Raw genomic sequence first — 140,463 nt, 5'->3', positions numbered from 1 at the left:
CAGACCGTGCTGTTTCTTCCCCTTAAGGGCTCAAGGAAGGGAGGCATCTTCAGGCTGGAGAAAGCACCACAGTGGTTACGAGGGGATTACCTCTTTCCATTTGCTGCCTCTCTGAGCCTTTGAGAGAAGGATGACCACCACTGGGGACTTGGAATACAGGCTACGAAAGAATGAAAAAAAAATCCTTTTTCAGCACCATATGCTGAAAATTGTACTAAATGTTTATTAATTTTATGCAAGTTGTTTGATTTAGGCTTTGCAGTTCATCCAAATATCATTATTCCCACTTTACTGATAAAACTGAAGCTCAGAGTAGTTGAACCATTTTTGTCTCAGTTTGAATGGATGTGTGGAGCAAAACCGGAAGTGGAAAACTGATTTTTTTTTCCTATATTAAAATGTAGGCTTTTCCTTTAGCCCTGTGCATAGTCTTATCACTTTTTATCCAGACCAATTCATTCATTAATTCATTATTAAAACAAATACTTATAAATCAGTGGATTTAATCTTCCATGCATCAGATATTAATTCAAAATCACTTGTGTCTACCACCCAGGTTCAAGTATTCTATACATGGCTTTGACACTTTCTTCTCCCTCAAAATCTCTACATCCAGTGTCTTGACATATACTCAAATACTGTAGATCCTTCCTGGACAACCTCTCCAGAATCTTTCTTTCTTCTCATGCATCTATGCCTTTATCCATTCTATGTTTATGGAAAATGTATTCTGTCCCAGACAGTGTACTGGGCTGGAGATGCAGAAAGACTCATGCTACTGCTAATCCCAGGAGCTAAAAGAATAAACCTCGATTCTTTAATATCTTATAACTTCTTTTTCTCTCTCTCTAATTCTAGTTTCCCCGTTTCCTACCTATTTGGCATTCAAAATAAAAACGTTTCATAAAATGTTTTGATTTTAAAGCCATGTGCCTGGATTTTTTTCAAAGGTTCTTAAGCCTCCACAATTTTCTCCCCAATGTATCTTCATGTGTCCAGGCTTTTCAATCACTGTTTCCCTCCATGTCTATTTTACATACACACCCGCACGCACACACTCCACTCCACTCCAACTAAACAGGTAATTGCTGAACACAGGAATTCCTACCTCCATGCCTGTTCCTTCCACCCTGTTCACTCTTCATCTTCACCCCTCAGTGTCCATATTTTATTTCTTCTCTCTGATATGATCTCGCTTCTTATTTCCGATGGGTCCTGCTTGTAATAGTTTGTAGTTTTTGGTTATTCTCTCACACGGTGTAGATGTGAAACCTTTCATAACCCACCTCAGCAAGAATTGAATAAATATGCCGGGAAAAAACCACAACGCGAGTTTCCGTAGTGTAGCGGTTATCACGCTCGCCTAACACGCGAGAGGTCCTCGGTTCGAAACCGAGCGGAAACAACAGCTGATTCTTTTGCCTTCCACCATCTGGGAAAAATCAGTGTACCACCTGCCCTAAAAGGAACAAGTGATCATCCAACTTCTTTTGGTTTCTTGTTTCGGTCTCCTTTTCAAGACACAGATAATCATGCTGAGGTAGTCTTGTCGCATTAGCCAACTGTTCTGGGTGACTCCTCCCAAGTGAGACGTGTTCTCTTCTGTCCCAGAAAATCTGAAACGTGAACTTTTGGGGTATCAAACTTTTCCCATGGCTACTTTCTTTTCTTAGCGGAGGAATAGGTACCAACCGCGCTCTTGCTTTGGGGCATCTTTGAGAAGATGTGCCCTTAGTCTAAATTCTGGTTTCGCATTAATGGCCTTGACATTTCCTGAAGTTTGGGCCTTCCAAAAGAGCGAATAATGAAGTAATCTGAAAAGCTGAAGGAGGAAGGGGGGGGCGGGGGGAAAAAAGAGAGAGTGAGTTTGGTGTAGGGGAGTTAGCCCAAGTGGTAGAGCGCTCGCTTGGCATGCGAGAGGTAGGGGGATCGATATCCACATTCTCTAAGTTTTACTCGTTCTACCGAGGAGCGCCAATCTTCCAGCCTGTAGTAAGAAATGAGAAAATTAGACACTTTGGACACTTCTTCAGGCAAGGACAAGGCAGGGCAGCGCTGGCTCTACTGGCTTTCAGTATGTACAGATATTTTCAACCTATAATTTGTTTTCTGTTTCTTCAGAATAGCTGGTCATCTAAAGGGATATGCCCAATTCATCTTTTTATTCCTGTTTCTTCCTGCAACTTAGCCACAAGGCTGCACAGTCCTGAGAAGCTCAGGACAGAGCGGGGTTCAATAAGGCCGCAGCTTTCTCATCAGGGACTGAAACCGAGTGCCCCAAGTAACCAGAAAATATCGAGAAAGACACTGTGGAAAGCAAACACGTGAAGTTATTAGTGAACTTCTGGATGAACCCATGATCTATGTATAAGTGACACAGGTCCTAAACAACAAAAACTTTGAGAACTGAAGTGATAGCGCACTGCCCAAGTCCACACTGGTCACTGGACTGCACACACTCCAGAGATCTCCAAATAGCATCAGAAAGGCTTTGGAAATGGATTGGACTATGAACACACAGAAGGCTGGTTGGTACTTGGAACTTTGACACAAGGCAGTCAATTGACTGCAAAAACAAAAGTAGCAATATTCTCCATAAAATTTGAACAAGACACAAAGTCTGATGCAAAAATGGCCAGGTTATAATCCAACATTATTCAGCAAATGAAGAACCAGGAAAATTGGTTAACTGACTTGGAAAAGAGAATCAACAGATATCAATATTGAGATGATACAGATGTTGAAATCTTCTAATAAATACTTTGAAGTAGTGGTTATTCAGTGCTCTGAGAATTAGGGGTGAGAACTGAAATGAATTGAATGTTAGAAAGTCTTAGCAAAAAAATGGGACATATAAGTCCAAATTGAAACTTCAGAACTGAAAATGTATTAACCAAAATTATAAACAACAATGCCTCAATAGACTGTCCTAATAGCAGACAATGACTGAGAAAAAGTCAGTGAATGTGAAGATAGATGATAGTAACTGTCCAGTCTAAATGACAGAGTGAAAAGTATATTTTAAAAGATGGCTGGTGCTTCAGGGACAAATTGGAAAATACCAAAGATCTTATATTCACATCATTGGAGACACAAAACAAGAGGAGAAAGAGGACCTTGAAAAAGGGGGAAATTTATTTTGAATTTCCAAATTTGAAAACTTTCCAAATTTGGCAAAAGACCTAAACCAGATTCAAAATGTTCAGTAAACTTGAAGCAGGATATACTCCTATAAAGCCACACCCAGACATATTACTATTAAACTGCTGAAAACCAAAGGAAAAAAATAAAAACTTCTTGAAAGCAACCTGAGGAAAACTAAAGGGAAACTTTGATCTGTTCTCATCAGAACCACAGAGGCCATAAAGAAATGACATGACTTTTTTAAATGTTGGAAGAATAGACCAGAATGCTGATATAGCAAAAATATCATTCAAAGAGGTGAAAAATACATTTTGATTTGAAGGTAAACTGAGATAATCCATTGCCAGCAGAAGTGCTAGAAAAAAGTAAAGTGTGAGACAAGAAAAATGATACCAGCAGGACACTTGGAACAGCATGATTGAACAATAGCAAAGCTAGGAAAGATGTGGGTAAAAATGACAGACCTATTCTCTTGAGTTCTTTAAAGTATGTTTGATGATTGAAAGTGAAAATTACAACATTGTCTTATAGAGTTTAATTATATCTACATGTACTATATACATATCATAAAGGGCTTATGGCAAAGGTACATAATGGTGGTATAGGTTTCTGTACTCAATTTGAATGGTAATTTATTGATTCCAAGTATGCTGTGAGATGTTAAGGATGTATAGGGTAATCACTAGACCACCTACTAACAATGTTTAAATAAGTCAAATGAAGGTAGGAAGGAAGAGGAACAAAGAAATATGAAAAAGAAAGGGGCGGTGGCTTCCCTGGTGGCGCAGTGGTTGAGAGTCCGCCTGTCGATGCAGCAAACACGGGTTCTGTGCCCCGGTCCGCGAAGATCGCACATGCCGCGGAGCGGCTGGGCCCGTGAGCTATGGCCGCTGAGCCTGCACGTCTGGAGCCTGTGTTCCGCAACAGTGAGAGGCCCGCGTACCGCAAAAAAAAAAAAAAAAAAAAAGGAACAAGCAATTAATAAATTATTAAATAGTAAATCTGTATGCAAACTTATTAGTAACTATATTACGTGAGTTTCTTATAGACAGTATATTTTTTATTAGTTACCCATTTTATACATATTAGTGTATATATGTCAGTCCCAATCTCCCAATTCATCCCACCACCACCCCCAGTATGTTTATTTTTTAATAATTCTGACAATCTAGACATGTCAGACTGTATTAAAAATAAATATCCTGATGGAATTGCTTCTCAGTATTTTCTGCTGTGAAGTTTTTGCATATCTGTCTATCTCCAGGAACCTCTAAAACAAAAGAGGAAAAACTATCCAGGTTTTGCGTGTAGCACATGAGAATGGCCTCTTTGTTTCCTTAATGATTTTGAAGGGTTTCTAAAGTTATTGCTCAGGACCGGCGTTACGGTTGAAATACACAGGCAGGGACGGTAATCATGGGGTCCTAGGCAGATGGGTAAGCATCTCGTTAAGGACAGACTTCCCAACACTCTCTTTCTTCCCCCTCTTCCTGCGTGAATTCATTTTCTATAAATTCCACTGGGCGTCAGAACCTTCCTTTGCCCGACTCTCTGGCTCTTTGCCATCCCCTCCCCAACCGGCATCTACTAGGAGACCTTAGACGCGCAAGTCCTCTCGTAATCTAGCTTCTTTAGGTCCCCGTCATTGGCCATTTAGTTAACTTTTCACCATTAAAATTAACTTCTCTCGGCTTCTATAACACGGGGTTAAGGACCCACCCGACATACAGCACCGCGCATTGCTGTGATGGAAAATGACCAGCCCAGCCTCCCACAGACCTTCTTCCTCTTTGAGCATCTATCTCTGCCTGCTCCGAGATCCCCCATCTCTCTTCCACTGTTTTTCTCCACCGGCTACAAAGTTGGAGTGTCAGTTAAGACATCGCCAGCCCTGTCATGTGTGGAACCATACGAGGAAAAAAATCAGAAAGATCCGATTTACTACACTTCCAATATTTCAATGTCCAATATTTCCCTGTCTTCTACGGACTCATAAAAAAATTTTTTAAGACACCGCCCCCCCCCCAAAAAAAAGTCAATGTTTTCTATATCTGTATTGAGCTGTAGTCATCTGGGAAGTTGCTGTTACCGACCAAGAGGGCAAGGAGATGCACAGCCGAAGACCTCGGGCGTAGACCCTGCAGGCACCAGCCAGCGAAGTTAGTGAAGTACAATTTCTGCGCTATTGGCTATTTTGAGCACGTGGTTATTTCGGCACTAGAAGTTTTATGCCCCGCGTGGTTTTTCAGGGCTAGTCTGGAGTTCCAAGCGTCACCGCCCTCAAGGCAGAGCGTCTCCAGAACCCCTCGGGAAACAGCAGTTGCGCGGAGCGGCGAGCGCATGTCTGCTGGGGACCCGAACGGTTATTGTAGGAAGACTCTGGCTCTGATACAATCTCATACAATCTCACTTCTTGATACTTCACAGCAGAAGAAACTACGTCCCAGAGGTAAATGAGTGCAAAAACAAAGAAAACGAACACGCCGAAGAAAAGACAGCTGCCTTCTCTGAGGCTCGAACTCAGGACCTTCAGATTATGAGACTGACGCGCTGCCCACTGCGCTAAGAAGGCGCTCGGGTACCCATTGGGTACCCACCTTAGCCAGGCTGTAAATGAATTATCTAATTTCTTTCCCTCGAAACGGATTACTTTCTGGATTTTCAGTTTTCTTCGTCCAGAGTTACTGGTTATCCAAGATATTTCCAAATATCCAGGGTCCTTTCTAGCTCCGCACTCAAAAGAGCTTCATACCTGGAAACTAGTGTATCCACTGAACAATTGTGCCTGACCTCTGGTTGATGCTGTCCTTATTTTCTAATCATCTGGATTGTCGTTCCCTCAATTATCAGTCGATTTTTTACCATCCATAGTCTCCTTTGTTGGAATAGTAGACTCTCACCAAATAGTAGCTGGACGAATGCATAGCTCCCAAACATATCTGCAGTCTACACTTACGTGTCTTAATTTAAATCTACATTTCCACCTATGTTGCCTGAGATGTTCCCCTCAGTATATCACAAACTGACTTTGTAAGTCTGCATGTTTTCTTCACTTCTATGTACCGAAAATCCTATTAAAGATTCTATTCATTCAATTTCATTTAGTCCAGTTTAGTTTTTTGCCATAAATCTATATATCATTATGCACATTTTACTGATGAAACTGAGGCTCCGTAGAATCAGATTCACAGCTGCTAAATGGCAAAGCCAGATGTTGAAAGCAGATTTTGCTGATTCCAAAAAGTGTGCTTTCTTCACTCTAGATTATGTTCTTCCCCACATCACCACATTCACTCGTTACACAAATATTTATAGAACTGTGAACTCTTCAGTCCATTCAACAGACATTAATTCACAGCCTGCCATGTGCCTGGCACCTGAGTTCAAAACTTCCAAGAAAGCCTTGACCTTTCGTCCCTCAAATCCTGACAAATACTTTAGACTATCAGTTCTCAAAGTGTGGTGTCCAGACCCATGGGGGTTCTGAGACACTTCAGGGTATCTGTGAGGCCAACAATTTTTTCATAATTATCAAGGCTTTATTTGCTATGAAAAAAAAATCCGATGGTGCAAAAACAGCAGCGCATAAATCTTCTGGTGCCTGCTATGAATCAAGGCAGTGACATCAAGCTGTGCCAGCAGCCACTGTGTCTATCCACCACACACTCAGAAAAAAAAAAAGTATTTTACTTAAGAATATCCTGATGGAGCAGTAAAAAATATTTACTAACTCTCACCCTTAAGTACATGTCTTTTTAATAATTTGTGTGAATAAATGAGAAGTGCAGAAAAAGCCTTTCAGCTGTGCACCACAGTAGAATGATTATCTCTGAGAAAAGCACTTGGGTGACTTTTGAGTTGTGAACTGTTCTAGTTATGGGTTTTGTTTTGTTTTGTTTTTCAGGGAACACCACTTTTATTTGAAAGAAGTAACAGACAAAACTATGACACATTCAGGCATTTTCTCAAGAATAAAAAAATTCAGCCTGTCACTTCAAAGAAAATAACTGACAGAATTTGTTTGCAATGATAAAATATTAGCCTGCAAGTGAAAATTAGCATCTAGGAAACTTCATGAATTTGCAGCTTCCCAATATTTAGAGATGTTTCTGATGAGATTGGTGATGGTATCAATGAATGTTCTTTTCTGTTTGTTTGATATTGTATACTGAAACGTTTCAACATTTGGAAGAACTACATATCTCAGTGGACCAATATAACCAAGTTGTTACCAAATCACACATGGGTGAAAGATCCATTCAAAGTTAGCAATAAGGCGTCAGATTCTACTTTACGACCATGCCTAAAGAAGGTACTGCCTGTCAAGTATTGGTGTAAAATCAAAGAAAGATGTCCACAATTACCTGAAAAGGCTATTGAAATACTCTTTCCTTTTCTAATAGCATATGTGTATGAAGCCAAACTTTCTTCATATGCTTGAAACAAAACATTATATCTCAAGATTTTGAATGTGGAAGCAGATATAAAAATCTGTCTTCTATTAAGCCAGTCATTAAAGAGAGTTTAAAATTAAAGAGTTATTTTCCATAAAATTATATTACTTATGATGACATCTGATAGGTTGATCATGTTATTTTAAAAATCAAATAAACATTTTAAATCTTAACATAATAAATATTGACAGATAAAATTCACAAAGGTCTTTGGGTTTCATTATAAAGTTTTTAAGAGTGTGATGAGTCCTGACACCAGAAAGCCTGAGAACTACTACACTAGATTATTTTTTACAGAACCTCTCTTGAATCTCCCTCTTCCTTTTCATTCCATCATTCATTCTACTCATAATTATTGAGGACGTGTTCTGTGCCAGGTTTGGGGAGTCAGAGGCAATTGGGCAACCCCGACCTCAGGAGCTGACAGGATAAACAAAGGCCCCGTTCCCATACTCTCAAACTTCCTCATTCTCTCAGCTAAAAACAGCCTCTTAAATATTTCATTTTGATAATGTAACCCTTCTGCTCTGTATTAATTTGCTAGAGATGCCATAACAAAATACCACAGACTGGGTGGCTTAAACAACAGAAATTTTTCTCACAGTTCGGGAGGCTACAAGTTCAAAATCAAGGCGTCGGCAGGTCTGGTTTCTTCTCAGGCCCCTTGACTTGCAGATGGTCACCTTCTTGCTGTGTCCTCACATGGTCTTTCCTCTGGGCACATGTCCGGTATCTCTCTCTTTGTGCCCTAACTGTCCCTTCTTATAAGGACACCAGTCAGTTTGGATTAGGGCCCACTCTAATGACCTCATTGTAACCTAACCACCTCCTTAAAGGCCCTGTCTCCAAATACAGTCATGTTCTGAGGTACCGCGTGCTAGGCTTTCAACATATGAATTTGGAGGGACAAAATTCAGCCCATAACACGCTCAGATTTTTTATATTTTCAACTCCAAATTTTCAGCCTTTGCTGTCACTACTTCCCTTCATGAGTATTTTAAAGCCCCTCAATTAGAAAGGCCATACACTTTTTCTCATAGAGGAATTCCCACTTCCATGCCTGGTTCACACATCCGTGATTTCTCTTCTTCTTCATTCTCTAAGGCCCATTCTTGATACTTCCATTCTTATATGATCTTGACTTTTTTTTCTGGAATCCATGACTCCTTTTCAGTAACCATCTTATGGTTTTTGCTGTTACAGTATTCAGTATGGATGTGCCCCATCTTTCATTAATATCTTCCATCTAGCGGTCACTGTATCCGTAAGGAAGTGCTGCCAGTGGAGCTACACTCCAAAACCTGACATATGCATAGACTAATTATTGAGTTGGCCAAATATTTCCTTCAGTCTTTAAGTAAAAATAAAAGACACATTTTTCATTTTCACCAAGAACTTTATTGAACAACGTATTCACCGTTTTGTCCCACTACCTTCTGCCATTTTCCAGGCAACTTCATAATTCCATCTTCCCAAAGTTTTTTATCTTTTTGAGCAAAGAACTGTTCCACGTGCCTTTTACAGTCTTCCAGGGAATTGAAATTTTTTCCCTTAAGAAAATTTTGTGAAGGAATAAATGGAAATCCAAAGGTGTAATGTCTGGTGGATATGAGGATGAATCAGAACTTCCCAGCCAAGCTGTAACAGTTTTTGCCTGGTCATCAAAGAAACATGCAGTCTTGTGTTATCCTGATGGAAGATTATGCATTTTCTATTGACTAATACTGGATGCTTTTCATCGAATGTCTCTTTCAGTTGGTCTAACTGGGAGCAGTACTTTTTGGAATTAATCATTTGGTTTTCTGGAAGGAGCTCATAATAGAAGACTCCCTTCCAATCCCACCATATACACAACATCACCTCCTTTGGATGAAGACTGGCCTTTGGTGTGGTTGGTGGTGGTTCATTTCGCTTGCCCCACGATCTCTTCTGTTCCACATTATTGTACAGTATCCACTTTTCATCACCTGTGACAATTTGTTTTAAAAACAGAACGTTTTTATTACGTTTAAGTAGAGACTTGCATGTGGAAATATGGTCAAGAAGGTTTTTTTGCTTAACTTATGTGGAACCCAAACATCAAAGCGATGGACATAACCAAGCTGGTGCAAATGATTTTCAACTCTTGATTTGGATATTTTGAGTATGTCGGCTATCTCCTGCGTGGTGTAATGTTGATTGTTCTCAATTAATGTCTCAATTTGACTGCTATCAACTTCAACTGGTCTACCCGACTGTGGAGCATCATCCAGTGAGAACTCTCCAGCACGAAACTTCGCAAACCACTTTTGACATGCTCGATCAGTCACAGCACCTTCTCCATACACTGCACAAATCTTTTTCGCGTGTTTCAGTTGCGTTTTTAACCTTTCTTGAAATAATAAAGCATAATATGCCAAAAATGTTGCTTTTTTTCTTCCATCTTCAATATTAAAATGGCTACACAAAAATTCACCAGTTTTGATAAGTTTTTCTTTAAATACAAATACACGCTGACAGCTGTCACAATACAATCTAACAAAATTGTTTCGAATGAAGCTAAAGACAACTAAGCGCTACTAGAGACATCTTAGGGAAAACCAAATGAACTTTTTGGCCAACCCAATATTTATATTGCCTAAAGAAATTCCTGACTCTCCTGATCCTGAAGGTAGCCATTTGTTGTCTTCTTATTCACTCAGGTTCTTGCCAAGCTTACAGGATCCAATGCAGGTCCCAGGAAAAGAGGGAGGAAAGTAATGCTAACCCTGCTTCTGTTTCTACCTACCTGGTTCCTTTAGCTGGAAGCTCTGTAGCATCCATGTCATGGGATGGTTTATGCCATAGTCTCAGGAGTTTTTCTAATGTTAAGAGTATCTTTTCTAATGAACTCTTTCGTTGGTGAACTCTTGTCATTTGTCTTGGTCAATGCCAGTAACGGGTCTGCATGTCAAAATGCCTGTAGGTACTTGGGATGTTCCTCTCTTCCTCCATATTTGGGTGAATCATTTTCTCTTAATTAGGGAAGTTCTTTCACTCTTGTTTCAAAGTCTAGTCCAATATGCTTCTTTTACAAAACCTCTTCCTCCATGCTACATTTCTCTTCAGATCCTTTTCAGACCCTCTTAGATCTTTGGGGTGATGGTTGTGGGGATCCTGGCTATAACTACTTTCTACATTGCTACACATCTCTATTTAAATTTGAATAGGGACATAAAATGAGAAAAAAATACACATCCGTGTCTCAAAATATATAGCACAAATGCAAATAGGGAACAGCTGACAATAGACCAGGAAGTATCTACTTTCTGCTCTAGTTTTAAACAGTTTTTATGTTGTTAAAGACAGTTTGTTGTTTTAACTGTTGTTAAAAACAGTTTATGTATGTTAAAGACAAATAAGTGGGAGTTATTGGCTAGAACAAGATATTATTCCAAAAGTGCAAGTAATTGGGACACGTGAAATTCGTGGCTTTTTATTTTATTTGCCATCTCTAAACAGAAATTATATTTACACCAATACTCAGAAATTGAAAATGTCAAGTAGCTTTACATTATAAACATTGTTGTATCTGCCATGTGTTTGGAATAACGCAAATGGAGCACTGCCTCTTAGATATCTGAGATGTCATTTTTTGGTATGATAGTAATAATAACAAAACTGATTAACGGATAGCCATATAACGTTATCAATTGGACCTCTCCAAATTCTGTGACATGAAAATGACCAATCTCTGGGATAGAATAATACAGAAGATATATTTAAGTCTTCCATTATCATTTTATTTTTATTCACTGGATGCATTCTTTTCCTACCTCCATATGAAGTTTTATGACTTATCCTGACTAATACCATCTCAGTCCCAAAATTAAAGTGCTAAGCTCCATGTAACACTCTAAAATGCAAACTTGACATAAAGATAAAACTTCTCCCTTCACCCACTGGGGATGTTGAGTCATGGCTACTTGAATAAATGCTAGGGAAAATATTTCATCTCTCTTTGCTTCCCTGAACTCTTACCCTTCCCCTGCCATCTTGTTAACTAAGGCTTTGACCCTTCCAAGTTTGAGTGTAGTGGAGGGATGAATTAAGGCAGAGCGAGGTGAGATTAAGGGGACGGGGGTACAATAAAATTCTTACTTAAATGGTGATGTCATTAGTGTGACCCTCTCTGGTTGTTCAGATTTTAAATATGAATAATTCTTCTTTGAACAACACACAAGATTGTGGGTTCTCTTTTGCATTTCCCCTGATGATGACGTATTCTCTTCCACTTCCTTCCTTGTGACTTCCTTTTCAGCAGCTCTGAAACTCAAATTTTCCTCCTGCTTCTTTTTTCCTAAGCTGCTTTCTTTTCTCCACTCAGCCCACTTGAACCGGCTTTAAGTTGATCCCCTGACATTGCTCCCTCTCTCCTGCTTCCCGCACATGTTTTGTGGGAAATGCTGATGCCTGGTTGTCCCTGATAAGCTCTGGAGCCACAGGCCAATCCCAAGAAAAGAGCAACTTTAGGCAGTCAAGCTGCCCATCTCTTGCCTTTATATGGCCCATGCCCCTCTCCACCGTGTCTCCCATATTTTGATGCCATTGCCTGGCCTTGCTGGCACCTCTCTTGTGCAGATTTAGTAAAAGGGCAGAGACAACGCAATCTGCATCCTGTGTAGGGAATGTGCAGAAATAACAGCATACCAACAGCTCACTCCAAAATCCTCTTCATAAATTCTTTTCCATTGCCATCTCTTTGTACTATACGGATGTTCTCCTCACCCTGCTCAGGATCTGACGCCACTGGCTGGGCTCCTGCTTCCACAGACACATCCCTCCTGCTGATTAGGCTTCAACACCTCATGCTGAGCTACCCTCTTCATCTCACTGGGGCTCCGACACTGTGCTTGCAGCCCCCTTCTTAATTAAGTGGATGCCTTCTGCACTACACTCGGGTTGAACAACCAGCAATAGGCAGTTCTCCTTGATACTTGTCTATGCGTTTTCTCACCATGATTTGCATTGCAAGTCTAATAGAATGTAAATTCTTTGTCATTTTTGTTTACTGATTGGTCCAAAAAGTCCAGAACAGTGTCTCTGAAAATATTTGCTGAAGAATATATCTGTGAAAATTTCCTTCTTTCTATAGTATATTCTTGAGCTCTCCTTTATTGAGGATCACTTGTGGGATAAACTCTCAAATTTTCTTTTGTCTTCTGGTATCTTTATGTCACTAATGGTCTTCAAAAATAGATACACTAAATAAAATTTTAGTTGAAGAGTAATTTTATTTCTTCAATTTGAAAATTCTAATAAGCTATTTTGTAGCTAACAGTGTCACTTTTGCAGGCAATCTCTTTTCTATGTTTTGAGGATTGTCATTAGTCTCTAACCCATTGTGATCCTTTCTTTTTTCCCCCTCCCCCTCCCCCCTCCTCCTCTCCCCCCTCCTCCTTCTCCTTCTTCTTGCTCTCCTCGTTTTCTTTTAGAGTTTCACTATGATGTAACTGGCTATGGATTTCTTTTTATATTTCCAGCTTTTGATGAATTGGACTTCTTGAATCTTTTCTTTCCTATAAATCTTGAAGTAATAGGTAAAAAATTCTCATGTATTATGCGTTCAGTTTTTCATTGTGGATCTCACACCCAACCTCCTCTCCTGTAGATAGAAGTTATCACAATTGTCAGTGAACATGCCAGTGTTCAGTCAGATGACCATCCCTGATAATCAGCAGAAAGGAACTGATGGAGGCATAGCCAAGAGTTAGAAATGTTTGAATACTAAGGAGCATTAACTTATTGCTTAAAATGAAATCCATATAGAAGAAAGTAACAAAACCTCCCCAGATTATGTTACCATCAGAAGCAGCCTCCTCAAATGAATAGCAAGTATAAATTCTAGAGCTTTAAATTAATTATAATGCTGGCAAGGGGTGACATCAGCAAGATGGCAAAATAGAAAGTCTTGTTTCCTGACAGAGACACAAACTTAACATCAATGTATGGTCCAAAAAGCTTTTCTGAGAGCTCCAACCAGTTGAGAAGTTGCAGTACCCCAAGTACTGCAAAGCCAAGAATGGCTACGTTGAAACGAATAAATAAAACCATTGCATTCTACCCACTGTAGACTTTCCTCCAAGCTGACAGAGCCCAGCAAGATCAGGAGAAAATGCCCAACTTATTGTTTCCCTCTTGGGAAGGAAAGGAAAGAATGGAACACAGGCCCAACATTTTGGTTTTCGGGGATTGCAGGGGAGGCTGCCCAAGGGACTAGTTTCTGTCTCACGTGATTACGAGCACTGACACGGAACCATCATACTTCGGAGGCCTGGGGCCACAGGGATCACCGGAGAGTTTGGCAACTTGTTGCAGCTCCACAGAACCTGCAGCACCACAGATGAACACCAGAGCGAGCAAGAGACTATGAGCTCCAGGAAAAGAATCGGCTGTGGAATGCCTCTAGTGTATTTTTCGGTTCCGTTATTGTATTCTTCAGCTCTATGACTTCTGTTTGGTGTTTTCTTATATTTTCTATGTCTTTGTTGAGGTTTTCATTGTGTTCATCCATTCTTCTCCCAAGTTTGCTGATCATCTTTATGACTATTACTTTAAACTCAGGTAAATTACTTATCTCCTTTTTACTGGGTCTGCCCACCACCCCCCGAGGTTTTAGCTTGTTTTCTCCTTTAGAACATATTCCTCTGTTTCCTCATTTTTCTACTCTGTGTTTTTTCTATACATTACATAAAACAGCCCTTTCCTAGTCTTGAAGGAGCGGCCTCACATAGGAGATGAAACTTATCTTCAACCTTGCCCTAGCTCTTATTTTCACACATAAAGACATTTATTTCTTGGAATTATTCTTGTGGTTGTGGACTGGCAGGTTCGAATTCTGTAGGGTTTACTTTTGCTTTTTTTTTTTTTTTTTTGCTCGTGTTTTAGGTGTCATACCTAGACTCATTCTTTGACCTCTTCAGCTGGTTCAGCCCTGGCATTTGAGGTTCCTAGTTGAGGACCAGGCTCCAGGGAGGACTGGTCATACTCCTGGGTGTAGTTCTCTTAGTGAACCTGGTAAAGTGCTCTCTCGAAAGGACAGAAAGTCTCTTCCAGTGAACTGCATCTGCACAGGTTGTTCAGGGAACCCACTGGACCCAGTTATGCTTCCAAATTTGAGGTAGACTAGGGTGCTACCGGATTCGACATGCTTTATCTATTGTTTCAGTAGATTTGGGGTGGATTCTTGAGAAAGGCAGTCTCGTGTGCACAGTCTTTCAGCCCCTGCTTGGTCAGATAAGAATGGGCCTTGTGCCTGGAACACATCCTTACCAAGAAATAAAGAGCCCACACAGTCTGTGCCAGGCTTAATGCCTTATGTGGGAATCTATTTCCCTGTTTCATAATGTGTATTCCTTTGTTCTGCTTAAGCACATGCATCAGTGACCCTCAGGCATGCTCCCAACTTCCAGTATTTCAGACCCCACGGGAAAGGGGTTGTGGTCCTCCTACTGTGGCATGAGAGGGGTGTGCATAGCTGCTGTGGGGACCTGCTAGACATGGGGGACTGACACTCATATTAAAGCTGACCTTGCTCTGTCTCTTTGCTATGTAAGTAAAGTGTTGCTCCACCCTGTGCTTGACTGTGTTGTGTTTTCCCTGGTGACTCTGATAGCAAGATGCAGTGAGCAGACTTGTCTAGACTTCTATTTCTGGTGGTTGGCAATAACGATGATCTTTGCTACCCGCCAAGTCGTTAGAGTCCTCCCCTGACATGAGCAATCAGTACAGGGGGAACCTGTGAATATATTACCATGATGGCAAAAAGGACTGTGCAGATGTGATCAAGTTTACAACCTTGAGATGGGGAGATCATCCGGGTGAGCCCAATCTAATCACATGAGTCCTTAAGAGTGGAGACTCTGACTCTGGCTGTATCAGAGTTTTGCAATGACAGAAGGCTTGGAGAGATGTGACATAAGAAAAAATTGGTCCTTCACTGCAGGCTTTGGAGATGGAAGAAGAAGGCTATGAGCCCAAAGCTGCAGGAAACCTAGAAGCTGGAAAGAGCGAGGAAGCAGATTCTCCAGAAAGGACCGCAGCACTGCAAACAACTTGATTTTAACCCAGTGTGCCCTGAATTAGACTTCTGAACTACAGAACTGTAAGATAAGAAATTTGTATTGTTTAATCCACTAAGTACACAGTAATTTGTTACAGGAGCCATAAAGAACTGACTCACACCTCTTTCAGGGAATACAAAGGATTCTACAGTCATGTCTTTCTTGAGAACTGCCACCTCTTTCATTCAGAGCAATTTTGGGGCATGATGTCCATCACATGCATAACCCCTCGGTTAGTGTCTGATACATATTAGCTGAATGAGTAAATTAAAACTGTTTGCCCCAGTTGTGTTCAGGCTGGGTACCTAGATTATTAGCTAGGCTGATGTTGAGTTAATACATAATTGTTCTCTAAAAAGAAGAGCCATGTGTTAGCTTACAAAACAATCTGTTGAGCCCTAACTTATTTCTCTACTATGTTTTACCTGATTTTTCTTTTTCTTTTTTCTTCCTTTATCCCCCAAATTCCAAAGGTTCTTCGATATTTGTTTTGAAGGTTTCTGTTGTCTTAAACACATCAGCAAACATCAATATCAACAACACATCAACAAAAGCACAAAAGTTTTTATTAACCTAAAGATATTGTCCCTCAGCCTGCAGAAGGGGAAGGATTCTTCAGTTATGTTCACGTGTTTTGTGAATTAATATTGCAGAATTTCTTTGGAAGAGTTTGAGGTGCTCTATAAAAACATTTGGGGCAAGAAAGCAGAGCAGGCAGCTCTAAGTTCCTGTCCCTTGACAAAAACATTTAGAAACAAGCAGAAAATGTGAAAGCTAATTTCATGAGAATTCTGGAAGGTAGTCCAAAGTTTACAGCAACCAATGAAAGCTGACTCAAGAAAAACTCAACCAAAAAATGGTAGGAATCTCTGTGGCATGTTTACTTGCTCTTGCCCCACTCCCCCTCTGGCTCAGCAGCAGACTTAAAGACAGAAGTGTGTGTTCCCAGTGTGGGAACCTGGTGCCTGATTCCAAAGAAAGCAGAACAGTCCTTGTTCTCAAATTATCATATAGGTCTGTTCTAACCTGTCTGGGGGCTACCTGGAGGACCGATGCGAGGTGCTCATCTCGGTTTTGTTTTGTTTTGTTTAACTCAAAACTCATGCCAGAAAAAAGGGGGGGGCAGCCATTTCTTGAAAAAATTTTAAGTTAGAAAAACAACCTGAAGACACTTGAGGCAGAAGATTGTACTTGAGATTTACGATAGACGTCCTCAAGTATAGGAGGAGAACTTTTTTTTTTGAAAATTAGGGCAATCAAAGCATCTGTGTATATAGGCTTGAGTCAGTAATACCCACCTAATAAAGACCTAGCCTGCGACAAAGTAACCACTCTCTCTCTAGCCATCCTGGCTGGGAAGGGTAAGTGATCCTGCTTACCAGGGGAAAGCCAAAGATCGTGTTCAAAACAGACGTCCCAGACACTGCTGAATGTCAGTGTCTAAGAACAAGATTTGTACTCAGTAAGGGGAGATAGAAGTCTATTTCAGCAAGAGGGGAGCCACGAGGTTGAGGGCCAAGACAGAAACTCGACTTAGTTCCTTGAGTTCTCCTTGGGAGAGAAACATGTTCTGGTAAGGAAGGAACGGAGCCACTAACAGGATAAAACAAGACACACTCAGAAATTTCCCTCTGCTATTTCTCCCCTCCAGACTTGAGCTAGCCCCCTCACTTGAGCTCTTTTAAAAGGAGACTTCAGATATGGCCAAATCCCTGGTGGATTTTCATCAGATTTCCCAAATGAAGTTCTGCCCTCTTCACATAATTCACTCCCTCTTTACCTACTGGGCCCTCCATACTACCAACTTCATTTTTTGCTTCTTCAAGCTGATTCTCTCCAGATTTCCTTACCTTTGTTACCCTTCTTATTTAACGACTATCATTGTCTCATTATGCTCTGTAGCTGCAAAGGAGTTAATTTTTATTCTGCAGTCCATATGCTTTCCAAAAATGTTGGGTTCTATTCCTATGGAAGAAGATGCACATGCATATTATGGGGGAGGGGTGTTATAGCTACCAGAGTGATGCAGAAAATGAAAAATAGACCACTTGATTTAATCCAGTATTTAACAAAGCAACTTCCCTTCTTCCTTCCCCCATCCCAGATTCCCATGTAATATCCATATTCACTTTCATCCATAGGATTAGTACTTGCTACTCCATGTGACAGTGTGACTGAGGTCTGGCCAATGAGATGCAGGTGGAATGATTGTGTGGCAGCTTCTTGGAAACTTCCTTTACTAAAAGCTGGCACATGCCCTTTGCCTTTTCTTCTTTATCTCTTTCTCCATCTTTCTGTCTAAAATGTGAATGTGATGATTGGAATTCTACCTACCAGATAAAAGCAACATTCCAACGAACAGGGGACAATGAACTGGAAGAAACCCGGCTTTCTGAAGAGTTGTGGAACAAAGCAATCATAACAGCCATAGACTGCCTATCTTTTTTCGTAAAGTCTCCTCTGATCCCTCCAGACAGAATAACCCACTTCCTTCAACATTCTTATGGTACTTTGTACAGATCTTTCCTCTAGTTCATATGCTATTGAATTAAACTTTTCTCGTGCACAGGAGTAGCAAAGCAAAATCCATCCTGATTGACTGACAGTGGATATTGTATTGAGAAGGTACCTGAGCTTAAGTTTTTGTAAAATGGAAAAGAAAATTCACAACTGATTGGTGTTAGTGCCATGGATATGGGGGAAGAGCTAGTAATTTACTACATAGATTTGCCACCTCTAAACTAGGCAAATATCTATTTCATTTTTCAACTATGATTTATTAATGATAGGAACCAATTTTTTTAATTTTCTATTTCCAGTGCCCAACTAGATCACAGGGTAGAATGCAAATTGCATGAGTTTTAAAGATAAAATGAGACACCCAAATTAACTTTCCAACTGTGAGAAGCCACTTTGAGGTACTTGTTCATTCTCCTCTATGCTTGGTTATACTTCAGTGGGAAAATCTGAGATACCTGGGAAATCAGGAGGTAAAGAACAGCAATGCTATCCTACTGGAATTGCTGAAACATGAACATGGTGATTTATTTTCAAACATGTATTACTGATTTTTTTTTTTAAGAAGATGTTGGGGGTAGGAGTTTTTTAATTAATTAATTAATTTTTGCTGTGTTGGGTCTTCGTTTCTGTGCAAGGGCTTTCTCTAGTTGTGGCAAGCGGGGGCCACTCTTCATCACAGTGCACAGGCCTCTCACTATCATGGCCTCTCTTGCTGCGGAGCACAGGCTCCAGACGCGCAGGCTCAGTAGTTGTGGCTCACGGGCCTAGTTGTTCTGCGGCATGTGGGATCCTCCCAGACCAGGGCTCGGACCTGTGTCCCCTGCATCAGCAGGCAGATTCTCAACCACTGCGCCACCAGGGAAGCCCTACATATTACTGCTTTTTATCTTTGGATTCAATCAAACAGAAGATTATTTCTTGTGAGAAAAATTCCTCTGAATCAGGGTTCTGGCGAATGACTAATAGAATAGATGGGAGCCTGATGAATAGAGTATCTATGTTGAGTTGAGGTTCCTCCCTCCAAATTCTAAAAGTAGGGGTTTCTGAACAAGACCAAAGCAACACAGATATATTTTCCTGCTCTGATCTCTGAAGGAATGGGAGATTCCTTCTCCCATTCAAGGCTAGTTCCTCTTCGTACTGCAGACCTCAGCCTCTCCTGTTTCCTAAGCGGCCTCTCTACACCAAATACCCCTTTCCTGAATCCTCATCCTTTCTATGAACTTGTTTCCTTTAGCAACATATTAAAATCTCCCCCACCCTGAAGCCCTAGGCCCTGCTCACTGTTTAAGACCTGTGTTCCATGCTAGAGATGGCCTTTCTTTGTTCTTCTTCATAGCCAAGCTTCTGAAAGAAAAGATGATGCTACCTGCATTCCCTACTTCCCTTTCTACCACAGTCCACAGAAGCTGCCCTTACTAAAGAAAAAAAACCTCTTTTTTTCCTAAACTCCGCAGAGCCTCTTTAGAGAGGCAGGATAGGGTAGTGGTAACAAGCACAGACTCAGAAGCCAGACTCCCAGTGTTTAAATCCCCATTCTGCCTCTTAACAGCTGCATGATTTTGCCCAAATTACTTATCCTCCTTGTACCTCATCTTCCTCATCTATAATATGGGGTTATTGTGAGAATTAAAGCACACAGTGTTGTTGGATGATTAAGTGAGCTAATACTATAAAGTGCCTATAACAGCACTTAGAACATAGTAATTCTCATGTAAACTTTATCCGATATTCTTTGGTGCTATCTCATCTGATCTCGTTATTTGACATTGCTCTCAATAAACTTTTAATTGAACCTCTCCTCCCTTGGTTGCCATGACCCATTTTTTTCATTTTCCTAATTTTCTGGCTACTCTACCTTATTCTTTATCCTTGTCTCCAGGCTTCCTGTTTTGCTTCTCTCTATATGTAAAACTAAAATAAAATCATCCTTCTAAAGATTTTAAGGTTGGGGATAATTGAGCTACCCCATGAATGGATTCCCAGTTCTTACAAGATAAAGTCCATTAACTGAAATCACATTAAAACATCTCTGACCTATTTCCCATCTTCCATTCCAGTCCCATCTTCAACTCCTTGCTTCCATTCCTTCAAGCCTCACCTCATGCCCCACGTTCTACAGTCATTTCTGACCCTTTCTCAAACAAGTGCTCCTTCTCTCTGCTCCCACACTACCTTATGTAACTTCTACCTCCATCACACCACTTGCTCTCTCCATAGTAGGCTGTGAACCGTTAGAGGAATGGGACTGAGTCTTTCCTGCCTTTAAATTCCAAATACTCAGTATCGTGTCAGGTGAACTGGAAGTGCTCAATAAACATGTGTTGAGTGAATGAAACAATGAATAAAATGAGCTCTTTGCTTGGGTCAATGTATCTTTAAAGAAAAAGCTGAAGAGTTCAATTCAACAATTATTGAGACCTTCCTATACACAGTGTAGGAATCAGAACTCAGTACTTTTCCACTATATAGTCACCACTATTGATACAGCCCTATAAGTACAATGATGGCAACCACAGGCTCTGGTATGAATGTTCATATTTCAGCTTCACTAGTTACTAAATGTGTGATCTTGGGCAAGGTACTCAATCTCTTCCTGCACCAGTTTTCTCCTAAGATAAAAATAATAATAAATATCTCATAGAATTTTTTTTAATTTTATTTTTTTATATATCAGGTTCTTATGAGTTATCCATTTTATACATATTAGTGCATATATGTCAATCCCAATCACCCAATTCATCACTCATAGAATTTTTGTTACAAGTTAAAGGGATAATATGTGTAAAATGATGAGAACAATGTCTGGAACATATCACATACTCTAAAGTTATTAAAAATTATTTCAAATATTAAGAAGGCTCTGGATAGAATATTTGGGCCTTACTTGGAAGTTTTCATTAAAAACAAACATGAAACTAAGCTGCAACTCCTCTGGGGAAGAATTCCAGAGTTAGGAACATGATTAGTGAATCTTGAATAAACGACTGTTATGACCCTGATGATGCTCTCACCACTCCCTAAACTCAGTATTTTTCTCCCAATCCAAGTTCTTAGTCTCATTACCCAGCCTTTTGTCCTCTATATTCCTAGTACTAATCTTTCTCCTTTGATGTCTGAGGGATTTTAGGAAACTTTTTTTTCACTGAACAATTGAGCAAGGGGAGATGTAGATATAGGTATATTTACTTCTCTCTGAAGGAAATCTCATTTCTGCTCCAACCCAAACATAGGTGATTACTTAAGTTGATTCCAGCCCATAAACAATCAGGAAGGCCTGGGAAACCTCCTACAATCAGAGCAGTCCTATCCTCCTCTGCAGTTTTCTCTACCCACACAAAGCCAACACTACCCCCCCTTTAAAGCATTTCATTCATCTCTCTGGCCACATCTTGGGTGGCGGAGCGCTTCCACCGTGTTTTGGTATCCACCATTTCTTCCAGCTCCTTTGGGGTGTTTTCCACAGGGTCGGTGGCATCCATCTCTTCTGACGCTACTCCTGCCTCGAGTCCTCTTTTAACAGCCTTCAGGAAAGAGAACATAAGTCGGAAACGGTAAGATAAACAGGGTTGCTTCTTCTTAGACAAGGTGGTAGTGGGGTCCTCTCGTCACCCCCAGACGTCAGTAGCATCGGAAAGGATCCCTAAATAAAGTCCTCGACCGCTCCGCCCCGAAACACCAAGGGCCCCGGAGCGCAGGCGCCCCAGAGCCCCGCCCCCGGTCCAGAGGCTCGGCCCCTATTGGCCCAGAGGCCGGGGGTGGACTGCCCCAGTGGCTGAACAGGGGGTGATCATGTGATTCTCGGGGGCGGGGCTGCGCCGGCCGCTTCCCAGCCAGGCTGAAAGGGCTCGGGTAGCCGGCCTTGTCGGCCCTTAAAGAGCCCCCTGGATGGCCTGGCCTCGACTGCCCTCGCCGAGCCACGCAAAGGGGTCTGCTTCTGGTTCTCGTCGGCCTCCCAGGTTGGCTTTCCTTCTTTTCCCGAAGGTGGGCCCTTAGGTTTACCGCCAGGAGCCTGCGGCCGCCGGGAAACCCAAACCCGAGTGTCCGGAGAGTAACCGGAAGTGCCGTCCCAGGCGGAGGGGCGGCGCCGGCTGCTGCCGTGGTAAGCGCGGCCCGCGGGGCCTGGGAGGGGCATGGCCTGCGGGGCCCAGGGATCGGGGGAGGGGTTTTGCGGGACCCGAGAACCCCTCGGCCTCCGCCTGGTAGGAGCAGCCTCTGGTCCTCGCAACAGAGCAGGGTCTGGGACACCCCCCCCCCCCCCCCCGTGACGGCGACTGAAAGGAGGTCAATGAAAAGTTGAAGGAAGAGAAGCTTAGTACTATCGTTCCTGGAGATAATAGTAAACACTGCCAGGCACTTTTCTAAGTGATCTAAGTGTATCTTTCACTTTGGGGGGAAAAAAAAAAAACAAGGACGTTGAATGTTCTCCACCCACCGCCCACCCCTATCTTTAAGGCAGAGATTGGTCATGTTGCATCGAATCTGTATGCAGAAAAATCTGGTTTATTTAATCATTCCATAACCATTTTTGGAAACCGGCATTATATATAGCTTTGTATCATATGCACTTATCAACTGCATCTTGAGGTTTATAGTGGTAGAAGAATGGGTCATTGATCTCAGAAGTTGAGGTAAAAATTGAAACAAGTAGAACAGGACTCAGGGCTTTATTATGAAGTTAAGGTTAGTCATTACCCAGAAGGATTCTCGATGTTTTGTCTAGAGCTGTTTGGGAAGGAACTGATGGCTACCAGTGGCAGGTGCTTCTTGCAGGAGAAAATAGAATGTAAGGAAAGGTGGGAAGAGGTGAGTTACGGTTGAAAGATACTGACCAGACTGGGGAGTAAATGGAACCAATTTTTAGATGTTCAAGCCTCAGAAAAGTTATAAATTTCACAAAAATTATAAATTTCTACATTATTGATTTTTTTTCCTCTAGGAGAGGGAAGAATTGAGTGTTGTGAATAGTTATGGACTAGAGACCTTTTGGAGCCAAAAGGAAGATAGTCTTGAGTCTTTGTTGTTATGGTAAGTAACATACCAGGCTGTATGTTTCTATATAAACAGTGGATTTTTGAGGCCGGAGGAGAGGGAAACTGGGGGAGACGAGGAGCAATGGGAGAAGATACATGGAAAGAAGATACATGACCCTTTCTTAGCTCCTGAGATAGCAGAGTGCTAAAACCAGTGCTGTCCTACCAATTTAAGTGTATTTTCTACTCCTTTTCAACAGGCTTATTCACAATAGGCTTTTAGTAATTCCTTTGTGATTGGTTTGCAGCCCCCAAAAGGCAGTATGCCCAATGCTTAAGCAGGCCCTGGAGTCAGAAGATAGAGGTTTAGATACTGGCTCTGCTGCTTACTAGCTGTGAGCTCTTTAGTTATTTAACTGCCCTGAGCATGAGGTTTTCTATCTGTAAGGCGCAAACATTGGTATTCATACCTATTTTACAATCTTGGGAAGATTAAATGAGATAATCCATGTAATTAATGAAAAATAAATGAGGTAATCCCTAGCCTGGGACCTGATACAGTAAGCATTATCTAGTTTTTTAGATAACACCTTATCAACTTTATCTGCCTGTCACGTACATACTTTAACTATAAGGGTAGCCTTGAGCTTTGAAGTTCTGTACTCAGCCTGTCTGCCTATTCTGTGCACTCTGACCCTAGCCATGGAAGAGAGAACCAGTCTTTTCCTAGGAAGAGGTAAGAGAAACCTCTTAGCGAAGGGTACCCTGAAGCTAAGACTTGAAGTATATATTTGGGTTTGCCAGATGCACCAGCCAGGGCTACTAGCCTAGCCTGTTATATTGATGCTGAGGCTTAGAGGATGATGGCTCTTTTTTGGTTCTGATATTCATTCATATTTTTCATTCATTCAACAAATGTATTCTAGACGCTAGGAATATTGCAGTGAACAAAAGACTAAGTCCTAACCCTAATGGAAGTTATATTCTAGTAGGAGAGAGAAACAAGTTAACAAATATAAGATATATACCACAAAGTTGGATGATGATAAGTGCTATGAAGAGAAATATTGTAAAACAGGCTAAGGGGACATAGCTATTTTAGATGAAGTAGTCAGGGTGTGCCTCTTTTTAAGGAAATAATTTTCAGTCAGAGACTTGATCAAATAAAGGAGCAAGCTACTTGGGGGAAGGGCATTCTAGGCAGAAGGAGCAAGTGTAAAGATTCTGATGTGTTGTGTGAGGCTGAAGGTAGGGGGAGGTACCGCATTATGTAGCGCAGTGAAAACTTTAGGTTTTATTCTTAGAGTGGTAGGAAGCAGTTATAGTATTTTGAACTGGGGAAGTGTCATGGACTACTTTAAATTTTGACAGCCAGACTGTATTTTATTTTCTAGGTGCTGACCTCTAAAAGTCTTCCTTATTTTTAATTTTTTCCTTATTTTTAATTTTTTTCCTTGGTGCCCTACAGTTGATTGGCTATTTAGGGCAAATATGATACCCTCGGCTGATAAAATTAGGGAATATTTTAATTCATTTAACAGGCTATGACCATGCTCAGAATCATTTATTTCCACTCTACTCTCTCTCCTTTTGACCTTAACAGTAATACGCATTTTAAAAGACAAAACTCCCATACAGCCACCATCTTAGAGTAGCTATTTGTCTGTATGGATGCATATCTTTACTTAGTTGTGATTCTAAAGTTTTCCTTTTCCTCCTAGCATTTCTCCATAAATGTTTTTCTGTTTTTTGCTTAATCTTCGTATTAATCATTAACTGATTATTATTTATTATTTAGTTAACTATTTTAAATGGTTTTGAACAAGGCTTTGCATAAGAGACAGGCACAGAGGATGAGCTCAAGAAATGTTAGTGTTTTTGTGACTGTGAAGATGGAATTAAGAAAATAATAGAACCTACCATTTATTGAGCATCTGTTGAGATCCAGGCATTGAGCCATGTCCTTTATTGACAGTGTCTCAGTTCCCATGGCAACTCTTTAAGACATGTAATGATATCTTACTTATTTTATCGAAATTGAAGTTTGAAGCTGAAGAAAGTAACTTACCCAAGTTCTCATAGCTACAAAAAGCACAGTGGGAATTTGAGCCAAAATCTGATTCCAGAGTTTGAACATTCAGCTTTAACTATCACAATATACTAACTCTCAGCTCCCATGTTCTTTTTTTTTTTTAATATATATATATATATTTTTTTTTTTTAATTTATTTATTTTTGGCTGCATCGGGTCTTCGTTGCTGCACGCTGGCCTTCTCCAGCTGCAGCGAGCGTGGTCTGCTCTTCATTGTGGTGCGCAGACTTCTCATTGCGGTGGCTTCTCCTGTTGCGGAGCACAGGCTCTAGGCGTGCAGGCTTCAGTGGTTGTGGCACGTGGGCTCAGTAGTTGTGGCTCGCAGGCTCTAGAGCACAGGCTCAGTAGTGGCGCACGGACCCATGTCCCCTGCATTGGCAGGCGGACTGTTAACCACTGCGCCACCAGGGAAGCCCTCAGCTCCCATGTTCTTAAAAAACAAAATAAGATACATTTAAATTTTGAAGTAATTTCAGATTTACAAAAAAGTTGTAAAATAATATAAAGAATACCCATACACCTTTCACCTGCAGTCCCTAAATGTTTACATTTTACTATGTTTGTTTTATGAGTCTGTCTATACTAATTTCTCTATACATACATGTACCTATATGTACATTTTTTCTGAACCTTTTGAGAGTAAGTTATAGACAGAATACCTCATCTCAAACTACGAGAGAATTAAGCCCTAAAGTCCTAAGACATGGTAAGCCCTGAAGTAATAGGTATGCAATGGATTAACTTCTCTCCCATGTGTGTTCAGTGCTACTAGCTACATGCCATTCTTGGGAGAATTTAAAAAATAGTCACTCAAGTCATTTTCTGTAGGGCTTTGTTCTTTGCCAGAACTCTAGTTGAGAAAGCCTGTCCTAAATACTCAATTGTTTATTCCCTGAAGACAAGGCTATTCTCTTATATTATCATTACAGTTACCACAGTCAAAAAATTAACATTCATATAATACTATTATCTGATCGCCAGACATTATTGGAGTTTAGCCAATTGTTCTACTAACGTCCTTTGTAGGAAAAGAAAAATAAGTTTTTTTTGTTGTCCAGGATCCATTCCACCATCACCCATTTCATTTAATTGTCATGTCTTTATTGTGGAACATATCCTCAGACTTTGTCTTTAGACTTTTTTTTTTTTTTTAAGTTTAGGCCATTTATTTGGCAGAATTTTCCTCAATTTGGGTTTGTCTGATGTTTCCTCATGATTAGATTCAGGTTATACATTTTTGGCAAGATAGCACAGAAGTGATGTTCTGTTCTTTGCATCATATTAGGAGGCAACTATATATCTTGTTACTGGTGGTGTTAACTCTGATCATTTGGTTAAGGTGGTGTCTTCCAGGTTTCTAAACTGTGAAGTTACTTTTTTTGTCTTTCTAATTATTAAATATCTAGTGGGGAGATATATTCAGATTGTGTAAATATCCTGATTCTCATAAAACTTTCATCCACTATATTTTTGTATTTTCGCCTGAAACAGTTGTTACTCTTCATTGGACATGTGATGTTTTTAATTCCATCATTTATTCTACATTTAATTGTTGGCTTTTTTAATATAAGAAAAAACTATCCCTTCTCAGTCACTATTTATTCACTTTTTTTTTGATAAATAAAACCAAACGTTTATTTACACCAAAGAATTCCAACACTGGATCTTTCACATATGAAGGACAAAGTATTATATATATACAGACAGCAAGGGGTGGCAGGGCTGTAACAGGAGAGTTTAGTTTTCTCACAATTACAGTTCTACCATTTCAGTTTCACTGAAGATAGTGGCTCTGCTCCTACCTCTCAGGTACATTTACAAGACTGAGGGGCAGGTCTTCTCAATGGATGGCATGTGAGGGAAGGGGAAGGTAGGAAAAGAAGGTAGAAAGCTTAAAATAAAATGCAGTGGCCACATCTCTCATTAGCTCTTCAAGAGCTGCTAGCATGAAACCAACATAGACAATGTTTTTTTCTTTTGTAAAACGCAGTAATTATACCCAGTAACTAACTGAATTCAAAAGGGCCAAGTCAAAGAAAACTGAAAAAGATTTTGCCTTCCCCCTCCTACCAGCTATAGAGCATGTTGGGAGATGAAAGGGGAGAGGACCGAGGTAAGGAGCCTGGGAGGGACGGTATTAAAGTTTTAAACTGAACTGAAACTAAATTATAAGTGAGTTGCATTTAGGTTAGGTCAGTAAGACATGATTCATACTGAACAGACGTTTTCAGGACCTGTCTGCACTTTGGGTAGATTTTCAGCATCTCGGTGTAACTAAGACATATTTCCACTAGATTTACCAGTATAACCCCACTGAAGCACTTTTGGAGTAAAGTGATATAAGTGACTAGCAGTACACTGCTCTTATAGGTTGGGTCTTTCCTTCTTCCTTCCTTCCCACCTCCCTTCAAGAAGCTACATTTTTGTAAACTCTGGAGGAGAGCATGGAATACAAACCCCTCAAAGTGTGAGATGGTAGGGGAGCAATGGTGGGCATGGGAAGAGATCTCCACCCAAACGCAGCAGGCAGAATTGAGGCTGGTTTATCGTTGTTCTTTAGTGGTGAGGAACTGAATTTGGAAGGGGAGAAAAAAATTTGTCCGTGAAATATTCCACCTGCAGAGAATTTTTCAGGGAATCCCCTGAGTTATGAAAAGTTCGAGTTAAAAAAAAGAAAGAAAAAAAGGAATACAGCCTATTATAATTTTTTTTTTATGACTGAACTGCTATAAATCCACAAGCAACGGTTCAGACACGGTGCTTCTGAAGCCTTTCACTCCTCCCCGCCAGGCGCAAGCTGCATCGAGGGAGTGAGTGGACTCCCCAGCCTCTGCTCAGGCATCAGGAGACAGAAGGGGCCATTACTGCTGAGCGCCAGCGGCAGCTGGAACGGGCATCCCAAGGGGGTTGGCAGCAGCAATCACTGGTGAGCCTGCCTGAGGTCTAAGGGCTGAAGGGGTTGGCACTGAAGAAATCTCTGACATCATATTGGTGCTGCTGACAGGCATACTGCCCCCTGGCATGCTAGATGAGCCCATTCGAGTCTGGTCCTTCACAACAGTGTAGAAATAGGGGTGCTCCACGGCCTCTCTTGTGGTGAGCCATGACTGTTGGTCGTACCGCAGCAGCTTGTCCAGGAAATCCAAGGCCTCAGGACTGACAAGGTACTGGTTTTCACTGTGGACAAAGCATTCCCATCGCTTATGGGAATGTCTGCCCAAGATATCGTTAAAACGTGGATCTAATTGAATGTTGTATTTGTCAATATAGTCATATAAATCTCTGTCCCCAGAACCTTGGCTGTCCTCACCAACTGATCATAATTGTCATGTTCATGGAAAAATGGCTCCTTCCGGAAGATCACACTTGCCAGCATACAACCCAAGCTCCACATATCCAAACTATAATCATACATCTGATAGTCTACAAGTAGCTCAGGACCTTTAAAATATTGGAAAGCAACTCGGACGTTATGTTCTTGGCCAGGATGGTAAAACTCAGCCAAACCCCAGTCTATTAGCCGTAGCTTCTGTGCTCATGATTAATGATGACATTATGGGGCTTTACATCTCTGTGCATAATCCCCATGCTGTGACAATAATCCAGGGCCTTCAGAATCTCATACATGTAAAATCGAATATCATAGTCTGTTGACCTCTGGTACAATTGCTTGAAGTCTGTGTTGTTTACGTGTTCAAAAACCAAGGGAGGAGTTCGTGACACGGGGTCTTTTACAATGTCTGCCAGTGTGATGATGTTGGGACCACCTTGCAAATTCTCCAAAATCTTTATTTCATGCTTGATTTTCTTCTTCTTTACTGGCTTGAGAATTTTAACAACAACTTTTTCATTATTTGTGATGTTGATGGCTTCAAATACTTCACTGTATTTACCTCGGCCTAGTTTTCTAACCAGCTGGTAGTCATCTTGATTTCCCCATTCCACCACATGTGACTTGTAATCCCAGTACTTTTGGGCTCTGTGCGTATTAACATCTGTGTAAACTCTGGCCCTGTTTGGCACGGGTCCTGACATGTCAGACAGGTTGGCGGACAAAGCTGGACTTGACGTTTGGAGAGATGGCAGTCACTGTGTTGAGAGGCAAGTGGGGGTAAGAGCTTGTTTCAGAACTGTTTTCTTCAAACTGTGGTGGAAGCTGCAGTGGCGGCGGACGCTCTCCCCTCTCTTCACACAGACAATATGGCGGCGGCGGACTATTTATTCACTTTTTAAATGAGTATGGATTCATGGATTCTTATTGTGTTACTAATTTATCACTATCATTATTTATTTTGATGTTGTTTGTTCCTGATTTGTATAGTGGCAGCCCCTTCAGCCTGGCTCCTGGGTCCTCTTGGCATATTGTCACCACTTTTTGAGCACTTCCTTATTTTCTGACACAAACAAGGTGTTCCAGGTTCATCTTGTACTTTCTAAGCCCTGGAATTAGACATTTCTCCAGTGAGCCTTGATTCCTTTCAGTGGGAAATGGTGTTTAGAAACCATGCTCTAAGTGCTTGGTGTGCTCATTACTACTGGGATTTCATCGTTTGTGACCTCATAGCCAGACATTAGTAAAAAAAAAAAAAAGTACACACTTTCACACATACACACATTTCTATTTTTTCTGTGTATACTTAAAAACCTTGACCTCGGGCTCTCCTGGTGGCGCAGTGGTTGAGAGTCCGCCTGCCGATGCAGGGGACGCGGGTTCGTGCCCCGGTCTGGGAAGATCCCACGTGCCGCGGAGCGGCTGGGCCCGTGAGCCATGGCCACTGAGCCTGCGCGTCCAGAGCCTGTGCTCCGACAGGAGAGACCACAACAGTGAGAGGCCTGTGTACCGCAAAAAAAACCAAAAACCTTGACCTCATACTGATACTTCTAATTCCAGTTAAACACTACATATGCAGAGTTCATTCTAGCCTTTCCCTTTTCTGTGTTTGTAACCCCCTTCGCTGACAGGGAAGCATCTGGGTGCCGTTATATTTATTTATTTGTTCATTCCTAGGCTATACATTAAGTAGTGAACCTTTTCTACTCTGGAGGAAAACTCCTACTAATTAGAGTTCAGTAATTGTTTATAGTCCTTTTTATCTTTAGTTTGAGTTTATATAATCCTAATACTGTATTATAAAGTTATTTGAGTTATTTTTCCCCCTCCTGGGTGGTTTTGTTATTAATTTGAAATACAGACTTGTTTGTTTTTATTTGTATTCCATTTTAATTTTTTTCTCCCTCAGCTTTTCTATTTATTTATGTATTTGTTGAATATGTGAAATGTAACAGTTTAAAAAGTAAAAATGTGTGTTTTACAAAAATGTATATACTAACAGAAGTATGACTCTCTTTCCATCCACCCTTTGGTACCAATTTCATTTTCCTGTCCTTTTGATCCCATTTACACCTACCTTTTGATGATAACCAAACTCATTAGTTTCTTCTTTTCTGAGTTTCTTTTTGGCCAAATGAATAGATACATGTGTAGTTTCTTATTTCTACTTAATTCACAACTGCTTTCTAAAATTTACGGTTTATCCTAGAAATTGCTCCACATCAATTCATAAAGGTTATCTTCATCCTGTTTTACAGTTACATAGTACCTCATTATATGTGAACATACCTTCTCTGTGCCAGGCACTGTCCCAGGTGCTAGGGAAACAGCAGCAAATGAAATGAACTAAAATCCTTGTCCTTTAGGGGCTTACATTCTATGGAGAAAAATAAAACAGGAAGGGAGAGAAGGAGTGTTGTATGTGTGGGTCAGCTGAGGTGGAGGTGTGTCATAATTTAAAATAGGATGGTCAGGCAGGCCTTACTGAGACTATGACAGTTTACCAAGGATTTGAGTGAGGTGAGAGAGGGAGCTTTGAAGATCTAAAGGAAGAGCACTTTAGCAGGGAGAGACTACAAGCACAAAGACCTTGAAATGGGAATGGACCTGGCTTGTTTGAACAACAGCAAGGAGGCCAAGGTGACTAGCGTGCAGTACACACGAGAAGAGCAGAGAAGTGTGTCAGAGTGGTAACTAGGAATCAGATTTCCTAGGGACTCCTAGGTTCTAATAGGAGCAGTTTTGGTGGAGTGGTGAGGGTATTTGATTGGAGTATGTTCCAGAAACCTTGGAAGATAAGAATTAAAGACAATAAACAGATTGATTTCTTTTGAGGAATTTTGCTGTAAAGAGAAGCAGAAGTGAGACAATAGCTCGAGCGTGAGGTGGTTGAGAGAAGTTTCTTGTTAGTGCTTTGGTTTTAGGAGAGACATAACAGCTAGTTTGCTGATTAGTGTGATCCAGTAGGAAAGAACAAATTGATATTGCAGGAGAGAGAGGATAGAATTGCAGGAGTGATGTCTTTGTGGCAAAAAGGGGTGGAATCCAGTACACCAATGGACAGGTTGTCCTTAGATTGGGCAGGGGAAGTTTGTTATCCGTGGTAACAGAAGGAAAGATGGAGAGTGCATGACCGCCTTGGAAGAGGTTGGTTGATGTGGTGGGAGCATGTGGAAGTGTTTTTTTTATGTTTTTGGTTTTTGGCTTCCTTAGATTTTCTCAGTGAAATAGGAAGCAAAGTCATCCTATTTTTTTTTATCAGCAGTAAGTTGGGATTTTTCTTTTTGAGCAAGGTTTGTGCTCGTACAGCCATATCAAAGCAGACTCTTAGGCCCCTTTACCATAATAATAGTTATTATAATAGCTAACGCAGAGTACTTACCATGAGATAGCGCGTGATTAATTTATTACTCAACTCAATGATGTGAGATAATTTCCATCATTAATCGATTTTATAGATGAGGAAACTATGTACAGAGTGATTAAGTAACTTGCCTGACATCACACAGCTAGGATGATAGTCATAGAAACTTACTTTCTCTCTCTTTGCACTGGGAATTCTAATGATCATTAACCATTTTCTTCCAAACCTTACTATAGAAAGGACTGCACAGATATTCATAGCCCCTTTTGGATTGTTTTCTTCATGAGCAGGCGTACTAATTATTAGGCATCTTGATTATTCATTTGAACCAAGGGAAGAGGAGGAATTCTGGTTTTGAGATCACCTGAGTTCATTAAAGAAACAGTTCTTTCTGGTACTTGCCCTGTATGTGTTGCTGATTGGTTTTATACTAGCAAAGAGGAAAAGTAACTGCTTTCAACCCCTGTAAAACCTAGAGCACTTGTGGACTTTGATACAGAAATTCTGCCTTTTCTGCAGCAATTTTAATTTTGAGCATTTTTTCTTAGTTAAAGGAATATAAATAATACTTCTTCTTTGTCTCACAGGGTTGGAAATACCAAGTAAAGAATTAGTATATATGATGCTGGAAACTTGCAGAGAGGAGCTGCTCATGACTGAAAGGCCTAAAACAGATGTATCTTTCAAGTTCTCATCGAGAAAATGACTGTGAAGAAAATGATGGGTCAGGAAGACCAGTGGAAAACTCCCTAGGAGAGAGCCATAGAAAATGTACACTTCAGAAGAGAGGTATAATCAGAGAACTCAAAAAAGGAAAATATATCATGTATACCCTCAGAAGGGTAAAAAGATTTTTATTCATGTGCATGAGATTACTCAAATAGATGATCATATATACCAGTGCCTTGAACGTGAGCAAAACTTCTGTGAAAACTTAGCTCTTATTATGTGTGAGAGAACCCATACAGGGGAGAAACCTTATAGATGTGATATGTGTGAGAAAACCTTCATCCAAAGCTCAGATCTTATTTCACACCAGAGGATCCACAATTATGAGAAACCTTATAAATGTAGCAAATGTGAGAAGAGCTTCTGGCACCACTTAGCCCTTTCAGGACACCAGAGAACACATGCAGGTAAAAAATTCTATACATGTGACATTTGTGGCAAGAATTTTGGTCAGAGCTCTGATCTGCTTGTCCACCAGCGAAGCCATACAGGCGAGAAACCGTATCTATGTAGTGAGTGTGACAAATGCTTCAGCCGAAGTACAAACCTCATAAGACACCGAAGAACTCACACAGGTGAGAAACCATTTAAGTGTCTGGAGTGTGAAAAAGCTTTTAGTGGGAAATCAGATCTTATTAGCCACCAGAGAACTCATACTGGTGAAAGGCCCTACAAATGTAATAAGTGTGAGAAAAGTTACCGACACCGTTCAGCCTTCATTGTTCATAAAAGAGTTCATACTGGGGAGAAGCCCTATAAGTGTGGTGCCTGTGAGAAATGCTTTGGCCAGAAATCAGACCTTATTGTACACCAGAGAGTCCACACAGGTGAGAAGCCGTATAAATGTTTAGAATGTATGCGAAGTTTTACTCGGAGCGCCAACCTAATCAGGCACCAGGCAACTCACACTCACACTTTTAAATGCCTGGAATATGAGAAAAGTTTCAACTGTAGTTCAGACCTTATTGTGCATCAAAGAATTCACATGGAAGAGAAACCACATCAGTGGTCTGCATGTGAGAGTGGCTTCCTCCTGGGCATGGACTTTGTTGCCCAACAGAAAATGAGAACTCAGACAGAGGAGCTGCATTATAAATACGGTGTCTGTGATAAAAGCTTTCACCAGAGCTCAGCACTTCTTCAACATCAGACAATCCACATCGGTGAAAAACCATATATCTGTGATGTGGGTGAAAAAGGTCTTGAGCTCAGCCCTCCCCATGCATCAGAAGCCTCACAAATGTCTTGACCAGACAAGAAGTTATAATGCCATAAAAAATGTATTTGCAATGTAAGAGAACTCCTTAAGATGAAGAACTCTAAGCAAATCTCAGACTTTCCTCAGAGCTCAGATTTCACTGGGGACCAGAGAATCTGCAATTGTAGGAAGTTGAGAAATGGTTTGCCCAGAGAGCTGTCCTTACAGAAGCTTATCAACCACTCCAATGAGAAACCTTACAAATGCTCTGAGTTTGGGAAAACCTTTAGTCCAAGCTTGTATCTGATCACCCACAAGAGGATTCTTACAGGTGGGAAACCTTACAAATTTGGTGAATGTGAGAAAGCTTTGTAGCAATGGTCACCTCTTCTCATTCCAAGAGAATTCACATTGGTGGACAGCATTTTTAATACCCTGTGTCAACAGTGCTTCAGAGAGTGTGCACGTTTCATTGGATGTCAGAACGCCCCACTGGGAGGAGACCCCCACAAGTGTGAAGAAAGCTTCTAACAGAACTATGACTTTCTTACCTATCAGAGAAGCCATACAGGTGAAAATTTCTATATTTGCCTTGAAGGTGGCAAAAGCATTAGGTGGAGAGCCTTCTTGGGTTTGCACCCCCTCCAAAAAAAAAAAAATCTGAGGAAAGACCTTATGAATTCTCTGAGTGAGAAAAGCTTCTGTCAGTGATCGGTTTTTGTGGTATACTGGGGAACTCACATAAGTGAAAAACCCTATAAATAACCTTGAGTCTAAAAAAAAGCCTTGCAGGAAATCCCTACCTTATTGCGCCCCAAAGAACCTACTCTGCAGATAATTTTGTTCTAGTAAGAGATCTAACTGTGGACTGTGTACATTTAATAGGTATGAGAAGAACTGTTCTCATAGTTAGTTGACTCATACAGTAGAGATGACTTTTAATGAGTCAATATGTAAACTGTTTTTTTTTAGATACCCAGAAACTTCTTCTGGAAGGAGCTAGGGCAGGTCAGAGTAGGCCTGATGGGAAACTCAGGTAAAGATGCTTTTCTTTTATCTGAACCACTTAATGATTGCTTTACTTTCAGTTTTTAAAGTTTGGAACTCCAATAAAGGAAAGGACTGTAACCTTGAGATAGAAGGTGTGGCATGTGTTACTGTTGGGGGAAAGAAGTACATTTACTTTGCCTCTGTCGATTTTGTAAGTCTTGGCTGGAATGGGGACTAGTGTGTTGATAGCAGCATGGGAACCTTTTGCTGGTTGTGAAAAGAACTAAGCAGCTAGGGAGTAGTTATCATAGATCAAAACTCTTCCCAAGGCTTCCCCTTTGGAGGGCCAACCTCATAACGAGGTAGAATACTCAGCTTTTTACTTGTGAGTTGAGGCATACCCTTACAAGTTTCCTTTCCCTAAAATCTTTCAGATTATTACTGGTATTTGCAGTTTCAGCTTTAGAGATTCATTTCTTCTCAACTCAGAGATGCACGTTCCAGGATAATAGTTATGATTTTTGCTAGTACCCATACTTTTGTGACTTCATTTATCATGTTTCTTTCAATGGTAAGATATCCTCTTCAGCTCCTTGCAAAATAATTAAAGCTGAAAGAAAGATTTAAGCCTGAGTAGGCACAGAGTAAAACACATAATGATGCATTATTAATGGAGAAGCTAGACTTTGATTTTGAGAATCGTGACTCAAAAGCTGGTGTTTTGTGTTTTTTTTCCACTCCATCATCCTGCTGTTTATAGCAAATCAAGCCGCATAATGACATGCCTTTCATTTACTTCGATTCTGCCAAGGAAAGAGAATACTTTTTATTCCCAGGGAAAAGACTGCAGTCACCACAATATAAGGTATATATTTCGCTTGTAATGTAGGATTCTAAATGCTAGAAGGGAAAAGTAGTTGGCAGATTCATCAGAGGTTTAAGGATAAGCAGTTATCTCCAACTTAACAGGATAATTATGATTACCTTTAATATTCTCCAGAAATACTCTAATTAATCCAGGGATCTGTACGTGGACACTTCTGAGGTTTTTTTTCTTCCCTCCGATTAAACGACATTTAATATAAATACTTAAAACTTCTACAGTATTTGGGACTGTAGGCTTGGTGAATAAGTTTTGAGTCCTCTGGTTTATCTTAGCAAATCCTGAACTCCAGAGAGCGTTGGTGTTCGGACTCATGGCGGTGGCCAACTATTGCACTGCCACCTTGTGTATGGCTCTAAGCTTTGATCCTGATGACTGGTTGTTGACCTTGATAATCTTAGGGTCAGAGGATATAGCTCATAGTGATAATAAGGAATCTGATTCTACGGTGTTTTTTTCTTTCTTCTTTTAGAAAACATGTCCTGGAAGTTTATTTGATCTGATGTATTTTAGTAATTTTCATAAATAGCTCTTATACCATAAAAAGTTGCTCGGTGTGATAAAACACACAAGATGTATTTGTTTCTCTTTGGTGAAAATCATGTCTATCACTAGTATATGTTTGACAATTGTAATTCTTAAAATAGTATTGGGTGTATGGCTTGGTGGTGATGAAAATTAGTCCTTATGGCTACTTGTTAGTCATTAGAGAGAACTTGGAGAAGGGAACAGAGTTTGTATCTTTGGCAGGGCAGTGACTTGCCCCTTCTTTCAACTAATCTTCCTGGTAATTGTCTCTAGTCTTTAAGTAAATTAAGAATGGACCATCCCTCAGACAGAGAACTTTGGGGGTATGAAACAGGTCTGAGGGCTTTTAACCATGGGGGGAAAACGGTGTTGGTATTACTCATATAGAATAACCTGAGGTTGGAAAGGACCACTTGGGAGCCTGTAACCAAAACTAGAAGGTAACTTCTGGGATGGATGGAGGTTCTCTTGAAACAGTGCCAACCTAAATCTACCTCAGGTAAGTAGTCAGAGTGACTTTTTCTAGGTTTCAGACCAAACGAGACACTTGTATTCAGTCAATGTATTCCTATGCTTTAATGTTTTTGTTTTCCCTTAATTCTTAAATAAAAGCATTGTTCTGAAAACTCCCATTTTTGCCTCCACTGTACTAAGAAAAAGCATTTCCCCTACACTTGCGTTAGAATAAAGCAGATGTTCAGGAATCCTTTCACAGTGTATACGTATATCAAACTGTCATAGTGTACACTTTAAATACCTTAAAATTTTATTTGTCAGTTATATCTCAGTAAAGCTGGGGGGAAAAGGAATAAAGTGGATATTCATGTGACCCTTTGGCCTGGTGGTGATGATAGCCATTGAACCATCTCTAGAATTCCAAGATTTTTTTTTTTTAAGAATTCCAGGAATTTTTGATGCTAAGGCAAATAATGAATGGAAACCTGGAAGGAATCATTGTCTTTGCTCTGCTGTAGACATTGGATCCTTTTGGAGCCTCCCCATTGCATTACATACGGAGTACAGGGAGGAGTAATAGCTTAAACTGACCGTATTTGGGACTAAAATTCAGAAACAACAAAACTGTCTGTCTACACCCTCAAAATAAAGGACAATTTTGAATTTTCAATTCCCAGTGGAATTCATGTATGACTCCAGTTCTACCTCTTGTCACCTTATCATTTGTTGGAGTGGGGCAAAGCAGATGGTGTAAAAATGGTGGCACTGATTTACCTCCCATTATGAAGTTTGCCCCAGTTTACATCTATTTGCTCTGCCACAGAATAGGTCCCAGCGTTTTAAGTGGCTCTCATTGTGGGAAAAGAATAAGAGTTAAGACAATTTGGATGGGTGAAAAGGGGAAGGGAAAATGGTACAATTTCAAGTTTTGTTTTTTCTTTTGACATAAAGTGGTGTGGCTAGAACAAGGCCTGTGGCCTTCATGCTTATCCCCCCCGCTTAAAGTGATGCCACATCCCAACGTTTAGCTGGGCTGTGGCGAGAAATACCTCTGGGAAAAACACTAGTCATATCCCTTACAAGTAATTAGAAGAGAAATGGTGCCACACTCGGGTAGAAGAAGGGAGAGGTGCCTCCCAGTACACGTATATGCCACAAGAGTTTCCTGAAAGAGTTCTTCACATTGCTTCCTGACGGGCTGGGGAGCACTTGTATGCAACTGAAGCTTTCTTGTTTCATGCCCAAAATATTAGCTTGTGTCACTACCCAAGCAGAGATTTGGACTTTAAAGTGAGGGAGGCTGACGGCAGTTAACCCTTGCAGAGAGAATCCTTTTTCCATCTGGCACAGGACACTTTAAAAATAGGGGTATAGGAATCCAACTCTCAGTAGTAACTGATAACATCAAATAATTGGTAATTAGTGAAGAAAAGAGAAGACTTGGAGTAACTCCTGTTATCTTTTATATCCACTTTCAAATTCTCTGCAACCCTCTTGTATCCAGGAATCTTGGTCTTAATTGCCTGGCTCAGAAATTTGCATTAATGTATCTGAAAATGAGAAGTCTTTTATATGGAATTCTAAGTGGACCTCCTCACTATTGAATCCAGCATCTCGTCTAGATGAGGAGCCTCAGTCTTGCAGGTAGAGGAAGTTGGAACTGCTCTGGGAGACATGGGGGCAATTGGTTCGGGGGCAGTAGGGCCATATCATGATTTACCAACAGGCAATTTAAACCACATCGGTTGTTTCTGACTGAGCAGGGGACTGATAAGGGAGTTGTTTGGAACAGTCACTGCTGCAGCGACGTGTCTTCTCTCCTCTGTCAATGTCATAAGCCCACACTCTCAGCCCTCATTCTCCAACCCTATTCAGCCACCACCACCCCACCACCCCTGCATAGGATCATCTACTCCGACAAGAAAAATCTCTAGTAGAGGCCTCCTGACCACTTCAAAACAAATCTCTTTATCCTGCCTTTCTTCTCCCAAAGGAATAAACATCCTGACTCCTTTAACATGCCAAGCACATTCTCTTCAACAACCTCTGAAACCTTCCTCATTTATCTCCAGTTTTTTTCATTTATTTCCTTCATTGAGATTTTCCCTCATGTCTTCAAATATGTATAGATGCCCTTTCATTCCCTTTTTTTTTTTAAACTTTAGGTTGCCCTTAATAGGCTAGTGTTTCTCTTAATTTCCCCCCTTCCAGAATTCACCAGCTTAAAATCTATACTGCCTCCGTTTCTAAGTGTTCATTTCCTATCATGCTATAATCTGGCTTTACACAATTTCCTACCTAGGTATTCTCTCAAAGATCATTAGCGACCTTTGAACCAAAGTGGATGATGTGCTCTCCAACACCGCACATCAGTTGCCTGCCTCTTTTTTGTGTCCTTAGCAATACAGTATAGTACTGATACTCACCCTGTCTTTCTGACATTTCTTTCTGTTGACGCCTATGTTGGCTGCTTTTTTCCTAATCTTATAAAGCATAGGGACTGATTACCTGCTTTTTCTTAGAAAATGTATTCATCTGTATTGTATGTCTTTTACTCAGGTGTAAATAACCTCCAAATTCTCATTCCCATAAGAGCTAATTTTAATTTTCCAGCATCCTGAGTCATTTCTCTTAAAGGCTCAAACCATGTAAAATCCAGCTCATTTCCATTTCCAACCACTGACCCATGTCCCAATTTTTCCATTAAGATTGATAGCACCACCTTTGCTGAGCCAGGGTATCATCTTTGACTCTTTCTTTTCTCTCCACTGTCACCAGATCCTGTTATACTTTCTTCATGTCTCTCACCCTTATTGCTTCATTTGCATTCTTATTATAACCACTCTAGTCCAGAAACTTATTAGTTTTGATTTTTACAATAATCTCTATTATCTATCCTGTTTCTCTCCATCCTACTCAGTTCAGTAGGTTTACCTGCCTTTTACACTGTCTTATGCAACCTTAAATAGATTACTTTCCATTATGTATAGCATCAACTGTACGTTTTCTAACCTAGCTTTTAAGGAGCCTAAAATTTGATCCCTTTTTAGATATATTTTCTGAAATTAATCTAGAGCTGACATTTCACCCTCATCCGTTGTGCGGCAGGAGTGTGGTTTGATGAATCGAGGGCAACTTCAGGCATGAAATACCATTTCCTTTGGTTTGTGAGCCCAAGTTTAAGCTAATTTAGCACCTTGCATTATCCTAATTAGCATTATGGGTCTAAGGTGGCCACATAAACTATGTTGGCCCAATTAGACTAAAGGAAAAATCTTATATAAACTCCTCCCCACTCATTCCACAGGCATGGTTGATCCGGCTCTGGGGAAAGCAGAGCTGAGAGAATTGCCAAGAGATGGGTCAAGAACCATGGCTGAAGTGAGCTACTGCCTTCCAATTATATGAGAAAAAAGAAATCCTTTTTGATTACGTCTTATTGAGTTGGGTTTCTATTGCTTATAACTGAAAACATTTTCATATATTCCATAATGTCTTATCTAGTTAGGCAGTTTTCCTTGCTATCCACTGAACATACTTGTTTTTTGTTTACTGTGCTTTCTGTACTTGGACTGTGTTTCATATTGCTTTCTAGATACTCAAATCTAAATATCTGAATATAAATATCTGTACAAAATATGAATTTATATGGAACTCATACTTCCTTGGAAGGCTCTCTGGTATCTGTTCTCTGATGACCGGAAGTGACTATGGAAGATATCCATGGATGAAGGACTCTACTGGGCTTGCACAATTTTATGGATTGTGAGTCAGACAATACTCAATATCTAAAAGGAAGTTCAGGTCACATGGCCCTCCTTTATATCCCATTGTGCAGCATTAAGTCTCTACAAAGCCCAGTAAAGAGTGAGGAGCTTTTTCTCAGGTATTCTTTTCCTGTGAATTGACAGAGGCTCCATAGAGCATCTCTATTTAACACGGACCCTTGATGCACCATTGGATCTGGTATCATAAAGCCCAGTTACACAGCAACTTGCTCAGTACTCTAAATCAGCTACAAAGTAGCTTAGTGGATTTGGGGACTGAGATGAAATAAGGTAGGTAGAGTTTTGGTAAGGCTCCATCTATCCCTCATTTGGCACTTATAGGGAGGAGCTCTCCAACTATTCCTACTCATAGTGTTACTGGGGCTTCTGAGTGTTTACTGGACTTCTCCTCCCATGGGTCCTTCTCATGGAAATGATAGGACTCCACATTTCCCGGTCATCAGAAGAACTAACACATATCCCCAAACTGTCCAACTGTGATAAGTATCAGGCATTTGAATCTGAGCTTTGAAAGATTTCTAATTAGGGTCAGGCAGGAAATTTTAGTGGGAGCCATACAAAGAGAGAACTAAGAACGTAATGACTGTTGAGTGAAGGCCCAATATTTGAATCACTCCTGTCATAAGGAAAAAGAGGCCAGTAGTGACTGGTGATGTCTATTTTAAGACAATGTGTGGCCATTATTGAACATTTGAAATATTCCCCCAAAAATCATAAAAAAGTGGTACAGAAGGGAATACCCCTCATCAACTCAGCAATCATCTCAGACTCTGAGTTAGCAAATAATTCTCTTTTTCTTAACCATAGTAAAGTAAAATATCACTGGCAGCAAGCCTATGCATTATATGAAAGCTGTTTAATGAAGAACAAGCATGTTTGAGGCTTATTAGTAGCTTAATCTAAAAGTGTCAACTGACAAAGAAAGTAGGGTGAACGAAAAAAGCTTATTGAACAAGTTTTTCCATGGGATAGAGAACAATGAAATCCAGGGACCAAGATGTCATTGTTAACTTTGGAAGAAGAGAGCCTGCACAATAGAATCAACTGGGAAGATTGTTAACATAGCAATGCCTGGTTTCTTCCGAAGAGATTCTGATTCAGTGAGTCCAGAAAGGTCAGGAACTAGAAAACATTTTTGAATCATCTCCTCAGAAGATTCTAGTAAGTATCTAAGTTTGAGAACCACTCAGGCAGAGGCAGGAGAAATTGTGAAGATGTTAAAGCCAGACATTAGGTGACTATTTCAAGCAGTCTGTGTTATTAATGATGGAAGAAACAGATCATTCTCTACTACCTGGTATCAAAAACAAAGCTTATGCTGGGAACAGAAGCAATTACCTTGATGACCTTGGAAAAAATTGAAGATAACTTCACCAGTGGAATTAAAGGCAAGAGACTAAACCCCTGTGGACTAAGAAATTTAACTAGGGGAAAAAATCCTAGGAATTTAAGCCTTTTTATTTACTCAGTCAGTGCTATTGTTTCTTCTTGGGAAACACCAGAAGGTAAGATTGGAAAAAGAAGTATAAATTTCAAAATTTCTAGCACCTTCATGGTTTCAAGGAGGCAGAAATAGATGACAACCTATACTGTTTTAGATACTTTCAAAGCAGTAGATATATTTTCATCTTAACTTGGCCTACCTTAATTCATCCCATATTTAAAAGTTGAGAAATATTAGTCTTGTCTAGGTCTTGGGTTCTTTTTAAAGAATATTATGTGAATGTAAGGCATTATGATTTGACTGTTCTATAATGTACACAACTTTAAAACTCATTCAGAGAATCTCTTCATGGATCTATTTCATTAAATCTACACTTTTTTTCCCCTAAGAAGCACATATTCAACTCTGTGTAAAGCAAAGTTCTGTTTGATTAAAGTAGTACTTTTTAAAATGACATTATCTTTTAGTGGCCTATACTCTAGTTTAGAGAATAAGTCATTATAAAAAATAATAGGAAAAAAATAAAGATGGGAATTAATATATGTTTTATGGATTGAATTATGTCCCTCAAAATTTATATGTTGAAGTCCCAGTACCTCAAAATGTGACCTTATTTGGAGATTTGGTCCTTACAGAGGTAATCAAGTTAAAATAAGGTCAATAGGGTAAGTGTTAATCCAGATGACAAGTGTCCTTATAAAAAGAGGAAATTTGGAAACAGACACAAAACAGCAAGATTGCCATGCGAAGATGAAGGACACATCAGGGTTATTTTCTACTAGCCAGGGAATGCCAAAGGTTGCCAGCAACCACCAGAAGCTAGGTGAGAGGCATGGAACTGATTCTTCCTTGCAGCACTCAGAAGGAACCAGTCTTGCTGACACCTTGATTTGACACTTCTGGCTTTCAGAACTGTGGGACAGGAAGTTTTGATTGTTTAAGTCCTCCTGGTTTTTGGTACCTTGTTATGGCAGTCTAGCAAACTAATACAATATGATTAAATACCAAAAGTATGGTAACGGTAATAAGATGGTTGAAGTTTATATTTTCTGAGTTCGTATGTTTTGGATTAAGCTTTATGCCGAGTTTTATTATCTTTGCAACAACGCTGAGGGATGATACTGGTCTCACTATAGAATTTTTTTAAAAGAGGATTCTTGAGAATATCACTGTTGGCAGTAGAGCAGTGATTCAATCACAGACCCATCTGATCTCAAAATCCCAGTTCAGCACTCTGCTCCAAGAGCAGTAGAAGAGACCATATGACTGAAGTTAGTGAATGGGGAGCATATGATCTATTAAAATGAAATAGAGTTCATGAGGGTGATGTGGTTGTTCTAGAGCTGGAATGAAGGAATGAACTGAAAATGTTGGGGTGAGTTGGAGAACAAAGCTTCTTCTTCATGAGGGAACTAACCTGAGCCAAGACCTCATATTAGAAAATATTTGGGGATGAAAGGGTAGAATTCTCAGGGTTTGTGTTGAAAAACAATGAGGAGAAACCTCTTGAGATGGTGGGAGTAACCTCTTGTGCAGTATCCTGAACCCCAAAAGAAATAGTTGTCATTTGATTTTCTGACAGTTTGGAGCCTGTGGAGGTCTCTGACAAGGAGAGTGACATAACTCAATGGTACTAAAAAAAAAAAGCAAGCAGAGAATATTGTATCCACGGGAGGGGAAGTAAAGGATTTACTTTATTGAAAGTTTAACAATGTTACTGGGAGAGGCAGAGGAAATTTTCAGAAGTAGCCCTGTGTTTCCAATAGGTACTAGCTTTTCTCTATATGGAATACCATGAGAGGGTCCTCTTCGAAAGCAGGAAGATGGACTACAGCAGTGGTTCTCAAACAGTAGCCAGCATTCAAATCACCTGGAGGCTTGTTAAAACATATTTCTGATTCAGTAGGTCAGAGGTGGTGCCTGGAAATGTGCATTTCCTGCAAGTTCCCAGGGGATGTTGATGCTACTTTGTTGGGGGATCACACTGTGAGAATCACGGCACGAAATGAGTACTTTCCGTCTGTCCTGGGGCAGGCTTTTTACTGTATTCTGCAGGAGGATGCTGTGTTATAACTAAGAGAAAATACAAGTTAGTCTGGCATCCACAGAGGAATTGACCTCTTCATACTTGGTATGCCCTGACCATGTCCAGATTTTTATCTGTCCTCTCCATGTGGTTTCTCCTCTGTCTCTTATCCCTTGCAAGTGTCATTTTTGCTCAAAATTTAAACTAATTCAGTCATCTTCCTCAACAGAGGTTTTTCTCTGTTCCTCCTCTCTCCAGTTTTCCGTTTATGTATATATGTATTTAATTTATACTTGGAAGGTCCTCCTCTTGGAACTAGGAATACAGGTAAGCTCAATCTCATTCTGTACTCTAATGAAGTAATTAGGTATAGCCATATAGTGTTTAATGATACATTGTTTGTAATGATCAATGACACGTGGGCCCTTAATTCAGGATTATATAGCAGAAAGCATTTTGCAAGCATTTGGATGTGGATTTTCTTTTGTGCAAAAGAAAGTAAAATACAAAAGATTGAACTAACACAATTTAAGATTTTAGGTGTATTACTATATAAAACCCTTTGTATTACTATTTGTATAACTAAAGACAGTCTAAGATGTTCTTGAAAATTACTGAACCACAAGTTTTTTGACCACTAGTGTTGCTGCAAGATATAGTTTTGCAGGTGTGACAATACAGAGAAGTTTTAATCAGCTGTTACTTTAAGCTCTCTAACAAATTTTGAAGATTAGTTTTAGATCAGAAATTCTTATCATTGGAAGGGATGAAGAAACACTACATGTTCCCAGGAATAGTGACACACACACACATAAACACATAGACAAACACAGGTACATTCCCTGTATTAAATAATTCTTGGGAGAGTCTGTTAAACAATGCCTTTGTATGATATTGAAAAGCAATGCCAACTGCCTTTTTGCCTTATTTCAACGTTTCGATACTGTTACTTAACACGTATCAAGAATAGGAAATATGCCGACTGAGTGAGGTACAATATTCCTATGGAAAATTAAACTCTATTTAGTAAGTTGATTACATCTTTGAACACGCTGAATGTTAGGTTGAAGTTTCTGTAGTTTTTTGAAGTACAGTAATGGCCACTAATATATATGTAAAGGATGAGCTGGAAACTTAATGATCTTCAGAAATAAGGGTTAATTAGCTTGTATAGTAACTATCAACATATGAGGATTAGGATTGTGGATTTTGGGTATAAAAACAGATGTACTTGTATGAATGAGAGAGTTAGTTTTAATAACAAATTTGTATGACTGTGTGACTGAGTCTTTGGGAATAGAAAGGAGTGAAGAAACCAAAATTAGCGTTTATGATTATTGAGATGTACAGTTAAAGAATTAAGGGACACTATGGTTATAAATATTTTCAGAAGACAGAATAAAGAAATGGCTATTGAAATATAGTTGATATACAATATTATTAGTTTCAGGTGTACTACATAGTGATTTGACATTTGCATACATTATGAAACGATCACCAAGATGTCTCTAACCATCTGTCCACATAGTTATTACAATATTACTGTCCATATTTCTTATGCTGTATATTGTATCCCCGCGGCTTATTTATTTTGTAAATGGAGGTTTTTACCTCTTATTCCCCTTCACCTATTTCACCCAGTCCCCACGTCCTCCCATCTGGCAGCCATCCATTTTTTTTCTCTGTATCTGTGAGTTTGTTTTCAATTTGTTTTGTTTTCTAGATTCTATATGTAAGTGAAAGCGTGCAATGTTTGTCTTTCACTGTTAATTTCACTTAGCATACTACCCTCAAGATCCATCCATGTTGTTGCAAATGGCAAGGTTTCGGGGTTTTTTTTAAGGCTAACACTCCATTGCATATGTATGCCGCCACATCTTCTTTATCCAGTCATCTGTGGATGGACATTTCAGTTGCTTCCATATCTTTGATACTGTAAATAATGCTGCAGTGAACATCGGGGTCATACAACTTTTTGGATTAGATTCAAATCAATAGAATCAAATGTAATAGAATATGACTGATCATATCGCAGTTCTATTTATAATTTTTTGAGGAACTTCCATACTGCTATCTATAGTGCCTGCACCAACTGACAATCCCAACAACAGTGCACGAGAGTTCCCTTTTCTCCACATCCTGGCCAACAACTGTTACTTGTTGTAAAAGACATAAATTCGTGACTTTCATGTCAAGTCTGACATGAGGAAAAGCGTATTATTATGGCTGTAACCAGCGGGTGAAATAAACAAATTATTAAAAACTGTATACCTGTGGGGAACAAGATATGAGAATTTCCATTTTAAAATGTGCATTTTAATTACAGCCTTTTTAAAAATTAAAGTTAAAACAGATAATATGGGAGAATAGCAGACAACTCTAGAGATAGTTGAAATACCCTGATTAATAAAAGCCAAGAATTTGAAATTTGTATCTTCATTGATTGTATTAAGATGAGAACTCCGTATTTTTGGTAACACTTATAAAACACAAGTTTTATAAACTTGTCTATTTTTCTAATAACTTATTTAGAAAATAATTTTGCACAGATATCTGAAAAGTAAAACTCTTGGTTAGCTAATGCTATCATTAGTAAATAGGGATATTGATTATTTGATGTTTCCAAAATAATTTTCTGAACATGGTAAAAGTTTTATTAAGTATTAGCTGAGTGAATACTGATTGAATTAATTTAATCAAGACATATTAATTTGTGTATTTTTATTGAAATAATCTGCACAGTTGATTTCATTTGAATTTTATTCAGCATAAAATACTACAGTAAAATTGAAGTGTTATTGGGTTAAAAGTAAATATACCATCACGTTATTATCATGAAGGCTCTGGATCTAAAACCTAGTGTATTCCAGAAAAAGCAAAAGGCTAAATATGGATTTGATCAGTGTTCTTAATTAGTACTAGTGTCCAAGTAGACTAGATCAAAGCACATTATAGCCCTCATAGTCTCCTCCCACAAACCACACACACAGATGCTAATTTCACCACAAAATTTGGAGGAAGGGCAGTCTAGAGTGGACATGAATCTCCAGAGCAGGGAGGACGAGAGTAGGAGAAAACAGAAAAGATACTGTTTGCAAACGATACCCACAGTGCAATAATGGGTCACTTGCCACAGCCCAACATTAAGGCAGGAGATGCAGACAGTCTCTGGATGATAGAATCGCATAGGCCTTCTACCAATGAAGGGATGAGAGCAAGGATAGGCCAACTCTGGCTGGGCTTGAAACTTCTAAGACATTGAGGGGCCCTCTTTAAGAAAAAAAGAAAATACAATGGTGAATAAAAAACTGCTAGGTCCTTCTAATGGACTTAAGCTTCAGTTAAATCCTCCTCTGGGTAGGGAAATCTCAAGAACTGCCCTTTCAGACTGAAATAAATCATAATTTTGATTTTTTTACTTCCTCATCCACAATTAAATCATCTCTTCATGATGTATAAATTACATGCAGTTATTTACCAATTATTCTGAACTGGAAGTTCATCATCTATGTAATTGTATAAGTAGTAGTCCTGGTTAGTCTCTAAGTTTGGTGTACAGATAAGATTACATAAATGCAAAAGTTAGTATCTCTTGGAAACAACAGAATATTAGTTATTTTACTTTACTATATAGGCAATGACATTCAAAATGCTCTCTTCATCTGTTACAGAATTCACTACATACTGACATATGATAAATTTATGGATATAATCCTAATAATAGGTTATGTTTCTTGAGAAGTCAGATGCCCTGTCCAGATGCTGTGGTTTGCATTGATATCTTGTTTAATAATCACAACTTAAAAAGTTATTTCTACTATGTAAAGGAAATAAAATGAAGCACGTAGAAATAACTTGTCAGAGGACATGCACGTTGGTATGGTGGAGCTTGAGTGTGATTAATGCCACCTGACTGCAAAGTCTCTGCTCATCCTTTTCCAGTCCTGACCGTATCGTGTATGTTGGTTTACCAGGGTACCACACAGAGTGGACAGTGAATAAGTAACTGTCCCAGATATTTAACATTTATAACTTATTGTGGTTCTAGATAAAGAAAATATTCATCATGGAAGCTGTTTCAAATACAGGTTAACCCTTTCTCTTGTGGCCAATTTCTTGAGAAAAAGAGATTTTTCTCTTTTGGTATTTTGAGTCTAGTCACCCTGAGGCAGGAGACAGATGGGCCCCCAGGGCAAACGGTTTGAGTTCCTTCCTTCCTTGTGGACGGATACTCCAGCCGGGAATAACAGGACAATTGAGAGAGGAGTCTGGGCTCTGCCCAGATAGACGATAAGAGTCCACATATTCCTCATTCTTGAAGTCAGGAGACCTCCCCGACTACACATGCAGATGGAGTCACCTGTGTCTTCCCATGGCCCCACTCTACCCCTTATACACATCTACCATGATGCCTGTAGTACTTCTGTGCATTTATTTCTTAAACATTTATCTTTTTTTAAGTGGTCTGTAACAGCGGTCCCCAACCTTTCTGGCATCAGGGACTGGTTCCGTGAAAGACAATTTTCCCACGGACAGGGGCCAGGTGGGGTGCGGGAATGGTTCAGGCGGCAATGCGCGTGATGGGGAGCGGCAATGCGCATGATGGGGAGAGCCAGATGAAGCTTTGCTCTCTTGCCCACCGCTTACCTCCTGCTGTGCTGCCAATACCGGTCCGAGGCCCAAGGGTCCGCTCTGTGTCCTCATACAGCAACTTAGTAAATGCTGCATTAGATAACTATTAATAACATGGCCTAAGAAATCGATTAGATACATAGAAAAGGGTCCAGGTTGAATTCGGGGGGAGTGGGAGGGTCTGAGACCAGGAGATGGAGTGAAGGTGAGTGAATGGGACACAGACAGAAGTTGGAACTTATCCAATGACCATCCCCACCCCCCATAAACTATAAAGGCATATAAAATATATATATATATTTTCTTTTCTATAAATACATTTGGAAGGTGGCTCCCAAGCCACTCTAACCCATTAAGCCCTGTCCTTATTAATCTTTTCTAAATAAAAAGGATGTTGCTGATGCCCAGTAATGTGGTGGGTAAACAGCTGTCTGGACTAGCCATTATCAGTCTAGTTCAAAGTAAAGGCTCTTCCTGGGGCCAGAAAGCAGGATTTTTAGAGGCCCCCAGTGGGCAGGAGGCAGGTCGCCAAGAATCAAACAAGGCAAAACAGACATGTGCAGTAGTCATAATCATGCTAGTAAGAATTAAGTGCCTCAGCGAGGCATGTACAGGAATTGGAGGGGGAAGGAGAGGCCTTCAAAACTTTTATGTCTGAGCACTCACTCCTGGTTTGAGAAACACAATAAAATGTCTGCCTGGGTAGTCATTATCAGGTAGATAGGACGCTGGGCTGGGCTAGGAGGTGGAAGGGGCCTCCCTGCCCCTCAAGAGTTCCTGACCAGTGAGGAGTCCTCCATGCTCGCTGAGGGGGTGGAGGATCCAAAGATCTTGGCAAGAAGCCCTCTGTTGGAGCGGGCCTGGTCCTGAGCGTTGGCCAGGCGAGCCCGTTCACGTCCTCCTGGCCGAGCTGCCTTCCGGGCCCTCAGCTCCTGTTCAGTAGGACGCTGGGCAAAGGCCCAGGAGACGTTCGGGCGGGTAGAGTCCCCATCAGCGGCAAGGAAACGCTCTCCGCGCTCCACGCTTCGAAGATAGAAGTCAGTCTCACGCTTGGCCTGGGCAACCTCAGCCCTCAGGCGCTGCCTGCGTACCTGGCGCTCAAAAGCAAGATGCTCGCTGAGGTGGGACCAGGTAAAACGGTGCAGGTACTGCGGAAGGGAAAACAAGAAAAGATCTGAGGAGGGCAGATCTGGGATGGAGAGGAGATGGGGGGGCCGGGGCCAACAAGAGGTGACAGGGGTGCGCCGGCTGGGGCTGGGAAGACGGAATGCGGCAGACAAGCCGATCCCCTCACCCTGAGGTTCCACAGGTCATAACGGAAGGGGCTGCGCCTGCGGGAGCCCATGGGCGTGTTGTGAAGACTGGCCGCCACACGCTTGGCTACTCGCTTGTCCCGGAACTCCACCCAGCCCTCGGTGTAGTCCTTGCTGTACTTGGACCGCTTTTTTCCTCCCGCAGCGTGGGCTGCCGCTGCCTTCTTCTTGCGCCTCACGAACCCGTCTGCGAAGCAAAGACAGAGCAGTGGTCAAGGAGGCCAATACAGCACCCACTCAACTGCACCTCCCATTCGCCGAATTCTCCAAACCTTCCCTCAGGCCAGAGTCCCACCTCAACGTCTTTGCCCGGAAGCGGATAACTGCAAAGTCCACCCTTTTCCCCTTGTCTAACTCAATCCTTTCCTCAAATGTTAACTCCTTTATCAGGTCTGCCCTAAACGCTCTCTTTAAAACCCGCACAGGCCCCCAACCCCAATTCCAATTAGTGTCTGTCTGTATGCGAGCTGGGGACGGCCGATCATAAACCTTCTCTAGACCTGGGCCGCGATGACAAAGAGATACGTTCAGTTTTGTGGGAAAACCACTGAGATTTTAATTCAGGCTGTACCCATTTAACAAACTGCTAAATTCGGCTCAGGAAAGATGGGCGGGCGGAGCCGAAGTTAAAATCCAAAAATTAGCTATCCGAGAACTAAGGCTCAGCGAGGTATATACTGCGCTATCCACATCCCATCGCCGCCTCCTAAAAGACATGCGCGCTACCGATTTACCAAAGAAGCCGGACGCGGGTCCCCGGCTCCGTCAGCGCCTCGGACCAGGGCAAGCTGAGGCAACAGGACATGCATTGCGTGCTCACTGCCAGCGAGCATCACCCTCCTACCCTCACCGCCAAGGCCTGAGCACTTACCTTCCGGCTGGAAAAAAACGCGCCCGACCTCGCCGTAGGCGCTGAGAAGGTTCCGTACGTGCAAAGGCCTAAAGCGGGGCGGTATGTGGCCCAGGTACACAATACCTGGCACTACCCGTTTCTTGCTGCCGCCAGCCGCCCCTTCGGATTCCTCCTGTTCCTCCTCTGCCTCTGATTTCTGATCACTCCCTTCCAGAGGTTCCAGCTCAGCGGCTGCCTTCTCGGATTTCTCTGCCTCCATGCTTGCGAGTAGGTAAAGCAGGGCAGCCGTAAAGCGCCGCGCCTCTGACGCACACCTTGTGCGACTGCCTGTGTCGAGGGGGCGGGGTCGGTCCGGGTGACGACAAAGGAAAGGACAAGATTGGGCGGTGCCCGCGAGTCTAGGCCTAGAGGAGAGAGCGGAAGTGGGTCCCGGGTCTGCCGGGAGATTCAAAGCGTGAGAGAACTTGAGCTGATGAGGCAGAACCGGAGAGGTAGAGCTCCAAGTATAACTTACCCTATAGCACTCCTCGGTGAGATGCAGAAGGACGGGATGAAGCAGGCTCTTCCGGAAATTTTGGAGAACTATTTTGGGAGTGAGGGGAGGTTTCTTTGTGTTCTAGCGGTCAAAATAGCATTTTACCCAAGGGACTCGGGTGAGACTCAAGGTTGGGGGATGGCTCAACTTCTAAAGGTTACTTAAATTTCAATTTTTTAATTAAGTTTGAAATTTTAATTATTTTTCAAAATTTAACTTAGAGATTTGAATATTTTAAATTTAAGTTTTGAAAATGTAATTTAACTTTGCAAATATAAGTTTTTGAAATTTAGTTGAGATTTAATTTTTGAAAATTTCATCTGTGACCTTTTCATTTAGTTAAAAAAATTTTAGTTTAAAATATTAATTTAAAATTTGATTTTGTGAATAAAATGTCTAAAAAATTTTAATGTTTGACAATTATTTCTTTTAAAAACTTATTTGGCGCCTGTTTTACATTTGTGTTGATGCATGGATTCGTATTTATACTTGTGTTACAAATACCTATTGTCAAATGTATACGTGGCCCTGATTTAGGCGACTGCCTGTACCGCGAGCTTTATTCTCTCCAGGACTTGTTTTCACAGTGTTGGGGTCCAGGGTAGGCCACCCAAAATTATGCCTCAATGGCGTACTCGTTATTTTGAGTTAAAGGTACCGAAGAAATGGTCACCACAAGAGGACACTCTGACTCACCTTCTGTCTCGCTGAAGCAACCTTTGTTGACAGGCTCTTAGGCGTACCTGAGGATCGTTTGTGTGTTTATACACTCATTCCTACAAGATCTGAGCACAAATGACTGTTCACTGTTCAATTTTTTTATCGTGTTCAGGCCAGCAGTGTCAATGACAACCTTTCAAAAACGGAGTCCTTCGAGCCGGATTCGAACCAGCGACCTAAGGATGACCGAAAGATCAAACACCTACAGTCCTCCGCTCTACCAACTGAGCTATCGAAGGGCCTTTGAGAAAAAAGTCTTAGAATACTTTAAATAATCTTTACTCAATCCTGTAGTTTTGTTTTGACTATAAGTTTATTTCAAAAGTAGAAGCAAACATGAAGGGTGCTAGAAATATTCTAAAACTGATATGGGTAGTGATTATAGGAGTATACTAAAAAATTAATGCCCTTGAACAATAAAGAGTTGTGCTTTAATTCATTATCCTGTGCCCTTGGATACAATACAGATAGGACCATCACCCTTGACACTCCTGCTGTCTCATCAGCTTAGCGCCTCCTCTCTCAATCAGAAGTGAGCCATAAATGAAAGGGTTTTCCTAAATGGGTTGAAGAGGGAGCTATTATCTTGAAGCGGAGTTACTGTCCAGTTATTCTTTTGTTATTCTTTTGGACCGGAAGGAGTTCACTCACTCTATGTGTATGTTTGATTTGTTTCGGTCTACAATTTTCAAAATTCTCATCCTTCGAGCCGGATTCGAACCAGCGACCTGAGGATATCTAAGTGTTGTACCTACAGTCCTCCGCTCTACCAACTGAGCTATCGAAGGACCACTTATGGCCATTATTTTAGAATCTCAATCCTAATGTCTATCCAGATGGTTTCCGCTTTGATCATATTCACTTTTGAAAGTATAATCAAATTTAAGAAGTCTTTTAAGGCACTGAATGGGTTCTATGTCATGATCTGGGTAGTTGGTTTCCTGGGTTTAATAAACATGTAAGATCCATTGAGTTGTACATTTAAGACGTTAGGATATTGTTCTGTGTATATCTCAAAACAAAAACCCTACCGGTATCCCATGCCCTCCTCCCTAAGCATTATATACCTAGGGTGAATTCCCTGGATTACGCCCGATTTCCTGCTGTCCCCTATAATTACTTTCTCCTTTTTCTCTCAAAAGTGTCTAGGTTGGCTCGATAAATGATATAATTACGTAAACACAGACATTTGGGTTGAAGAGGATCCCAAAGTTGTGAACAGAGCATATCCAGTGCATTTTGGTATCATTGTGATTCTCCTTTCTGAAAATCTAATGGGAAATCGTGTGTATTCATAGCTCTAATGATGAAATATGTGGAGTGTGTGTGTGTGTGAATTTTCTTACTTGGATAAATAATTTGGGTGGTTCATATTATATTGCATAATTTTTGTGGAGCAATTAAAGTGAAACAAAAACCCCTAAAATTTAAATGCAAATATATTCTTTTTTCAAAGAAAATCATCAAACATCGAGGTTCAACAGAGATTGCCTTACACTGGTGCCTAAAGCAGAAATATACACAAATGGAGAACACACTAAATTATCTGGAGAGAAAAGGCTTTCTTTGGAAATATGCTTAAGGAAAAGATTAAGTGTATTTCTCTATAAAATATCTGTGCTTATTTCTACAAATTTATACAAAACTATTATTTCTACAAAATGATATTATTAAAAAGAATTCCAAAAATTTTTTTCAAATGGCAATTGCCAATGCATTCTATTAGGGGCACTGAGAGGACGTAGTCGATATTGAACTCAGTAATTAAATCCCTTTCCATGACAAACCAAGAAAATATCATCTAGCAACTTTCAGTGTTCCTGACCTAATAGAGAATTAGCAGCGGGAGAAGAGAGACTGTAGGACGTGGAGTTTCTCTTTCATTGTCAAGTGTCCTCCTATCTGCGCCTTGAATACAAGGTGGAAAATAGCGGAGATGCCAACAAGTGTAAAATTTCAGCATGGTGCTGGATTCAGTTGCTGCTACAGAATTGTCGTCTCTTGGGATGCAGAAGTCTTCCTGGGATGATACTTAGAGGAACAGGAAGCTCTCCAAAAGGAAACAGAAAAGACAAGTCCACCTTTCCTCTTCCTCCTCCAACCTTGCATTCTCCCTCTAGCTTCCTTTTTGGCAAAGCCTAATATGGAGCCGTGTGGTTTACCTCCTTTATCACAAGGCAGATTAAAGAAGGATGAGTGTCTTAGTCTGCCCTGGCTGATGTGACAAAATACCACGGACTAGGTGGCTTAAATAACAGAAATTTATTTTCTCACAGTTCTGGAGGCTGGGATGTCTAAGATCAAGATGACAGCCTTTTAATTCCCAGTGAGAGCTCTCTTCCTGACTTGAGAGAACTCTCTGGTGTTTCCCATTATGAGAATAGTAATCCTATGGGAGCAGGACCCCACCCTAAGGACTGCATTAACCTTAATTACTTTCCAATTTTGAATACAGTCACATTTGGATTTTGGAAGAACACAATGCAGTCCAGAACAGTGAGCTTAAAGTTGAGTCAGTAGTTTAACAATTGGGAAAACTTCCATGTGAATTTTAAGATATTATTTTTGATCTTCATTTTACCTCTATGCAAGCTAAGCTGTTGAAATTTTAATACCTAATCCAATGTATTGGAAACTAGAACTCCCAGCTCATGGTTGAAAGCCCCCAGTTGCTCTCAGTTCACAGTCAGTCATCCCAAAGCTTAATCCATGGATCTGAGCTATGGAATTAGTCCACTTTCTTTCACTCCAGTTCCACACTTGCACCCCTAATAGAATCATGGAAAATAAATGGAGAAAAAAAATGAGTGGAGGCCAAATTGACTTCTGTAGCTGGGTAAATTCTGTCCAAGGAGAAGTGAGGAGAGAATACCCAGATGGTGGAGAGAATCAAGGCAAGGCTGACCTTGAGCCAAGTTTTGAGATGAATGGTGGGTTTCTACACACCCACTTAGAACATCTGAGCTTTGAACTCTTTTGTCTCAAATGGAGGGGGTGCAGGAAGGTGGAGGATTTCTTCCCACAGAAAGTTATTCACTTTATTTGTCAGCCCTAACTGCAATGAAAAAGAAAAGAGAAGAGCAAGCATTAAGGGCATTAAAAGGGTCCTGGAAAGGCCTGCGCAGCGTGCCTGCACAGCATAGGGACATAGAGTCACTTTCTTAAGTAAAATGTTTCATCTCCATTTCATCACTTTGTCCCAATTTCATTGAGACTAGAAAATAACATTAAACCAAAAAGAAAAAATGTTTCTAATGATGGAATTTCAGACAAAGAACCAGTTGACGGGAAGGGTCTTCACATGGCTTTCCTGCAAGTGATGGGTCTCCGGCAATGCTCAAGAGTTCTCCTCTGAAGAACTAGCTCTGTGAAGTACCGAGCACCTAAGCACAGTACCTGGTACCTAGTACTCCACAGGCCCAGAAGAAAGAGAGGCAACTACTACTTTCGGTTTTTTGCAAGGAATCCAGATCTAAGCATGCAGCCATGATTATATTCACTTCTATTAGTGTTTACCTTAGAAAAATAACTTGTACACCCTTGATCGAAATCGGGACTACGAAGCCAGAATGAAGGGAGAAAATAACTGGGACGCACACCCCTTCGTGACCTTGTGTCCACCGACGGTGATTTTTATCTATAAAAAAAGCCAGACAGAAAGCAGATTAGGGGACATTCGTAGGAACTCTGGAGAATCTGTTTCTGGTACTAGCTGAATCAATTGGTGGAAAATTTAGGAGTGCGGGGATTGGCAGGAACTATTGGGATGGCCAAAAGCCTAGTCTCATTGCCTGAGAAACTTGATTCGCCCTCCTGGATGTACCTACAATTTCCTTCCGGTCCCCGGTTTCCGTAGATATGATTCCAGTGTTAAACTCTTGCCCAATTTCGAAGACAGGTGTTTCTATGGATTCCACGCCCTGGTCCACCTGCACTCTGCAGTCTTCTCTCAACAGGATCCAGTACCGTAGAACAGATTATAGGTGGCGCCCCAGGGGCTGTTTGATAACCCGTACTTTATCCTATTGTCTAACGCCAACTAGGTACCAAGGTGGCCACGAGTTCTGAATTACATTCGGATATTAAAGTATGGGAGGCAGAAGTGTCTAGTAGTGAGGGGAATTAGCTCAAGTGGTAGAGCGCTCGCTTAGCATGCGAGAGGTAGCGGGATCGATGCCCGCATTCTCCAGCTTTATGTTCCGCCTACTCTTTGGCCTTTATTTCCATGCTTCTGTAAATAAACACCTTGCTCCAACGTTACCACATAAGGGCCCAATTCCTAATTGATAGCCTCTCCCTTCTCTCCAGTGACAGGATAGGGAAGGTTGGATTCTTTGAGATTTCTCTCGCCTTTCAAAGATTTGAATATTGGTCTCTGTCAGGTGGATTTACAGATCTACACTTCAATTATTTATGCATTAATATTACATTTTTATCCTCAGAATCTATTTCCCACATGTATGACCTATTGAGGGCCACCTCAAGTTCTTACAACTGGAACAAATAATTTCTATTTCTTAATGAAATTTTGAAGAGCCAAAAATATGTAGGTATGTTTGAGATTTGGTTTTTTTACATTCACTCGTCCTCTTTTGGAGTCATCTGGCTGTTTCTACGGGGTGGTGGGGCCGCTACTGCCAATTGATACTGGAATATTGCAGAATATGGTCCAATTATGGGAGGGAAATTGCAGTGGAGAACTTGTTTGGGTTGGAATCTATGGTGCGTTGATGAGACGCTCAGTCCAGGACTATCTAATAAAATTTGCAACCAAGGCCCATGTTATCTTTGAAAATTGGACAATTTTTCTTGTTTACTCTTTTGCCCTCGAGTCGCTTTCAAAGAGCAAGGGAGCTACCAGTTTAGACCAAAGTGGGTAGAAAATTCTATCACTTTTCCCCTTGTCTATTATTTTTAATTCTAAAATTTTTCTCTTCTGCAGTGGTTCTCAAACCTTGCAACACATTAAAATTACCTGGGAGCTGTTAAAACTACCAATGCCTGGGTCCCACCTTCAAAGTGCCGCAACTAAAGGCGCTTTGTAAAATAGTCCCAGGTGATTCTGACATCCACCCACTTTTCTGCGCCAGGGTTGAGAACCACTTTTACATAATTAAACGGAGAAGTGGGAGTAGTGCCCCAGGGTCTGTGGGCGACTGCCAGTAGTTGAGCGTCCACCTGGGAAAAAAAACAAACAAAAAAAACCTTCGGAGAGACTCAGCACTCTAATACCACGAGAGGGCGCCCGTGCCCAACCAGTTACTAACCTTTGGTCAGCTATGTTCCTAGCAGGCCGCCCCTCCCCTAGTCTTGGGATGCCGGGTAGGGTGGCGGAGACTTGTCACCGGATCCCTTGCTTAGAGGGCCCACCTCTGATCCGCCTGGTTGGGGCTCGGGACTTTTTTGCGGCACGGGCCCTTTATGAACTATGAGCCTGAAGTTTGATCGCGTATTAGTAATTATTACGGAGAATAATAATTAAACAAATTAGATTCGTTGCACACTGAGATTACTCTTAAAAAGATGCACAGCAAGGATATATATAGCTGAGATAAACCTTTTTAAGGGTAAGGGTGAAAAAAGCAGACGCAAAACGTGAACTCCTTCGAGCCGGATTCGAACCAGCGACCTAAGGATGCCTGGTTAAGGAATATACTCGCTACAGTCCTCCGCTCTACCAACTGAGCTATCGAAGGAATCACGGTAACCGTTTTCCCCGCAGAGCATGCCATCTCTGCACGAGGTTGGAGAGCCATTGGTGCTTATTGTTTGACTCATTAGTGCTGTTGATTAGGTCTGCTCTAGTGGCCTCCACGTTTTTTTTGTAACCCAGCACTCCTTCACAGGACCACTGCCCTGGACCAAGGAGAAAACGCTAGCACCCACTGGTTTGCAAGAAGAAAATAAAATAATGAGATATGAGGAACTGACAAAAATTTAGCAATGAGTGTCTTTTACTGTGATGAATGAATTTAAATAACCAATCTTAGATAGAATTTGAAGTACTTTAATCTGCAATTTTAACAGATAATTAACAGAAGGAGGAGGAGGAAGAAAACAAAAACAGGGTTAAACTCTTCAAAACCATACTAAGACGTTCTTAATTGACATTTAGTCCCTGTAGATAAACCGGACGAACACACTAATTCTAAACTCAGAAAAAACCTGTCGATGGGAAGCTAAAATATTTTTTAAATTATCTTAACAAGGTAGAAAGTAATGTCATTCAAACACTAATTTTACAAAGTTTGAGCCTAGTCTAATTTTCTGTGACAGTCTGAAGCTCAGAATGGCTATTACTCTCATGTAAGTGAAATCCACTTGAGGTGGCAACAGACATCAGGAATCTTTGTTCTTCACGTTCCACTAAAAATCATTACATTGTCATACAGTGGAGCCATACACATAGGACAAACGATCCCCCTTGTGCAAGTGGAACATTGAGACCAGTGTTCACTCCTCTATGGCTCAAGATTGTTTTTTTCTGAATTGGAATTAAAAGCAAGTTGCTAATCACTTAATTTAGCCATTTAGCTCCTCAAGTCTTCATGAAACATCTGTTTTGAGGGGGCTAGTCTGAATAAATTAAATATAAAATTTTATCTCCTCCCCAACCCCAATTGACTGAATAAGTTATCCTATTTTATAAATGTACTTAGTACTATCCATTTTGTAAAAATACGCTTTTACAAAAAGGATCCATTCCTTCCTTTTCTCCCACTCCACATTATAGAAGATTCGGACAGACAGAAAGCTAGACAGGCCTTAAGGAGCCTTGAGAAAAGAACAAGCAGATTTGAGGGATTCTGAGGAGTGTGTGTGTATGTGAATAACTTGAATTCTCGTAGGTCAAGAATCACGTCTGGTTCTTCCATATATATCTAGCCTTCTTTTCCATATATTTACACAATAAAATATAACTGTGAAAATATAAGAAGCAGGAAAGTTTTGGTGTTCCTTTCTTTTTCGCCTTCCTCAGTATTCTTAGATGCAGGTGGGAGATGAATTTCGAATCCCACAGTAGGGAAGAACAAATATGACTCTATACTGGATATGTTTCTTTTTCTTTAACCTTTGCATTCTATTAGTTTTGCTATAAATTAATCACTAGAGGGACGTTGCCTAAGGCTTAAAGTATACATAATGGCCCGTCTCAAGGAACCCTGCCTCCCGTGCCTGAGGGGTTAAGCTAAAAATACCTTTGCTTAGCTCCCAGGGAAACATCCTGACCTAGCCTCCCTGTGAATGGCTGCAGGAAAGAAGAAATTAACATATCCCCTCCCGAGTCTGGCCAGAACCAGGAAATATTTGCAACAACTTATCGCCTTTTTTACTTTATCTCCTCACCTCCCCCTCTTTTTTCCATGAAAGAAACTAGCATCCAAAGCCAGGCAAGATGGTTCTTGAGGACGTTTGTCTTCCATCTTCTCGGTCTGCCGGACCTTTGCTTTCCATTGCTTTTGTTCGGTCTATAGCTCTAGGCATACATAATGGCCTGCCTCCGGGAACCCTGCCTCTCTGCCTGAATGTTAAATTAAAGTGCCTTTGTTAAGCCCACAGGGAAACACTCTGCCCCTGCCCACCTGTGAATGGCTGCAGAGAAGCAGAAATTAACGCATCCCCTCCCCGAGGATGGGCCAAAACCGGGAGGTCTTTTGTAAGACTTAAAGCCTTTTTACTTTACTTCCTCATTCCCCTCCCTCTCTCTGTTCTATAAAAGAAACTAGCGTCCAGCCCCTGATAAGATGGTACTCCGGGACGCTAGATCACCATGTTATCTGACGCCTGGCTTTCCGAATAAAGTCACTATTCCGTGCCCCCAAAACTTGTCTCTCAATTTATTGACCTGTCATGCGGCAAGCAGTGCGAACTTGAACTCGGTAACGTATACACAACAGTGACCTTTAATATTCACAAACATGCATTGAGCACTGACTATTCCAATCACCATGCTAAGTGCTGGGAACACACAGAGGCAAATAAGATAAACTCTGTCCCCAAAAGGTGTCAAATTGAAAAGCTCAAACAGTAAGTTTGAGTCAATCATGGAGGTAAAGATTTTCAGCTTTGAAGGCTCTGACTCAAAACGCTTGGTAGTTAAGTTAGTGGGACCTCTCTTGTTGGTAGTTTAGACCATACTATATAATAAAAGTGTATTCTGCTGATGTAAACATTTATCTTTTAGAAAAAGTCCTAGGACTCTGAACTCTGGAATCCAGATGATTATGAAAATATGTTCTGGCATACATATATTTTTATTTCATGTTCAAAAAATAATACTGGCTTGTTTCTGGAATGCCTGAGCTATTGTCACCTTGGGCTGCTGGTGCAGATAATACTCTTGTGTAGAATACTTCCTTTTCCCTTTACCTATGACCCCAGCTTTCCAAGTCCGCTCTGGAACAGGATTAAGGCCCTGACTTCTGTCTCTTGTTTACTCTTCTCAACTACCAAGACTTCCTGAAGCACACCTGACTATACAATTTGCTGTTGATAACCTTCTCTGAACAGACCTTTGTATTCACAAAATTGTAGTTGTGTCTGCCTTTGCTTTTCTTCCAGAGACTGTCCTCCCAAGTTCAGACCTAACTGTAGGCTAACATGTTCTTGTAGGCAGCCTCCAAATTACTGACCTCTGGCTTTTCTTTCATATCTGGCTCAGGCCAGTATCAGTCAAGCTCTAGTTATGAATAGAGAGTCTGTGGACTCTGCTTTCAGATTATCTGTCCTAAGGAAAAGCCACTACGTTTTTTTTTAGTTAATTTGATAAGATTTATTAAACAATGTTATCTATATAAAAGATTAAGTATCCTAAAGGCAATGCAACTAAAGTTATTCTTTCAACAAATATGTGAGAGGTTACTGTGTGTCAAATTCCTGAATTCCAAAATGTCATAGTGTGATTTGCTTTTTTTGTCCCCCCTACTGTAGACTGAATATTGTCCCCCCCAAACATATATGTTGAAACCTTAACACCCACCCCACAGTGTGGCAGTATTTGGAATAAGGAAGTAATTAAGGTTGGATTGGTGTTCTTAAAAGAAAAGACATCTGGAAGCTCACTCCCTCTTTCTTCCACTGAGGACGTGGCAAGAATGCAGCCCTCTACAAGCCAAGAAGAGAGCTCTCACCAGAAATTGAATCAGTTAGTGCCTTAATCATGGATTCCTCAGCCTCTAGAACTGCAAGAAAATAAAAATTTTTCAGTTTAAGCCACCCAGTCTGTGGTATTTTGTTCTGGTAGCCCAAGCAGACTAAGATACCAGCCCCCAACCTGTGCCCTTTTTAACCACCTTTAATCAAGGACTCCTTTGCAGTTGAAGTGTTATGTCTAAGGAGTTAGGTTAGCTTGTGCTCAGGACCAAGCTCAGGATGGCCTTGGCCTTGGAGATGTTGGCACAGGCCTTGAGTTCAGAAATGCAATTTTTAAGTATGTCAACTCAATTTTAACAATATAGCCAAAGGGCCATAAGAATGGGAAAAAGCAGTCTGTTCCAAGCAACTCAAAAAATGTTTATAAACAAGAAATCCATTAAGTTAATTGACAACAGGACATGTGGCTTATTAACACCAGCAATACTTGTTCCTCTATCTAGGACATCCCTTTATAGTTTTCATCATACCAGGAAACCGAAACATTAAGTTGATGCTGCTGGGTGATCAAGAGTCCAGGCTTTACAATAAGACTTAGGGCTTAATACCCACAACATGGAGTCTGTAAATCTTCAATGATTGTTCTCTCTAGTAAGTAGAATATTCATATGAGTCCGATACAGGGCCTCTGTTCCCTTGATTTTACTGGATAAACGCTGGTAATTTCTTAACTCCGTTTCTGTCACCATCACCTATTTTTTAAAACAGTCACTCCAAGCACCTTCATTTCCTAATGCTAGACAGTTAAAATACAACTGAGAATTTAATTTTCACTTGAGTCAGTTACATTCACCCAGTAAGTAAATGATAGCCTTCTTGAAGGCACGGCCCATGTTATATGCATGTTTTCATTTTAAGTATCCAACAGGGAAAAGGTGCTTAATAAAAATACGTTCATCAATTAATTTGAAAGATGTCTTGAGACCTGGAAAACAGTCAAGGCTCAGTGTACTCTTCTAGGAAAGTTGTTTCTTGTCCATCCATTTTAAGTTGACTCATGATTCTCGGTTTCATCGTGTATATACTGACAATACTTCCAAATTGTAGGGAGTCTACCTAGTTTAAAACATGTGATTCCATGCGCCCAACCATAGGTGCTATTCATCTAAATAGGTAAAATACGGAATAATTTTAAAACGGAATATAACATCACATGGAGCAAGGGATATATTAACAATATTCAAGTTCCTGAGTAAAGAAAAAAGGAAGGTTTGGATGGGGGAGGATGGAGAGTGGTAAATTGTCCTGTCTCCAGCATGCTCAGAAGTGGGCATTCTTTCAATACAATATTGATAGTTCTGGGGCTCTTGGTCTCAATGGGTGTAGACAGCACTATCAGGTTTTCAAAGCGACATAAATATTTTTAACATCTAACTCGTTTTGCTCTGATTATACACTAGGCAACCTTTCGTATGAATTTTGCCTTCCCAAATTTAAAAACACACTGGGCCACTTAGTTTTTTTTCTTAGTATAAATTTATAAAGCTGGTAGTCTGACTTTAAAGGTATTCTTGACTATATCCTTCACACTCCCATTCAAGAGAGAATGGCAGAAATGCAATTTGGACTGTAAAAACCAGGCTTAAGTCTTTAGATTTTATTTTGTAGGCAGTTGCAACCTGTTGTGGGTTGGTTGGTTCTTTTACTTGCCGAAGGAAGGGAAGAAAGGTTGGAAACAGCGCTATCTGAAAGGAGGTCCATTGTGCTGTTTAGGTGTAGTTGATCAGGAACTGAAAGGGTGTATGAGGTAGTGGTAATAGAAAATCTGTCTCCCGTTATTACATAATGACACTTGCTTGGGCCAGAAAGTTGTCACCGTTCTCAAAACTCTCCATGGACATTGCTGCTTCTGAGCCTCTGCCCATCAAACTGTTTCCTTTGTTTGGATCGTCTCCACCTTCATACTACGTTTTCCAACATCCCTGCATCCTAAACCCTTTTCGGTGGAGATAGTGCTTCAGAATCATCCCAGGAGCCTAAATGCCCTACCAGAGACCATGTTATCTCTAGTTACCCAAACAAAAGCTCTAATAAGCCAGAGAAGTGCGTTGCCGCCAGGGGCCGATGAGGCTTAACGCTGCCGGAGTCATAGAGCTGGCCGGAATAGTTCAACAGAGCCTGTAAACCACAGCTGGTCACCGGGATTCCGCAATTCAATACTTTCTAAAATTTCTCGTTTGACACCGGTGAGGCACTTTGTTTTGGAGATTAGAGGAAGGTGCAGAAATGTAGCTGCGAGCAAAAGGTACAGAGATTATTCGCCCAACGTGGGGCTCGAACCCACGACCCTGAGATTAAGAGTCTCATGCTCTACCGACTGAGCTAGCCGGGCACTCCGCACACGAACTTTCTTCAGTGAGTTAAGAGACTATAAAATTCTTCCTGGACTGACAGGGATTAATAGGATTCTAGATATTTTGACTGTTTTTGTTATATAAGATGACGTGAAACGCAAAGAATGTAAGCATTGTCTGAAATTATTGGCATGCATTCCATTCGCTTTCACTACATCTTCCCTCTTCGCCTCATTCTCACCAACATGTCTTGATAGACCACAAGATCCTTCCGGAATCCAAGAGTCGGAATCTCTGAACGCTCTAAGGGTGAGCCCAGCTCTGGCATTCCCAGAGCTCCAGACCTGGTTGCCAATGTGGCTCCAAGCTCAGTCCCAAAGGTCAGGTCCTCGAACCAAAACATTGCACTGGGCCTTCTCCGTAACCCACTGAGACATACCTCTCCTGTTTCTATCACCTGTCAACTCTGGCCCCTCTTGCCACGCTGTGTAAATGTGGTCCTAAAGGAATTCCCTGCGGTTTTCTCCCTCCTTTTCTGCCGCTTGTTCTTGTTCATTTGTTGTCCTTCTCCACAATCAGGGCTTGCACACACAAAAAAGGGAGGCGGGAAGGGGTGTTGCAACTGCGTTTTAACATAAAATATTTGACAACCACTGGAATATAGGATCCAGTGATTTTTGTGTATTTTGTTTACCACAGACTGCAAAAGCTCATTGATTATAATAGATGCTAAACAAATATCTGTTTAAAGAGTGTACCAACAGTATGCTCCGGGAAAAGAGAAAAAGTGCCCCTTCTCAATAATGAAGCAGAGCCCCTATTCCTGAATGATGAAAGAATACGCAACGAGGAAAGCCGAAATAACTTGTACAAAGGTTTCCAGCACCCCAACTCTATAGGTCAATATTTGATTTTTCCATTTGAACCCATTTCTTTGATGTGATGAATGAATGATGGGTGACATTGAATTGAGATATGACCATCGTCTTCCTATACTATTTTTTTAATTTTAAAAATATAATGTTTATTACCTGGATTTTTTAAAATTAACTTTTATTGGAGTATAGTTGCTTTACAATGTTGTTTCCTATACATTTCATATGACCACAACCGTGGAGTCGATTTTCTAGAATAACCAGAAACCTTGGCCTTTGCAAGAGTCAGTTTAGAGCTGATGCAAAACTGAGTAAGAGCCAAAACTGAAAAGTACTTGTCTCTCTTAACTAGAAGAGTTATCTAGTTACTTATTGGAATCAAATGCATATACAGCCTACATATTTCTACATGAAAATATAGCAGTTTAATTTAACAGCAGATGTACCAATTTCTTTTGAGTGAGTTTAATAAAAAATTCAATAGCGGGTGTAGGCCGCAAAACTTGGGCTCGTCCGGGATTTGAACCCGGGACCTCTCGCACCCTAAGCGAGAATCATACCCCTAGACCAACGAGCCACTTGCGAAAATGATTTTTCTAAACAGATTAAATATTTACTTCTCCTAAATATTTACTTCTCCGTTTTTCTTTCCTACTTGGATATATAACATTTTTTTCCGTCTCTGTTTCTCTTTGTTTCTGTCTCCCTGCTACCCTCCCTTCCTAGTTTTAAAACCAGATCGACTTGGCTCAGAAGTTTCCTGGATTTCCCCGCAACAGAATCCTTCGAAGATTGGTCTGTATAAAGCCTTATTTCTCAGAGATCGCTGATCCACCCTTTGTAAGAAACAACGGTGGCGTTTATTTAAAATAAAGAAACCTGTAGTCTTCCTCAAATCTACTGAGTCAAAGTCCCTGGGAGTGAGGCCCAATAAGCTGTATTTTTGACAAGCTCCCTAACTCCTCTTGGCTTGATCTCAGTATTTTCCACGGAAAATAGTGAAAATTCATTCAACGGGATATAAAGTTCTGAGGTCGTGAATGAATAAAGAAAATTCGTTGTACAAGGAACAAGGGGATACATAATTAGTGTTCAGAAAGTCGGTTTTGATGGAAAATGAGACTGATTTAAGAGGCGTAACATCGAGAAGTGGACGAAACAGAGGGTCTGCTGGTGTCGGTCAACGTGGACCAACTGGTTGGTGACAGACGGCAAAGTAGATTCTGGAAAAGGGCTTAGTCCTTTCTTACCTAAAAAAATCAAAGTAACAAGAAAACACTTTTCCCAATATGGGAGTCCTCGCTTCATGTGAGGGATGATCTAACCGAATAGAAATCCTCAACTGAGCAATCGGAGATCATGAACACTGCCTTTTCACACTTGCCCCGCATCTCAGTATGTTTTCAGACTATTTCGAGGGCAGTGTTTGGCCACTAAACAAACTGGTGACAGTTTTTCCTTCTAATGAACTTAATAACTCCTAAGGTGTCTTGCTACTTTTCTGCTTCTCTTGGACAAAATTTTGAGCAATCTGTCTTGCTCAAATACGTGTGCTCTGGACTCCCTAGGATGGTTTGGACTTGTGACAAAATGTCTCTTGTGGAGATACCGCAGGTTGTCTCGTAGGACAGTCGTTGGACAGTTTGGCTGGAAAGTAATCAAAACTATTTCACGGTTAAATCACAGTGGTGGTTAAAAGGAGACTGTGGCCCGTACGGGGATCGAACCCGCGACCTTGGCGTTATTAGCACCACGCTCTAACCAACTGAGCTAACCGGCCGCTAGCTTCTCCATTTCTTTGGAAGCCTTTACAAGAAACTTTTCTCGTTCTTGATGTTTTGATAATAGGAACAGTATTGTGTATCTGAGCTGCTGGATTCGCCTACACCAAACAAGCCTTCGTCCTTTTCCCAACATTTGTCCTACTTTTCAGTACCATGACTCAGCAACAATACCTCCTCCTCCCCTTTGAGTGTTTTCAGGCCCGTTACCACAGCTAGCCGTTCACTAATGGATCCTGGGCAAGTTTCCAAGTTGCTCCTCTTCGGCCATCTGTCCATTGGGTGTGCTTTTCTGCGTTTTCAATTTCATTCATTACAGATATCCTAAAAAACTTCAAAGGTATCCTGTTTCCTTCTCTACGTATACAGTTCTATACGCCGTGGCTAAAAGAGTACCGAGAAAATTGGAGGAGGATACAAAGTAAGCATTGATGTTTTTAAAGGGCAATTTCTGATTATGTAGATAAAAGGACCTGGAGATGCCGGGGATCGAACCCGGGGCCTCATACATGCGAAGCATGCGCTCTACCACTGAGCTACATCCCCATCCTGCAGAAAACGCGTTTGTAGCACTTCCCAATTCTTTGAATCTGAATTTTTTCCCCCCTCTGCAACTCTAAGACTTTCTGAATGCTTAAATTAAATTTTCCTTTGCTTATTCAGCAAAATCTTGAAATGGTTAATGGGGCAACGTTCATGGGCATTTCGAGTGGAGAAAGCCTTCCAGTCATTGGACCCTTGTCAAGCACTTAACTTAGAGACGGAACGAAATCTGACGAGAAAAAAGAGAGTGGGACTCTCCTTTAAAAGCTTCTTTCCTTTTTTCTTTTTCCTTTTTTTCCCCTCTCCAAAGACAGCTGAGACCCAGCACGAAATCAAATCGCTCCCTCAGTCCCTAGACCTATATTCAGGTATCCAAAGAGCGGCCGAAAGGTGATTTAATTATCCCTTAAAAGCATCAGCATTGGATTGGCTTCCTTTTGAAAGTGTTTGGGCCCAAATGTAGAATATTTGACTTGTTTCTCTGGGAAGCCTAGGAACTAAAGGCCAACCTGCAGTTTTTGACTGCACTGAATTCTATATGGTACTATAGAATATATCTCTATATGCTACATAGAGATACAGTGTTTATATACATATAGTATATATCTAAACTAGAGTGAGCGAGAAAGATACAATTTGGGGAGACATTATAATTAATGTAATATGGTTTTATCGCGGCCTTAAAGACCTTCACTGTGGCTGAGTTTCTATGCCAAGCATTTTCTGAATAGCCAGCTCTGAACCGGAATCACAGGCGAAATGCCCAAAATCGTTCTTCTGAATGTATGCATAAATTGACTATAGTTGATGTGGAAGGCGTTTTTTTTTTTCTTGTGTGAGCCCGGATAGCTCAGTTGGCAGAGCATCAGACTTTTAATCTGAGGGTCCAGGGTTCAAGTCCCTGTTTGGGCGTTGTCGTTTTCTTTTCCTATTCCTATATATTCATCTCTAAAGAATAGTAACAGAAAGGAAGGTAAACTCAAATCACAAGCCGATTTCCCTAAAGAAGAAAAGAGGGGACCCTGAGCATGGCATAGTTATCACAACCTAGGACCTTTTCAGAAAATAGAAGGGCCTTTTAGCCGGAAGCCACAGCACAAAACATTTCATCTAGAGCTCGAGTAAAAGTTTCATTAACAATGGTAACAAATTATCAAAGGCCAAACTCTTTCTTGAAAAGCAGCCAATGTGCAGAACTGCTCGCTCTTCTCTACACTGGTGTGCTCCTCTCAGAGCTCAGCTCTGGGGATGCCCAGGTAAACTGGATAGAGGAGGTGGCACCATACTCAGAATTCATGGCCTAGGGGCAGTGCTTTCCACTGGCCATGACCAGTTTGTAGTTTAGTTTACATCTGGACCCACACACACATGTGTAACAGGAACAAAAGTTGCCTGAATTACCACTTACCACATGCATTGCATTCTATTTCAGATTCCATGTTATTCTCAAAAATGCTGGGTGATACCCATGCTTAAATTCATTTTATATCTCCCTCACTGAGAAACACTGGGCTGTAGGGTGATCATAAAGATGAAACGTAACACATAGTACAGAACAATGGGTACTGTGCTTGTTGCCGAGTCCAAGCTCAGACCGCTAGCAGAATCACAGGCCAATAAATTGAGAAACGAGTTGCTGGGGCAAGGAATAGCGACATTATTCAGAAAGCCAGCAGAAGGAGAAGATGGTGGACTAGTGTCCCAAAGGACCATCTCCCTGAGTTAGAATTCAGGCTTCTTTTACACTAAAAGGGGAGGGAGCAAAGTCCTGGTTCTAGGATGCGTTAATTTCTTCCTTCCTGCAGCCATTCACAGGTGGGCCTGGTCAGGAGGTTTCCTGTGAGCTAAACAAAGGTATTTTAGCTTAACGCTCATTACATGGGAGGAAGGGTTCTCAGAGATGAGCCATAATGTATAAGCTAAGCTTATAGGCAACATCCCTTTAGTGACTAACTTGTAGCAAAAGCAATAGAATACAAAGGTTAAAGTAAATTATTCTTCCCCATTACATGCTGAGTAACCTGCCTATACCACCTTTTCCTCTAAATCCAAGTTCACTCTTCTAGAGGACCCAAAGCCTCAAGTCACCTGAGCACAGGGGCACCAACACCATCTCTGCCCTGCTAGGAACTACTAAAGCAGCATAACTTGGCAGCCCTTGATTGAGACCTCGTTTGGTAACTCCCCAAAGCAGAAATTTCATCCCAATGGATCCAGCAGATAACAGACAAATAAGATTTTACTTTGCTATTAAAAATTATCAAACAAGTTTTAAAACCTCTAGAAAAGAATAACAGAACACTCCTGTCATTTGCCTTGTTGGCATGGTAGGCAGCATATGAGCCTCATAACGTGACAGCCTCGAGGCCAATCCTCAGGGAGTGTAGCATTTTGCAGCAAGAAAATACTGCAGAAGAAGTAACCCAATGTGATCATCATTATTATTGCTGTTAGAGTCACACAAGAAATCTTTTCTTTCAGCGTTTGTCACCTTGTAACTTTGAGAAGGCCACACACCTGTAGATGAAAGATTTTTCTGTCTGTAAGGAAGCCCATTTGGGCTGTGACCCCACAAGTTTTTTTTTCGTTTTGTTTTTTACAATGCTCCGAGCTTTTTGAAAAGAAAAGAAACTTCCTCGAACTTTAATTAAACTTTCCTCTTTCTCACAACATTTTTAAAATAAGCGGTGAGGGGGGGTGATCACAAAATTGAATAATTCCAGATGATTCCGACCTGGTCTCAGAGAGTGTGCCAAGCAGTAAGATCATAAATGTTGAGCTGCTACACTTCTTGAGAAGACGAAGGACTTACCTATATGTCAGTATGTATACTTAGCTGAGAGTCAAAAGATTCTATTCGCAGCCTTTGGGGGAGGTTTGAGATAGAAAGAGAAGACAATCATTTGAGCTTTTACATTTTGCAGCTTGGATCTTAGTGGGTTGAAACACCAGCCTTCCTGAGCTGACTGTTATCTGTGCGCCAACAACAACTGATTGTTATCTGTGTGCAACCTGGATGCGATTGGCTGACTGACAGACTTGCCAAGAATGTTACTCCAATTCCAGGAGTCAAGCAGCTTATATAGTAGGTAGTTTAAAATGGCACTGGATTAAATTAACAGATAAATTATATCCCCATCCTACACTATTCTCTCGATCTCTAAACCTGTCCCCATTAGCCTGGATATCTTCAAACACTTAAAATCAATGAGTTCTGGGTAGGGGATTAAGAGGTGCAAACTACTACGTATAAAATAAATGAGCTACAAGGATATATTGTACAGCACAGGGAATATAACCAATGTTTTATAATAACTATAAATGGAGTATCATCTTTAAAAATTATGAATCACTATGTTGTACACCTGAAACTTACATACTATTGTAAGTCAACTATACCTCCATTTAAAAACAAATTTAAAAAAACTCAACTAATTCTAATAATTTGCTTTACCAATCAAAACCTGCATCCTCCATTCAAGAAGCCTAGGTACCTTGAGGTAGTGCCTAGAGGGAAAAGCTACTAGAAGATTCCATGGGTCATTTACCCTTTTATTAGGCAGGTGACTTTAGATAAACCTTCAGATTCCCAAGCTACACTGTCAACCACACTTCTTTTCTACTGTTTATTAAAATATATATATATTAAAAAAAACCAGAAAAAGCATACAAATAACTAATTAGATATCAACAGTTCTGTGGAGGTTCTTTGGAGCTTCTGGTCTGTTAAGGTAAACTGGCCTCACTCTTTTTCACTTTTGAAATCTCACGTACCCTCCACCCAACTCATCTAGTCGTGGAAGACTTTGTTTAAAAAACAAAACTCAGCTAGTGAAAACAACTCATTGTTAGGAGATAATTCATCATGGATCGCTCACATTTCTGCATGTATTGCTAGTGGGGCACTGACTGTCCTTTGTTCTGGATTATGTTTTCAAGGATGCTTATATAGCAAACACCGTTGGAAGACAGAGATAATGTTTCTCTCCAGAGCAACAGGCAGGCATGTTTACTGCTCATTATTAAAGAATTGGGATCCCCAGGTTTAGGGTTTCCGTCCTGTAACACAATCCACTGAATGTACAGATGTCATGTATTGCCCTCTGGAAATTGGAGGCGGGGAATCAGAGAAAATATGCTGATAATCTGGTTATTGTTATTCCTGGAATAATAAACTGTGCATTGTCTCTGACCCAGGAGTCTCGTGAGTTGAACCAGCATCCATGAAACTGTGTGTGCCAGGCTAACTTAACAAGCTGAGCTCGCAAGTTGGGTAAATTTCAGAACTTTCACATTTCTTTACACTCATCAGTCTCTCCCCTCTCCTCTTCTCTCTCGTATATTCCTTATCTCAGTTAGTTTTACAATTGTCCACATAAATGCCAAAGCTAGGAATTAGGGTCCCTTCTCAGACTCCTTTCCCTCCCTTACCTCACTCTTTCATATCCAATCCCTAACTAAGTCTACCTTTTAAATACTTAAGAGGGAGGATGCAGGGAATTTTGTGAAAAATTTTCCATTTCGGCTCCCAACATACCACCCAAATTCAAGTTCTTGCCATCTCGTGTGAGGACTTTGGCAATTGTCTTATAACTATCTTTTTTAGCAAGGGAGGCATGTGTTCTGCCTCATCCTCCTGAAAGTCCTTTTTTTAGGCCTGAATAAAGCAGTATACTTTACAGGCGGGAAACCTCCACTTCCAACATCCTCCTTCTAATTCAACCATACAAAAGCCAAGGACACAGAGGTTTTTGTAAAACGCAAATCTGATCTGGCTTTTCCCCAGGGCTAAAACTTTCAAGATCAGCAGGATAAAATCTGAACTCCTTTGTAAGAGAAAGACCTTTCTGAACTGCTTTGCCTCTGGTGTTATTTCTCCCCACAACCTACTTCTTTGTTCTTATGCTGCATCTTACCTCAACTTAACCTGTGGCTGCAGGGTTGTGGAAGGATATGGGCACTTTCTAGGTCTTCTTATCAAAGGTCATGCCTAGAGTTAAATCCTTTGGGCAAAGCAGCCTTTGAGTCTTTCCTTGCAAGGATGGATGGTTTAGAAACGATGGAGTCAAACTTTGGAGCTGTTCACTTTTGCTTTTTTCTACACTTCCTTCAGATGGGAGAGCTTTTTCTCTGTCTCCAGGAGCTGAGTATCATTGCTCTCTGGTGAAGGCAAGGCCCTTGGGCCTGCCTTGTAGTCTTGGCACATAATTGAAGCTCTAAAAATATTTGCTGGATAAATCAAGGAATTAATCCTTAAAAACATGTCATCCTCTCTTTCTCTTCGAGTTGCCAACCCCCCACTCCCTACAACCACCAAATTCACATTTTCCTTTCCTTTATACCTCAGCAGGAGTGTGCAGACAGCACTCTTTTAGAACTCACATATAAATAACTGAATATATATATATGTATGTATATATATATAAACAGAATGTTATATATATGTAACCCATATATAACATATATTTAGTTATATATGTTATATGTTATTAACTGAAATTAATATAGTTAATAATGCTGCATTACATCTTTGAAAGTTGCTAAGAAAGTAAATCTTAAAAGTTGTCATAAGAAAAATAAATTTTTGTAACTATGTAAGGTGATGGATGTTAACTAGATTTATTGTAGTGATCATTTCACAATGTATACAAACATCGAATCATTATGTTGTACATCTGAAACTAATACAATATTATATGTCAGTTATACCTCAATAAAAAATAATTAAAAAAAAAAGACTGAATTAATGGGTTGAACTCGATTTATCTTTGTGCTCCTTCAAGATTTCATTTGATTAACTTCATCACGGTCACCTAAAAGAAATTTGAACAGATGCGAGAAAAGTTATAATAAAATTACTAATATCTACATGTTAAGAGGGGACTTTGTGCCAGGCACTGTGTTAAGCACTTTTGGAGGTTTTCTTAACTTGGGGACTGGTGAACTTGGATAGGAAAAAGAAATTACATCTTTAATATCTCTAACCTCTAACTGAAATTTAGCATGTCCTTCACGGATGAATGTTGGCAACAAATTACAGTCAGAAGATAAGTACCTGCGGCTTTGTCACTAAGAAAAGTTACATTTTCATACCCCATATTTGAGATATGAGGTATGTTACAAATATCTCATACTTAACTGTTTCGAAGTTACAGTAGTTATAAGACGGGTCTTGATGTTTAATATTTAATATATTAATGAAGAAGCACACGTGTTACTACACCGCAAATTATTTTAATTGATAACTGTTTCTGTAGTATAATTGGTTTTCTTTGTTATCCTATTTTAATGCTTTTTAAAATATAATTTGAGAAGGGCTCCATTGGCTTCGTCACGAAACCAGAGGGCTCCCAGGCACCGAAAAGGTTAAGAAGCCCCGCGCCCGCAGCGACCGCCGGGTGCTGGCAATGACCTTGGCCCAGACTTCACTGAAGGGGACTCGGGGTTGGAGACCGGGACCGGAAGCCCGAGCAAGGTCTGCGAAGGGTCTGAGGAGCAACCCAGGGAAAGAACTTCATGGTCCCAGCCTCCAGCCGGGCCGGCGCAAGGCGACTCCTAGCAGCACGGACTTCGGGGCGACCTAGAAGGGCTCGGAAGTGTGTCCCGCCGCCGTGCGGCCGCAGGGGCGGGGCGTCGGGGTGCGCGTCTGGCCACGTCTGCTGACAGTTTGTAGGTTATTTGCATGACCCCGGGTGGAAGCTATCGCAGGGTCTGCAAGGGTATGACGTACATTTCCCAAGGAGCACAGTGACCACTGTTGAGACTACAACGAAGAGGGGACAAGGGCAGATACGAAAAATGTTTCCCTCCCTCTTCTTTCCAACTCTTAGGGGACCAATGCCTCAATTCTGATGGTCAGAAATTTGATTACTGAAAACTCTGGATCACTCAGGCTGTTTCATGTCAGACACCCAAATTCTCAGAGTATTAATAAACCAGGAATGTTAATTTATGAATTTACAAATAGGAATGTAAATGCCAAATGGATCAGAAGAGTGGGCAAGAGAGATTTAAAGGCTAATTTATAATTTCCTAATTTGTTCTTGTCCACTTCATAAGTATTTGTCTAAAAAATTATCATCCTTGTACAGAAATAATATCCCTTCTAGCTTTATGTTGCCAGAGATACACTAAAATTCTAAATTCCATATGACCACTTTTCCCCTGGAATTCATTTTCCTTGCATTACTAATCTTCTTCACTGGAAATTACAACTGTTTAGCTAGTAGAATATTATTACTTACATTTGACTGTTTCCTAGTGGTATCTTGGGAAATTCCTTAATTTACTCAGAAACACCATATATATTTTTGGATGGATTACCTTTGAGGTTATACCAATGATCTTTTTAACAATGAGGAGCCTTCTTGGCCTTGGAGTTCTAGACATGGGTCTTAATCTGAATTTTACTCTCACTGTATGACCCCAGGGCAAATTATTTAATCTCTGTCTCAGTTTCACTAAATATAAAAATAGGAACAGTAATATGATTCAATTCATAGGGTCATGGAAATAAAATTATGCATGTATTATAAATCACTGAGCAGAACAGTGTTTGGCAAATAAGCACTTAATGAGAAATACCTTATTATTTTAAAAAGCCCAATATAACTTATTTGGTTACACATTTAAACTTTTTTTGATTCAAGAATACTTTATGGAACACCTACTATGCACAATATTCTCTTAACATCTTTGCAAATGTTACTACTCTTACTAGAAGTCTTTTACCCACCCCTTGCTTGACCAACTTCTGTTTTCATTTTGCTGCTTAGGTGTCAATTATGCCTCAGAAAGTGCTTCCTAATACCCTTTCATGCTCTGGCATCAGAGTCAGGGCCTCCTGCAGTATTATCACAACACCAAGCACACAGTGCTGACTTTCCTGAATTTGACTTTGGATTCTTGACAACAGGGAATGTTTATCTTTGATCCTGTTCTGTTGTTTGGCAAAGAGAAACCACAGATAATATTTGTAATTTACCAATTAAAATGGGGTGGGAATAGTTGAGCAGAGGAAGGATGGAAACATAACAGGACAAAGTAGAATTTCCAGCAGTTCAGTTGTGACAGCCATCTAACTGGTCTTTCTCCTTCAACTCTTCCCCCCCTTACACCCTATTGCCCATGCATCAGCCATACACACACACACACACACACACACACACACACACACACACACACACAGATAACTTAGATTGTGTGGTTTCTCTATTCAAAACTCTAATGGCATCCCATCATTTTCAGAGAAAAGTGACAATGTGGAGAATCTTCCATTTTCTGGCCCCTGGCTATCTCTGCAATCATATCAACTATCACTCTTACTCTCCCTCACGCCAATTCTGCCTCCTTGTTCTTCCTCAGTATGCCAAACATTTTTTTTTTTTTTCGGTACGCAGGCCTCTCTGTTGCGGCCTCTCCCGTTGCGGAGCACAGGCTCCGGACGCGCAGGCTCAGCCGCTCCGTGGCACGTGGGATCCTCCCGGACCGGGGCACGAACCCGTATCCCCTGCATCGGCAGGCGGCCTCTCAACCACTGCGCCACCAGGGAAGCCCTGCCAAACATATTTTTACCTCATCTGTGCATTTGCTTTTTCCTCTGCTGGAATGCTTTCCCCTCAGAGTCAGTCTCTTATTCCTTTACTTCATTAAGAGCTTATTCTTTTACTTCATTAAGAGCTCTGCTCAAATGTCATCTCATCAGAGAGGACTTCTCTAATCACCCTATCTAAATAGCACCCACTTACACTTGTTTATTTAAAGCACCCTGTCACATACATTTGTGCATCTTCTGCACCCTCCCCCACTAGAGTATAAGCTTGGTGAAAGCAGAGACTTTGTTTTGTTCACTGTTGTACCTCCAGCACTTAGACATTGCCTAGAACTAGAAAAAGGAAAAGAAGGTACAATGACTGTGAAGAAACAAAACAAAAAGAATATAGTTATCTATGTAGAAAGCCCCAAAGAATACACAGACATAAGAATTAATGAGTTTTAGCAAGGTTGTTGAATATAAAAATTAGCTGAAAACAGAAAATGTAGCAACTAAAAACATACCATATAAAGTAGCATCCAAAAGTGTACAGTCCCTAAGAAATATTAACAAAAGAAAACGTTTATGGAGAAAATTATAAAACTTTATTGAAAGACATTTAGAAAGCCTAAATAAATGGAGAATTATACCATGTTCATGGATTGGAAGACTCAATATTATAATTAATCTATAAATTTAATACAAATCCAATAAAAATTCCACCTTTTGTTAGTTTGATTTGGAACTTGTCAATCTAATTCTAGAAGTTATATGGAAAAGCAGTTGGCTAAGAATATAGCCAAGATACTCGAACGAAGAAAAGTTTGGTGGTGATGTTAAAGGTGGAGGTGGTATTTGTCCTGAGATATCAAGACCTTTTTCTAAAGTTGTAGTACTCAGGATTGTATAGTATTGCCACAAGGTTGGACAAACTGACCAGTGAGTCAGAATCGAAACCATCAACAGACCTCTCCCAGCTCCCCCCACCCCCGCCCCGTGCGAAAGAAACTTGATTTATGAAAAAAGCCACTATTACAGATCAGTGGGGAAAGGATGAACTTTTCAGAAAAGTTGGGACAACCAAGTGGTTGGGACAACCACTTACCATATGGAAAAAATATTATATTGAATTACTATCTCATATTTTTGCAAAAATCAGTTCAGGGAAGACTAAAGACAAATGTGAAAAGCAAAACTATAAAACTTTTACAAGGCAGTAAAGGATATCTTTATGACTTGGAGTAGGAAATGATCCCTCCCCTCCCATGAAGCCAACTTGTATCCAGCTTTATAAGATACTTTTCAAAAATAGTTACTTCCAGCAGGACATGGGTGACAATCCGTAACATCTTACAACTTTCAAACTCCCCTCTCCAAAAAGTCAGCAAAGTCTGTTGCTGCAATGAACAGGAAAGGTTTTCAGAAAGGGTGAATATTTCACATGAGGCATATAAGAGCTTTTCACAGGTCACCTCTGACATGGAGGAAAGGAACTAAAAACTCCAGGACTATTAATGAGATGATCCACAAACTACAAACAGGAATCCTGGCTCTTTTGAGCAATACCATCTTGATGTCATCACTAGAAATCCTGAGTGTTGTTACCTGACGCAGCTGATTGTAGGGGTGCCAAGGCCGCATCATGACTCTTGGTTTCAGGAAGTCAAGGATGTGTTTTTGATGGCATCAGGAAAGGAGAAGACATGAAGTTTTGCTTCCCCACACGGTAAGGCTTCTGAGCCATAGTGGCTGTCATGTGTGAATGTCGGAGAATCTCTCCTGGGAACCAAGAACAATCTTCAAATACGATAGAAAATTCTGTTTTCCCCCATTTCAATCCAGCTTCTGAAACATTCTACTAGTGGTTATTTTGCCCTTTCCACAAAAGATAACAACAAAGCGTCTTGTGTGCTAACAACATAACTTAAAAAAAAAAAATCTACGTTTTTACAAAATTTGATTTAAAAAAAATAGTATTTCAAACAGTAGAGTCACTAGAAGTACAGAGCTATCAAAAATGTATACTTCACTTGGCATCCCCGGTGCCTTCTGCTTTCTGTGACTGGACTGTGGAGGCGTCTCGGTTTTTTGCAGGGTTGTTCCCATCTTTGTTGCCTTCTGCTTTCCCCTTTCTCCCTTTGGCCAGCTTCTCTCCCTTCTTTGCAGGGGCCTTTTTTGCCCTGGGCTCTGGTTTTGGAGGGGCAGGTTTAGCAGACAACCGTGCCGATCTCCTCTGTGGCTCATCCTTCACCTTTGCTTTGTCACCTTTAGCATCTCCTTTTGCCTTTCTCTTGGGCATGGTGGCAGTAGTGCCTGGCAGATGGCTTTACCAGCCCAAGTGGTTCTTCTGTCTTTCTCACTGCTCCTAGAAAGATTTCTTTAACAAGACACAAAAAGTGTAAACCGTAAAGGAAAAGTCTGACAAATTTAACTACATTAAAATTCAAATTTGACTATATTAAAATTAGTAATTTTTATATAGCAAAAAGATGCATAAAAGGAAGATAAGTTATAAGCTGGGGAAAAGATATTCATAACACATATAACTGACAAAGGATTAGAGTCCAGAATATGTAAAGAATTCCTACAGATCTATGAGAAAAGGACAAAATGAAAATTTAAAAACAATGGGCAAAAGTGTTAATACGTACTTCTTAGAAAAAGCATGAATGGTGAATAAGCAAAAAAAAAAAAAAGGTCAACTTCATTAGTAATATGGGAATGAATATAAAAATCACAGGATATAACATTTCACATCCATCAAATTGGTGAAAACTATATTGTCTGACAATATTAAGGGCTCAGCAGATGTGGAACAATTAAAACACATACACTGCTAGGGTGTGTGTTTATATGTGTGTAAATTAGTGTGTGGCATTATTTAAAGCAATTTCACTTCTAGGTGTTTACCTGGAGGAATTCTTGGGGCTGTGCACAGGAGACCCCTACAAGAATGTTTCTAGCAACCCTGTAATTTCAAAAACCTGGAAACCATTCAGTGTCCTGCAATAGAATAGATAAATACATTTTGGTAATATCTATGCAAGGGAATACTATGCAGCAGCAGAAATGAATAGATTACAGCTATATGCAAAACCATGGACGAATCTCAAGAACATAATGTTGAGCAAAAAAGAGCGAGTTACAAGATGGATCTACAGTATGGATCCACAGTATGGATCCATTTATAAATGTAAAACTAAATGACTTGTTTAGGCTACAAGTAGGTAGTCATAAAAGCAAGAGATAAATTTAAAAATCAGGACAGTAGTCACCTCAGGGAGTTAAGAAAAGGATGGTGGTTGGACAGGGCATGGGAGTTCTCTTCCTTAAACTGGAGGCGGGTGGGGAACAACACAGGGGTAATACACCATTATTCTCTATATTTTACAGAGAGTGATTTTATGTGTCTGCTCAAGAATAAAAGCCACTTTAAGAAGGTGCGCAGCCCCGAGCACAGAGTCAAGGCCACACAAATAGACGTGATTTATTTCGATTTTGGGCAATTAGGACCCAGGTCCATGGCTGGCATTCAAACACTGTGGGACTTTTTTAAAGCTCTGGGACAAAACTAGCCACTCACACCTTCTGCCCCACCCCTGAAAATGTTTCCTAGGGAATTCTGTAACCCTATGCCCTGCCCTACTCCACAATGTTTTATTTTAAGAAAAAAAAATTATTATCTTTTCTCTAAATTGCTCCAGAGTTTTGTTTTGTGTTTTTGCTCGACCTCACCATCTAGATAGAATGGGCAAACATGGTCCTTGAGCAAACTTAGATTTTTTTTTTTTTTGAGCAAACTTAAAGATTTGATTTTTATGTTCTTTGGATAACAAAGGCAACCACCTGTAAATGGTGCGAAAACATCAAATTATCACTTGGTAATTTGATTATATGATAATTTCGTTATCTATTTTTCTATTTTCTATCTACTTTCATTATCTATTCTTCCCCCATTTTTCCACTATGACTAGAATTTCTGGAAATTTTGCAGTTTTCCTTTCTTCTCATGGAACAGAGGGAGATGTGAGAGTTAGTATAAAGAAGAGGGAAGAAGCCAAAGTGGGAGTGCGCCTTGAATCAGTCATTATTTCCCTTGGTACCTTGTAAGGAACTTTGGGAACAGAGATTAAAAATTGAGAGGAGAAACAGTTCTAATCTCACGTTGAACAGCAGTTCACTGAAAAGCTAATAAGGAATTAGCTGGGCCCTTCTCTTCCCTTACTGTGCTCTTGCCTTGCCTCTAAATATTCTAAATTACTGGGGGGTCCAAAAGTCCCGGTTGCCACAGAGACACCCTGCAATTCTGCTGACCCAGCCAGACCCAACCTGCTCGCTCCCAAGGACATCTTTCCCTAGACATCACATGAATTTATGCCTAGTTTACTTTCTCCCAAATGCACCACTAAAGAAATGTTTGGACAATTCTTAAAGAACAAAAGTGTTGTGTTGTTGTTGTTGTTGTTTTATCCAAAATCGAACACAATGAAGAAAAAAATGTGCAAAGAAAATAATTGAGAAGGATGCCAGAGATCACAAAGGTCAACTCTGGGTATGGTAATGGTGTGCCCAGAAAGGAACAGGGAGGAAAAGACAGCTGTTCTTACCATGAAGAAAGCAATATTGAGAGATTTTTTACGGCATGAAAATCATTTGGTCTAATATTGGGTGACTTGTTTTGCGCCTGTTGCCCTAATGCTCCCTTTTACTCTCCAAAGTGTGCCAACTTGGACAATAAATAAGGTCACCCTAAATACTCTGCATGTATTCTTAAAGGTCTTTTTGTTACCAGAGAATGAGAGAGGAAACCAAAGTGAGAGCTTCTGTTCTACGACACACCTCCCTAAACAATGGACACTCCATACCATTCTCCTTCCATCTCACTCCAAAATTGTGTTTCTTAGCCCATGTCCTGTCCTGGGAATGCTCACAGTCTGTTTCCTAGGCTCAGTCTTCATGTTGGATCCCTTGCAGTCCATCCCAAGCAGGGGAACCACGATCGGCACGCGTCAAAGGCCCAAACACAGCAGGTGACAATAAAGATAAACTCAAGGAAAAGAGGCCACTAGCTGGATTCTGGATCTGAGTATATGAATATAGATTAGTTCCTTGAAACTCACATTTAGGAAGCTTATCAGGAGAACAGGTGGCTGACCTTACAAATATAGGAGACAGATGCACAAATAATGAAAAAGGGCTGGTGGGATAAAAGGTTATTTCATTTTCATGAAGGCCAAGGAGGTCAGGGAGGGAGAGGCTCTCACCACACAGTGGTGTTAATTTAAAAGAAATTATTTGAGATGGAGAACAGGGAAAATTTTTAGGGCAATGAAATTATTCTGTATGCCACTGACTGTAATGGTGGATACATGACATTACGCACTGGACAAAACCCATAGAACTGTATACAGAGCATGGAACCCTAATGTAAATAATAATAAGAATCAGTTAACAATAATAATTTGTTAATAATAATGTATAAATATTGGCTCATCTATTGTAACAAAACTACCACACCAATGCAAGTAGTTAATAATGGAGAAAATGAGGTAGAGGAAGAAGAAATATATGAGAACTCTGTACTTTCTGCTCAATTTTTCTGTAAACCTGAAACTGTTCTAAAAAAAATAAAGTCTACTAACTAAAAACAAATAAATACATTTTAAGAATTAAAAAAAGAAAAAATAATGTTAGGTAATAAAATATATAAGTCATAGGATTACAAATATTCCATCATGCATGTGAATAAAAAGAAAAATTATTAACTGGCAGATAAATCTTTTTTTTAAAGACTTTTTTTTACTTTAAAAATTTTATAGTTTTTTAAATTGAAATATAGTTGATGTGCAATATTATTTTAGTTTCAGGAGTGGCAGATAAATCTTTTAAGTAATATAACTTTTGGGAATACAGAGATTTATCAATGAGGCAAGAAATTATCAAGACAGATACTGAGGTTATTTTCCCAAGACATGGCAACAATTTTAAAAGTTGTAGGAATCTAACAATTCCCTTTTGTTAAAATAACACTTTCCAGGGCAAAATTATATTAACAGACAACAGAACAAGTTAGTGCAATTTTTGAATAACATGTCTTCATATTGTAAAGAACTGGACTGAAATTCTTGTGAAAGTCTCAGTTTAACTCTTCATTTAATGAACTTGCTGGTTTTAGGATGTGGAAAGGTATCCCTCTTAAGAGCCTCAAGGGGAGAGGGAACATCCATTTCTTAGAGTCCTTTTCTTACCTATGAAGACTTGAATTTTTTTAATTTTAGAAAAAGACCTATATACTTAAATGTACTGACAGAAATAGCCTAAAAAAAAAGACTAATAGAGAAATAAAAAGCAAACGATGTATTTCTTCTGCAATAAAAATATGCAAATGATTAGTAAGATGAGGAGATGCAGGTATGCTAAAATCTTCTGCAAAGTTAACTTCTGGGAATTCCCCAAACTGTTTCAATAATATACAAAACACACCAATCTCTGTTCCCAGAAATGGGCTGAATTTGTGTCCGTGCCCGCCCCCCCCCCCCACAAATTCATAAGTTTAAGTCCTAACCCTCAGTACCTCAGACTGTGACTGTACTGGGAGATGGGGCCTTTAAAGAGGTGATTAATGTAAAATGAGGTCTTATGGGTAGGTCTTAATCCAATATGACTAATGTCATACTGGAGATTAGGACACAGACAATACAAAGAGAGAGAGGACCATGTAAGGATACAGCAAGAAAACCAAACCTGCCACCACCTTGATCTTGGACTTCCAGCCTCCAGGACTGTGAGAATATAAATTTCTGTTATTTATGATATTCAGTCTGTGACATTTTGTTATGGCAGTCCTAGCAAACTAATACAGAAGGAAAGAGTATAAAGATCTCAATGACCTATGATGCATCTCGGATTAGATTAATTTTGATGTTTTGCCCAGCTCTCAGAATATTTTTTCCATGTTTTTTTTTTCTCTTTCATCATGAGTCTCTCTCCAGTATCCAAGGACCAAATCCCACCTCATCCAATACACACTCCCACGCCATCCCCAGCAGAGGCACATTTTAGCAACGTCCTTTCGCTCCCTTGACCGTTACTGAGCTGGGTTCCAAGGAGTTTGTTCTAACTTGGGGTCTAGTCTCAATCCCACCCCAAAGCCAGAAGGCCACCCTCTTCTCTCTGCCTCTTATTTATGGCAAGATAGTTAGCCTTGGGGCTGGAGAGAAGACTTGGAAGAAGATTACAACATCAAACTTAGGAAGGAGAGAATAGAGGATATAGTAAAAATAAATAAATAAATAAAAGACCCTATTCAAGGTGCAGCGCTATACAGGAGCAAGAGGTCACACAGCATCAGCCACTCCCCAGGGCCTATTTGTTCTCCACCTTTCAAAGGAAGTATCAGACAAGGTGAGCAGCCCAGGAGCTTCCATTTGAGGTTAAATGAGGGAGACTGGGGGAGGAAGGGAGGGATAGTGGGAGAAGGTGAGAAAGGGCAGAGTGTCTAAAATGGTAGGGCTGCTGCTTCATCTTGCCAGAACACACCTGGTTTAAAGAGAAGGAGAGAGCCATAAGCTTCAAACAGTCACCCATCTGCAACAGGTTGGCGTGGGGCACACTCAGCTTCCCAGCTAAAGTATTCCTGCCCCTTGGCATCATAGAAAGATGGAGAGGACAAATCCCCATCACCTCCTAGGCCCAAGACCCTTGCTCCTCGCAGGGCACCACATTAACTCACCTGTATTTCTGAGTGGTATAGAGGGAATTTTATTATTTTTTAAAAAATTTTTAACATCTTTATTGGAGTATAATTGCTTTACAATGGTGTGTTAGTTTCTGCTTTATAACAAAGTGAATCAGCTAGACATATACATATGTCTCCATATCTCCTCCCTCTTGCGTCTCCCTATAGAGGGAATTTTAAATGAAAATGTATTAGACAAATTTGCACTGAGCACCTGCCAAACTTATTGTCTTGCTAACAAGGGAAACTACAAGATGATAAAAACATTGGTGTTTCAGAGAAGGTATGAAAATGGAGGAATAATAGGGCTGGGGAAGGGATGCCTATACAAGTTGCCTGTAAAAAAAAAAAAAAAAAAGGAAGGGAGGGAGGGAGGGAGGAAGAGTAAACAGTTTATTCTTGTCTTATGGCCATAAAAACATCACATTCCTGTCAGTCATTTGAGGGAATCTGGAGCGATGCGATCTGAGACACTAGGCCTTGGCTATCTCTTAGAAACAGTAATAATAATAATAATACATCTAAGAAGAAGATCCTGAGAATATACCTGAGGCTGTTTGGTGTTATATCAAGAGTTCTTTCCCAGAAAAGCATTTGATAGATCCAATTAACATGGAAGCAGGCCATGTCAGAAACAGCGGTAAGAGGCCAGACACCAGGGCACAAGTCCTGATTTTAAACAAGTGCTGCCAGTGACCTTTCTCAAGCTTCAAGGCAATACGCAAAATCCACAGTTGCCCCATTTCTTAACTTTGGGATCTTTTTTTTCTTTTTGACAGGAAGAGCAGAAGGCCAAAGCGGAGGAAGACTCGGCCCTTCGGGGTCCCCTCGGGAGGGGGCACCTCGTAAGCTGGGGAGGGGAGGCGAGAAAGAACCCAGGCCAGGGCAGCCCAGCCCACCCGCCACGACCTCTTCCAGGCCACGGCCCTGCTGGCCCAAAGCTTTCAAATCCCCTCCTCGCCTCCCTTTTTTCTGCTCTTCAGTCTCTGTGGGGACTTATCCCAGAAGGGCCTGCGATCTTCACCTCCCGGCTTCCGCTTTTCCCAGGGATTCACACTCGAAGCCCAGGAGAGCCACTGCAGCTGTTCTGGAGAGTGGAAAGCAAGGGGGAAATGTCGGGGGCCCGAGGTCACCTAATCACGACGAGGGCCAGATTGCAGGAGGGTCCCAAATCTATGGAGGGCGGCGGGACTACCCCCATTTCCCGGAGACGCACGCTAAGGCCCCCAAGGTACTCACCCGAGTCTCGCGGCCGTGTGAGGGGCGCGAGGCTGCCAGCTGCGGGCCTGCCGCGCAGGTGCTCTCGGCTGGGGCAGGGCCGGCGCGGACACTGGGCCAGCGAAGAGACGCCCGGAGCCGGGCGCTGCCGGGAACAGGAAGGCAAGGCGAGGATGCGCTTCCGGGGCTGCGGGCGTCGGGCCGCCTTGCAGAGCCGGGGACAGCCCGGTTCTCCCCCTCGCGATGCTTGTGTCCGCCTCCGGGGCCGCGGGCTCCGGACCCACCTCGAGCAGCGTCGCTTCAGCACCACAGCCTGGGGCAAGAGAGACAAGAAAAGGAGGCGTGAAGAGTTTTTAAATAAATGGAGTTTTAAAGGATCCACACAGGTAGGGGGGGGAAAAAAAGAACAACAACGCTGTTTCCGCCCGGTTTCGAACCGGGGACCTTTCGCGTGTGAGGCGAACGTGATAACCACTACACTACGGAAACTCAGTGGAAACTGCTCACCCCTGCTGATAGTTCTCCCGACAGAGCACGCCCCTCCCTCCCTCCTACTTCCTCACTTCCTCCCCCCCGCCCCCGCCCCCCCCCGCCCCGCCCCCCCCCCCCCCCCCCCCCGCCGCTTCGTCCCAGCAAATGTGCGTGGTTAATATGCGCGTGCGTCTTGTACCACTCTCCCAAATCAGAGAGGCCAATTAGATGCGCAAACCAAGCCCCTGCAGCGTACAGATCTGAAGCGAAATTCTTAATAATTTATTCTGGAAATGACCGGATGGCGGAGAACAAAAGAGACTTCAATCCCTTCACTATTACTTCTCAATCTGAACTTCTGGATCTTAATTTCTTCCTCATTGCTTACCAGGTTACCTCAAACCCATCCTCCAGCAGGAATGAGCTGGTGGGGCTGGGCGTGACACGGGGCCCACGCACGTTTCTCAGTCTGGCTTTGGCTAGTGCCACCGCATGGCCGGACGCGGAATTTGCTCTGCAAAGGAATGTTGACCCTGGCTGTGGTCAAAAGCGGGGCCTTCTCACTCCTGAGACTTCCAGGCAAACTTCACCTTGTAATGGATTTTCTAACTCCATCGGGTTCCTCAGTGGTCGGCAGAGGAAAGAAGTAAAACGGTGATGTGTACTCCGAGCCAGCCAGGAGTCGAACCTGGAATCTTCTGATCCGTAGTCAGACGCGTTATCCATTGCGCCACTGGCCCTGCACCTGAGCAGTTAGCAGGCGGGCATGCCTTCATCAGAAACCAGGCGGCGGCAGCCGGTCCACCTTGTGGGGGTCTGCGCCTGGCCCTGAAAGCCCCGTCCTCCTGGCTAACTCAGACTGCAGCGCGTGGCCTCCCCAGGCGGCCAGTTAGTCTGCACGGGCCCTAGCGTCTGTGCTGCTTTCTCAGTCTGTCTGTACAGACCCTGGCATTCTCTGCCCCAGTACCATCTCTTCGTTCATGCATTCATTCATTCAACCAATATGGCACCGGAAATACAACTGTGAAGAAAACAGAGGTGATCCTTGCTGTCAAGAAGATTGCATGGACGTAGCGAAGACGATAATAAAGCACTAAATAAATAAAATAATGGTGATAAGCACTTAGAGGAAAAAAGACAAACGGGAAAGAGAATGGAAAAGCCCAGCAGGAAAGGTTATGAACAATAAATACGGGTATCAGGGAAAAGAGCGACCTGGAACTGGGGAAATCTCCAGGGCAAAGGCATGGAGGTGGGAGCGTGCATGGGATGTTCCAGCAATGTCGAGAAGGCCAGTACTGAGCGGAAAGGGCTAGGAGACCTCCGGGAGATGACCTCTGGCCTTGTACACCCTTGTATGGGCTTTGGCTATTACTGTGTAGGAAATTGGAAGCCGTTGTAGGGTGACAATATATCTGACATTCTTTCTTGTCTCTCCTTGGGTCGTTGAAAACATTTTATTTCCAATATTTACTTAAGCAAGACTCTATGCTAAGCACCCTCACCGCATGCTGCTCCTACCTCAGGACATACATTTCAGAATTTGACACCTTTAAAAGGAGCATTTGTTTGCTTTCTCAGGAAGCGTCTCTTATATATGCCTTTCAGCCTGTCTATATTTCTGAGAAGGAATCATTATCTCCATGCCTGGTGAGCATCGTAAATAAGTTGAGGGCTGGGGACACACAGTTTTGAGAGCATTAGCCCTCTGTGGCCCCCTTTGCCTGGCAAAGCAATAAAGCTATTCATTTCTATTCACGCCCCCAAAAAAGAACTAAGTTGAGGGCTACTAAACAGAGTAAAACTGCCTGACATTGAGAATGTACACATTGTGTTTAGAAAATCTTTGTTTGCCGTTCATAAGGTTGCAACATCCCTTAAGAAAAATGTACATGTTCCTGTTTCTGCATAAACATTAAGGTAGATCTAGTTAGGGATTTCTCCCTAGATAGTAAATAGGGGTCTTCTGACCAGATTTGGTATTATGTACCCCTAGGAACTTTGGTGGTTATAGACTCCATCACAGAATAATACTTTTAAATATAAATTAAAAAGATAAATACATAAGATTTCAAGGGGAAAACAATTATATTGAAATATGTTATCAAACTATTAAAAATTTATAATATTTATGCTCCTTTATTAATGCACCAAATGATAATATCCAGCAGGAGTTGTAATAAATACTATAATTTCAAAGCAGTAATGAGCATAAATAATATTTTAAGAAATTTGCAACAATTGTAATTTTCTGTGAAAATATTTGTGATTGCCAATAGTGATAAAGTCAAAAGGACTGAAATATACTGTGCTTTGTTGCCTACATTCATAATGGAAGAAAATACAAAATTTCAGTAAGAAGTTAGTCAAAATAAAAATTTATTTTCCCATCTGAGCTTACAGACTATCCCCTCCCCATCAGAAGAAAAAGATTTCTGTTCTAAAGAGGAGTTTGGAAACATGAACAATTGCGCCTGAATTTTCAGAAATGAAGCTGTATGATTAGGCAACTCAAGCTGGCTGTTCTCTGCTCTCTGTACATCCCCTGCTCTACCAGTGCCTGCTTCACCTACACCCTACTTACATGACTGACCTTCCCTCTTAATTGTAGAGCCAAATCAGTAAATGCCTACATACTCACCCGGGGCCCCAGCTACTGATTGTTCTAATCTTTAGATCAGAACATCTCCACCAAGATAGCTTATCAAAGGGGTGGTGAGGGGTATGCTCCTCAGCTGGTTTCCCTGGTAACAGATGAGCCAACCCGATGTCAATTCCCCATATAACTGGTAACCTCCCTCTTCCCCTGGGAGCGAAGGCTACTGCCAAGTACCGAACACGGTGGGGTGTCACTCCAGGACCTGGCTTCAGATGTGTAAGATCCCCCATCCATTAAACCACTGATGTCTCTGTAGCTGACTCTGAGCTCTTTCCTCCGGTCTTGAAGGGGGGCAGGTACAGGGCTTGCAGGCCTGTGGGGCGCAGCTCAACAGAAGCAAACTGAGGTACCTCTTGATTCTATTTTATCCTCATCACATACCCAGGATGGGAAGGCCAGATTCCAGGGCATCCCTGGAAGTCACAGCTCCCATCTCGCACCTCTAAAATGGGTTTCAACCCAGCTAGCTGGAGGCCATGCTCACACCTGCTCTCCTCATGTCTGCAAAGACCTCCCCTTGTTTTGAAGGGTTTTTTTTGTTTTTGTTTTGCCTTGAAGGTCTTGAAAGCTTCTTTTGGCGGCCTCAGATTTCTCTGCTCATGCTCTGACATGAGCTGAGGCATGCTTTCATTTTGTTTTTAGATATCTTTCTACTGGGACTTCTTTTCTGAGAGTTCCAGTTTCCAGCTTCCAGTCTTTTCTTCAGTAGTTGTTCCAGTCAGAGAAAGAGAAACAGAGTCCAGAAAAAACAGAACCAGTAGGAAAATATACGTGTATTTCTAGGAGTTGGCTTACGTGATTGTGGGGCCTGGGAAGTCTGAAATCTGTAGTGTAGGCTGGCAGTCTAGAAAATCTCAGGCAGGAGCTGATGCTACAGTCTTGAGACAGAATTTCTTCTTTCTTAGGAAAAGCTCCATTTTGCTCTTAAAGTCTTTAACTTGTTGGATAAGGCCCACTCACATTACTGAGGATAATCTCTTACTTATAGTCAACTAATTGTAGACGTTAACCACATGTACAAAAATACCTTCACAGCAACATCTAGATTAATGTTTAATTGAATAACTGGGCTCTATAGACTAGCCAAGTTGACATGTAAAACCAGCCATTACTGCGGTGGACTCTCCTCCTCCTCTGGGTCACAGTGCACTATTCTTCCAGTTTCTCTCCCAAGCATTTGGAAAATAGTAGCACTGCCAGCCATTTCCACTGTCAGCAGTCTATGACACCACGATCTGCACCTTCTCCAATTTCAGTTGTGTGGAACAGAGCCATTGTGAGGGGCCTTTCCATGGTCTTTGCAGGTCACACCCAGATTTCTGGAAGTGATTGCTCTGAGTCTTAATTTTTCTCCCAAGACTTGTCTCTGGCTTGTTAAAAAACTCCTTTGACTTCCCAGAATTTCTGTGCAAATTTTGACAGCTGCCAGTCTAAGGAAAAACCCAGACCAAATATTGTTGGCTCTGTTGTCTTTCTGAATGTCTACCACAGTTTGGTCAAAGTCACGTTAGGTGTGACTCTGCTGTTTATGATTATCTTGGCTCCAAGCACATTAATAATACAATGGTTAATCTTATACTATTAAAGAAATCGGTGCTTATTTCATGGAGTGAATCAGACTGTGTGTTGAGTTCATAGACTTTCAATCGTTTTATGAAAAAGAAATCTAGCAGAGTCATGGGCTTTTTAACCTCTCCCCCAAATCATGTTTGTAGGCAGAGATTAGTGCCAATGGCTGGTTTAAAGTGAGACAGAGAAATCCTTCAATATTGATACAGTTCAGAAATACTGAAATGTTAATTTCAACATTTTCAGAACGGCAACAGATTTCAAGCAAGCAGCCAATCATAATTACGGGTTTCATTTGGGAAGTTACTTTCACAGCTATGGCAACAACTTGTAAACTCTTCCGAATTCCACTAAAGCCCTTTGCCTAAGGACGGATCTATTTCACAGAGAAGAGGATGAATTTGGAACAGTTACAAATACACAAGTCCCCATGAAAATATAGAAATTTTTGTGAATGCTTTCAATTTGACAGCTTGTCAAGCAGATCCTTTGGACAAGTTTTCGGACAAGAAAGCGTCTCTCTTCCTCTAGCTTCAGAGGAGAGGAGACTGCTCCTTTATCTCTTTCCAAACAAGGTTTTAATGATGAAGTCTTGAATTTTTTAAAGATGCAACTTAGTTAAGCAAGAAGCAGGCGGTGGAACCCAATTTTACGGAAACAAATGGGGGTAAGGAAGAGCTGGAATTTTAATTAAAATCCGTGAAATAAAGAACACATAGCTTGCTTCCTGCAGGGACCAGTTCTTGATGTTGGAAGTGTTCTGGTCTAAATGTGGCCAATTTCCTCTCCTCCAGGGGCCCCAGGTCATAATTCACCCAAGGAAGCTGCAGCTGCTGAACTCTTGCCCTTCCTGGCAGTTCCGGAAAGACTCCTCTGGCGCCGCCTGAGGGTTCAGGCTCGCGCCAGAGTTTCCCTCACCCCACCCCCGCGCGGAGGGTCTCAGTTTTCCTATGGCTGCGCGGTCTCTTAGGTCTTTGGGGGCGAAGCAGAGGTTCATCTTTAGTGTCTGAGAGACCATCTTGGGGGGCTCGTGAACCTCAATAACGAAGAAAGAGATGCTCAGAACAAAAGCTAAGATCATTCCTTTTCTATGTCTATTTGCAACCACGCGGACGTGTTGGCTCCGTGGCTTAGCTGGTTAAAGCGCCTGTCTAGTAAACAGGAGATCCTGGGTTCGAATCCCAGCGGGGCCTTTTGTGGTTTTCCTGCCTTGGAAAAGGGTATGGGGGATTAAAATGTAATCAATCTTAAGGGTAAATTTTCCCTACGGAGTTTCACGGAACTGTGTTATATGAGTCTGAGGGTGGGGACAGTTTTATCGTTTACAAAAAAGAAAAAGAAGAAACAAAGATGAATTTGTTTTTCTTTCAGAAGAATTTCTATCTTTCTTGACGTTCTTGCATTTTTATGTAGTGTTTTTTCAGCAAGCAAAAAGGGAACCAGGGAAAGCAGAAGGCAAAGTCGCCAGATTTAAACTATAAGCAACATCATAATCTCTGGTCATTCTATTATTTTTCCTGGGGAAATCCCAAATGGATGCACTTTCATAATCTACAGGCATTATGAATGACTGAGAAATGCGTTGTTGAGAAGATTGCAGCATCTCAATTCATAGCAGCCACTAAAATCCAACTATACAATGCAAGTTGTAAATAAGTATTTTAAAAGGTGGTCTTGTGGTCAGAGTTTTTTGGAAAGGAAAATCAAAGAGAAAAATATTTGTCCCCGTGATTTCAGAAAAGAAGCTGTGAGGGAGAAGCATCCTTTTGATTGCATATCCACGGAGTGGATAGCCCACTAGAACACACAGACCTGAAGCTGTTAGCATGCAGGCTGACTTGAAGGAGCAGTCCAGGAAGGGCTGAGGTGCCTTCTTCCAAACTCTCTGTAAGAGAGAGGAAGGAAACATGAGAGGTGGAAGAGAAGTCTGGAGTTTTAATCATTACTGGGCCCCTTTACATAGAAACTCAAGACCAGGGAAATGAAGTTCACTGTAACTGTTACCCTCTTACTCATCTCCCAAGACCAAGCTCCCCTCCACCTGGCCCAGAAAGTCCCACCAACCTGGCTTTTACCTTCAGAGCACATTATTTTATGTAGATGGTCAAGGGTTGAAATGTGATCTCCTGTTCTGCCTGCAGAAACACAATGTCCCAACACTTTGAAGAATAGTTCAGGAAACAATTCTTCTTTTATGGAGACTTTCTCTACTCACTATGAAGCTTGATTCCCCACTTTTCTTTATAGGCATCACAGCAGTGGAGAGTACCAATGAAAATTCAATTAATAATCAAGCTGAGAAGAAAAAAAAGCGGATTTTATTTGAGCTAAACTGAGGATTATAACCAGGAAACAGATTCTCAGAAAGCTCTGAGAAATGTTCCACCTGTTCGAAGTCGAATGCACAGTCATATACATTTTCGAGACAAAGGATAGTACATCAAAAGGTACGGATGTGTTTGCTGACATTTTACATAAAGTTCACCAAGGCTATATATAGTCCATGTAAGCATGTACAAAGGGAGCAGCAAGTCACCATGACCCCCTACAAATTTGGTAAAGAACGCTATTCTTTTAAGAAGTTACATCGCTAGCATCAGCAGAGAGGGGGAAAATATGATCTTTATGGTGGAGCAGTCACTCCCATCTTTGAAGTGCTCTGTTTAACGTGTAATGCAAATGCACACTGCACATGAGGGAGGAGGTCCAAACAAACACAGAGAGAGAATATTATGTTTAATTTTTCTTGCCCTGCCTTCAAATATAAATTTTATTTCATCAAAAGACAGACCCTCTTTTTCACATTCTCCTACCTTCTGCTCAAAAAAGTCTTTTTCCCAGGCCCGGATTACACACCTCCCTCAAATGGTGAGGCCAGCTGCGTCCCAGTATAGATGTCAACACTAGACCAATCCTTCATCCTGTCACCAAACCTGCCTTAACCTTTACCCTTCTACTCCATCAGGCTCTAGGAATACCTTTACAAGGATGCTTCCAGCCAAGTGGCCCTCAATAGATTGCCTGATCTGTACCAGTGAGGTAGTGTTGCTGGCTACTGAAGTTATAGAATATTCCAGGTGAGGAATCTAACCATCTCTCCCCAAAACCTAAAAATCTTCCGAACTCTCCATGTATCAATCGTGAAAATGATTTATGTGTACAAGTGGAAATGGTTTACAGTCAAATGCTTGTTTTTCCACCCAGTGCCTATCACGTGGCAGGCACCATGCTAATCTCACGTGGCTCATGAGTTCCGTTCTAAAGAGGCTGGTGGGAGGATGAGTCAAACAGTTCAATAGCAATTACAGTAGAGTGGGATATAACACCATTGGGAGTGGAGGGTACTGTAGGCCACGCTTTGATACTTAACTCAGACTGGGTGGAGATAGAAGGAGGTGGGGAAGACGTCATGGAAGAAGTGACACCCAAACTGAGCATGGAGGAGATGTAGGCAAGATCGAGGCAAGAGAGTGGGCTGGAGAGAGAAGTGGAAGAGGTGCTCCAAGCAAAGGGAACAGTGTGTGCCTAGAGGTGAGAAAGAGGACGCTCAGTTCAGGTAAGCGGAAGCAACTAGAGAATGGGGTGTACAGATCTTGAAATTCTTCTTTGCCTGGCGATGACCATAGGCCCATAGGCATCCTCATAATTTGTGGCAGGGGTCCCCAACCCCCGGGCCACAGACCAGTACCGGTCGTGGCCTGTTAGGAACTGGGCTGCACAGCAAGAGGTGAGTGGCGGGCGAGCAAGTAAAGCTTCATCTGTATTTGCAGCCGCTCCCCATCGCTCACATTACTGCCTGAGCTCCGCCTCCTGTCAGATCAGCAGCGGCATTAGATTCTCACAGGAGCGCGAACCCTACTGTGAACTGCACAAGTGAGGGATCTAGGTTGAGCACTCCTTATGAGAATCTAGCGCCTGTTGGTCTGAGGAGGAGCTGAGGCGGTGATGCCAGCGCTGGGGAACGGCTGCAAATACAGATCATCATTAGCAGAGAGGTCTGACTGCACAGACACCATAATAAGTCAATTGCTTGCAGACTCATATCAAAACCCTATCAGTGAGTGACAAGTGAAAACAAGCTCAGGGCTCCCACTGATTCTGCATTATGGTGAGTTGTATCATTATTTCATTATATATTACAATGTAATAATAATAGAAATAAAGTGCATAATAAAGGTAATGCCCTCGAATCATCCCGAAAACATCCCGCGCCCCCCTCCTTGGAAAAACTGTCTTCCACGAAACCAGTCCCTGGTGCCAAAAAGGTTGGGAATTGCTGATTTATGGCATCAAGAGAACCACAGCTGGACTTGGTTTGACAGTTGATAAGTCTCAAGTGTTTCATGTTTTCTTTTGAAAAGACCATACATTACCAAAGCAGTATGGATGGAACTTGAATTTACAAGTTGTGGATCAAGTGGAACCTCTAGCTGGGCTGCTGAGATTCTCCTATGGAGATGTACAGCTAAAAGGGTCTTTATTTCCCATTTCTTCCTGGGTAGCAACACTCATCTACTTGCTCCATACCTGTTTTTGCTGCCGACATGTCTATTCCTCAGGGTAGGAGCTGCACCTGTCCTGTTCACAGGCGTTGGCAAACAGTGGGTGCTCAATTACAACAACAAAAAGATTTATTAGGCATTTATGCCTGGGATTTATCAGGCCTTTATTATTTGCCATGCACTTTGTATATACCAAATCATGCAATCTCACAGCATACATATGGGGTAAGTTTCAATTATTTCCTCCATTTTAAAGAGGAAGTCACCAAGGCAAGGGATACAAAGTCATTTGCCTGGAAGGTCATACAGCTCGTAAGTGGCAGAGCCCAGGTAGCCTGAATAGCGTTGGACCCACCTAGTGACCCTCCAGGCACTTCTGAGTGCTTCTCCTATTACCCTAGGAGTTGTGCCTATTTGCCGTTTCCTCCTTTCTCATGTTTCCAGGGCCCACGTGGGGACCCTAAATGGGCAGAAATGGACGATATGTGGTCACCTAGGCAATAAAGGGAAACTTCATTTGTTTGTTCTTTTCTAGCCTTGCTAATGACCATCTTTCTAAGACATACCAATTCACTTTTCTTTCAGTGTATGTATGAACCTTTCTGTGAGTTCTGAGGAATTTAGAGGAGAGAGAGGGCAGAACAATTCTAAATATCAATAATCATAAGAGATTCACCCTATTTTCTGCCTTTGTAACCTGTTATTAGATTAGATTTCTTTTTTAAAAAAGGAATGGAGAGGAGAAAATTTCAGTCACCTGAGGTTTTTGATTTTGGGGGGCTTTGCAATAAATTATGTAAAAATAATATTCACTATCCAAGTTCTGAGTTCAGAATAGAAACACTGTAGGTTAATATTTGTAACTGTAGTATTAATGCTCAAAATAAGCGGGCTGGACGTCAGGAAAATTGAATTTGAGGGATGTTTCTGGAGATGTCACTAAACATGAATTCGTGTGTGTCTAAATCTTCCTTCCTGGGTCCTGGGTCCTGGGTGCTGTTCTGAACTGCAAAATTTGTAAACTGTTAGACCCTCATGACCTGCAAGTCAATCCTGCAGAAAATCTTACACAGCTTCATAATGTAATACATAGGAAGATGTTCATTGATAGCACCCTTATTTGTGGTGGGAGGGTGTTGGACCTAATCTGGGAGTCATCCCTGGGTGAGGACACACACTGCAGACCTCTGTGCAATAATTAAAAATAATAGTTCTAGATGGGGTCTAGAGGTACGCACAGCAACACAGATTGAAAAACTGGCACACACACACACACAAAACCGTGGCATGAAAGGGACAAAGTAAAAATAGAATGAGATATATGACACAGTGTCATTTATGTAAATTAAAAACGCATGTACCGAAACCAAAAATACATGTTCTACAAAAACATATAGCAAGAAAGAAAAGGATGATCTTTCCAGTGATTTCTTATGGGGGTGGGAGACGAAAAATGAAATTGAAAGGCAATTAAAAAGGAATCCATAAATAAATAAAACAAATGAAGGGCCCTGTGGACATCAGTGATAAATAATTGAGGAGTAACATTCATTCGACTCCTTGAATGTGAAGGAGAGAGAGAGGGACAGACAACTAGAGACAGTGAAAGGAGATGAGATTACAATGACTAGATCTTAAATTGTGTTCTGGGTACAGAGTGCTTTCATTCTTTTTTTAAAATATTTTAATTTTTTTATTTCGGATAATTTATTTAAAAAAAGAAGGATGAATCCACGAGGTGAACATGGAAGAATGTGATACACATACAATCGTTGAATAGTTTGAAAAGCGAACTGTCAGGAGTGGGATTCGAACCCACGCCTCCAGGGGAGACTGCGACCTGAACGCAGCGCCTTAGACCGCTCGGCCATCCTGACTCGCCGTTTGCGTACGACGCTCGGGTTTCATTTCGTGTCTACTTCAACGCTAGTCAACTTTTTTTTTTTTTTTTCCCTGAGGATGTGGAAATTCTTCGGTTAAAAAGCGAAACCACAAGTTTGCGAACGGACCCGGACGCCGACCCTGGGTGGAAGCGCAGGATAAGTGCCGGGTTGCCGGGGCCGTCGGGGGGCGTCTTCTGCGTGAAAGCGGATTCGATTCCAGGCTGCCGCGGGCGTGGCGGCGCGGGCCTGGGTACCCAAGAGTAAGGGAACTTTTTCTCCATTCTCGACAGAATTCTTGTTCAAATAATGGCACCCACGTTGCTGAAGTTGCCTTACTTAAATTGACACCTGCTCCCAGGAGGTTTTAGGCTATTTATTCAGTTTGTTGCTCGCCGAGGCCCAGCCCTCTCGGGCGCTCGCTCATTCCTCCCTCCTGTCCTTTCTGTTGTAAATCTCCCCGCTGGGGTTACCCTGGGGACCGGTGTAAGGGTGTCCGGGTGTCTTGCTTCTTGTTCCGAGTTATCCAGCTGTACATTGAGGATTTGTGGACTTTTCTGTATGGATGTTATACCGTTCTCAAAAGGAGGCCTCAAACTGAGACCAGTTCTGCCTTTCACTTTCTACAAGTGTATCGCTTTATCTTCCATTAATTCTTATGGCTTTCCTAAATCTCTGTTTATGTCCAGCAAAGCTACCAGATCTGTACCACAAAGAGTTTCTAATTGGTATGGAGCACTCCTCAAAGAGAATTTAGTTCAGATCCTTAGAACTAAACCATGGAGATATAGTTTTTTTGTTTTGTTTTTTTTTTAAGGAGAGGATAAACCCAAATTTTGACATCGGTTATATTTGAGTGATGAGATTTTGATCATTATTTTTTTTAATGAACTTCCATATGTATTCAAGGAAAAAGGCTATTTCCATTTTAAATTTTAAAATGAGAGTAAATGTGCATGTAGTTGGGAGTGGACTCAGAGGTTTTGAGAAGGAATTTGGAGGAGACCTGAGTGGGTCTGGAGGCAGAAGGGACAGATAGATAAATTGGGATATGCAGAGAGATGGCGCGGAACAGTTGTTGTTGATAAGGGATGATAGAAGTTGTACAGTTATTTTTCTCTTAATTTGAATGTCTGAGCTCAACTATCTCACAGAATCTCTGTTAAAGAGAGGCAGGCCCTTTCAAACATGTGATGACCAGAGTTGGCATTTGGTGTGTGAAATGAAGTCTATCACTATCATTTCAGTAGCATTTGCGTTTTGGGGCTGATCTTTAGCTGTGGGGTGAGAGGTTTTTGTTTCTGGTTAAAAAAGAAAATCAGGCCTTGGAAATACTACAATTATTTGCAGTGGTGGAAGAGACGCCTTTTTGGTGCTTCTAAAATCACAGTATCACCGATTCTGCTTCAGGTGATTAAGACGGGCTTTGGCAAAGCATCAGCAAGGCCACCTTTCTTCTCTTTTGGAAGGTTTGAAAATAAAGCCAGAACGACCAAGACTGTTCATTTCTTCCAGGCACTGGTAGCTGGTGCCAGCTGGAAAGACAGCCTCAGGGCTCATCAGATAAGTGCCTCATGTGAAGAGGCTAAACCTGGGAGGGGGGTGGACACAGATGTTTCCTAAGAATCTACTACCAGCTCAGTACTGTGTTTGGTAACCATTTTCCTTGAAGATCATGAGGAAATAGGAAGGGGAGAGAAGTCGCAGAAGTAATTAAAACCTATGACGAGTTCTCTTTCTACTCTCAGAGAGGGGTTCCTGTGGCAGCCCCATCTATTCGGAGTGAGATTTTACATATACATTTCAGGACACACATTGTACATTAAACTAGCAAAACAGCTGCTTGAGGTTCTCGAGTATTTTTAAAGAACTTCGGACTTTGTTTCTTGAACTTGTTTCTTTGTTTTTTGAACTTTTTTACTTTCTAAAAGTACAATTTGAACACAAATGAATACTTTTTTTTCTTTCCCGTGTGTGGGCCTCTCACTGTTGTAGCCTTTCCCCTTGCGGAGCACAGGCTCGGACGCGCAGGCTCACCGGCTATGGCTCACGAGCCCAGCCGCTCGGCGGGATGTGGGATCTTCCCAGACCGGGGCACGAACCTGTGTTTCCTGCATAGGTAGGCGGACTCTCAACCAATGCGCCACCAGGGAAGCCTGTAAGCTGCTTGATTTGCATTAAGGTCAGACCCTCTGTGAGGGGGACTATTCCTGATCCTTGCTTGGGGCAAATAGGGAAAAGTGGGCATCTCACTGAACTATCAGGGCCTTCAGAGTAGGAATCCAAAGGGCCTTTCCTCTGGAACGGTGGTTTAAAGATCGCCCAAGTTTGTTTGTTTTTCCAATTATGAGGCACCACCACTAAAATTTCCCAAACATTTCCTCCAGAGGCTAAGGGCGGGTAGCCATTGGCACTGTGGCCTTATTGTAAATAGCTGGACAGTCCTGGGACAATAGCCCCTTCCCTGGTGAGCCCACTGCCATCAGGTCTGGGGATGGGTCTTGGATAAACAGAACCACACTGCTTTGGCTCACTGCATTCCCACGCAGGTTTCTTTCCTCTGTTTTTGTTTCAGTTCCACTTGTTGGGATAAAGAAAGGAAGGTGCAGATGCTGTTTTCAGCAATCAGACAGACTTATTTATTAGGTTAAGACCATGGGCGACATCTATCCTGGAAACTGGAAAACCCAGTGGAAATGGAAGGTTGGAGCCTGGGTAAATATGCAGTCTATTGGGAAGACAAGACACACATATATAGGAAAATGCAAATACAGACAACTGCGATCAATCCAGCTGTGCTGACACAATGGTGCAGCCTTCAGGGAACCCTGAGGAGAAGCAGCGTGTAGGAAAGCTGGGTGGGGAGGGAGCGACTGGTGGTGCAGTGTGGAAGTGGGTGGTGGTCGAAGCTAATTAAAGGTATGGTGGAGGGTCTAAACCAAATGTTGGGTTGAGGCTGAGACAATGGCTGATAAAGTGGTGATCTTACTGAACGATGATGCCTGGAAATGCCTCTGAAATGGAGAGATTCTAGATCAAAAAGAAGAAGAGAACCTGAGACTTGTGGAGTCAACAAAGTGAGGTTGAGATGAGCCCCAGGCAAGGGAGAAACACGGGTGCAGAGAGGGGAACAGGGCCGAGGCATGGCTGTGAACACAACCTTTGAATTTTATCTAAAATTCTCCCCTCTATCAAACGTTCTGTCTGATCCCTTAGCCCTGCTCATTTCATCTCTTCTTTACTCTCCTTGCCAATTGCTCAGATCCACCCCAGGGGATATGACTTAAAAAATTGGACATATAGGCCCTAAAACTCTAGGGGCAGGCCAGATGTCCATCAATGGCCTGGGTTCACCTCACTTTCTTCTATCATGACTTCCCCCACAAGTTCCTTTATGGGATTTCAGCCTCGGATCTTCCCTTCCCAGGATCCTTTGGGTTTTCTGCTTGCCTAAAACCTGTTCCTGTACATATTCCTATTCTGGACACCAAGATGTTTCTGTCACAACCCTAGGCCAGCCTAAGCCCATCTTGATCCCTGAGCTTCAAGTGCCTTCCGATAGGCTTTGCCTCAAGGGCATGGAGAACGCGAGAAGCAGTTGGAGTCCCCTCTCCGCCCCCTGAATATTGAAACAGAAACGGAAACAGATTTGGAAGGTCCTACACCCCACACTCTATCAGCAGCAACACAACCTTCTCAAGATTAATTAATCCCTACCCAACAGGAAGAAACAGGGGCTGGGTACAGCTGGCAGATGAAGCCCCAGGGGGTGATAGAGAAGGGGGTAAGAGCGAAGGGAAGCGGTTGAGCTGGGGTATTCCTTAAGGTACCCGTTGGCTGGGCTGGGGAGGGATCAGTTTAGAATGGAGGGTGTCTGTATCCCCAGAGGCAGAGTCCTGCCCTGTGGGCGAGAGTGGGATGTCCTTAGAAAGGTCCTTGGGATCAGCAACTACTGTGACTCCCTCAAGCCCATTAGTGATTGGGCAGATGGTCAGGGGCTTTTTACCACAGGACCACAGGCAGAAGAAGGGCCGGAGGGGGCCTGAGAAAGAGGCATTAGAGAAAGTATAGATATGGGATCCATCAGTCATGTTGTAGAAGCAGATGTCTCCTGACTCACAGTCCAGGAAGATCCCAACTCGGCGGGGGGGTCCCGCCAATGGGAGAGGGGTCCGCAGGGGGGTGAGAGCCCAGTACCCGTTTCCATACAACTCCACAGCCCAGAACCCATTCTCGGGAGTCATGGGGTCAAATCCTTTCTTCATCACGTTCTCCCTACACACCCCGATTGCCCAGTCAGTCCTGTCTCCCACCTCCACCTCCCAGTAATGTCTCCCCGAGGTGAAGGCCTCACGACCCAACACACAAGGCCAGGAGTCAAATCTCTCTGGTTTCTCAGGCAGTTTCTGACGTGAATCTTCCAGTCGGACAGATTTTGAATCCTCATACAGAAAGAGGTGGGGGTGGGCGGTATCTGGATCCAGAGTCACATCAACTAGAGACAGAGAGAAAGTGAGTCTGAATATCAGTGAATGTTAAAGGTTGAAAGAACTATCCTTTCTTCTCCAAAGAAGTGGGACACTGCTCTACAGTTGACAGGTCTCCTCCGGAAGAGAGCTGCCTGGCCTGCTCAGCTGTCTCTAGTCCCCTCTTCCATCCACAGCCACAGGGTGATTGATGTATGAACTGACTGTCCCCAGTGCCCCACGGGACCCTGTCAGAGGGGACTTGTCTTCTAGCCATCTTCCAAGGACCCTCTGTGTGCCTCAAGGAAAATGTTGAGGCCATTTGCCATCGTCTGTCCCCTCTATATCCCCATCACTAAAATATGTTAGTGGTTTTTATTTCCAAGTACTGTAGGACTTTGAATCCCTGAAAGGTAGCTCCTCGGAGCCCTTAAGATATTTAGTCACTGACCTGCATGCAGTGTAGCCTTTTTCCATTCTGCAAGGGGGGAGGGGGGAAAGAGTGTTATTGACACGTTTTATAATAAGAGAGAGAAAACCTTGTGGATGAAATAATTAGAAGAAGATAGAACTTACTGAGCTCTTCCAGGAGTTTCTCTGGAAAACAAACAGAAATACCTTAGTGACCTTCTAGAGTGGGCGTGAGGGAGGGGACAAAACAGGTGTAAGAAACGCACAAAGGAGTAACTGTTTACTTCATGACTACCTGATTGTTGAAGCATTATCAATAAATGAAGAACAGGGATTATGTTTTGTTTTCTAAGAAATATGCAGGAAGTTCCTACTGGCTTGGGATCAGATCTTTAGTCGTTACTGGGAAACCAAGTTAAAAGTAAGGATAGAGTCTGAAGGTGAGTAGTGAATAAACATCAGGTCTATTCTCTCAGAACTGGTTTTGACTCGTCTTGTACCCCAAACCTCTGTTATTCTTCATATTGGGTGCCACTGACTTCAGGAGCCTTATAATCCCCTCTGACTTTCAGAATTCTAGAATCAGTTATCTTCCCATTGGCAGTCATCCTAAAGGACTTGGATCCAACCCCACTTGGAAGCATTCCCAAAAAGAAGACTGGGATTCTATGTCTTACCTTTAGAGCTGAATTCATGCCTCTTCTGTCTGGATCTTTCCTTGTATAGTCTCCAAGTGAAAAATATGGACCCAATTGTGAGAAGTCCTAGGACCATCAAGACCACAGCCACAGCCACCATCCAGGGAGTCAGCCTTGGGAAGAAGGGAGCTAAAACAAAATCCCCAAGAAGGACATTTGTTGAGAAGCTCAGAGCAAGTCCAGCTCCTCTCCTGACTCCAAAAGGGGGTGGAAGAGAGGACCTCTCACATTCCTCCCATGGCAAAATAGTCCCTCCAATGCCACTCTGAGCTTTTCAGATAAATTTTGATCTTACGTAACAGAGAGCAGAGAAAGAGAGGAATGAAGATGAACAAGAGTCATTTGGGGACAGGACCTGTGAGATAAAAAATATAATGGACCAATTCCTGTTTTCATGGAAATTTCTCCTTAGCTATCAATGCAGGATGGGAGCCAAGGGGTTGAGGGAAGTAAATAAGGAAGGGGAAATGTCACATCTGAGTGCAACAGAATGGGACTCAATGACCAAAGAATAAGGAAAAGTCCCTGCCTGAACCAGAGACAGTGTGTAAGGAATAATGAGAAGATTTGCTTCCCTGAGGACCCTGGAAACTTAGACAGAGTTCTAGCATGGAATGGGGAGGAAGGCAAGGCAAGGGTGGAAACAGGAGAACTAATTTAGTTAGATCCAGAAGACCCCCCCCAAAGACAAAGCTTCTCTACCAAGATATATCTCCCAAGATAGAAAATCTGGAATTTGTATGAGATCTAGGTAAAATTTATGCCTTCAGAATCTCTACTCTTCTAGTGAGGCTGGTGGGGCTTGGTGGGCAAGAGTTTAGGTGGGGGAAAGCTTAAGGTGAGGAAAATAGACAAGTTTGCCATGAGGTTACAGCCGGGCAGGTGTCCCATGTGATGTGGCCCTGAAGCTGCGTCAAAAAGGAACCCAGCACTGATTTCACTGACCTGGTATAGAAATCTCTACTTCCTTCTCTTGGCCGAGAAGGAGGTTCCGGATACAGCAGGACACATTCTTCATGGAGGTGTCCCTGATGATCACTGAAGCTGCCACGGTGAACAGACCTTCTTCATCAGGGTTCCTGGACTCTGACACGGATGGAAACTCCTCTCCCTTGGGAGTTCGCCACTGTACCCGGGGCTCTGGGTACCATCCCACTGAGGTACACTCCAGCCAGATCTCTCCACTCTCTTGAACTTCCATGTGGATGTGAGGATCAGAGCCCAGAGCTATGGAGAAAGGAGACAACTTACTCCTTTAGCGGACATCCTTCTGGGAGGCTTATAACCACAGGGCTACGTAGTTTGAGAAAGAGAAACCCAAGGGAACTGGGGATGAGGGGGACTCATCTCCATAGTTTATTACACAAGGAAATAGAGGTATCAATAAAAGAATACATCTTATCAGAGAGGGGTGCTGTGTTGGGATTTAGTGTTGGAATTGTGGGCAGGAGTTTGGTGGACAGACAAGGGGTCCGGTCAGCGGGAACAGCAAGCCCAGTGGCTTAGGGGTGGGTTAGTGAGTCTAGGCTGGGAGCTCCAGAGATGGGAGAGAGCTCTGTGGTTGGAAGTATCATGAGAAGGCTTTGGGTAGGAAAAGGGCTAGGATTGAGAACGTAAGGATAAACAGAGAAGGAGTATCCTTGAGGAGAAGGGGGATTGGAGGTTCTTTGCACTGAGATTGTAGTTGACAATTTAAGTTTCACTTACCTGTGATACTGATTCAGGAATTTTCTTGAATGATTTCAACCTCATCTACCCCCACCCCCCAATTAAATTGACGTAAATCAACAGGAAGCTGTTTTTCCTTTCTGTTCAGCCTAATTATTTTCTTACAATTCCACAAAGTACAGAAAAACAGCTAGCTTCAGAGAAGAGTTCTTAAACACATATCCACAACTATTGGTTGAAATCCATATACCAAGTTGTGCGTGTACGTGAAAATGTGTATTCTTTTCATGAAAAGGGCCACCACCCTCAGCAGATTCTCAAAGGTGTCTATCACTCAGAAAAGGTAACAATGACAGTTTATGCTATCAAATCTCTAGGGCTTTATAACCAACCTTTAAGCTACTTCCCTAGAAAGGAAATATGAGTTATATATGATGCTGCCACGTGGGGCACTCTGTTATGAGGCACGGACCCAGATTTCACCCAGGTACTTTTCAAACTTTATATTTATTTGACTACATCCATGAAAAGCAATATAGTTGTATATTATACATTGTAGGGCAGTCGAGGCACAGTAATAATATCTTACAAGTACATAATGCTTTTAGAATTGACCGAGCAGTTTCTCATATATTGTCTCATTTCATTTCATTTCTGCAAAACCTTGCTTGAGAGGTGGTGCTTTCCAGTTTTACAGTAGGAAATATAGCTCAGAAAGAGGTCTGTTTGATGCCAAGTGGGAAAGTCGGACCTCAATGTATACTTTCCTCCTGAGTGTTTACCATTTTCCTTGTTGTTTTACTCTGAAATTTGGTTTGAAAGGAAAAAGGAAACAAAACCAAAAACTTTTGTAGGTAGATCAAGACCCTTAACAAGCAGCCATGCTCCATGATTTTAGGAAATTGGCCTTTGGGTTCTAATCCATGAAGCGGCGTCAAAGTATGCAGTGGGGTTGCTCACCACAGCCTTAATGTAATGGTGAAAAATAGACACAACTGAAATGGTTCATTCTGGGCTTTGATCAAGCAAACTATGGTCTATTAATAGAAGAGAATGTTATACAGTCATTGCATCTTACACTTCTTTAATTAATAACATGGGGAAATGCTTATGCTATAATTGAGAGAGAAGGGCAGGACATCATTGAAATAAAGCTCCGTCCAGAAAGGTAATTCCGCTGCTCCCTTTCCACTGTCAACTCAAACCCCCTTCCTACTCATCTCCTACCCTAGGCCTGCCAACCTCTTCCAGCCTAAAAGGGATTTGGGGAATGAATGTGATGGCTTCCAAATAACAGATCCATAGGAAAATATATCCCTCATGGAGTCACCGGAGAAAGTCAAAACCGGTCTACTCACCAGCCACCTTCAGAGGCACGGTGGCCTCTTCGTAGTTTTCGTCCTGCCTGAAAAAGCATCGGTACTCCCCATCATCAGAGGCCTTGACGTCCTGTATCCTCACAGCGACGCGCCCCTCCGCGATGCGGTCCTCCACCAGCGTCACTCTCCCCCGGTACTCGGCCATCTGCTCTCCGGGCTGCTCTCGCCCTTCCCGGCGCACGAACACCGCGGGAGAGATCTTCTCTCGGAACCACCGCAACTCCATGCGCTCGGCGCTCACGTTGGGGGAGAGGTGACAGGGCAACTCGGCATCTTCACCCACCACCGCCAGGATGGGCCCCGGGGGTCCAATCACGTCAAAGGGAGCTGCCAAAAAACCAGGAGGGTCAGACAGAATGTGGAGGTGGGAGATGAGGACTGATACAGACCAGGATCCCGCCGAAGGGCGGAGACTCTCCCACCATTTCTCTTATTCCTACGACAGCCCAAGGGAGCCCATCTCGACCCTTATGGAAGTCGCTAAGGAGAACCAAATGGGATTGTTTACAATTACTGAGAAATTTCAACCTTGTAGGCCAGAGAGAGAGAGAGAGAGAGAGAGGGAGAGAGAGAGAGAGAGAGAGAGAGAGACAGGGGAGACCTACCAGAATCCAGCTCGGGCACCTGGAGAATGAAGACGAGCAGACACCCAGGGAGACAGGAGTTTGGGAAGACTGCCATCTCCAGCCTTTGTGGGCAGCAAGATGCTGGTGGACTGGAGTTTGTCAGGAGCTTCAACCTAGGAGACAGATGAACGGATAGGAGATAGCTATGGGTTGTTGAGACACTGTTCTCCCAGCGTCCTCCCAGCACTTCTTTCCAACTTGGAAAGAGTCATTTGCACCTGAAGCTTCCTCCTTACCTCCCCACACAGGGCAGACTTTCAGGCCAGGCGGCCCTCAGCACGCTCTCACCGACCACCCTAAGTCTGGTCAATCTTGTCTGTATAAAACAACAAAATGGGCCCTGAATCCCCAAGAGAGACTTAGGATAAGGGAATTGTGAGGCATAGTACCCATTAATGGGTTTCATATAAATAGAAGAACCTTGGAACCACTGCCCTAAAAAACCTCTTCTTTCAAATACAATAATTTGGCATTTGCTTTTAGCAATGATAGTCAAGATACAGTGATGGAGGTAGAGATGGAGACCAGGGGAATAAGTTGGAGGAGAAAGGAAGAAAGATTGGGAGCAGATAGAACAAGAAAGGGGAGCTGAAGAGAGCTAAAGGGCTTGAAGAGTAGAGGGCCTAGGACTAGGGAGGAAGGAGCCAGGGGGAGAGAAAATGCCTCCTGGCTGCTGGCTCTCTCAAGGGGTGAGAGTAATCCCAGATACTGACCTCTGATGTTGGAGGAAAAGGCACCAACAAGCTTCTGCTACCAAATGAGAAAGTTGGTTGTGGCCCCAGGGGCAAAAGTTAAAGGAGGAGGAAGGGGGAAGTGCTCTCAGGAAAGCCTGCCCCCAGGTCCCTGATGTATTTACTTTGGGGAAAAAAAAAAGTTTTCTAGAGAGGAAAAGGTCTGTGGATTTGTGGTCTTCAGCTGAGAAATCAGGATATGCATTGATGACCTGGGCTAAACAGAAGGGGACAGGGCAAAAAAGAAAGAGGATTCAAGAAAACACTAAAAGAAAATGTAAAGCCTTGGGCCGTTAATTCACCTCTCCAAGCCTCAGTTCTTTTATCTGTAAAATGGGAGTATTGTTAATAATACCTTCTTTGGAGTGGTGTTGCAAGGATTAAATGAGATTAAGCATGTTAAGTGCTTAGCATATAATAGGGATTTAGAAGAGAGAAAGTTGTTATTCTATTATTATTTATGTGAGTTGAAAATTAAAGATAGGCTAGGAATACATTTGTGTGTTTCAGTTTTCAGGGCCCCAAAGTTGTCTCTCTACCAAAGCTACTTCCCTAAAAGCAATTCATGAGGCCTGCAATTTCTTGTTTTGGGTTAAACCCCTTATCGTTATGGAAAATTTAAAAATATGTATATTTTTGAAAGTAGAAATCACTCATAATGTCAGCAAATAATGACAGCCTCTGGCAGAATTGTTGATACTTTTGTAAATATAATTTGAAACATTGTTAATAGCTACATAATATCATATTGAAGGTTCCTATAATTCCCAAGACTGTGGGACATCTTGAGTTTTTTGCCTATTATAAATAGTGTGCTTTATACACAAGTCTTTGTCCACGTCTTTTATAGTTTCCTGATAAACTTTCTGATGAATTCCCAGAAATATTGTCATCAGGTCAAATGGTATGAACATATCGTCAAAGTTTCCTCCTGAAACGTCAAGCCTATCACACCATCAACTGAGATGTCCTTCTCACCTAATTCCTGCCAGCATTGAGGGCTATTATTCCTCATCATCACTAATGGAATGGATAATGTTGACCAAATTATTACTTCACAATGCGTTTATATAATGAGGCTGGTCATTTTTCATGTTTATATACTTTAATATATTCCGGAAGTGAATTTTTCGAGCTAATTGCCTTTTTTTTTTCTAGATAGATTCTGGAGCTCTTTTTTTTTCTTTTTTAATCAAAATGCATGAACTTTTTAGAAATTAAAGACATCAACCCTGTATTATATGTGTGGCAAAAACCCTTCACCACCCGTTTGTTCTTTGCCTTTTAATTGGGACTATGATTAAGACCAACAAAAAATAATTCCTCCAGTGGACCCACCTGAGTGCTAGGAGAATGAATTTTCTCAAATACAAATCTGATCTTGTCACTTTTTGCTTAAAAATCCCTACATGTCTCCTTAGTCACCCCAACACCCAGTTCAGGCACCTTAATCTGGTCAAGAAAATGCTGTAAGATCTAGTGGCCTCCCTCTTTCCTTCCTCTCAGCCTCTTCTCACCAGAGCCTCTCAGTCTGTCCAACTCACATGAGAAACACTTTTGAAGTCTTTGGTCTTATCTATAATGTTTAAAGTAAATTAAACATTTTGCTGCATTACACATGAAATTTAAAAAAAATATGACTCTGGCTAGACTTTGCCCCCTCCAAGTGAAATCAGCTCTCCAGGAAGATGGGCCAGGTTTATCCTGTGACATGGACAACTTCCTGGTCCCTCTTTGCTGGCACAAATCTGACCTGAATCCTACCGTTTATTTTTGTTTATTTTAGATATGTTTAGATATGTTTATTTTTGTCTTTTGTTTCCAAGTCTTTCTTCCCCTCCTAAACTGAGCTCTTTGAGGTCTCTGACCTCTTATCAGCACATAGACCGAAGTAGAATTTGCAGCTTCAATCACACCCACCAGTCCTTGGCTTTCCTAGTTTGAAATGTGCCTGCCTCATTCTCAGCTCCCATCTGTGCTTAACTTTCAAAAATATCACCGATAATGAGTTTCCTCTCCTCAACCCATTCTGATTAGACTTCTGTCCCTCGCTCTACATTGTCAAAATATCTTAGAGGAAAATTTGGGGCAGGAGGAAGAGTTTTACTTGCACCCAAGAGAGCTAGACTGAAAGAAAGGAGCTGGGGAAATAGAGAGCAAATGGTATTCAAGGTATTATGTGGCAGCCAAGGTTCTGATGGATAATATCTGAGTCATTTTGACAGAAACTAGCAGTTTTGGACAATCAGTGGCAGGATCTCTGAATTGTCCAGGCTCAATCAGGGAACAGACATTCTAGATGCCCCCAGTTTTCATGGCTCCCATTGTTTTTTAGGTGCCTTTGTGATGTGGGGCTACTATGAGCAAGTTCCTGTTATTCTGGGGTCCTAGAAACATAAACTGTTTCCTCTTAGACATGAAACCATTTGGGCTGAGGAGTGTGATGTGCTCCTCCGATGACAAGATGTCAGGGCTTCTCCCCCTACACTCCCCTTTTCACCAAACACGATTCAAATTTCCTAATATTATAAATTAGTCAGATCCAATGATTATTCTCTTCCTCGTTTTACTTGACATCCAACAGCATTTGACTGAGGCAACCACTTACTCCTTTTTTTTAAGAAGTAGTTTTTATTCTGTCAAAGTAATTCATGCAAAGCATTTTTATTTTTTTTGCGGTACGCGGGCCTCTCACTGTTGTGACCTCTCCCGCTGTGGAGCACAGGCTCCGGACGCACAGGCTCAGCGGCCATGGCCCACGGGCCACGGGCCCGGCCGCTACGCGGCATGTGGGATCTTCCCGGACCGGGGCACGAACCCATGTCCCCTGCATCGGCAGGCGGACTCTCAACCACTGCGCCACCAGGGAAACCCTCTTGCTATTCCTTGATGAATCCATTTTTAGATATTACTTTTCGATGCTCTATCATGAGCAGTGATGATTTCGTTCTTGTGGTGGCTGAGTTTATGTGTCAACTTGACTGGGCTAAGGACTACCCAGGTAACTGGGAAAAGGTCATTTCTGGGTGTGTTTGTGAGGCTGTTTCCAGAAGAGAGAAGCATTTGAATCCGTAAGTGAAGAGATCGTCCTCACCAATGCAGGTGGGAATCATCCAATCCTTTGAGGGCCTGAATAGAATAAAAAGATGCAGGGAGGGCGAATTTACTCTGTGCTTGAGCTGGGACTTCCAGCTCCTGCCCTCAGACATTAGCACTTCTTGTTCTCTGGCATTTGGACTCTGACCTGGACTTACATCATCGGCTCCCCTGGTTCACCGTTCTTCGAGTTTGGACTGGAACTACACCAACGGTTTTCCCGGGCCTCCAGGTTACAGAGGGCAGATGGTGGGATTTCTTTGCCTCTATAATCACGTGCGCCTATCCCTCATAATAAATCTCTTTCTATATATCTGTATACCGTATATCCTATTGGTCCTGTCTCTCTGGAGAACTCTGACTAATACCATTCTTTTATATCACCAATAGAAATATATCATTTTTGTTCAGTGTTTCCAATACCATGGTTTTGTGGCTATATTTTTATGGAGCTGAGGATCATATATGATTACATTTACTTTCCTGTACAACTTTTTGTGTTTGAGGGGGATGGGGGAGGGAGGGAGTTAAATGATTCACCTTATTTCCTTTGTTTAGTTTTCTGTGTTCCCATCACAGATTTTTCCCAGCCCTTAACAGTCTCTGTAGTCAAACATCTCATGTAATTTATTAGTGCTGTTACAATCCCTCCCTAGCCCCATTCCCATCCCTCCCAGAGCAGCACTTCTCTAACTTAAATGAGCATATGCTTCACTGGAGGGTCTTACTAAAAATACGTTCTGATTTAGGTCTGGACTGCTACCAGGATTCTCCCTGCTGGCTGCTGCCGGTCCACAGGAGCTTTTTCCTCTTCCTTATTCAGAATCCGCAGCTGAAGAGGCAGCTGCTGGCTCTACACGAATTGTGGAGATGACCCTGGGGGATGGTTCTGGCTGAGTCTCGGGCTTATTTCTTTTGCACGTGGTTAAACCGAGCTAAGACAAAGGGCTGGGTGCGAATGGGCACATCACGCATAACACCGTATCCTGTCGCTTGTAGTGAGTTTTGTGGTCAGCTGCTGTGTCTCAGGGCACACGCTATTGGCGTACTGGTAATAACTAGATGTGACCTCATGGTATGTTGACATTATAATACTGACATAACCCCCCTATTTACCAAGCCTGTATTGAATTTATGTGCATCGTGTAGCGATCGCTTTGTAATGTATAGAGATATTGAATCACTGTGTTGTGCAGCATGGACTAACACAGTGCTGTAGGTCAACTATACTTCAAAACAAACAAACAAACAAGCTCATAGAAAAAGAGATCAGATTTGTGGTTATCAGAAGTGGAGGGTGGGGAGAGGGGGAATTGGATGAAGGTGGTCAAAATGTACAAACTTCCAGTTATAAGATAAATAAGTACTAGGGATGTAATGTACAACAGCATAAATATAATTAACACTTGTATAATATATATGAACGTTGTTAAGAGAATAAATCCTGAGTTCTCCACACAAGGAAAAAATTTTTCTTTTTTCTTTTGTATCTATATACGATGGTGGGTGTTCACTAAACTTATCGTGGTAATCATCTTACGATATACATAAGTGAAATCATTATGCTGTACACCTTAAACATATACAGTGCTGTATGTGAATTATGTCTCAATAAAACTGGAAGAAAAGAAATTATGCGCATTGTAGCCCAACAGAGTTTGCATATGTGAATGGGGGCTGGAAAGAAATTGAAGAGGTCTGAAGAAGATGTGATGGGATTCTGTGTAGAAGGGGGGTTCGTGGGGGTGGAGTGAGGTTAAATGTGTCCCCTGGGAGCAAGAGGCTGAGGTCCGGTTGAGTGGTGACATCTCTGAGTCACATTCCGGGAAACGCTTTTGAAATGGAGAGTTCCTAGAACAAAGAAGAGGGTCAGGAAAGGAACGTATGGGAGTCAATAAAATGAGTTTGGATTGTGCAAGGGAAAAATTAGAAGATTTAGGGAAGGGAGCAGTTGTATGGACCCCTCTGAGTCCTTCTTAGAATCTACCCCATTGCCCCCTCTCTTCCCATTACCTGGTGGGGCAAATTCCTCCAAAGCAGGGCTCTATCCACCCTCTGGAGGACAGGCTATAGAAAACATGAAAATACAGAGTTTAGTATTTTAGAAGCAGGCCATGAATTCATTATTGGTCTGACTTCACCTTGTTTTCCTCTTATCACAGATGTCACTCCATGTTCCCTGATCAGACCTTGTCTTAGTTTGAGTTCTCCCTGAAACAGGCCCTCAGACACGGATATGGATGCAAGTAATTTATTTGGGAGGTGATCCTAGAAAACATGGTGGGGAAGGGAAGAAATGAGACAGGGAAGAGCTAATAAAGAGTGTGATAACACCCGGATTACTGTTATGGGTCCCTGGGACTCAATCTTGCTAGGGACTCTCTGAGAGATTGTGTGGAACTGGAAACTACCCAATTCAGAGTTGTCACCGAGGGATGAGAAAGCAGAAGGATTTATCCATAATCCAGCCCCTCATTGGCTGAGGATTTTCTAGGTAAACACCAGTAGGAAGGGTATGCCGGTGACCACCAAGGGGAGAGAGAGAGACAGACAGAGAGAGGGGGGACTGAGAATCAGTGAATGTGAGAGATTCAGGGGGCATCTCTTTCTCTCCAAAGAAATGAGACACCGTGGTAGGAATTGTCAGGTATCCCCAGGAGACATTTTTCCGCCTGGCCCCTGGTCTCCATTCCCAGCCTTCCCCGCCCTAGCCCCACACCGACTTCTTTCCTGATTATCAACTACCGATTAGAGTGCCTGAACTTCAAGTTTCTTGGGTTAGCTAATCTTCTGGTCATATTCCAAGGGATCTGTATGTCTCCTAAGGAGAATGTTGAGGTAATTTACCACTATCTCTGTTCTCTCCACCCTCATCAGTGAAATGCTGTCAGTATTTTTCATTTTGTGTGCCCTGAGGCTTTGAATCCCTGGGAGATATGAGCTCTGAGTCCCAGAGAAATGAAGAGCCATTGACCTGCACACGATTGTACTTTTTTCTATTCTGTAGTAACAGAGAGGTTTTATAAGAGATACAAAGCCTCTTTATAGAACAATGGAGGGAACACCAGAATTTTCTAAGCTCTTTTATGAGTTTCTTTGGAAAATAAACAGAACGAAACCAGTTAAGATTTGAGTTAAAGATGGGGGAAGGAGGATGGAATGTGAGCATGAAACACACAATGGAGTGACTGTTCCCTTCTGTGAATACTTGATTATTGAAAAATTATCAATAAATCATGAACAAAGAATACTTTTTGTTTCAATTTTTGTTCTGAGAAATCTGCAGGAAGTTCCTCTTGGCTTTAGATACTGAGAGATTTTGCTGTATCTGGAGAACTGAAAGTCTGGGGCCAAATTTGGGGTGGATGGGAGTGAACACTGGAGGCTGATAGTGGGGTTCTGCTTGCCTATGACCATGTTGAAGGCCACCAGCCAAAGCCCAACTGCAGTTGAATGAAATTGGATTTGTTGCTACTTGTTACAGCAGTGTGGATTCAACACACCATGGGGGCTTGGGGGGGGGTGTGTCTCAGTGAGAGGGTGTGGGAGAACTTAACAGGATTTAGGTTTGTGTTGGGTGATTTGCGGGAGGTTCAAAGAATGAAGGGTTTGCTCTGGATGACTGCTGTAAGAAAGCAGTGGACTGATGTATGATTGAATATTCCAATTTTTATTAGGAAGTGGAGGAAAAGAGTGGGCTGGAATTTCCTGGTGGTCCAATGGTTATGACTCCATGCTTCCACTGCAGGGGGCGGGGTTCAATCCCTGGTCGGGGAAATAAGATCCCACAAGCCGCAGGGCACGGCCAAAAAAAAAAAAAAAAAAAAAAAAAAAGATTTAAGTGGTAAACAAACAGCAATTACTGCAGTCAGGAGAGAGAGAGAGAGAGAGAGAGAGAGAGAGAGAAAGAGAGGTGTATGGTCATTTTTGTAGCTTGCACGGTGTTCTTGTTTTTTGGTCTGTGCTCTGACATGACTGCAGAGTGGATTTGTTTTTGTCTCACTCCATCACAATCACAGAATGGTGAAATGTTTAAGTGGAGAACGCTGGAGCCACTGCCAGGCTTGTTTCTTTCTTCCTCAGTCAGAGGCTGCCTTTTCCTTCAGATCTAAAGGTATGTGGGGCTTTATAACTTTAGAGTCCCTTCCAACTTCGAAAAATCTAGAATCATATTTCTAAATTTCTAAACTAGGATGACTTTTGAGTGGAAGTCATCTCAGAGGGTATGGCATCCCAGCACATGTCTACAGATGGGAGGAGTCCTGTGGATGGAAATACTAAGAGAAGGCTTTGAGGAGGACATAGAAATTTGGTTACATCTTAATATGATCTTGAACAACGGTGTGAAAGATTGAATTACTGAATTGCTATCATATTAAAAAACAACCTTCTAGGGGAGAGGAGCAATATAGAGGTTGGGGTATGCTGTTAGGTATAAAATGAACTACAAGGATATATTGTACAACATGAGGGATATAGCCAATGTTTTATAATAACTATAAATGGAGTATAACCTTCAAAAGTTGTGAATCACTATATTGTACACCTGTAATTTATATAATATTGTACAGCAACTATACTTCAACAAAAAATTTTTTTAATAAAAAATAAAAAAACAACCCTCTGAGGGTCTTTGGCTGGGTGTGAAAATTAAACTGATAAAGACAGATGAACAGGAGAAAAGCATCCACATTTTATTGAATTTTTACATGTACATGAGAGCCCTCACAAGAGGATGAAGACCTGAAGAAATGACCAGAGCAGGAAGCTTTAATACATTTTAGGCAAAGAAACAATAAATTTGTGAAAAATTGACATGGCAAAGGGGCTTGGGCTAGGGGTAGTAAATGGTGAAGAAGTAGCAAGGTTTGTTTATATAGCCTTCTCTCTGGTGATAAGGATATCTCTCTTCCTCCTGGTACAGGGAGGGTACCTTTCATATGCGAGATTTATTTCCTGCTTTCAGGGAAAAAAGGCGAGAGCGGGAAGCCTTTCTCCTGCAGTTTTCTCAGACTTTTTGGAGGAGCGTGCCCAATACCAGCTTCTAGAGGCTACCCATTTCTCCAACTTCAAGTCTAGTGGCATAGCATCTTCAGATCTTTCTATCTCTATCCTCTGCTTCTGTTGTCTGTCTCCTCTCTCTCTTAGAAGGAAATCATTAGGTGTTTTTTTGTTTTGTTTTGTTTTCTTGTTTCGGGCTGCGGCACAACCAGGAATTGAACCCGCTCCCTCGGCAGTGAAAGCGCGGAGTTCTAACCACTGGACCGCCAGGGAATTACCGGAAATCATTATGTTTCTTCCTTGTTTAAAATCATACAGTGGCTTCCCATTATATTTAAAAGAAAACACAAACTTCTTTCGCTGCCCCGAGTCTCCACTGACCTGGCTCTCCCTGTTTCTCTGGTCTGCCCACTGTTTCTCCTACCATCCTTTGGCTGCTCTCACCTTTTTGTTCAGGTGGTACCCCAGATCCAATCGCACCCTAGTCCTTTGCCCTTGACATTCTTTCTCAAACTGTGTAGTAAGAGGTCTGGCCTTTGTCCAGCTCCTGGGAAATAACCTAAACCCTTGGAATTTCCCGAGTGTTGTATCATTCCTGGTGAGCTCTCTGGATTGTACCTGATCGTTTACTCTAATGAGATGACTCATGGGCAATCACCAAGCCAGAAAGTCCAATCATGTGATTACGGGGTTGGGGCTTTGGGCTATGTGCTGTCAGCTTGACTCTGCAAGAGAGAGGGGCTGGAGATGGAGTTCAATCACTATGTGGTCAATGATTCAATCAATCAAGCCTACATAATGAAGCCTCAATAGAAAGTGTGGCCATCGAAGCTTGAGTGTACTTCCTGGGTTGGCAATACTCCACGCATGTCACCTGTCCTAGTCACTGTTATTTTCCTCAGTGCCTAGACAGTGCTTGGCTCATGGCCAACAGCCAGCGATTGTTGCATGGATGTAAGAATAAGCTGCAGGTGTGTTGACTCATACGCACCAGAAACTGCGTGGATATAAATGTTAGCTTATTTACTGATTATTTTACATGTACCTTATCTGTGTCAGATTACTTCTGTCTCTGATACCAAAGTCCTCTAAGTTTGATTAGTAACCGTAATTGAAAGATCTGGGATAATTATACATGTGCCTTGTGGTACAAAAGGGTTGGTTTGGGGCCAAGCATGGGGGAGGCTGGGGAGAAAATGAAATGATCCTGTGAACCAGCCTGGCAGCAATGTGCCAGGCTGTTTCATATATGATTAAGGAAAGCTCTTCATGAGTCCAGGGATATGTAAGTTTCACTGTCCCAGAAGTTGGGAAAACTTCTAATTATGGTAGGATATGCCAAGAAGACCTAACTTCCAATATCCCCACCCCATCTCCCTCCTTGGCCCAGCCTACTCTCTCCCACACGGGGATCAAAGGGTAACAAGATTAACCGTTGCCCAGTAATAACCACTGACGTTAACTTCCAGCCCATTCGAGGTAAAAGATTAAAGTCTCTTTTTAATCCAACATGCCAAAATCTGAAAAACTTCCACTGGAAGGTCTTGATTCAGAATTCTTTTTTTTTCCCTCTCCTCTTGGGGTTGATCTAAGTTACAGAGCCAAGAGGGCAGGTGGGATCACAGATGCCGTGGATCTCGGCCACTGAGGGTGCTGGGATCACTACGCCAGGCCTGAGCCGTGACACCCAAAGAAGGGGAAGAGTCCCTGGGGGGCGTTCCCCTTTTCTCCATACTCTACTCCACTTCACTCCCAGCCCCCAAACCCAGGAAAAAGGAAATTCTGGAAAATTAAATTACTCATGCTGCTAAGAACGAGTAACCCAGGAATTGCCTGGCGGTCCGGCGGTTAGGGCTCAGTGCTTTCACTGCCGGGGCGGAGCCTGGGTTCAGTCCCAGGTCGGGGATCCAGCAAGATATGCAGAGCAGCCAAAAAAAAAAAAATAAAAAAAAAAAAAAAGGTAATCGGAAATAAAAATAATTCTCGGGTGACTCCAGACATCTGTTCATTTGAGCTCTGGTTTTCAGTAAGACTCTGTTTGATTCTCAGCACTTTGCTGCGAGGCTCCAGATCGTCTGCTTTCTACTTGTTTCCTGCCCGTTCCATTCTCAATCTTTGCTCTGACTGTAGGGGTTTATGTTCCTTTAACTAGTTAGTTTATTTCTGCTTTGGGGCTCGCAATGCACAAGATTCCCGATGCTCGGGAATCTTTCTTAGTCCTCAAGTCTCAGAAAAACCATCACTTCCTCCAGGAAGCCCTCCTTAACTTTGCCATCTAAAGTGGTCCCCCTCAGCCCCCACCCATTCCTCTCCATAATATCACCCTGTTTATTTCCTTCGTGACACAACAGACCGTACATTGTCGACACATTAAAGGTGATAAATTTGTTGAGAGTGAATGAATAAGCAAAGATATGAAGGAAGACAGTAAAGGATAGGAGCCGAGTTTTACACTATTTACATATTTTATACAGTGACTAGCAGAGCATTGGGTTCATGCTTAGTTTCAATAAATATTTAAAACATTTGAAATTTATGTTTATAAGGCACCTTAAGGATGAGGCATGATTTAGCAAAAAAAAAAGTATGAATGAAAACTCTGTTTTCCTTGAACAAACAAACAAAAAAATTGCTTTAACTTGCTAGACCTCACTATTTCACTGTGAAATGGGGATCAGTATATTTGCTATGAGAAAGCAAGGCTACTGCATAAGTGAAAGTGTTTTGTAAACTATAATAAAAGATATGCAAACCCACTCAAAGCCTTATTTTACAGAATACCAAAACACCGAAAAGCTCTAACTTGCCTAAGATTAATATAGGCAGTTATTAGTAGTACTTGTTTCCTGACTCGCAGTCTGGTGCTTTTAGTTAAAACTGTTCAAATATTATTATAACAACAATACCAAAAATAAAAACAACACACACACATACACATTAATAAGCCAGTCTTCCATCTCAACAAATCACTTACTTCAATGTTCCTGATTTTTTCCAGAATGTCTCCGTTTGAAACTGCAGTAAAACAATTTTGAACTTTTGAAATACCTTTTAACGTTTTCAGCCAAGTTTTACAATTGGATGGCTGAATTATGTAAAGTCCAAAATACTACCATTTATGTCATCATTTTAGATGACTGACTCAATTCCAGGATCCTCTATCCTGGTTCTCAAAAGATGTTTTGCAGATTTCTGGGTGGTCCCTGTAATACTTGCAAACAGTGTACAAGATTAATACTATTCCATAATAATGATACTAAGATATTATTTTTCATTTTTGCTCTCACTCTCTCACTAGTGTACAGTTACATTTTTTAGAGCCTACATGACCTGTGATATCCCAGCACTGAATACAGAGGCAGATGTGAGGATCTAGCCACCTTCGAGAAGCCAGACATTAGATTTGCAAAAACGTTAAAGAATACCACACTTCTCAATAAACTTTATTTTGCATTGGAAACAACAGTTATTTTTCATGAAAAATTTTTTATGTTAACCTATAATTGGCTTGTTGCTATTTTTAATATAAATTAATAAATAAATACATTTTAAACATTTCTCAGTTCCAATCTCTAATGCCACAAATATTGATAGATATATAACCCAAATGAGCAAAAGCTCTTTAGGGTCCTCAGTAATTTTTAAGTGTCTAAAGGCAACCTGAGGCCAAAAAGCAGAAAAGCACTGCTCTCCCCACTGAACCTGAACCTTGAGATCCACTTGGTCCAATGCTTACCTGCTCAGCTGGGACCTTAAACCTTAGGCCACTCTCAATAACTAAGTACTGACACCTTGTTTATTGTAGGGACACCTGAGCCAGGCCACGTCCAGAAGTATCCTCATCCTTCATCCTTCCTCATATGGATCTAGGCCTGGGGAGCTTTACTGTATGCCCTGGAAATCTTGGGGGTGGGTGGGAAATGGACCGTCAGCTCCTGGGACCCCTTAGCTGTAATGGTGGGGCTTAACCACATCCATAGCCTCGGCCCACCTCTCAGGTCTCACTTCCTCTATCTCTGACTTCCATTTGTGGTTCCCGCTCCCCTCTTACATCCTAGTGCATTCTCGCCCCAGTCCACAGTATCTGACGTCAACTCCAGTCTCAGGCTGAATGTGTCACTCTGATGTTAAAGCAACCGGTTTTCTGCCTGTCACGTTCTCACATTTCTTGGTTGGGAGCTATGTGGCAGCACTTGTGTTCCTGAGACTGGCCCCTGCCCCATCGTTACGTGCAAATGAGTTACTAAAGCAACGGCCTAATGAGGGAGAGATGGGGCTGGGGCTTGAGGAGGTGTCCAGGGGACCTCTGGAGGAGATTTTCTTCCGTGACCAGAAGGAAGGAGGGTGGTTTTCCTCCAGGGGGTGCTGTGCCGTGGTAGTAGAGGTGGCCTGGGCTCTCTACTTGGCTCTGAGACCGGGGAATTGGTCCTGGAGGCTGCGGTGGGTCTCTGCCCTGTGAAGGACCAGGCCGCCCGCAGGCACTGTGACCCCTTGGGCCCCTGTAAACGCTGGACAGATAAAGAGGGGGCTGTCATCAGACCCCAGCCTGAAGAAGGGCCTCAGGGGCCCAGAGAAGGGTGAACGGGGACACGTGTAGATGTGCGACCTGTCCCTCATGTTATAGAAGGACACATCTCCAGCTTCATAATCCAGGAAGATGCCCACTCGGCGAAGGCGCTCTCTCAGGGGGAGAATCTTCTTTGGGGAGGACAGGACGCGGTACTTGCTCTCAAACATCTCCAGGGTCCAGAAGCCGTTCTGAGGAACCAGTAGGGCTTCCCCTTTCCTCTTAACACTGTCTCTACAAACACCCACAGCCCAAACCATCACGTTTTCGACCTCCACCTCCCAGTAATGTCTCCCTGAGGAGTAGTTCTCTAGGCCCAGGACACAAGGCTGACAGTCAAATCTCTCTGGGTTGTCAGGCAAGCTCTGCCTGGAGGGACCCCGTCTCACACTTCTCCGGTCCTCTGACAGGAAGAGCTCGGGATGAGCGGTGTCTGGGTCCAGTACCACATCAGCTGCAGAGGAAGTCTCAGGTTTAGGCCTAGGATCTCAGGAGATTGTGAGATTCCTGGTCCCCAGAGAGATCCCAGAAAGCTGGTGGGAGATTCCCCCATGTGACCGCCTTTTCCGTGAAGGCCCCTCGATCCCAGATCCCAGGCAGCTCACAGAAAATTCCTGAGGCTGCACTTCTATCTCTTAAGTGGCAGGAGCACTGCCTCAGGTCAAGGAGAACTGGGGCTCTAAGAAATATAGAAAGTTCAGCAAATGAGCTGAAATTAATGGCTCCCGCTTTCTCTCAATGTTCCTAGATCCGCCCCCTTTTCTATTCAAAATATATGATCTCTGGGACTCTCTTTAGTTAAAAAGTTTCCCACATGGCTTAAACCAGCAAAGAGGACCTATCCCCTCCCCCTCCCCCAGTTAAGCCATTAAGGCCAATTTTTCCCTACACAGATAAGGGTGATAAAGTGTCCCTACACTGGTCCTCTGTGTTCTACCAGTTTAACCAGGTGACAACTGATTTAAATGACTAATAAGCGTATCCCTCAAAGGGTAAAAAAGAAGGATAATGTCCCCCAAAGTCTACCTGCCATACTTGCCTGAGAGGTGAGTATGGCAAAAGGTAGTTTTGCCTTAATAACATCGGTGTGACATCTATAGCTATGACCTCTCTGCATACAGGAAATGCCTCAGACCCCCGACTTTCTGCAGCGCTCTCCCATCTGCAGTTACTATTACTTAGTCAGTCTACATCGAACACAAAATCACTGTGTTAAAATGATTTGCTTCTTTCTCCAAGTTGTTATGTCTGATGGTGATAATTTTGAAATTCGAAAGAGGAAAGGTCCACGTGCTGTGGGATCTAGTAAAGCCTGCATTCTTTGATGCTTGTGAGCAGAACGTGACAAGTCATAAAACTCAAAGTGCTCATTAGGAACAGGCAATTGGACCCTGTGTTCTCCCACCTGCCCAGGTCCTCTCCACTGGCAGGCTACACACAGGGTTATCAGCATTCTCTTGGAGCAGGAAGGCATTTCTGGTCCCTATTTGTACACCCCTCAGCCAGGCCTGGGAAGCTTATTGCTTTTCCCACACGTGGCTCTTCCACTGTGCAGTCTATACCACCGCCCAGGTTATAAATAGCTAAGCCAGTATTGTCTTCTTTCAAATTAAGCCAGGATCCAAAGAGCAACAGCTACTAAAAGGTAAGCTTTCGGGACATCTGTTATGTATGGTAGACCTTTGGTAATCATGGATGAAATTATTCTAAAAAAGAAAGGATGGTGGGAAGTAAGCTATAGAGTTGGTTAAGAGCTGCAGGGCTTCCCTGACAGCAGAGGTAGGCTCCGGCATTGGGTAGGATACTGCTGGTGAATCGACCCCAGGCTCCTGCCCCCGCTAGCCAGCCTTGGGTCTCCTTGTTCATCTCCTCTAATGTGTCCTGTTTGCTGCCTGGTGGGGAGAAAGCTCGGGATCTGAGGGAATGTCAGAGGCGCTCACCCGCATGTAAGAGGCTTCTTCTCCATCCTGCAATGGGACAGGCAGAGAGGTGAGCTTCAGGAGATAATGCAGGGCAGAATGCAAATCATGCAGGGAGTAGTTCAGGAAATGCTCAACTTACGCAGTTCTTCATGAAGTTGCTCTGAAAAAGAAACAGAAACAAATGAATGTCCTCAAGAGAAGAACTAAGAGAAATAGAGTTTGTCTTAAATGATGATGGCTGGTCTTCTATTTGACCACTGTCCCCCTCCCCGGCTGCCTTGGGAATTGTCAAGATACCAGAAATAACATATGATCAGGTGGCTGGATATTATCAGTACTTATTTGGGTTTGCTCTTGTCCAACAATATAGGGCTATACGTAGCCAGGTGAATGGATGCAACATTTGCAGAATGGAAGAAAGCGAGGTCTGAGGGATTCATTACTAGGACACGAAGAGTTCTAAGCCCTTGCCGCTGCCTTTATTCACGTCCTCTCTCTCTTTCGCAGGCTTTTAGCTGCCCGAGCTGTGTCCTTTTGTAAGACAGTGAACTGTGTTCCTACTCTTTTACCTTTTATTTGACGTTCTTTCTCTTTTTCCACACGTTCTTTCCCCAGTTCCTTACGTGCAATTTCTTTCTCTTCATTTTCAATCTCTATTTGCATGGACAGAAGCTTTTTTTCCATTTGGAGTTTCTTGACGATACAGATGCTTCCAGCGATGATGAGGAGCAGAGAAGGCAGGATGACAGTCAGGGCCACCAGCCAGGGAGATGTGCTGGGAATAAAGGATTCTGAAAAGGGAGCCCCAAAGTCCCATTTAGTGAGAAAAAGGAGCCCTGGGATTAGAGCCCTTCCGGGCGCAGATCTGAAGAGCACCTCCCCTGCACCTCTGGCCCCCACCAGGTCCCTGCTCCGTCAGCTTCTCTCTCAGAAACCCCAGCTAGGGAAAGAGACTTTGGCTCTGCACTGGCTCGCCCCACAGTGATTGCCAGGGTTGGGGCCCCAGAAGACAAAAAAGCAGTAACATCTGGAGTCACCATGGGTAAGACCAGGGTGACTAAAAGCTAACCAGCCACACTGAATCAGCACGGCCACCACATGGTATAAGCCATCATCCCTTCTTGCCTGGAATTTTTCAATGCCTTCTCCCTGCTTCTGTCCATATCCTCTGCGGTCTGTCCTCAGCACAGCAGCCTAAGTGAGATCATGTTGTTTCTCTGCTCAAAACCCTGCAGTGTTTCCTACCTCACTGAGACTAACAGCCAAAGTCCATTTGTGGCCTACACTGCCTCATATGATCCAGATCTACTGTCTCTCTGAATTCATCTCCTCCAACTCTCCCTGCCCTCAATCCATTCCAGTCATACCTGTGTCTTGGGGGGGTCCTTGAAACTGCCAGATATGCTCCTGCCTCAGCCCTTTGCATATGCCGTTCCTGCTACCTGGCTTGCTCAGTCCTCAAACATCTGCATGGCTCACTCCTCACTTCCCCAACTGCCATCTTTTCCGTGAAGCTTTCCCCGATCGTCCTATTTACAATTACAACTGCCTCATGCCCCTGACACTCTCTATCCCCGCCTCACTAATTTTTTTCTACGGTACTTATCACCATCTGATATAATCCACAGTTTAATTAATTATTTCACTCCTTGTTTTAATTCATGATTTCATTTACTGCCTTCTGCTCTTCTAGAATGTGAGCCCCATGAGGGCAGGTATCTTCATGTATTTTGTTCACTGATTTACCTTCGGTTTCTAGAACAGTGTCTTGAACGTATGAGACGCTTGTTCAGTATTTAATGAATTTATGAATGTCTACAGACAAAGAATTTCTCCAGCTCTGTCCTTTGGGAAATCTCTTGGGCAGGAAGGAAGGCCTTCAGCAGATACTACCTGCCCATAGATTTATGATTGTTCTACATGTTTGAAAATTGCTGCAGGATAAGGACCATAACAGAGAAAAACAAAGCAAAACAAAACTATCAGATTTACCCTCAGAGAAGAGGCTTCCTACTCCTGTGTTTTGAGGTGATTTGATTTTCCTCTTGTGACAAGGGGAGAGGCCTCAGCTCAGCTGTAGCCTCTAGTTCTTCAGGGCCCAGGACCCTTCCACTCCATGCCCCTACTCCCATCCCCATGCTGGGCTCCGGTCTGTCTGCTGAGGATCCCGCCTCCATGAGATGAGCCTCCAGAGAGCGGGGAACTAACCTGGAATGAAAATCACAGTTTCCTTCTCCTGGTTGAGCAGGGTGTTGTTGACGGAGCAGGTCATGTTCCTCACAGACTCGTCCATGATGATCACAGCCGTGGTGACCATGAAGAGGCCGTCTTCGTTCGTAGTGTAAGCCTCCTCCAGTGGGGGCATGATCTCACCATAAGGGTCCCTCCACACGGCATGGGGCTCTGGGTACCACCCTACAGATGTGCATTCCAGCCGGAGGCCTCCATCCTCGTGGCCCTTCATTTCAATAACGGGCTTAGAACCCAGGCCTGGGGAGAGAGACCAGCTAAAGAGGTAATGGTGTCTTAGCCGAAGTGTCTTAGCAGATCAGCTGTTAGTGATGAGAGCCAAGGGAAGCCACGAGAGAGCAAGAGGTTGGTGTCCAGAGAAACTGATGACGCACATTCCATTCTGTGAAGGGAGAAAGGAAGGAAGGAAAGGAGGGAAGAAAACCTTGATGTTGGAGAACACCAGGTGACCAACATGTCAAAAAAATTGTGAGATCTCTAAGTGGGGAAAGGATTACATTGTACTTTTCTTTGTGCTCCACCTACGGACCCCATCACAGGAGCAAGCATTTATCTGCCTCCTAATAGATACTGGTTGATTGATTCATTCAGCTAGAGATTTTAATTTTCTCACTTCCGGGTGGGTGTATCCACTGTGACCAGAAAGAAGCAGGCTTTCACTTTCTGCCCTGAGAGGACTTCTCAGTAGCTCTGGCTTCCTGAAGTTCTAGGTCAATACAATAAGGACAGAAACCTGCCAGGCTGGCAGAATCTTAAGAAACTTTTTGAGTTCAAGGCACTGACCCTCTTCTCCTGGTTTAGGACTTCACATCGCCACAGCTATCTGATAATCATAAGCAGCTGTTGGTTTTTAGGAAAATTGACAGAGCCAGTGTGCAAAGCCAACCCTTACCCCAGTTCACAGATGTTTACCTTCCACTCAATTGGGCTCAGTCAATTAGGTAATTTTCTTACAGTCCCTTGACAACATTCCCCTATTAGATCTGGATGCTCCCGGGATCCTTAAGATAAAAACATCACCTCCTTGGGCTTCCCTGGTGGCGCAGTGGTTGGGAGTCCGCCTGCCAGTGCCGGGGACACAGGTTCGTGCCCCGGTCCGGGAGGATCCCACGTGCCGCGGAGCGGCTGGGCCCGTGAGCCCTGGCCGCTGGGCCTGCACATCCGGAGCCTGTGCTCCGCGGCGAGGGAGGCCACAACAGTGAGAGGCCCGCATACCGCAAAAAAAAAAAAAAGAAAAAAATCACCTCCTTAATGTCAGCAGATCATCGTCAAAAGTCCTAAGAATCTAGGCTCTTCCTAACTTATTCTATCTTTCAGAGAATCCTCAATAAAAGAGAATACTGGGTAGGAGAGAGCTGCAAATGCATGGTCCTGGGAGACTTCTGCCCCTTTAGCCAGGTGTCCAGCAATCATCCAGACTTCTTTTAAGGAGTTCCTTTGTTAAGCCTGTCCAACCAATTATACCAAAGACAAAATTAAAGCAGTCACTTAAGCCTTACTGCTTCTTGCTCAATTTGATCTTTTCAAGATGGAAAATAAAAAACAACTAGTGGCATATTGAAAGGCTCACACAGAAACTTTGAAGTGGGATAAGATTCAAAAGAACTTGGCCAGATGGAAAGAAATCCTACAGAATGTTCCGGAGGGGTTCGATAAGGGCAAGCAGGAGACAATAGACTTAAGGACAGAACCAGCCAGCCGATTAACCAAACTGAAAAACAGTAAGCAAACAAGCAAACAGGTGTACACCAACTCGTTTCAGAGTGGGGCAGGTCAGGGTCTTGTTTACAGGGGAAGAATGGAAAATTCCTGCCACATACAAACACATGGTGGTCAGCTCTGTAGTGCTGCTGTGAACAGAGTCAGGACACAAGGGTGGAGAAACCCTTCTTCCATGATATTCTATATTAATCAGATACAAAACTGCCCTTCTGAGTAACGAAGATGGGATCTCCTGCCAGTCACGTTTGAGGCCCACTGGGCAGGTCGCACTGTCCACAAACCTCCATTGGTCTGGTGGACTGAAATGCCATTGATTTATGTGTGTCTTAAAGGCTTTTCCGTTCTTCAAACATTTCTTTTAAAGTATAATACTCTGACACCGGAAGTGAGGTCATACCTTAAAGCCAATAAACTTATAGAAATCCCAGTTTAAATGCCACTTCTATCCTGAAGCCTGGCCGAATTCTCACTCATTTTCTCTGCGGGACCACTAGGCTTAATATATAATTTACATGTCAGTCACTCACACGACAACTAGTATTTGAGGAAAGGGAAAGAAGGTAAACTTAATGTTTATCAAGAAATGAGATGTCCATATATGCTGTAGTTTCCTGGGCAGTCCTTGTTGATTCCACTTGTCCCTGTGCAATTATTGACAGTGCCTCCTCTCACTCTCAAAAGTGTGCAGTTTGAGTGATAAACTATATGGTCCCCTATCAGGAGCCCACACGCCCTGTGTTGTGCTAGATGGGACTTCACACTGGATGCTCTCAGTAGCCCTAGACGTGCATGGCTCACTTCCTCACTTCATTCTCATTTTGTTCGATCGCCATCTTTTCCGTGAAGCTTTTCCTGACCATTCTATTTCTAATTATCTTACCTCCTTGCCTCCTAGAACTTTCCATCTCTTCCCTGCTTTATTATTTTCTATAGTACTCATCGCCATCTGATATAAAATCCAGTTTAATTATTTCATTTATTTCTCTGAGCACCCTCCAGAATGTGAGTTCCACGAGGGTAGGGATCTTCATGTACTTTGTTCACTGATTTATCCTCAGTTTCTGAAACAGTGACTTGAACATGAGATGCTTGTTAAGTATTTGTGGAATGAATTTATGAATGTCCGCAATGAGGGGTGCGCAAGGGTAAATTTTTCCACTCTGATTTTGATATCAGCCATTCATCTTTTTCACTCCTTCATTTTACAACTACTTATTAAGTACCTGCTAGGTGCCAGGCAATTTGCTAGATGCTGGAGACATAGTTGTGAATAATTGCTGGTTTTGATTGTGATGTGGACTATTAACGCTTTAAAAGAATGTCTAGTAACAAAAACCTGAAAGAGTACTTTTTAGTGCTGTCTACAAAAATTTTCAGTTCACCTGGGCCCATGGTTAGGCTTGTACTTCCCTCTCCTGTATAGTTAGGCATAACCGTGTGACTTGCTTTGGTCAATGAAATGTGAGTATAAATAACATGTAGCACCTCCCAGGCAGAAGCTTTACAAACCAGTGAGTAATTTGCCGGGCTCTCTTTCCCTCTGCTCAGGTGAACCACAAAGCTCCAGGCAGATCTGTATGAAGTAGAGCCCCACCAGACTCAGGAAGGATATATTTCATGTGTTAGAAACAGACCCTTGTTGATTTAACGTACTGAGATTTGAGGGCTGCTTGTGACCAGAGCATAACCTTGACAATCCTGACTAATGCATACTTCAAAGATGATTAAAAGCATGGACTGGTAAGAGGCTCATGGAAAAAGGTTAAAAAAAAGCAGATCTCAGGCTTAGAATAGAGATAGCTCAGGCACGATGTGATGACCACTTACAGCTTTATGGAGCAGATTCATTTAATCCTTCAATAATATTTGTTGAGCACCTATTATGCTCCAGGGTCTGTTCTAAAGGTGTGGATATAGCAGGAGAAAAATAGAAAACAATTCCTTATGAAATCTACATTCTAGTGGAAGAGCCATAATAATCTGGATAAATACGTAAAATGCATATACGTAAGAAGGTGAGAGGTGCTGAGGAAGACAGTAGGGAAGGGGGGTAAAAAGGGTCAAGGATGGTGTTTGATCCTCACACGCATGGAAAATAACTTATGAAAAAGAAAAAAATAGATTGAAATCACATGTGAAAAACTTCTCTTTGGACTTAATGAAAATGGTATGGAGCATCATATATGACTGGCGAGAGTGTATATTGGTACAAAGACTTTGGAAAACTAATGTGTAGTGCCTATTAAGGATGTATATTTCTCATTACACAGCATGTCTCTTCCTAGGAACCTGTTTAAGTTGGGGATTTTGAGAAGTGGCATGTGGTGGACTGAACTGTGCCCCCGCAAAATTCGTATGTTGAAGCCCTAACCTCCAGGCCCTTAGAATGTGCATGTATTTGGAGAGAGGGCCTTTGAAGAGGTAATTAAGTTAAAATGAGGCTGTTAGGGTGGGCCCTAATCCAATCTGACTGGTGTCCTTATAAGAAGAGGAGATTAGGACACACAGGGAAAGACACCAGGAACGTGGACCCACAGAGGAAAGGCCACATGAAGACACAGAGAGAAGACCACATGAGGACCCAGTGAGAAGGTGGCCATCTGCAGGCCAGGGAGAGAGGCCTCAGAAGAAACCAAACCTGCTGACAGCTTGATCTTGGACTTCCAGCCTCCAGAACTGTGAGAAAATACATTTCTGTTGTTTAAGCCACCCAGTCTGTGGTCCTTTTGTTATGGCAGCCCTAGCAAACTAACTCGGTCAGTAGAAGGCAGTGTTCTAGTTCTTGACATGAGTAGTGGTTACATGGGTTATAGCTCATAATAATTCAGTAATCTGTATACATTAATGTTCTATGAGTTTTTCTGTATAATACTTCACAATAAAGATGTCTAATTCTAAAACATGTTACTGAGGAAGATGCTTAGAGATCTCTCACAAGTAGGCATAAGAATAATTTGTAGGGATTAAGCATTCGCCCCTACTCAAGGTGACAGCTGAGTTCCGTGTGTGCGTCTCAAGAGTTGATGCCCACCGTTTAGCAGAGCAAACCCACTCATTGGGTCCTTGAGCAGGGGAAAGCCACCCTCCCTGTTTAAAGGGGATTCTAGGCAAAAATCTGCTGGTCTGCAGGGGGCCTGAGGTGAGAAGAAAAACTTTCCCTAAGAGTCAGGCTGTGAAAAAGCAATGGAGCAAAATGGAAGGTCGTACCTGCCACTATCAGGTACATGATGGCCTCGTCGTAGGATCTGCCTTCTTGGAAATAACAGCGGTAGATGCCGTTATCGTGGGCTGTGACGTTGTGTATGATCAGCCCCACGCTCCCTTTGCTGATAGCTTCGCTCACAAAGGTTGTTCTTCCCCTGTACTCCTCCATCTGCTCCTCCGTCCTCTCTCGATGGCCCTTGTACACGAACACTGCAGGGGAGAACTGCGTCCGGAACCACCGCACCTCCATGCCCTCAGCGTTTTTCTCAGGTGACAGGTGGCAGTGTAACTTGGTGTCTTCTCCCACCATGGCCTGAATTGGATCAGCTGGTCCCAGGACAGTAAATTGGACTGTTCAACAAAGCAGTAGAGTCAGACAAGGGCACCAGCCATCAACTCTCTAAGGTGGGAAAAGAAGTGGATATGCCAGGGCACAGACATGTTCTTTCTAAGGGGCTTCCTGGGCTCAGGATTCTGGGGGCCAAGAGATGTGGCTGGTCGATAGTAACAGACACCTAGCAGGGGTAGGAGGGGTGTCTATTGAGGATGCTAATGCTTCTTGAACAACACATGGAGAAGCATACCCTGATACCCCCCATGGACCCTGAGCTTACACAGATCTTTTTCTATTTCCCAAACCAGCACAGTGCCTGGAGTATACTATAACCTTGAGCTGTCCAATATGATAGCCACTAGCTAGTCCCAATTGGAGTGTGCTGTAAATGTACAATACACACAATTTTGAAAATTTAGAAAAAAATGTTAAGTATCTCACTGTTCGTATTTTACATTAATTAAAAGTTTAAATAATAATATTTTGGTTATGTGGAGTTAAAATAGATTATGAAAGGTTGTTTGATCTGTTTCTTTTTACTTTTTTAAACGTAGCTACTAAGAATTTTAAGTTATATATGCAGCTCGCCTTTTGTGGCTCTCACTGGATTGCTAAATGGAGGGCGCTGGGATCCGTTCGAAGACCGTGTGCAGAACGAAAAGGTGAGCGAACACAACTGCAGCCCTTCTTTACCCTTCCTCTTTGCAGACTGAAGTGCTGATTTTCCTTTCTGAGAAGTTGATAGGAGTTAGTGGCATGCATCCCTACCTGAGACCGCTGCAAACAAGCTGAGGAGGTGGAAGAAGAGAAGGGAGCCTGGCAGGGAGAAATGCAGAGAGGCAGCTCGCTCCATAAGCACCCACGAGAGGCAGGGACGGGAAGCCTAGAGAGACGTGGAGAATCAGCCAGGGAGACTCGGCACTACGGTTCTGATCTAGGTCAAACTTTCCTGTAACCCGTGTTGGTTATCATCAGCGCCCCAACTGCTGTCTTGGGCAGCCCCCTTCCTCTCCCGGTTCAGGTATTTACCGATAGATGGCTTCATTAAACATTCCAGGGAATAAGCCAACAATACAACGATCGGGACTACAGTTTTCCGCCCTCCTCGGCTCACTTCTCCGGCCAGAGTTTAGTTTCTTCAGACGTCACTTGATATTCTTCCAAACCCATCCTCCCTCCCGTCCTTTCCTCCTCGCCGCGAATCTGGCTCGGCACCAAGTCAAGCCAGGGGTGGAGAGCCTCCCTCCCCTCACCCCCGCCCCCGGAAGCATCCCCTACCCGGGACCCCGACTTTCCCCTTATCAGGTTCTGTTCCTCCCGCCTACCGCCCCCCACTCCCCGCCCCACCCCCGAGCGGTAGCGCGTCCCCTCCCTTTCTTACCTTCTAGAATTAACTTCTGCGTTTTCTTTTCTCCTCTGACGCTCAAATGATGATTTTCCGGTTGTCCGTCTTCCCCCTAAACCCGCCCATGGGCACAGGCACAACCAGACCAAACCTTCCCGAAAGCGGAGAAGGAACTTTTCTTCACCTCCTGTTAGTCGCGGCCTGGGGGCTGCGGTCCCTGGGACCCGGTCCACTCGGGGACCACAAAGTCACAAGATCTCCAATGAATGATTTAGAGCAGGCCGTGGGTCAGCCAGCCAATGGCATCCCTGAACCTGCTTTCTCACCAGTTACTGGGTAGAATACACAGAAACAGCTTAGGACTTAAAAACGCACAGCTGCACGGAGCCTTTAAAAAACTTTCCTTTTTCTTTCTTCAGAAGCGAGATACTTTTCATTTTTTTATTGAAAATCCTTGAGATTCCCCGAGGATTTTGGCGTTGCTGCTAATCACCAGGAGAGGCCTGCCGTGTGTAGAAGTCTGTGTGTGTGTGTGTGTGTGTGTGTGTGTGTGTGTGTGTGTGTGTGTAGTGTTTGAGGTTGGGGGTGTGATGACGTAAGCATAAGCATATCTCACAGCTTCACATGTTTCTTAGTCTTGGGTGGGATGGAGCCCAGTTGCCCACATGATAACCAACTGATTAATGTACCCTTTATGTAATTTTTCTCTCAGTTGGCTTCTCTCTTTTTATTTATTTTCGAACTTGAGTTTTCTGGGATCAGTTCTCAAGTAGACAACGTGACTCCGAGTCCTTGACTCAGAGTCAGCTTTTGGGGAACCCAAACTAAGAGATGGATTCAGTAGAAAGTTCACCAGACATCATCAACAGTGAGAATTATCTTTTCTGCAAAAGGACACTCTGACATGTATACCTGGGTTTAGTAAGTGAACGAAGGGCTACAGATAAAATTTCCAAAGAGTCACTCATTGAGATTCACGGGAATCTCCAATCGTGGAGGCCCTTAGTGTATACAGGACAGAGGCCTCCTCCAGAGTGAGTGAGGCTGTGACTACGTGTGCTAGCCTGAAGAGTTCACACCAGAGTCTTTACAACCTGTGATTATGACACATTACATGGCAAAAGAGACCTTAAGGTTATGGATCTTAATGTAGAGAGATTATCCTGGATTCATAGGAAGATTATCCTGGATTATCTGGTTGGACATATCTAATTACATAAATTCTTAAAAGTGGAAAAAGGCAGGAGAGTCAAAGAGATTCAGTGGAAGAAGAAACAGGGTGATTCAAAGGCTGAGAGGGATTCAATCTGCCATTACTGCTTTGAAGCTGGAGGAAGAGGACCACGAGATGAGGAACGTGGCAGCCTCCAGAAACCGGCAATAGCCCTCAGCTGACAGCCAGCAGGAAATGACAGCCTCAGTCCTACAACTGCAAGAAACTAAATTCTGCCAACAGTCTGAATGAGCAAGGAAACAGATTCTTCCCGAGAGCCTCCAGAAAGGAATGCAGCCTGCAGACACCTTGATTTTAGTCCGCTGAGACCCATGTTGGACTTCTGACCTACAAAGCTGTGAGATAGTACATTTATTTTGTTTTAGGTCACAAAATTTATGGTAATTTATTATGGCAGCAATAGAAAACTAATACAATAAGGACTTTGTGAAAATGTTGCAGTGAGGTAAATTGTGAAACTGTGGTGAGTAAACTGTAGGGGCTTGAAATCTAGAAAATGCTCAGGTGAAGAGTGAAGATTATTAACACATTTATTTAACAAAGGTAACTTGACAACCACACGCCCTGTGACGGGACACGCTGTCCCAGAACGTACAGTTTCGATTGTAATACTTGGAATTAATGATGAAATGTTTTGGTTTAAAACTGTTTGTACTGTAACGGCTTTTATTGCTAACCGCTTGACTCGGCTGCTGTGAAATTGAGCTTTGCTTCCCAGCATAATGTGAACAGGAAGACACTGGGTTCCAGATGGCCGACCCAATAGTTCAAAATTAGAACGAACATCCTGTTACCCTGGGATTTAAAAACCACACCTGTACAAGACTCGGGGTCTCACCCTTCTTTTGGTGAGGCCCCAATCGGTTTGTGCTTTTGTGCTTAATAAACGCCTATCACTAATCTACTTTTGATTTGCACTGGATATTGGTGTTCTGTCTTGGTTCTGATTCCTCCCCGAGGGAAGTTCGCAGGTGTGTGCAAGACCGCAACAGCCCGGTAGAGGGGATACACTGGTGAACAAAATAGTGATGATAATGAAGAGTAACTTCTGCCCGGTACCCGTCAGCTGCAAGGAACATTCGTTAACATCAGTAACTGATCAGGCGTGGAAATATCCCTTTCCTGGAGATGGACTCTACAGTGTGATCAAAATACTGCTAAAGTTCATCTAGCTTCATTCCTCCCAAATTCTTGTTCCACAGGCAGTCTTTAGGTATTAAGTTAGGCTTTCTAGAGACCTTAAACTTAGGAGGACTGCTTCTGCTCCAGGATTACTTACCACATTGCCCGGGGTGTGGGGGTGGGGGGGGTGGGGAGGTGGAGAGGGGGTGGGGCGGTGGTGGTACTCATGCCCTTTAGTAGTTAAGATTTTGGCCTTTAGTCCCTTTGCAGTCCTGTGTGATGCAGTCACTGTGAATTCATTCTCTGGACCAACTCACCCGGCAGAGCCAATCCACGGAAGCGCTGGACCTATGGCTCTGACTGTTGACCTTGAAGGAACCCAGTGGGGTGTGGCCTCCATAGACACCTACAGTGATCCTTGCCCTGGGGGGCTCTGGGAAGGGACACTCAGGGCTGCTCATGGTCCCTTCCCCAGAGGGGCAGTCGGGCTGGAAAACAGGCCAGCGGGTAGAGGGTGGGTGGAGGTGGGGGGCAGGGGCCAAACATCCCCCGGCAGCACAAACTGATGAATTATATAAGTCGCTTAACTCGGCCCTACCTCAGTTTCCACACTTGCGCAATGAGGCTCTATCACAGGGTTGCTGTGAGGATTAAAGGAGAACATTTATTTAAAGCTTTGACACAACCCCCAGTACACTTACGTCATCCGTAAACGTTTTATATTCAAATCACAGCTGTCATTTACTAGCTGAGTGACCTTTGGGAAGTGAATTCACTTCTCTGCACCCTGGTTTCTTTCTCCATATAAAGGAGACAATAAAGCAGTATCAAACTCAACTGTCCATATGGAATAAATAATTGTATTAATACTAGTGAAGTGCTTCACACAGTGTGTGTCTCTGGTATTTTACGGTTGTGATTTGTTGCTGGTAGGGAAGAGGCCCTCGGCTTCAGGCTGGGCAGGGAGAAGCAGGGACGTTACTTCAGCCTGAGGCTCCCCATTCTCATCAGCTGAGTCCAGGGCCACGGGGCTCTCCAGAGAAAGGTCAGGCTTTAGGTCAGGAACACTGGAACGCCCCATTCCTGTCAATGCTGGGCAAATGGTCAAGGCAGTGGGCTCCAAGGTCAAAATCCTGAAAACGGGCCACAGAGGCCCAGAGAAGGAGGTGTGCGGGAAGGTGTACACATGCGATCCATCCGCGGCGTTGTAGAAGGAGACCTCACCAGTCTCGTAGTCCAGGAAAATCCCCACTTTTTGAGGAGGGTTGGCAATTGTCAGTTTGGTCCGGGGGTCAGTGAGAGCCCGATAGTCATTCCCATCAGACAGCCCCATAGTCCAGAAGCCATTCTCGGGTGTCATTTTAATCCAACGTTTTCTCTCCACGTTCTCCCTGCACACCCCGACGTGCCACTCTTTCCTGTCCCCAACCTCGACCTCCCAGTAGTGTCTCCCTGACGTGAAGCTCTTGCAGCCAAGCACACAGTAATGCCAATCAAATCTCTTGGGGTTGTCTGGCAGATTCTGTCGTTTGTCTGCTCGCTGCAAGCTCCTCTGGTCATCAGAAACAAGCAGGATGGGGTTTGCTGTGTTCGGATCCAATATCACATCCGCTGTAGAAAGTTTGGGGATGGGGTCATGGGTCAGCCATTGTTCCTAGATCTCAGAGCCTCAGCCCTCAAGGCCTGGGTCTGGTTGAAGAAGCCCAAGTCCAGAGCTGGGTGTCCCCAACCTGCCCTAAATGTGACCCCCTTAGCAATACCAAAAGAAAGCCATCAGGGGTCTTAAGTTCAGTGGGAAAGAGGAGGGTGATGAGGGTCAGGGTCTTCTTAACTGACACCTGGAGCTGGCTCTTTCCTTCTGCCTTTTTCCTGTTTCCCTCCCCGAAATGACTCTGCCCACCTGTGCTTCATAGGCACATAGGTTTAAATTTCAATCCTTGCACTACTGCTCATGAACTGAATGTCTTTTCCTTTTCTCTTTTCCCATAGACTTAAGCTATATAATATCTTTAAGCCTCAACTTTCTTAACTGAAAAATGGGGACAAAAATACTAATCTCTAGGGTAGGAAGACAACACATGTTGTGTATTTGGCTCAGGGCTGGGCATGGAGGAAGTGGCCTGATCTTATAAAAGCTGCCAGGACTTTTCTGTGCTAAGGACCATGTTGGGGGCTTTATGTGCTCCCAGACCCACTCTCCATCTTGCTCCACCCTCTTCTGGGCCCCGGGAATCTGTCCTCTATGGACAGTGTCACTGGGTTCTCTTGCCTCTGGTCACCTGCTGGATTTGGCCAAGGGGAGGTACTAGCTGAAGACTGGAAGGAGAAAGAAGAGAGGCACAACATTTATTTTTCCCCCTTTCTTCCCTGCCAGCTTCAGATGGTGATGCTCTAACAAAAGGATGACTTTTCTCAGGCAGCCCGCTCCTTGAGCTATAGCTTCCTCTGGGCTGCACCCTCTCCCTATCTCTTCAGGCCCAGGGGTGGTGACAGCTCCCCACTGTTGTGAGTCCTGGGGGACAGAATGTTCCTTTGTCGGTTTCCCTTTACTCTCTTTTTTGCCTTTGTAAATAGTTCCTTCTTTAAACCCTCTTCAACCACCCATTTTGAATATACCATCTCTTGTTTGCTGTTTTTTTGACCAAATACACATTCATGAGCTCATTTAGTCTTTACCTCAACTCTCACATAAATAGGAATTACAATCATCGTCTAAAATTGAGGAGAGTGAAGCTCAAAACATCAAGTGACCTGAGGACACACAGCGGCAGGAGGTGGCATACGGAGCTTGGGAAAGGACAAGATCTCTGAGCATTGCTTTCTCTCCTTGGTCACGTTGCATCCTCGCTCTCCCTGTAGTATTAGTTCGCTCTGCCTGTCCTTCCCCTCAGCTCCACCTCTGATGCCTCTTCCTTCCCATAAAGGTCTACGGAAGCCCAGGAGGGCAATTCTCCCTGGTTCTCTGGGCTCTCAGTGGCAGGGCATGGGAGATGGGCACAGCCTGGAGATCGAGACCTCAAGTCATCTGCCCGGAACTCTCCCAGTCATGGGGACTTGTCCCAGAATCTCAAGACTTGGAGAAGAAAAAGGGAATATGGTCCCTCGGGTTGTTGTCCTAGGGGACATAGTGATTCACTCACCAGCTTGGAAGAGGGCCTTCTTCCACTCTGAAAGAAAGGACAATAAGGAAAGGTCATTAATTCTGATCTTTCCCTTACCCATTCTCCTCAATAAGCCTTTTCTGTGTCCCTTCAGTCTCTTCCAGTAGCCAGCTTCCTTCCTCTACAGCTCTGACAGGTTAGGCATAAAAGGTCTCAAAAATGGTGGACTTCCTCATCACGCTGGGGCTGCAGGTGACATGGCCAGGCTATAGTAGGCTGCGTGCTTGTGTGCCAGCTGGGTGGGGAGTGGCTGAAAGTGCCCAGATGCTGTATCCGAAGGGCCTCTCTGAGGCTGCAGAAAAGCAGGGGTGGTATTCCTCACAGAAAATGAGCCTCTTGGTTAGATCTGAGTATTCCTACTGGGAATGCCAATGCGTCACACAGCAGGGAAAAGGTTTGAATGCTTATACACATGAGCCAGGAAACTCAGAGGACATCCAGGTCACTCACCAGGATAGGCCTGAGACTTCTTCCCACCTACAAGGGAAGAAAGGCAGACACGTCAACTGAACTCTGTCATTTCCTTTCTCCTCCTTTTGCACCCATCTCTTCTTCTTTTTGACCACCTACCCTTCCTACTTCCTCCCTCTGCCGTTCAACTCTCTCCTCCCCTTTCTTCCTTATGGGGGCGGGAGGGAGGGGGAATGAAGGCCCCTTTCTCCATTAAAAAACCAAACAAAACACTCATGATTCTCTCCTCCTTTCTCCCCAACAACCACTTCCCCCCAATCAGCCTCCCATATTTCTTTTCTTGGGAGAAAGGATCCGGAACATTCCTTCAGCCCAGGGCAGAGTTAGTGGCTGAGGAAACTGGCTGGAAAATACTCAGGCAGAGACAGTCTTGGATGAGGATTTGGAGAAAATGTCAGAGCCACTCACGAGCCATGTACTGGATCTTTCTCCACTCTGCAATGGAAGAAGGTGATGAGTCATTAAGAGGCCCAGCGGGGGATAGGAAGATGAGCTTGGGTCCCTGGGGGCATCAGAACTTACTGAGTTCATACTCGAGTGTCTCTGGAAAAGAAGCAGAAAAAAAAAAAAGTACTGTTATGGGGATGGAAGGAGGAGGACCTCTAGAATATAAACCTTAAAAATGACCTAGTGCCGGGTTGGGTGCACAGGATGGGGATGCAGAGAGGTAGTCCGGCTCCCTCCTGTAGGCACAGGCCTTAGATTCCCTCTCGCGGTCAGATACCTTTTATTCTTTGTTCCTGCTCTTTTTCTGCCCGTGCTGTTTCTTTTTCCTCTTCTGCTCTCTCTTTCTCCATGAATAGAGCCTCCTTTTCTTTCCTCTGTAGCCACAGGAAGTAACCAGCCCCTGCGAGGAGCAGCAGACAGACAGGCAGCGTCCCCGCGAAGACAGCGATCCAGAGCTGGGCCCTTCTGAAGAAGGGATCTGCAATGGGATACAGTCTCAGCCTCTCACCCTCAGGACAGGGTTCGTGGAGTTTATCTCCTGCCGTCAAATGATCTTTCTCTTCCTAAGTTCTCAGAGAACTTTAGGGAAGACTGCAGTAAACCCTAGTAAGGGTTTGTAGTTATAGCAATAGCAAATACCATTACTTGTCTCGAAAGGTCTGCCTCTCACATGTAAATGTGATACTTGAGCGTCGCAATCAAGTTTTTTCTAATTAAAATTTACAATAGGTTATATTCACTTGGTTCAAATATCAAATTAAAAAAACATAAAACATCACCCAAGTCTCCTTTTCACTTCCTCTGCCCGCCTCCTTTAATTAGACTCATTTAATCATACTAAGCCTAGTATGGTGACTAAGAATGTGCACTTGGGAGCTGGGGGGGCCTGGGTTCAAATTCTGATTCCTCCACCTGACTAGCACTGTGACCTTGGACTAATTAGTTAACCATTCTATTCCAGGTGTCCTCATCTGTAAAACGGGGGTGATAATAAAATTAATAATAATAATAGAATAATAAAACCTAACTCATAAGGTTAAAGCATTAAATTAATGTTTATAAAGCATTATAAACACATAGTGAGTGCTATGCAAGAGTATATTAAATTTAAAGATATAAACGTATTCTTATTTTTTCTTGTTTACTCCAAAGATAACATTCTGTATAAACTGCTCTGTGTCTTGCTTGTTCTGTTCACATTGTATCTTGCAAATCTTTCCATATTAGTACAGGCAGAATGCCTGTGTTTCCTTTCAGAGCTGGGCAATATTCCATTGCATAAAAGTTCCCCATTAATGGATATTTGCATAGCCGCTAACTTGTTGCTCTTATAGTTAATGCTATAAGAAATAACTTTTTACATGGGTAGTTTTCTACACATGCAAGCATATCTGTCAGATAAATTCCTAGAAGTGGGATTTTGGATCAATAAGTAGGTAGTTTGGATATATATTGCTATATTGCCCCCAATAGCAATTGTGCCAATTCATACCAAAAATATATCAAATTATGTATACCAAAAAATGTCTAAGTGACTGTCTCCCCACAATCCTACCATCAGAATGTTTTATCAACCAGCACTGTTTTGTTTTGTTTTATCTTGTTGCCAGTCTCACAAGTGGAAAATGTTTTAATATACATTTCTCTATTGAGTGAGGTTGGACACTTTCATAGGTCATTCCTTTTCTGTGAATGAATAATTCATATCCTTTGCTTTTTTTCTACTGGTTTGTTTCATATTTTAAGGAGATTTGTGCTTTCTCTAAATTATGAGTTGTACATATTCCCCCTGCCCTCATTTTGTCATTTGTCTTTGCTTAAGGATTTGATCTTTACCACTTCTCCCCCAATTCCCATTGCCTGTCACAGTTTCTGGCATATAGGAAATGCTCAGTAAATACTTGTGACATTATAACAGGGAAAAAAAAAACATCCCCGGAGCAAGAAGACACCTCTGGAACCCTGCTCAGTGCCTCGTTTTCACTGCAAACTCAGCACAGAGAATCACACGTCTTCCTTTTTTCTTTTCTTTTTTTCCTTTTTAAAATTCATTTTTATTTCATTTTATTTATTTTTATACTTTTCTCTTTTTAATGTGGCTATGCTACATTTCAATTGGTTAATGTTTAAATTGTCATTTTTAAAAATTTTCTACAGATTAAATTTTACATATGCCTCTTCTAAGGTGCATTTAATGGAATTTTAAAAATTGAAGTATAATTGACTTATAATATTATATTAGTTCCAGGTGTTCACATCTTTCTTCTTCCAATAGCCACAGCTCAGTATACCTGAGGCTAAGCAGTGTACTGACCTGCAATGGAAATCTGGGCTGTCTTTTCCTGGTTGAGGAGGGGATTTCTGATGATACAGGACACCCCTTCTCCAGAGCTGCTTTTCACCGTTAGAGATGATGTGACTGCATACAGGCCCGCTCCATCTGTAGCTGGAGGTGTTGCCACAGCTGGCATGTTCTGGCCCTTGGCATCTCTCCACTGTATTTGGGGCTGGGGATACCAGCCGGTGGATGTGCACCCCAGGTGGATCCCTCCATCCTCATGGCCCTTCATTTCAATGTGAAGATCCGAACCCAGAGCTGTGGAAGGGACAAATGAGCCTCAATTCTTGGGAGCCTCCAGTATCAGTGAGGGTCTCAGCGGGAACTGTATGGCGCATCCACGTTAGATAATTAAAGTATGGTTTCATTAAGAAGCTGTTTACAAAAGGGTGGTCATTAGTGAGGAGAAAACTATATGGGGCAGAGCAATAGCCCAGGGCCAGGAACAACAGAGCTGTTACCACCCACCCCTAAACCCAAAGGGAGGTGGAGAGGAAGCCGTTTTGAAGACCTAAAAGGAGAGAGTCGTTTTGAAGACCTAAAAGGAGAGAGTCACGTAGAGAGGACTTTCATAAGAGGAGCTGTGATCTTTGGGAAGAGCACGCAGCCAGCTAAAGGTGGCCCTGCAGGGAGAAAGCCAGGGGCATAAGTACCCGGACTTCTCTCCTCCTCCCCTCCTCTATCTTCAGCTATGGCTCCCCATTGACCAAACTCAGCCAGAAGCCACAGTGCAAGGGAATGCTCTGAGGAAGAGAAATGCAACCTTTGACATTGGACATGGACCTGGTCTTGGTGTTCTCCTGGGGAACACAAGCCATTTCATGGAACGTCAGCATCAAAGGGCCCTTTGTCACTGTGACGGGTCAAGACAAAAACAAGGCCAACAACAATCATGTCTGAACATAGAGAAAAACACGAACGCTGTCCAAAACACAACAAAGACCAAACATCCTCCTGTCCTGGCCGTGAGTGACGATGCTCCTTTACCAGTCCCAGCTTTAGCTTCACTCTAGTCTTCCTCCTGGGTAAGATTTATGAAGATACCCACCCACAGAATTACACTCCCCTCCTCCCCGACAGCATCCAATCCAGAGCAAAGCCTACTTCCATAAACGCTGCCCCAAATCCCCTAACAGAAGCCCAAAGTCTGTACCAAGTCTCCTCTAACAGCCTCTTCCTGAGACCCCCAGTTCCCACGTGGCATGGACTCCCCCTCCTGCAACAAGGATTAAAGTCAACTGGTACAACTGCAGGGGTGTTCCTGGGAACTCGGGTTGGAGAACAGTTGCTGTACAGACGCTGTCCCTACAGGTCAGCCTCCCAGGGCTCACAGCAGGGTGTACCTGGTGGGGAGCCAGAAGCCACAGGGAATGCAGCTGAACCCAAACCACTGCGCACCATCTCTGAGGAGATGTTTTCTTATCCTTCTCACCCCCGACCTTCCACTTTCCAGCTTAGACCCTGGCCACCAGCAGGAGGGAGTTCTCTACCTGATATGATAGGGTACAGGAGGGAGTCTTCCTGGAGGAAGACCTGCATCTTTCCCGAGGGCCTCAGAGAAACAAAGTTGGAAGGCAGCAGAGGCAGTACCTGGTGATCAACCAGGAGCTCTGCGAGGTGGATTTGGAGATTGAGCTCTGTGTCTGCCCCCAGGCCTCACAGAGGAATGAGCTCAGAACAAAACCCGGAGGCTCACCTGCAACTTTCAGCTCCACCAAGGCTTTTTCGTAGAAGTTGCCATCTTGGAAATAACACAAGTAGTTTCCACTGTCAGAGGCTCTGACGCTGTGAATTTGGAGAGCAGCCTTCCCTGCAGTGATGCCATCTCTTAAAATCTCAGTTCTCCCTCGATACTCTGCTGTCTGTCTGTCTTCTACTTCCTTGCCTTGTGCATACATGAAAACTACCTGCCTGAGGCTGGATCTCACCCACGTCAGTTCCATGTTCTCTGCGCTCATCTTCGGGAACAGGTGGCAGGGCAGCTCAGCGTCTTCACCCACCATGGCCAGGATGGGCCCAGGGGGTCCAATCACAGCAAACTGAGCTGGTCAGCAAAAGGGGGAAACTCCATGAGAGGGAGTTGGGGCCATGATGGTAAGGGGGTGTCTCAGGCAGAAAAACCTAGAGAGGAACAGGATCCTGACAGAAGGACATTTGTCTTAATGGCATGTGTACTTTCAGTTTGTGATGGGACTTCCAGGAATGAACAGTCAAAGGTTCTGACTGGGCACTAACAGGTAATTGTCTGCTTCCGATACATAAAAGCAGCATCGTTCCCTACCTGAGCAAGAGGTGAGCAGCTGGACCAAGATGATGCAGACAAGGAGGTGGGGCAGACGGAAGTCTAGGGACGGCGCCATTTTCATCTGTGCTGCAAATAGAGAGAGTCAAGGAGTCAGGCAGAAATACGGCCTGGAAGAAGATGGATAATTCTGCGTGGAATTCTGAGGTTTCCACGCAGAATTCTTCACCTCAACAGGGCCAACTCAGGGCGAAACACAGGATCACTAGGGTGATGACCCAAGATCTTCCTCTGCCAAAATGTCTGCTTGGGAGTCTCTTCACCTTTGCGTTCCAATATGGGAAATCTCCCGTAAAAGTATGTATGTTAAGTGTACAGACAGTAACCCTAACCCATCAGGAAATCCTTGGCTCTGCTGTCTGAACATGTTCAGAATCTTTACCCGTGCCCGCACTTCCCCAGCTACGCCAGGTCCAAGCCTCCACCATCACACTCTGATTAATACCGGACCTTCCTCTCTGGGTCCCCTGATTCTGCTTGTATCCCCTACAGTCTCAACACAACATCCAGAACATTCCTTGAGTCACATCCTGTCACTCCTCTGCTCAGCACTTTCCAGTGGCTCCCATTTCACTCAGAGCAGATGCTGACGTCCTTCCAGTGGCTGGCATGGTCCTCCAGGACCTGCACTCCTCATTTCATCTCCCGTACTCTCCCTGTCTCTGCTCCGGCCACACTGCCCTTCCTGCCGCTCCTTG

The 140,463-nt window shown here is 42.5% G+C and overlaps 6 protein-coding genes, 15 non-coding genes and 1 pseudogene across 52 annotated transcripts in view; 5 read left to right on the top strand and 17 right to left on the bottom strand.

The window, feature by feature from the left end:
• Positions 1-1,332: 1,332 nt before the first annotated feature.
• TRNAV-AAC (transfer RNA valine (anticodon AAC)) lies at positions 1,333-1,405 on the top strand. The gene has a single exon. It is a non-coding gene; the product is annotated as a tRNA-Val (tRNA).
• A 4,238-nt stretch (positions 1,406-5,643) lies between these two features.
• Positions 5,644-5,716, bottom strand: TRNAM-CAU (transfer RNA methionine (anticodon CAU)). Its single transcript has one exon. It is a non-coding gene; the product is annotated as a tRNA-Met (tRNA).
• Positions 5,717-22,004: 16,288 nt separating this feature from the next.
• ZNF322 (zinc finger protein 322) lies at positions 22,005-37,116 on the top strand. 8 transcript variants are annotated; one of them, XM_019944889.3, is made up of 5 exons: positions 22,005-22,301; positions 22,923-23,005; positions 23,139-23,227; positions 28,055-28,190; positions 32,547-37,116. In XM_019944889.3, the coding sequence occupies exon 5, from the start codon at positions 32,729-32,731 to the stop codon at positions 33,935-33,937; it is 1,209 nt and encodes a 402-aa protein (XP_019800448.1). In that variant the 5' UTR covers positions 22,005-22,301; positions 22,923-23,005; positions 23,139-23,227; positions 28,055-28,190; positions 32,547-32,728; the 3' UTR covers positions 33,938-37,116. The 8 variants fall into 8 exon arrangements, with proteins under 8 accessions (XP_019800448.1, XP_019800446.1, XP_019800445.1 ...); XM_019944887.3 differs by lacking the exon at positions 22,923-23,005; XM_019944886.3 differs by lacking the exon at positions 28,055-28,190.
• LOC109551483 (casein kinase II subunit alpha pseudogene) lies at positions 28,126-29,409 on the bottom strand (annotated as a pseudogene).
• Positions 37,117-46,743: 9,627 nt separating the features above from the next.
• Positions 46,744-51,097, bottom strand: ABT1 (activator of basal transcription 1). Of its 2 annotated transcripts, XR_002178257.3 has the most exons (4): positions 50,818-51,097; positions 49,928-50,133; positions 48,649-49,781; positions 46,744-47,271 (listed from the first exon to the last, which is right to left on the bottom strand). XR_002178257.3 is itself a non-coding variant. In XM_004317358.4 (3 exons), the coding sequence occupies exons 1-3, from the start codon at positions 51,056-51,058 to the stop codon at positions 49,401-49,403; spliced, it is 828 nt and encodes a 275-aa protein (XP_004317406.1). In that variant the 5' UTR covers positions 51,059-51,097; the 3' UTR covers positions 46,744-49,400. The 2 variants fall into 2 exon arrangements, 1 of the variants encoding a protein (XP_004317406.1); XM_004317358.4 differs by having other exon boundaries at positions 46,744-49,781.
• Positions 51,098-52,202: 1,105 nt separating this feature from the next.
• TRNAY-GUA (transfer RNA tyrosine (anticodon GUA)) lies at positions 52,203-52,293 on the bottom strand. The gene is given in 2 exon segments: positions 52,203-52,238; positions 52,257-52,293. It is a non-coding gene; the product is annotated as a tRNA-Tyr (tRNA).
• A 461-nt stretch (positions 52,294-52,754) lies between these two features.
• TRNAY-GUA (transfer RNA tyrosine (anticodon GUA)) lies at positions 52,755-52,842 on the bottom strand. The gene is given in 2 exon segments: positions 52,755-52,790; positions 52,806-52,842. It is a non-coding gene; the product is annotated as a tRNA-Tyr (tRNA).
• Positions 52,843-56,170: 3,328 nt separating this feature from the next.
• Positions 56,171-56,243, top strand: TRNAA-AGC (transfer RNA alanine (anticodon AGC)). The gene has a single exon. It is a non-coding gene; the product is annotated as a tRNA-Ala (tRNA).
• Positions 56,244-57,655: 1,412 nt separating this feature from the next.
• TRNAY-GUA (transfer RNA tyrosine (anticodon GUA)) lies at positions 57,656-57,750 on the bottom strand. The gene is made up of 2 exons: positions 57,714-57,750; positions 57,656-57,691 (listed from the first exon to the last, which is right to left on the bottom strand). It is a non-coding gene; the product is annotated as a tRNA-Tyr (tRNA).
• A 5,716-nt stretch (positions 57,751-63,466) lies between these two features.
• On the bottom strand, positions 63,467-63,539 carry TRNAK-CUU (transfer RNA lysine (anticodon CUU)). The gene has a single exon. It is a non-coding gene; the product is annotated as a tRNA-Lys (tRNA).
• Positions 63,540-64,881: 1,342 nt separating this feature from the next.
• On the bottom strand, positions 64,882-64,953 carry TRNAP-AGG (transfer RNA proline (anticodon AGG)). Its single transcript has one exon. It is a non-coding gene; the product is annotated as a tRNA-Pro (tRNA).
• A 1,129-nt stretch (positions 64,954-66,082) lies between these two features.
• On the bottom strand, positions 66,083-66,156 carry TRNAI-AAU (transfer RNA isoleucine (anticodon AAU)). The gene has a single exon. It is a non-coding gene; the product is annotated as a tRNA-Ile (tRNA).
• Positions 66,157-66,631: 475 nt separating this feature from the next.
• TRNAA-CGC (transfer RNA alanine (anticodon CGC)) lies at positions 66,632-66,703 on the bottom strand. The gene has a single exon. It is a non-coding gene; the product is annotated as a tRNA-Ala (tRNA).
• Positions 66,704-67,539: 836 nt separating this feature from the next.
• Positions 67,540-67,612, top strand: TRNAK-UUU (transfer RNA lysine (anticodon UUU)). Its single transcript has one exon. It is a non-coding gene; the product is annotated as a tRNA-Lys (tRNA).
• An 8,203-nt stretch (positions 67,613-75,815) lies between these two features.
• Positions 75,816-84,400, bottom strand: HMGN4 (high mobility group nucleosomal binding domain 4). Its single transcript, XM_033863622.2, has 3 exons — positions 84,211-84,400; positions 78,144-78,236; positions 75,816-77,610 (listed from the first exon to the last, which is right to left on the bottom strand). The coding sequence occupies exon 3, from the start codon at positions 77,530-77,532 to the stop codon at positions 77,260-77,262; it is 273 nt and encodes a 90-aa protein (XP_033719513.1). The 5' UTR covers positions 77,533-77,610; positions 78,144-78,236; positions 84,211-84,400; the 3' UTR covers positions 75,816-77,259.
• Positions 84,401-84,605: 205 nt separating this feature from the next.
• Positions 84,606-84,678, bottom strand: TRNAV-CAC (transfer RNA valine (anticodon CAC)). Its single transcript has one exon. It is a non-coding gene; the product is annotated as a tRNA-Val (tRNA).
• Positions 84,679-85,327: 649 nt separating this feature from the next.
• Positions 85,328-85,400, bottom strand: TRNAR-ACG (transfer RNA arginine (anticodon ACG)). Its single transcript has one exon. It is a non-coding gene; the product is annotated as a tRNA-Arg (tRNA).
• Positions 85,401-90,007: 4,607 nt separating this feature from the next.
• Positions 90,008-90,081, top strand: TRNAT-AGU (transfer RNA threonine (anticodon AGU)). Its single transcript has one exon. It is a non-coding gene; the product is annotated as a tRNA-Thr (tRNA).
• A 5,103-nt stretch (positions 90,082-95,184) lies between these two features.
• TRNAL-CAG (transfer RNA leucine (anticodon CAG)) lies at positions 95,185-95,267 on the bottom strand. Its single transcript has one exon. It is a non-coding gene; the product is annotated as a tRNA-Leu (tRNA).
• A 2,640-nt stretch (positions 95,268-97,907) lies between these two features.
• BTN1A1 (butyrophilin subfamily 1 member A1) lies at positions 97,908-104,626 on the bottom strand. Its single transcript, XM_019944924.2, has 7 exons — positions 104,498-104,626; positions 103,872-104,219; positions 101,791-102,072; positions 100,825-100,974; positions 100,313-100,333; positions 100,188-100,214; positions 97,908-99,765 (listed from the first exon to the last, which is right to left on the bottom strand). The coding sequence occupies exons 1-7, from the start codon at positions 104,571-104,573 to the stop codon at positions 99,092-99,094; spliced, it is 1,578 nt and encodes a 525-aa protein (XP_019800483.1). The 5' UTR covers positions 104,574-104,626; the 3' UTR covers positions 97,908-99,091.
• A 12,134-nt stretch (positions 104,627-116,760) lies between these two features.
• LOC101319870 (butyrophilin subfamily 2 member A2) lies at positions 116,761-129,032 on the bottom strand. 9 transcript variants are annotated; one of them, XM_033863598.2, is made up of 8 exons: positions 128,727-129,032; positions 128,114-128,228; positions 127,015-127,362; positions 122,044-122,325; positions 120,459-120,626; positions 119,975-119,995; positions 119,854-119,880; positions 116,761-117,854 (listed from the first exon to the last, which is right to left on the bottom strand). In XM_033863598.2, exons 2-8 carry the CDS (start codon positions 128,196-128,198, stop codon positions 117,745-117,747), a joined length of 1,041 nt encoding a protein of 346 aa, XP_033719489.1. In that variant the 5' UTR covers positions 128,199-128,228; positions 128,727-129,032; the 3' UTR covers positions 116,761-117,744. The 9 variants fall into 9 exon arrangements, with proteins under 9 accessions (XP_033719489.1, XP_033719488.1, XP_019800426.1 ...); XM_033863597.2 differs by having other exon boundaries at positions 120,405-120,626; positions 128,727-129,031; XM_019944867.3 differs by having other exon boundaries at positions 116,761-118,367; positions 128,727-129,022.
• A 2,294-nt stretch (positions 129,033-131,326) lies between these two features.
• Positions 131,327-140,463, bottom strand: part of LOC101319573 (butyrophilin subfamily 3 member A1) — a 25,505-nt gene continuing 16,368 nt past the window's right edge. For 7 of the 16 annotated variants that reach the window (XM_073810459.1, XM_073810466.1, XM_073810461.1 and 4 more), the window contains 9 exons: positions 139,745-139,834; positions 139,160-139,507; positions 137,440-137,721; positions 135,403-135,603; positions 135,201-135,221; positions 135,087-135,113; positions 134,658-134,684; positions 134,187-134,213; positions 131,331-132,657 (listed from right to left, as the gene is read on the bottom strand). In XM_073810459.1, coding sequence (XP_073666560.1) covers positions 131,954-132,657; positions 134,187-134,213; positions 134,658-134,684; positions 135,087-135,113; positions 135,201-135,221; positions 135,403-135,603; positions 137,440-137,721; positions 139,160-139,507; positions 139,745-139,829 — 1,722 coding nt within the window. In that variant the 5' untranslated portion in view covers positions 139,830-139,834 and the 3' untranslated portion in view covers positions 131,331-131,953. Of the gene's footprint in view, positions 132,658-134,186; positions 134,214-134,657; positions 134,685-135,086; positions 135,114-135,200; positions 135,222-135,402; positions 135,604-137,439; positions 137,722-139,159; positions 139,508-139,744; positions 139,835-140,463 lie in introns of all 16 variants that reach the window. The other 9 variants (XM_073810455.1, XM_073810456.1, XM_073810457.1 and 6 more) reach the window with 4 other exon arrangements.

This window comes from Tursiops truncatus, chromosome 10, assembly GCF_011762595.2.
Source record: "Tursiops truncatus isolate mTurTru1 chromosome 10, mTurTru1.mat.Y, whole genome shotgun sequence".
NCBI lineage: Eukaryota > Metazoa > Chordata > Mammalia > Artiodactyla > Delphinidae > Tursiops > Tursiops truncatus.
This window is presented reverse-complemented; position numbering and strand designations above follow the sequence as displayed.

Coding starts and splice junctions, on each gene's coding strand:
- ZNF322 (XM_019944890.3), top strand. CDS start 32,729: ATGTACACTTCAGAAGAGAGGTATAATCAGAGAACTCAAAAAAGGAAA.
- ABT1 (XM_004317358.4), bottom strand. CDS start 51,058: ATGGAGGCAGAGAAATCCGAGAAGGCAGCCGCTGAGCTGGAACCTCTG. Junction 50,134..50,817: donor CGTTTTTTTCCAGCCGGAAG/GTAAGTGCTCAG, acceptor TTTGCTTCGCAG/ACGGGTTCGTGAGGCGCAAG. Junction 49,782..49,927: donor ATGACCTGTGGAACCTCAGG/GTGAGGGGATCG, acceptor TCCCTTCCGCAG/TACCTGCACCGTTTTACCTG.
- HMGN4 (XM_033863622.2), bottom strand. CDS start 77,532: ATGCCCAAGAGAAAGGCAAAAGGAGATGCTAAAGGTGACAAAGCAAAG.
- BTN1A1 (XM_019944924.2), bottom strand. CDS start 104,573: ATGGCAGTCTTCCCAAACTCCTGTCTCCCTGGGTGTCTGCTCGTCTTC. Junction 100,975..101,790: donor AGTAGAGATTTCTATACCAG/GTCAGTGAAATC, acceptor ATTTTGTTTTAG/CTCCCTTCTTCCCAAGGCTG. Junction 100,334..100,824: donor GCATGAATTCAGCTCTAAAG/GTAAGACATAGA, acceptor TTTGTTTTCCAG/AGAAACTCCTGGAAGAGCTC.
- LOC101319870 (XM_019944865.3), bottom strand. CDS start 128,198: ATGGAGCGAGCTGCCTCTCTGCATTTCTCCCTGCCAGGCTCCCTTCTC. Junction 119,881..119,974: donor GCAACTTCATGAAGAACTGC/GTAAGTTGAGCA, acceptor GTCCCATTGCAG/GATGGAGAAGAAGCCTCTTA. Junction 118,368..119,853: donor AAGAAGCCTCTTACATGCGG/GTGAGCGCCTCT, acceptor CTTCCTCTGCAG/CTGATGTGGTACTGGACCCA.